Source organism: Nesoenas mayeri (genome assembly GCF_963082525.1).
Source record: "Nesoenas mayeri genome assembly, chromosome: 6".
Taxonomy (NCBI): Eukaryota; Metazoa; Chordata; class Aves; order Columbiformes; family Columbidae; genus Nesoenas; species Nesoenas mayeri.
In genome coordinates, this window is record NC_137545.1 from 7,745,773 (window position 1) to 7,853,479 (window position 107,707).

The 107,707-nt window shown below is 43.5% G+C and overlaps 1 protein-coding gene across 1 annotated transcript; it reads right to left on the minus strand.

Annotated features, from left to right (window-relative positions):
- Positions 1–12,002: 12,002 nt before the first annotated feature.
- On the minus strand, positions 12,003–80,881 carry PLEKHM3 (pleckstrin homology domain containing M3; the record flags this gene model as incomplete). The annotated part of the gene is made up of 7 exons (XM_080346488.1): positions 80,241–80,881; positions 69,785–70,720; positions 56,344–56,489; positions 51,245–51,438; positions 39,951–40,014; positions 23,683–23,840; positions 12,003–12,180 (listed from the first exon to the last, which is right to left on the minus strand). Exons 1-7 carry the CDS (start codon positions 80,842–80,844, stop codon positions 12,003–12,005), a joined length of 2,280 nt encoding a protein of 759 aa, XP_080202614.1. The 5' UTR covers positions 80,845–80,881.
- Positions 80,882–107,707: the final 26,826 nt, after the last annotated feature.

Consider the following 107,707-nt stretch of genomic DNA (forward strand, 5'->3'; position numbering starts at 1 on the left):
GCAGAGATTAAAGTTACTCAGCTGCACACTAATGCAGCCACCCAAGACAAGCCCAAGCTGTGCTGGGCCAAAATGTGCTTCAAGAAATTCTGTACGTACCAGTGAAGGCCTTGGCATGACTGAGAGCTGGCACAGGAACGAGAGGAAAGTGTGGATGCAGGTGCTTGTTTGCACTGTGCGGACTTCCATGGAGAAGGGAGGGCAAGGTTTGGTCTTCAGCCTGAGCAGATTCCCCACTGCTGACAGAGCTGCTATCAGGCCTTTCCCTAAATAAATCGTAAAAACCTGTACAGGTGATTATTTTATGAGCAAAGAGGGAAACAACGGAAGCAGAAGAGAACAACAGCAGTGACCTCCAAGGCTCTCTTGAAGGAAGAGGGACTGGCCACAGATACAGCCCAGCTACAAGGTATGTCGTGCCAGGCTGCAAAAAGGGATAAGGCTGCTTTAAAGGTCCTTGACACAGGCACAGGGCTGATCCCCAAAATATCCCCCTGTGCCTTCCTCTGGCTGCCAAGTACCTCCTGTAATTGGCTACAAGCTTTAGAGAATGAAATCCAATTTACCTGCCACAAAGAAGAGCTGGATGGGGCCTCCCCAGAGCGTGGTGGGTAAAGGAGGGCTGCCAATTCCCATCCCCGAGCTGCTCCCCTCCTGGCCGGATCCAGAGGGAAGGGGGAAGGGGCAGCGGTGGCAGTAAGCACAGGAACCATTCACTGGAGAGCCACGGCGCTCTTTGCAGTTTGCCCACTAATTACTATTAAGCCCTGGTTCCTTTTTGTGTTCCAAGGGGCGTCTTCAATGTGGCACTGCTTCTTGGGCCTTTCATGCGGCTGGGCTAAGCTCTGAATAGCAGACTTGTCCCCCCTCCCACTCTTGCTACCTCTCTCTCTCTCCCTTTTTCTTCCCCCCTTTTGCTTTTCTGATAGTATTTTCTGTCCATGTTGTGTAAGGCCCTAAATGAATCTTGACTGCCCCTACGGCCGACTGGAGACGCACAAAAGCAGCCCATTCCAGTGGCCACCGCGCCATTGTGTGCCCGAACAATGCACTAATTGGCGGTGACAATTGTGCGGCTGGGGAGGAAGAGGGGGCCATGGGGGGGACATGGGTCTTTTCCAATCAGTGAGGCTGGTCAACAAAAAGCAGAGGAGTGTGCGGAGCAAGAGACATGCTCTACTTAGCGTCTCCTGCGTGCACTTCCCAAGAAGTTTGCTGCAAGGTCCCTCCCAAATTCCTATGGAGAAGCATAAAGTGAATAATTTTAATGGGTGGCTATGCAGAGTAGATGTGCAAACTAAAAGGCTCATGTCAGTCTCCCAGGTTGTCTCACCATCCCAGAGGCTGAAGAGCTCACGTGATGAGGACACCACTGAGATATTCATGGGAAAAGATCACACACAAAGCCAAGGTGATGCTGGTGCTGCAGCACTCTGCTCTGGGTACACATGTGAGGACAGCGTACACCTCTGACCAAACTGAGCTTAAAATCCCCTTTTGCTTGCAGGAGGACAGTGGGACACAAGGACAAGGTGTCCTACAGTGCTCTGCTGGGCTAGGTGGTGGTCCTGTGGAGCAGGAGCCTGCGGTGCTGTTGGGAGTAGGGGAATGCACCTGGGTCACATCTTCAGGACCAGCTGAGCTGAGGACAAGGGAAATGCAAGGGACATCAGGTGCCACAGGACTGGGGCTGCTTATTGTACTGTGAGCCTACAGCAATAGGACAAGGGGGCATGGTCTTAAACTCTGCCAGGGGAAATTTAGACTGGATATTAGGAAGAAATTCTTTACAGAGAGAGTGGTCAGGCATTGGAATGGCTGCCCAGGGAGGTGGTGGACTCGTCGTCCCTGGAGGTTTTTAAAGTGAGGTTGGACATGGCACTTAGTGCCATGATCTAGTAAACAGACTAGAGTTGGACCAAGGGTTGGACTCGATGATCTCTGAGGTCTTTTCCAACCCAGTCGATTCTGTGATTCTGTGATTCTGAGCCTGCCCGGGACTCAGAGGAAGGGACCAACCCATTCTCAAACTAAGATGTGGCTGGAGCGAGCCTATGGACTCTGAGAGCTGCCCCGGTGTGAAGTCAGCCCTGCAGTCTGGAGGGTGATGTATCTGATGAATGAGGGACAGATCACATTAGCTTTTAAGATAAAATCTGGGACAGGAAATGTCATGGGCAATGCTTCTGAGAAAGAAGTATGGAAACCTCATCCAGTAGCCTAGGCCCAAAATTAATTCAGACAGTTGAGAGATGTTGGGTAAGATGCTTGAGCATCCAACAGCCCAGATCAGCTCCCCCAGAGAACAGTGAAGACCAGGAGCTTTGGAACACTCTGGTTCCTGACAGGGAAAGCAAGGCAAGCCAGGCTGGCAGCAACGCTCAGGTTTATGAAAAGCTCTGAAATATCCCTTCTCGACAGAGATGCTTCTCTTTTTTGATTTTTGAGAAGCAAGGTCAGGAAGCAGGTGACTCTCCCATCCCTCGCAGGACAGCTGTTAGACTGCTATGGTGGGGAACACTTGTGCTAAACACTATGATGGAAGAGAATTACCTCCTGCATCTGGAAAGAAGCAGGAAAATACCTTTCAATACAGTGGTCTCTAACCAGGGCACAACTACATAGGAAGCACATCTAGTGGAAGAGCAAGATAAGGTCCCGCGTATCGGCATGGCTTGGAGGAGAAATCTTGCCACAGCCTCATGAAGAGCAGAGAAAATGAGCAGGGAGGACAAACTGGAGCTGCAGACCCACGGACAGACAGGCACTGTGCCTGGATCTAAACTCCCTGGTGCTCTGACTGATCAGGACTGGCATTTCAGTTTGGTCCACTACATATAAACACTGAGCTCAGCTGCAAAGTCTGGTTCCGGAGCCAACACATGGAGGGCAAGCCTACCATGGATTACCACGGGTGTTGGAGGAGGGCCTTATAGAGTGAAACTTCTCTGCCTCCCCTTTGCCCTAAGTCCTTGCAGAAGTACTTTATTGTTTTATGACAGTGCAGTAACACTTGACATAAATCTCTAAGCACAGCTAACAATGTCAATACTGTGTAAATACTTACAGCAGAAACCTATATTTTATTATACTTTTGCCCCCTTTTACCTGTTAACACCCAGGGTTAACTCTGTGCTAGATGCACATGCCTTTTGCAAGGAATCTGCCAGTTTCATACACTGCTACAGCTCATGTCTGTAGCAAACTGCAAACTTTCAAACTGCAGCTTTCACTGGGGTCAGCAGAATTTGTATGTGCTTAAAGGATCGATCGTGCTGTCTGTTAAATCAGAAATGAGTACTCTCCAGAAGTGCAAAGTCCAAGCCAGAACAGGACATTACCTGATGCAGGACATATGCACACAACAAACAACGCCCACCAGTGTCACAAGCAATTGCGTGCCAATGTCTGATGACAGAATGGTTCAACATTCCCAGTTTTTCCAGCCTAACCTTGCTCCAGCAGGAGCCTGTACCCCCTGCTTTCAGAAATCAGTGGGATTACTTGCAGGGCAAGGCACAATCCAGTGGAGAGACACTCATCATGTTTCATAACTTAGTGGCTGCACTATAGGTACCTGCACTATAGGTACCTGCCTGCAGTGCCAGTCACAAGTGAGATTAATTTATAACCTTCAGTGCTATGAAAGTACTTTGGACTGAACTGCTCCGTGCACATCGATTACATCTGTTACTTCCTTACACAGATTCAGTAAGCTGCACTTTCTTATTTTTAAACAATACTTTAGTAATAATTCCTTCTTACCTGTAAATACATCATATTGTACCAACTTTTATAAAGACCTGGGAACTTTCAAGTCAATGAAAGTTCATCCCGTAACAAAAGCTCTTATCTGACTTCTAATTTTCCAGACGAGCCTCACAACTTCATTTTTAATACCCGAGGTTAATGCCTCAAACTCAGTTATAGAAAATCAAAAGTCACCTACTATAAACAGCAGATTGACTTTTTAGCATGTTTTACAGCCTCAATGCCACGTTTTATATTTGTCTATGCTTACAATGGTTGGAATTTATTCCTGCTTGCCTTGGATACTTTGTCTGGTTTTACTTGTGACACCTGATTATCTGAGATGCTTTTCACCACCTTCTCATAGCAGTAATACTCAGGCCTCTAGACGGGACCACTATTTTGGAGAGAATTTAGTTAAACCAGAGCTATTTTAAAAAGACTGTTCAGAGCTTTGTACTCACACCCACAGAATATTTTTGTTTGTCTTCAGCGTGCTTTTTCACTGAAAAGGTACGGTAAGCTTCAGAGCTGAAAGGTCCTCCTCCATCCCTAAGGAGAGGACTCCATTTGGGTTAACCTGTTACTGTACTGTAATCAGGATTGTATCACACATGTTATGGAAAAGGTGAAAGAAAAACTGTTTCCTTGAGCCTGGACTACAGTTCTGCACAAGGAGCTTGTACCATTTGATTTGTTTTAGACAGTGTCCTCAGGACTTCAGAAACTCGTGGAAACTGTCACTTATTCCCAGAAGAAGAGCTGCATTCCAGTTCTACCACCTTTTAGAAAACCAAAATCAAATACTGTTTATTTAGGTCTAAGAGCTAGAAGCGTATCTTTTAAAAAATGTCCTGACCCTTAAGAGCTGGAGCTTGGCGTGATATGAACTATAATACCACTCATGGGACTTGGCCACAGGGCATGATGAACTCTCCTGGCTCGAGCTATGGTAAAGCATTTAACATGCAACGAGAACATGAAAGAACAAAATCCAGCAGACCGGCTGTTGGATCTAAGGGGTTATGAGATTCGCCCATGATCTAATATTCCCAAACACGAGCTTATATGGTTATAAAACACTGACTTGTCCCACCAGCATGAAGAGCAGCAACCATGAAGAGAACTAGACAGCTAGATACGCTGTGAGTGCTGCTCTGTCCCTCTTGCTCAGCATCAGAGACAAATGCCATTTTGCTACTGGTTTCCAAGGGACCTGGAGGGCATGCTGCAGTTCACGGTCTGACTGGTATTTTCTGTGGCCTGCTGTGTTAAAGATGGGCGGATAAATGAACATAAATGGTCAACAGAACAACCCAAAAAGCATGGCTTTTGAGGGTGTGCACGCAGGAGTTCAGCACAGGGCAGCCAATGTAAGCTTTGATTGGCAAAGCTGGGCTTCGCTGCAGGGCACGGCTTTCACATAATGCCAGCGTACCACAGGCAGAAAATGCCACCACTTTAGCTCCTGACTGAAACCAAAAGAAACATTGCTTGAAACTCCAACCCCAAGTTGCCCATGACAGCTACTGGAGTATGTACTTTCGGCAGCTCATTTTAGTGATGGTTTATGCACTGTAACACAGCACAACAGGGAGGCTGGGAAGGGATAAGGAGGAGAGAAAAAGCGGTGTAAATACAGCCACAAGAGGACAGGAAAAAAAACCCAACAGAAGTGCTCCCCCCAGGGCTCTCTAGACCCCACAGTCTCTGTGTTGATGCTTTTTTCCACCATCTCTCATAGTGTGAAGTGAGGAGGGGAGGTGGCAGTGAAAGGGGAAGGAGACATCATAACGGAATTTGCTCACCTTGTAAAGTAAATAAGGAAGAAGAGAAGGTCTTGCACATGGTTTTCTCGCACAGCTTGTGTGGTCTCAGTCAAATATTAACTCGTTGCCTGTAGCTGATTTCATCACAGGGATGAAGTCCAAAGGTTCCTGCAGGAGAGAGGATTGACATTCCCAGTGGACTTCTGGTCCTTCTGAGGAGGGGCAGGAGGGAGGGGATACGTCCTTCTTAAAGGCCATGAGAGCACGGCGCTCGGTGTGGATTTCTGTGGGCACCCTCAGGCTGGATGTTTAGGCCCATGGGCTCCACCACAGCTCAGCTCTTCAGTCCTTACCGTCACCAAATCCACCGCTCCAGGGAGGTGCAGAAGCTCCTCATCTGGTGCACTGGAAGAAGCAGCCCAGAGAAGCAGGAATCACGTCTGCTCCTGCCTCCGTCCGGCGGAGAGCTCTTACAACACCGGCAAAAACCTGCCCCCCCAGCCCTTCGGTGGTCCCTCCTGTCCGGCTGGGAGATGCCTCCCTTGCTCAGGATTCAAGGCCCTGAGCCCGGTCCCTTCTGGCAGAGGCCAAGGTGACAGGCACGCCATGGGGAGCTGCCTCCTTGTGCCTCCAGCAGCTCAGGATCCAGAGGTGCCCAACAACAACAGCTCCCAATAACCTGCGCTGGGACCTGCTGGGGCTCAGCACCATTAAAAGTCCAGGCATTTGTGGCTTTCCAAAAACTTAAGACTTTTCAAAAAATGTAAAACTTTCAAAAAATTTAAGAGATTTAACTGGGAATCCAAACCCACAAAGCCTGATGCAGTCATTGACAGTATTTCCAGACACCTCCTGGCTCAGACCCAGTAACAGTATCATAATCTGCTTAGATTTGGAAGACTTTCACCAAGAGATTAGCATTTTTAAGTAAACCAGCACTCTTTCGAAACTTGTTCTACCCCCCAGAAGGCAAATTAAAAAGAACAAATAACATTTTTTTTTTAGTGTTTATTGAGAGTTGCCTTTATACAGGAGGGACTGGTGCTCTGATGCTGTCACAAGTGAACCCAAATAAACCCTGCTCAAGTGTCAACAAGCAATTCAACTCACCGAACTTAAATTATAACATCATTATACATCAATAATAAATTAAGACTGTTGCTTAGTAGTTGCAGATAATTTTAAAAAATCCTTGTCAAAAGTAAAAAAGTAACAACCAAGCAAACAAAAACCACAAGAACAATGAAACACACATAACGATGTTGCAAATAAGTTACCAGAGTAGCACACACATGAAAGGGTTTTCTAAAAACTCAGAGTGCACTGCCAGTGATGCTAAAATCCATTGCAATCCGTTTTGCTCGTGAATTCTTACTTTTGCTTAGCTCAAGTATAGAAGGGACTGGTATAAGCTAACCTGATATCACAGGTGTCAATGCCATTAAAAATCAGTCTGAAAACACACTGTAGTTTAAGCAAGATCGACTTTGTAGACAAGTGCATAAGCAAAACTGAAACAAATCCTTTTTCCACCAAAACAACACTGTGTATTCAAGATTTTATATTGGTTTAACGTGTGGATTAGACATGAATAAATAAACGAGCCACTGATGTTTGTGCACGTAGACAAGGCCTAATACACTTCGGTACTAGAGAGCTGATAGCTTCCCAGGCCTGGATTTCTCTGATGCTGCCCACAAGTGGCATCTCTGTCATCTGGATTAATGACCACGCTAAGGAATTCAGATGAAATTGGCATTTCAAGATACCACCCAAGCCAGTGTGTGCACATCAGGGTTTTCAAGTAAAGAAGGACTTTGAACATGATCATCTAAGCTGTTCCAGAAGGGGCCAAACTGCATGTGACCTGGTCCTGTATGATGCCCAGTGCTTGCCATGATTGTATGTGCGCAGCTCCTGAAGGTCTTGCATAAGCACAACCACATTTCTGGCTGAAGAGAAGCCCAGTTAGTCTCCAAAATACGGGTAACAAAAACCAATGCCATACCCATGCTATCCCTTCTCATATTTCTCTCTCAAAGCATAGATAATATTGAATTTTATGGTCATCACTCCTGGGAACTATCATGAGCAAGGGTTTCAAGCTCCAGTGCCAAACATGCTGCATCGTGGCAGAGCATTCCTGACAAAATTCTTCACTTTTGAAAATTTAAGGCACCAAATTGAGCAAAAGTGAGGGGTTTCCATGCAGCTTGGTGTCTTCAGAGCTGGTATATGCAGCCTGTAGAGCTCACTTCATACAGGCAGAACAAGCAAACTGATCTACTCAGCTGCCCCTGCAAAAGAGCGTGCGCAGCCACGGGAGCGTTTCAGTTTAAGCCTACAAGTTAATCGAACAGCAAATTCAATCAGGAAATCCAAAACAGGAAGAGAGATGCTAATACACAGTACTGTAAGGCACTCCTACTGGGAAGGGAAAATGGGAAGGCAAATTACAGGGAGAAAGAATCATCAGACTCAACTGGTTGAAAAGCAACACAATGAGCTATGAAGCTCAAAGTCCAGCTGTAGGCTCAGCATTGCGAGCAACGACAGGGACAGTGAGAGATGAGACTGGCTTGCAGCTGAGCAGCAGAAAACAAGAGAGATTATGATGATTATTCGATTACATTTCTTTTATACGGATCAACAATCAACCGCAATCCAGGCTGTGACCTTGGGAAGCCCAGGAGACTCAGTGGCTTCTATCGCTACAGGGGGAAAAAGCAAAATAAAACTGTGCAGCTTCCCCATTTCATTGTAAACAAACACCCTCTGCTCTTTTTTTTAAGTCTTTCAGGACGTTATCATCAAACCATTATAACATTCACAGTATCCTGATATTATAAAAAGCCTTGACAAGAGAGCTCTAGAGGAACCCTGACAATTCACTCCTAACAGGGCCACCAGAGCCTGTGGAGTATTGTGATAAACTTAAATTCCTCAACAAAAAGTACCTTCTCTCACTTAGGTAGGAAACCCTCACAAGTGCTAATTCCCATCATCCCAGCAATGAGCTCATATGGGTATGTGCCAGCCAGGACATTGTGTCACATCACAAAACCATAATTTTCCACCACCTAAGACAGTCAAAGAAAAGTAACAGAAAGATCCAAATTTCTCTTTCTATAGGTTAATAATATAAAAAAACAGCTGTGGTTTGCATCCCCTAGGTAGGTCCTTCTCCTCATTAAAGGAAAGTTAGAGGGTCAGGATAAATAGGAAAAAAGACTTGAATAAGGATCTCTACAGTGTCCTAGACTAAAATAATCTCAGACTAACTAAAGATGGGAAGTTTCTAAGTAGTTGCAGAGGGCCAGGCTATAGTCCATTGCAGTGAAGCACCCTATTTCTACACTGATTATAAGTTCTGTACAAGCAAAAGCAGTAACTGGATGTACAGATCAATTAATTCCTCTTCTGTCAGCTACAAAAGCACCTTCTCCGTGGAGACAAACAGTATGTTTTATTCTTGATTCACAAGGAAATGCTGTTGTTCAAATTTACTTCATGTGTGGGTAGGACAAGTAGTAAAAGTACCAATACGTACCAATACATAATTTCACCCATGTGTGTGTCGGGGGGTGAGTTGTGCAGTCTGGAAAGGCCCCAGTCCCTACTTCACCGGTACCTTCTGAGGGCAGGATCAAGCCTTTTGTCATGCTTACGAAGTGACAGAAGACTTTCTCTTACTGGTTCATATGGAGTAACTTTTTTGGATAGGAGCTAGGCATCCCTGAGAGGAAAGCATCTTCCACATTACAGTCTGCTCCTATAGCTACCGTGAGAAGATATATTACTTTTCCATTTTAGGAACTGGCTTGTTTACGACAACATCGGATTTTAAATAAATTAATCAGATCTATATTGTACAGTATCCTCACGTAAAGCTTTGGGTGCTACCAGCACGCTTTTGCTCTCTGCTGTTAGCAATGGCAGTAGTTCTGGACCCGTGACTAATTCCAGCAGTTTCACTGACATCATACTCTTTTTTTCTGTAAATCTCAGTTAGCAAAGAAACTGTCCTATAATATCCATACAAACCCAGAATAACTCCAATGCTGTCTATATTGTTATTCCAGAATTCAACAAGCATCCCTAGCCACCCAAACAACTGGTACTTGGGCAATCAGGACACCTGCCAAAGTAACTCATCATTTGCAATGTCTGAACCTTAATTCCTTGACTCCACGGGGTTTTTGACAGCACACACAAGCAGCTTTCTCTAAACTGAGCTGGACAGCAAACCAGTGCTGTAAGGTGTCTTAAATACTAGAGCATGATGATATGAAAGACACCATCTTTTTTCTTTAATGACGCACCATTATGTCTAGAGCGAATTCAAAATAGTATCTGCCAGATTCAGACAGTTTCAGAGCTACTGGCTTTGCCACAGGACTAGTTGTAGTGACACATGCTGCAAAATGTGGGAGCGTATTGTTTATTCAGCCAGTACCCGTTTGCATGACTAATTCCACAATCCTTCCCCAGTGTTTGCATTTGTGAACCTGCAGGGAATTCTTCACGTGGGAATGGACTTGTAAGGAACATTCCACCCTTAAGGATGATGGCCAAAAGCAGCTCCTTCCACATGAGGAACAGTGAGTGGAGGCAGAGACATCCCTGTGTGGGGGAAGTATTAATGTCACTGACAAAGGTACATGATTCACTAGGTTTATTAAATATGGGAATCCCTATGCTACTTTGCCAAGAACATGGAAAAACCCTCACTTCCTTCCAAAGAATCCCACTGCAAGAAGGACTTCTGGAAAAGAAAGGCACTGGTTGTCTAACGTACACAGATATAAACATGCGTCTATATACATAGTAGTTGCACTCAAATTTGAGAAAGCTCAGATTCGGCTACTTTCTTTGACTGGAGGCTGGAAAAGCTAACTACTTATGCTCCAGTACAAGGCAATTTGTTGCAGCATTCTACCTTTTAATGTAGGCATGACATACCCTGTTCGTTTATTCAAAATACTTCAGCAATTAGTGAGGTGCTTCAATGATCAAGACTGCTTTCTGCCTTGAATACAACAGCCTGCAGATTATATAAGGAAGCAAAGATCAGTATTCTGCATTTTCGCAAACCTATGTGAGAAGAGAGGAAACATACACATGCATGTGACTGGCTTTTTTCTCCTGAAACCATATTTGCTTTCTGTATATAGATGTGTATATATATGCAAATGTTTTCATATGTATGTCATACATTACTGCAGGGTCTGGAGAAAGAGTTAAGAATGTGGACTGGAGGGAGCAGGATCTCCAAGTGCTCACTGGAGGTGAAGCCACAATGAATCAAACATATGGCCAGTGACAACACACGGCTCTCCAGTTAAATCCATCACGTTGTCCCCTTTCACGAAATATGTAATTTACTGTGTTTAATACTTCCCTGTGTTCCAGGTGTGTGGAGCAGAACCATACCTTGAGGAACTTCACTCTCCACCATGGAAGTGACAACAGAAGTAAAAAAATCCCTTAGAGCTCGCAGAGAACGCAGGACACAAATTGCACATGAGCACAGCAAATTAGTGTTTCATAATACTGGAGGTATTTTCTAACTAATGTGGATAAGATGACTTCCCTGACTATCAGTCTAACAGGTTCAGGTTAGAGACACATTTAAAGTAAACTTCACAAAATAAAACCAAAACCAATGCGGACACTTAAAAATATTTTGAAACATTGAGGCCAGCAGGAGGTCAGAACCAAACTCATGTTACTGGAGATGAGGACGTGGCCTCACATACATCAAGAATAACCAGCATAAAACTCAATGGACTTCAGTGACCCAGCCTGAACAAAACCAGTAGCAAGTCCCCTGCTTATCTCTGTATGAAAGAGTTCGCTGAAGTGGTTATAAATATATAAACATCGCTGAAGGAATTATTCTGCATCTTATGTTTTAAGCACCCTGATTAAGGTTTGATGGGAGATGCTTTTCTTTCCTCAGAGAGTAGTGACATCTAAATGCACTAATCCTTTAAAAAAAGCTCTCTGGAAACATGAGGAAATGGAATGACGTGTCCACACCAGGAGCAGGTGGGTTTAAAACCATTCCTGCCCTATTGGGTTCTGTGAAACACCTCACCAGAAGCTCTGCCAAGGCTAGTAAGAAATAAATAATACACATAAATAAGTAGATGATTCATCAATTCTAAATGAACAACATAAAAAATAACATGGTAATGGAAGCAAATATTTTCTGCCTCGAGGAAAAGTCTTCTCCAGAGGTGGAAAAGTTGGGTGCTTAATTAGCGGACCTAAAGCATTTCAAGTAAACCACATATTGTATGAGAGCCAGCAGCTAGACTTCAATGCAAGATGCAGTTTAGCCATTGGTACTTCAAAGCCAACAAGGCTTTACGGCCACTTTGGCAGCTGCTATTCACAGACGAAGAAGGTCAGATATTATTTTGCAAAAAGATTTCTGCCTGGCTAAGCTGAGAAGTTGCTTGAGCTGGCAGCTGGAACTCAAGTGTTCTGATAAGACAGCTCAAACATGTTGCAAGACTCTTCAAAGTTTTCATCCATATTCAGTCGCCTCCAGAAGGATTTCTGCTTCTTCTGCAATTCTTTACGCACACACCTGGGGCATGGTACCGCCTTCACTTTGCACTCAGAGTGGAAGACAGCACCACAGCTTTCACACCTGCAAACACAAATCAGTGTCAAAACTGAATGATAAAATAGGACCAGAGCATGCAACGGACTTCACATGGATTGTGGGCAGCGGACATTCCTTCAAACAGTTCTGGTAGCTCAAGGAGCACTGTGTTTCAAAAGAGTGGAGCTGTAAAAGAAACCGGCTTGCCCACACCTCTGCTGGTGGGAAGCCACTCAAGACCACTAAAATAAGTTGACTTGCAGACATTTGCGGTTGCTGAGAAACTGTCCCAGCACTTCTGCTTCACAGACAGAATTTTTTAGAAGGATTAATACTTATAGACTCATAGACTCATAGAATCATTTCAGTTGGAAGAGACCCTCAGGATCATCAAGTCCAAGTTCTTATTGACTAGTATTCATGTCTATCACAGAATAGACATCAATTTCGTTTTATGAAAAACGGATTTGCTGCTTTGGTTTGTAAATGAAGAGCAGCAATATTCATTTTCATTGAGATATACTTCAGCATTTGCAACAGGCAAGATATGACATTTTCCTCCTTGAAGTTCCAGTGGTGAGCAGTTCTGGAAAGAGTAAAGTACAGTCCACTTCAACAGCAGTACAAGAAGTCATTCTACAAAAATGAAACAGAGGTAGGTAATAATTTCTGCTCTGTATTCTGTGGAAGATTAGACTAGATCAACACAATTACAGCTTCTGGCATTCAAAGCTGTGCTATTCTGTTCTCAAACGTGATATTATGACTTCAAACAAATCAACTGCTCAAGCAAGATGACTGGATTACTTTTGGGGCACTCTGAGACAATGGAGGTAATGTCACAGCAGATCAAGCCCCAGCTCCCGATGGCTGTGGAGCAATGGAACATCTGGTGATCATGGAGTGGGCTACAACTGAACAGCCGGACATTCACAGCCTTTCAATGCAAATAACTATCTGTAGTGATAAGTTCAGTCACTCCAGCTTTGTAACTAAATGAAAAAAATAAAAGGATGACAGTGGCAGAGGTACAAACTCTTAGATTCCAGCTGGATCATCAAATAATGAAAGCAACAAAACATGAAACTTCAGAGCAATTTTGAAACACAAATGAGGGGCACTGGTCACCCCGGTGATTCTGTGGGAAGTCTTGAAATGCCTCGCACTTTTTCTTTTTCACAGCTATGGTAGTCGAATGACTGTATAAGAATCCAAGTGTCCATTATTATCTCTTTAGTGGTTTTTCTTGTTTGCTTTGAGCTATTTTTTGTGCGTGTTTTGTTTTGTTTTGTTTTCCCCCTTAGAAATAAGGTTCTTGTCTTCAAGACTGTGAAGAAAAATTGAAAACATGAAGAAACAAACCACAAACACTGGGAAACCACAAGGCAAATTGCAGTATCTGGCATGCAGTCTGGCAATCCTGGGAGAAATCCATGAGCTGGTACAATCTATTAGCTACATTAACTGCATCTGCAACTCACCTGTCACTTTTAAAAAACTGCTCCTCATCTGGCTGTACTTTAAGTTTTGTGCATGAGTCCAAACATGGTCTACATTTTAGTAACTGCAAGGCTTTGAGAAGGCCATGCAGAGGTTCAGAGAGGCACATTTCTAGCTAGCATAAACTGATAAAACTCAAATAACAAGAAAGAAAAGGAAGGCTGAAGACACTAATGCCACGTATCTACTAACTACTATCCTCTCTTGCAGTAAAACTTGACTGTCACGTTTCTAAGTTCAGCTAGCGAGTCTAAATCTGGTTTTGAATCAAGAAACTGGCTCAGAGATATTTATCATTTCTGAGCTCAGAGTGTGTTATGGCCCTGATCCAGTGAAGAACATAAACACACGCTTAGGACTCATATCCCAGCGATTTCCTTGGGATTACTGACCTGCCTACAATTAGGGATGTGCTTATGTGCGTTGCTGGATTGAGATCTCTACGAACAGATACACTAATGGATGAGGGAGAGACAGAGACGACAGCAGCGTCTATAAAACTTGACATCATTCTGAACTGGCACTAATGGTGATTTTATCAAGCTAATTCTCCCTTGTTAGTCAGCAATTTACAGTGCCCTGGAAGTTGCTAGAGGGTAATGATTGATGAAGAGTGTAATTTTGTGCTCTCACATCGCCACTCCCTACGCTTGTTCAATATTTCTCCACCGTACGCATGGAGGTGACAAAACGTATCAGAAATTGCTGCTGAAATGGATGGAGCAGGATGAGAGAGGAGACAGCACACCTGCTCTTCCCAGTCAAAGGCCATCAGCAGAGAAAGCAAATTAATATGAACTCATGTTTCAGGAATAAGCTCAGTGGAAAAAAAACTAATAACCTTTTCTCACAAAGGGTAAGTTGCTCTGTTTAAAGTGATGGAGCTGTACCACCCCAAGCCGTCTACAGCTTTGCTTTTCATCCTGTCAAATACAGTCAGTCTTAACTGACTCTGGAAATGTCAACTGGTTGACCACCCAGTGGTACCAAAAACCCCACTAAAATTATATTCCTTTTTAGAATACTACAAATCAATTCCTTCTTATTTAATCCTGACATCTAATTTTATCTCCACATGTGAGTTTCACAGTTTGCTGTTGTTTACGAGCCTCAGTATTCTAAACCACTTTTATTTCTCTGGACAAAAACCCCACATTTTGTAGTCTCTAAAAGGCTTGCGTTATCATTTAGTTATCTTTCCCTTAATTCCCTTAATCCTTGTTGTTGCCACAGGTAAATCGCAGTTCAGGTACTATTTCAGAATCCTGACTTTGGATAGAGGCCAGAAAGTCCCTGGATCTTCTGTGAGACTTCTATAAAAAGCTAATGAGCCCGTAGCCATTCAGGTCTTTATTGTTTCCTTCTTTAATGAATGATACTGTGATACTGCACATTAACATCTTGCTATTTTTCAAACATTATTTGAAGAACTGGTGAACGTTGCGTGTTTTTTTGATACCAACTTCCAGCCTTCTAAGAAGGCATCTGGAATAGCTGTTTCTCTGGTTCGGTGTTTTCTCTCTTTTTTTCCTCTTTCCTGACCAACTCAGTTTCTGCTGAGACTATAGGGGGTGTTTTATGTTTTCAGGATGTTTTACTTGTTTGAACAGCAGAGTAACAGAAATGCAGAGAATTATTCAATCCTCTAAATAATTTCTACTGCATTGAAAAGTATAAGGGAAAAAGGGCAAAGCTCTCCACAGCCAGCCAGACATTATAATGCACTTATTATTATCATTACTAGTTACAAGGAAAAGCCTTTCTACACTAAAAGCACAAAATCATTCCTTGTATGCTGAAGAAATGCCAATGTTAGCTATCTCTCATTAAGTCTGGGCATTTGAAAAATATATATATATCTCAACATATCAATACATCTATATATACAAATATATCAGTCTGCCCAGGGAAATGGTTGAGTCACCATCCTTGGAGGTGTTTAAAACACTTGTAGATGAGGTTCTTAGGGACACGGTTTACAATAAAGCACAAAATCATTCCTCATATGCCGAGGAAATGCCAATGTTAGGTATCTCCATTAAGTCTGGCTATTTGACACATATATATCAATATCTATATCTATCTCTATCTCTATCTATATAGAGATATATATATATATAGATAGAGATAGAGATAGATATATCAGTCTGCCCAGGGAAATGGTTGAGTCACCATCCCTGGAGGACTCTACACTTGTAGATGAGGTTCTTATGGACATGGTTTAGTGCTAGATTTAGGTTATGGTTGGACTTGATGATCTTAAGGGTCTCTTCCAACCAGAACGATTCTATGATTCTATGAATATTTGACAAATTGTAAATTCTGGTAAATCCATTTCATGCTTCCCACATGTACTTCACAGGCTTATGGATCCATCAATTCTAGGTTCTGCACAACCAATTGATTATACTTGTATTTCCCCTCTGTACTACACCATGATTTAGGTGCCCATGGGTAAGATCAGGTGCTGAAAGAGGGGGATGCAACACAAAGAGGCTTCAAAGACCTTCCACCTCAAGCAGGCAAAATAAAACAGGGATGATCAAGTGATGTCATCTGACAGACAGCTGTGTTTGTTTCCTAGGAATGTCACAGGTTGTCAGGCTGACCAGCATCACTGTGATGTGGCGAAGCTGCCGGGACTAGCAAGGTTGCTAGGGCAGCGTCTGTCCCGCGCACACGGGCTGCACCTGTCTGGCTGCCACACACCAAGCAGGGAATCAAAGCAGCTCAGGGCTGTGCCGATCGTCCCCGAAAGGAACAAGCAGGGGATGACGGATATACTGTCTTACCCACTTCACCAACGGGAAATGAGAGGTGAACTGACTTGCTCAAGGGCAGCCAGGAGTTCTTAGAAGAGCTGTGAAGGTCAAAGAGCTCGCTGCAGCACCACATTCACCCGCCACCCTTTCTCTTGTAATTTTATAAATTAACTTTCATTTTGTCGTTTAAAAACCCACTTCCTCTGCACCAGACCTTGCGCACATTTGCTCAGGTAATCCCTTGAAAGGAACTTCAGTAAGGATTTTATTTAGGGCTGAACCCTTCACTGCCTAGAATTCTTCAGGTTATTTTTCTTTCTCCCTATGCAGAATAAACCCATGGAAAAATGGTGTTGTTGATTGTGTTTGCTTTAGATGACGCTACACGTTCACCAAGCATCGAAAATACTAAGCCCCCTGTAACTTGGCTATTAAAAACCCCCGAAGAGCAAACCAGAGTAGCTGAAGTAAGCCTGGCCTAGGATTCCAGCATGATCAGCATCCCCTGCTATGCACATGTGCCTGTCTGCAAGTATTTCTGAACTGCTCAGCTGTGAATATCACAGATGTGCCCTTCAAAACTCACCGAGACTTTAGCGAAACACAAAGAGAACGGGCTAGCCTGTGTTCACTTACAACAGAAAAAAAGCCCCAAAGGCAATCAATGCCTGACACACACGTGCAGCAATATTATTCCAGTTGCCTAGGAACCAATGCAAGGAGCCTGCCTAGGGAGGGACGCCCATGTAGTAAATGAATGGAAGAAAGTTGGCACTGACGCGACATTGATTTGTCCCTATAAGGAGCTTGTAAGGATAATGCCTTGTGTGACACACTTACTGTCTTTACTAGACACCGGGGGCTTTTCTAAACACCATACGGAAAAACTGTTAATCCTTCAGACTTGCTTTTGAAAAAATGTTGCCTCTGAGGAGGAAAAAAATCCAAATGAAAACAGAGCAGAGCCCATCCTACCCAGCCTCTCAAACTGTCACAATGTCTGAAATTCACTCTAAATGACTAATTCAGTGTTCAGGGAGCCAGCGGTGATTCAAAGCATAATCATAGTTTTCCTTTCCGTACACCTACTCATCAGATGGGGGTTACCCTTGATATGCCAGCAGAACTCGAAGACACTCCTCCTTCATAATGGCACGGCTGGGTCCTGGGCTTGCCCCAGAGGGTACAGAAACAGCCAAAATAACTGTAACTGCCAACCATCGGCCCAGCTTGTGTGCTGGGGGTGACTGAGGGTTGGACTGACGGGGAGGATGAATGGAAAAGCCCCTGCCCTGCCTCGGACACCCAGGGCTTGCCACTGGGTGCTTCCCTGTCTGTGCTGTCTCTTGCCCCTTGTCCTGTCATGCCAGCACCCACTGCCAAAGTCGACTGCATCCAACAGACGTGCAAAGTTGTCAGAGACACTAAAGCTGCACAAACAAGGGGAAAAGCAGGCAGTTCACTGGAGGGGACAGAAAACCACCAGTGCTCCACCAGCCTCCCCTCAGTGTCACCTCCTCTACAGCTAGACCCAGAGAAATCACAGAATGGGCCCTTGTTTTGGGTGCTACAGAACAATTTGTTACAGGCCATGGCTGAACAAGAAGAACAGCTTGATTTAACCACCTGTGACAGTTCCGTACACAGGCTGAGATACCGCACTGGTCAAGCAGGAGTAAAGGGACCCTGCAGCTCCCAGATCCTTCTTCACAGAGCCCTGTCGCTCCTGATTAAGGAGGGAAGTGTGTCCTCAGCTCCCCGCCCCCAGCTGTGACTGCAGGGGTTTATGCTACGCTTATCTACGTATACTCCCATACCTGCATCCAGCAGGAGAACTGAAGACTGACTGTCCAGCTTGGTACCACACTTTGCAAGTTGTCTAAGTTCAGAGATCCCAAGCCGAGGGATGTGGCCTGTACACAGCAGTTCAGAAGAAATCAGTAAAGGGACACTAAAATCAGTATTAAAATGTTTAATCCGAAACTGACCCAATTACACTTCAGTTAGCAGAGATCAGTCACTTTGGAAAAGGGAAAAACCCTACACATGGTAGATCCACTACCTGGAGACACTTGAGATGCTCCACATTCAGGTGTTTACATCTTCAGATATATATCCCTCTGCCAGCTGCCACACCAGGCACTGGGCTTTGTCCCCTCTATTACTAATGCCCTGTATTCACAAAGCAGTGGTTGAAGACCTAAAATCAAAGAGTCAGGCAATTCTTCAACACACTGCCCCTTGACTGTCATCATTTGACTGCATGACTCTATACTTTTGCATTTTACTGTAAATCTCAAGTCTTGGAAACCTGTGATTAAACCAGGATTGTTGCTTTTACTAAAAGACAAAGGCAAAGGGCACCTGGACTTCACAGCTCTGCCATAGTGCTGAAGACACACCTACGCGGACCCAAGGTGGAAAAAGGAACTTAACATTTAAAACAATAAAGTAAGTATACAACCAACAAGATTCTTAAGGTAATTTTGGAATTTCTGCCTTTACGCTGAATGTTCTACTTAACACCACTCTGTCACGAGGCAGGTAAAAGCAACCCTAAAGTTAATCAGCTCCAAAATCAATAGCTGATGAAAAAGCCAGTATGTTTTATCTCTTTCTTTTCATGCATTCTAGATAACATTACTGCATTACCCTGCACAGACAAAAATCAGAAGATTTGGGCCAGAAGATTTTGACCGGTTTTGACAGCTCCAGATGAAATTAAATTATCAAGAGAACTTAGCATCTACTTAGGTGCCTCAGTTTCTTTAAAGAAAGTGCAGAGCAGATCACTTCAGGGTGCTTTGAACCAACTATCAACATGTGATAAGCTAAGCTCTTTCAAAAATTAAGTACTAAACTAGTAGCACGGCTCAGGAGAACTGGGCTTGAGGAAAAGCTGACTAGCGTAAAACAAACTAATCAAAGCAAGAAGGAAAATGACGTACTTTGAGAGATGCTTTTGAGGCTTGCCAAGTTATTTTCTGGAAATGCTCTACACTGTGTGCGTCTCTACTGTTTTAGTCTCTCCACCTAATATCTATCTTTAACATTCTCCCAAATGCTCGAAGTTGGTTTTGTCCATAAGACAGTGAGCTGTAACCTTGGAAAGACTTTGGCATCACATGAAGCTAAGCACAGCCTCAGAGCCTTCAGTAAGACTTCTCGCTATGTGTAAAGTTAAATACATTCATGGCTCTTATCAGGATGGTGGCCAAAGATTATAGAGGCATCCAAGCTGGTTGATATAGTCAAGCCTGTTCTGTGGCATGTCTATTTTAAACTTGGGTCTTCTGGTTTGTATCTTAAAAGGTCTACATGTCTTAAGTGATCTGCAGAACAAATTAACTCCGCAAAGCGAAAGCAGTTCAGTCTTGATAAATGAATATGAACACAAAAGAGCGACCCTCCGTGGTTCACATACATCTATAGTCACCACAAAAAAGGCAAGGAACTGACTAAATAGTTCTTAACTGAGTAGCTTTACCAGCAAAACACAACAAATTGCCTGGGAAAGCAGGCACTAGGATGTCAACACACAGGCAAGACCAAAACTTCATTAACTGGCTAGCATATAATAATTTTAACCATAACTGTAATTACTTAATTATCTAATTGGATACAAAACCCTTTTTAATGAAAAATTCTATTCTTGTTCCAATAGTATTTTTCTCAGTATTCCTTAAGGTTTAAAACTTGTTAAAATTCTTCCAGGTTATAAAACAAATTTAGCCACATATTATAAAATAAACATGGCCACATATTATAGACAACAGTACCACTACACAGTCACTTTCTTTTCACTTCTTTTAAATTTCACAAGAAAGAAATGAAACCTTTCCACCACGTTAATGAAGAACAAGCAATATTAGAACAACTTGAGGGGCACTGCCTGGTTGCTAACAAATGGGCAAGGATAGCTCTAACAAGCCAATTTATAACCAGGGATAGTTAAATGTATTCCACAACGCTTGTAAAAATAAAATTAGTGATATAATAGGATACATTTATAGGTTTATTTGCTAAATTTAAGCCCAGGGCAAATTTAGTCCAAGAAATAAAACAGGAGGTAGATGCTCAGGTTGTTTAAGTTGCCAGAGCTCCAGCAAAAGCAGAGCTGTGCAAGTTTACATTAGCTGGCAATTTGTTCCATGAAGTGTGTAATTAACTCAGGAGCCTTTAAATACAGGTCTCATGATTTAAAGGCCTTCCAAAAGATGCCAAAATTGTGAAATTTACAAAGAACGCTGATAAATATGGGTAAGACAAAAAAGAGGAAAACGAGGGACAGAGGAATCAAAGTGACTGGAAGAGGCATCCAAAAGAACGGGACAATTTAAAAGGAATTGTTTCACTACTGAATCATGACTTTCTTTAAGCTCTGTGCAGAACAGCCACCTCCTAAGAAAAGCCACAGAGAGGAAATATCATTAGAAAGCTTATGACTTTGTGAGCCCACCCTTCCATTCAAGGCAGCAAACTGTTGCACTGTATTGTTGAGCAGGATGTAAAGCGCCTGCCAAGCACAGCCCACAGACCTGCTAATTAAGTGAACTGATTGTGTTTGTTTTGGAGCTGTTTGCCAACAAAGGAATGTGTCACACTGATTAGTGAGAGAGGGTATGTAATATATGTGTATTCAAAGCCTGAGAAGTGCATAACCCAGGTATTTGCTCTGTTTGCTCAAGGACTGACAAAAATGTCTCTCAAGCAAATAACCTGACCAAAGAGAAACTCCAGCCCTCCAGAGGGGCCCTCCTTTCCTCTCAGCTGTATCTATCTAAAGACGACTCATCCTTCATAAATTCCCTGTGAAGATTGCTTGAGAAGCTGCTGAGAATAATTTGGAGAAAAGCTACCTCTCCATCTAAAATCTGACCTAAGAGACCATGAAGATGGAGAGGTACCAGCCAGCTGAGAACCACCTTGGAATTGCAATGGCCTCTCTAACAGCTGTCACTCTCCGAAGAGCAAGAAAGGTCAGGGGGGTGGCCAGAAAAACAAAGGCCAGCTCAACACACACACCGCCCTCCCCCTCCCACCCCCAGCAGACTTCACTTTGCAAACATTCAACAGAGAAGTGAAGTTTGCAAAAGCTGTCATGCACACCCTTTCAAATATTTCTAACCTAACAGTTTGCTGGTAGAATTAGTAGCGTGCTCAAAAGTGAATGAGCAACATTCAAAAGCAAGAAGGAAAAATGTGGTCTTTAGTGTTCGGCTGCTCTTCCCTCCTTAACTCGGCAGTTACAGCCAGAGTACTTGGCCGTCTAGCATTGAGTACAAAACGTGAATACTATGCTGTAGACAGCAATTCCAGAAGACCAGGATGGAGAAGGGAAATCACAGTCAATTCTTACTGCAGACTGTGGACTTAGAACAGTACAACTAAATCACAAATCCTAGCTGTTTACTCAGAGCTCTGTATGACAACTAACAAGGAAAGCTGCACGTGTCATCAGAAATTTCAGATATAATTGCAAGTGTTCACACAAACCTTTTGTGACCTGCCACAGGTTACTATTTCTGGCCACCCTCCTCACCTTACGCCTGCCATCGCAGTGGTCAGCACACCTACCACACAAATCTCTCTCGTCTGCAAGAGATGGCAACAAACAGAAACCCCCTCTATCTCGTCTTTTTCCTCACTGCTTTGCAGCTGGTGGAGCTGCACAGCACAACACACAAGCTCCCCTGTTGTCATGACTTGTCTCCAGCCTGAAGGTGGAAAAGAGCAAAATATGGAGCTGAAATCACCTGGTTAGTTCCACAGAGGTGCATGTTGTACACAGGAGCAAGAACGGAATGAGAAAACTAAATAGAAAGGGAAAATGCTGGGGATAAAAGCAAGGTTTAGTGATAAGGAGTACAAAAGGAGTAAGCAGAATGACCTCTGACAAAATACGGAAGAGAAATATTGGAGAACCTTTCATGCTGACTGTGCTTTAATTAAAATCATTAGCGAAGACTGCTGTCTTTGGCATGACATCAACCATGACTTCACATTAGTGAAACGTGAACAAAGTCCTTCCTGGTTTCTAATTCACATAAAAACAGGAGCTAGAGCAGCGCAGCTTCTTTTGGCTTTCATTGAATTGCTGACAAATACTATGATTCCAGAAGGTTTTAAACTCTGTAATTGCAAGGTATGACTGATCTCAGCTGAACAATGTAAAGGCAACAACGTCTTTGTGACCAAAAATCCCCCAGACAAATCAAATGCACAGACACTTCACGTAAACTTGTCTTCCCAAATGCTCTTACACGTTCTCATCGATCTTTTGGGAAAATCTTCAATCGTCTTTTTATACAGTCTCAATGGACATCTTATGTTTTATGTCACCTTAGTCTCTCTCTTTTTAACTCAGCCTATTTCAGCATGCACCCTAGATACACTCGTTCTTGAAAACCATTCACAGAGCTCAGCTGCACACCTTGTTTAGCTTACGTCCACTGCTTTGTCAATGCATTTTTTAGAATGAGAGTCTGGAAGAAGAATGTGCAAACAGTCTTTCAAAGTCGGGTCAAGCTGAAAATCCCCAAAGAGTAGTCCGTGGTTACTTGTAATTTAACATCTTTGTGCATGCAGGGGAATCAGATTCTTAACGAAGCCCTTTTAACAGGCTGGTCCTGATTGTTTCCAAAGGTGACTCTTCATTTTTTTTCCCCTTCAATGGAACACTTTGGAGAACAAATTAAAATGACTGTATTTGAAACAGCCAGAAAAGTACTTATCTATGGAGGAATGCTGTGCTGTCAGATATACTGTCTTTCTGTTTTGTTGAAAACAAAAACAAACCCCACACCAACTCCTTTATTCAAAATCCAAAACATTTTTGAAAAAGAGCAGTAAACACTGCTGCGTTGCCACATCTGCTCTGGTTTCCTGCATTTTGCTTCTAGGTTTTCCATGGACAATGGACAATCATGGGCCCAGTGACATCAGATAGCAAGAAAGATGTCTGTGATCCCTGCAGAGCTTTTTTAGCTTTCCAGGACACTGCAAACTCAGAAGAGCTTTGGATAAATTACACTGTGTGCTGCTACTGGGAACTCTTCCCTTTTTGAACAGCTTTTCTGAGACTTACAGGGCGTTGGGAAGTAGCTCTTCCTTTCTATTTCCAGGTTTGCTGGTGGTGGCCTCCCTGGACCAGTAATCTAGTGTAGCTGCTCAGAAATGTGCATTAGTGAGATCCAGTCCCTAGTGATCTAAATAAGAGCTCGCGAGGCTGATAATCCACAAGGATATGACATGCGAGTCAAATGTGTGACTGACATTACAGTACCTGCTCGTAGAAATGTCCTCAAAGGGATAAAGGATTTCTCCATTGTTGCAGATCTCACAGATGAAACCCTTTTGACTACAAAGGCTGCAGCTGTACACATGAGAGGTGGCAAACTTGATCACCTTCCCCAAGAAAGGCGCCAGCTTTCCTTCAATAACCTGAAATAAGGAGAAGACAACACTGAATGAACCCCCTCAAAATGACTAGAACTCCCTGAAGAACAACATTTATTAATACAGAAATGCATCTACATGCTGGTGGTTAAAACAACAAGGAAGTTACTTCCCCTCAATGGCAGCTCCATGGAATCACAAGTGATAATAGCAGCCAATGAACTGGCAATGTTCCAAACACAAAATCAAGGTTATTATCTCTAAGTCTCTATACAGCAATACCATACAAGGTTACTAGTCATTTTAAGTACAACAATGCATTCATACAGTAAGGCACAAAAAAGTATATAAGAAAAGAGTTTAAGGCTTCTAGATTATAATCTAACTGAAAGTTAAGGATATTGCCTGACATTCATAATTTTCATTTCTTGTTACTCTTTTATGCACAAATAGCAGTTTTGTCTTTGTTCCTTTTCCTCCTAAGCACAAGATTTTTGCCTTGCTTTGGTGAGTGGAACCCTGGCTTTTCTCCTTTAATAAGGTTGTGTTTCCCACTGAAAACCATTAAAATACAATATTCCCCTCATTGCCAAAACGAATAAATCCTTGGATAAACTCTTGAACAGGAACTGTGTTTTTCTCCCTTCAGTGTCCAGCTCTCTCATCAAGAAGTCCCTCACCGCCAGACAATCTTGCCAGACCATTAGAAGTGATTAGCACTCCCTGTGCGGGTGTGAAAAAACAGCCTTGCAGTCTAGCTTAAGCTGCTAGCCACAACACTCATCTGAATTTGTGACTTGGTGACAATGCCTCAATAAGGGGTGCTATTCAGGCAAAATACTTTCCATTCAGATCAAACTTCCAGAGACTTTAAGGAATTCTGCTGGTGTAGGGAATAATGAAGATGGAATAAGGTGCTAAGTGTATATTCTTCTCTCCCGGGCTTCCTGTGGTCTGAATGGCACTCTGCCAGATTAGGGATAGAACCGTGTCACAGGATTTGATAGTGACCTCCTCTAAAAAACGAAAAAGAATGCAATAATTGCTGATTGAAAGCTCGCACAGGGGTGTGCCCTGAAACCAAGGGGCGAGGAGATTTACACTTAAATGTGTGCCACATTCAGCTAGGGCAGCCCTTCCCTCAATACAGTAACACACTGCTTGTGATTTGGGTTTAATGTAAATGAATCTAGAGAAGGCAAAGGTCAAAGCAGAGAACAACAGATATTTTGGAAGCACTCCTCCCCTATGTAAAGTAGAAAGGAAATACATTTGTGTTCCAGGGCAACTTCTTGCCCGCGAGCTGAGATGGCCCCTATTAAAGAGTGAAGGTGGAAAAGGAGGAGCGGAGGTAGCGCTGATGCTGACGGCATTGAACGGCACGGGCTGAAACGCGCCCCCTCTTTGCTTTCAGCTCCAGCCTGCTAACAACATCTGCAACAACAGGAAGAGGCAATGTTATTACCAGCACCGCAGATAGGACATCTGCTCATGTTAGAGGAAAAATGACATTCCTATTGCATCCTGGTATAGGAAGATCCCCTTCAACCCGAATATAAACACTCCAGAGAAGCTGCTGCATGCAACATGAAAATGAAGCCACAGTTCAAGGTAGTGATATTACTAACGTTCTAACAGATGTTAGCTTAGCTCCCCTAGGCTGGGGTTTGGTTTTTGTTTTAAAGGAAGAAATTCTTTGCTTGCAGACTCCAGAGTTACAGAACATCTGAACGCCAAACAAGTTGGGAATAGCGGAAAGACACGAAAGCTGATAGTATCCAATAAACAGAAGAAAAAAAAACAGTGAAGCCACTCAGGTAGTGACACAGCTACAATCACCATCCAGAAAGCCATTTAGCACTAATAGATTTAAATACGCATACAAAGATAGTAAACAAACCACAACACATACGTATTTTCCAAAGCGTTTTCATGTTACAGCAACCACCTCTGACAGGCCACAAGAGCTCAGCTTCAGATGCCAGGCTGAAAACAGAGCTGCAAACTCTTAAGTCTGTGCTAATGTCTCTATTAGCAAGGACTTAGAAGTTAAATCTCCGATTTAAAATCACATTTTATAGAATGTAAAAAACAAAACTAACATAATCTATTACCTTCCTAAGCACCAGGTGTGAATTTAAGTCTGTAGTAGGAACAAAAGGTTTCCTATGATGTAGTGCTCATGATCTAAGCAAGAGAGATTGAGTGGGCAGCTGTCCACGAGGAGCTGGTGTTATTTGTCCCTTTTTATTAATTTGGTCACATCAGTAGTGGGTTGCCTTGTTACTTCAGCCACTGCAGCCATACAATGAAGACGACATCTTCAAAGAGCCATGCATGCCAATTTTGCAATGTGAATTACAGGCCATTTTACCGTATTACAGGAGGAAGACAAAATGCAACATCAAATTGATGTTATCACTATTTTTAGCATCTGTAAATTTTGTTTCATTTTGCTTCATCAGAGACCTCAGGGCTGTGCACAGGATATGGCTTTTCCTTGCAGTCTCCTCTCGTTCATGTTTGTAGCTATTATAATAAGAATAAAATCCTCATCTCCATTTACCCTGGCAAGCAAAAAGGAAGATTTCTACTTGCTGTAGAGCTCAAGAGGCCGTCTTGGCAGAGCCAGCAACATCCATGTCATTCTTTACAGCTGTTGCTGTTACTAAAGCCTTTCAGTGACGGAGACTCGGCAGCCTGCACGCAGCCCAACGTCTGTTCTCGCTGTTGGGGTCACTCCTAAGCTTTGACCCGAACCTTTCCTAAGGTCAGTTCAGTTTACAAACTAAGTTTACAAAACAGGAAAACAGTGAAATCACACACTATGAGCTGCAGAACAGTCCAACACATTTCATAAGCAACGTGGAAATTCAGCATGAAACCGGCTACGTTAAGACTATGCCAAAGGAATGGAATGAAAATTTCACCACTGACTTATCCCTGTAACGTAATACAGTCTCAACATGTACCTGCAAAGGCTTAAAGATACACTCCTGCCTCTTAAAAAAAACACCCAAAAACCAAAAAAACAACAATGAAACAGAGCATCAGCTTCAAACAAAATTTTGCTGATTTCAGATTCTCTTCTTCCTACAGCACACATGAAGAGCAAGGTCTGTTTTCTAATCCAAATTCTTTGTAGTGCAAGCCATTGTTTCATTGTCCAAAATTGAGGGTGAAAGGTGATTGACAATGGCAACCTGGTGGATCAATTGATGGAGGGTGCAATGCAGCTTTCTCCTCCTAAACGGGTCAAGGAACCCATCCCAAAAGGATTCCAGATGTGGGGCTGTGCTCCTACAGTTATCTGCCCACTGCTGCACCTGCAAGATACTGGGTTACGCTGCTTGGTGACAACACCAGGAAAATACTTGTGTCCAGAGGTTCAAAGCAAGTTGTGTCTCTGAACAGCCCCAGCATCACTGTTCAGCCCTGTGGACTTGCAAAAACACTTCTCTAAGCTACCACAGGACAGAAAGCTGCGGCTTTGCATACTGCAGCTCCTAGCTGTGTGTCTCGCATGAGTATAAAAATGCATACCCACATGTACACATGTAAAAGACAGGCCCTACCCTCAAAGCACTTACGATTTAAACCAACAAAACAAACGCTGTTTTTCACACTAACAGCAGAGGAGCCCAGAGAGCAGCAGCCCCAGAAAGCTGGGGTGACACTGGCAAGCAAGAGAAGGCAGAGATTATCTGCAGCAGTGGAACTAAAGGGGTAGACGGTATCCGAACACATGCCAAAGGCGTGTTGGTACAATTACTTTAGGTGATTGCTAGAATGAAGGCTTTTCGTATAAATCGTCATGAATAAAGGTAATTAAAATGTTCTTTGTGCTACTGTTCGGCTGGGTAGCAATATAAATCCTAAGAAACCATTACACTCTGTATGAGTGAGGTGGGGGGCAAATTTGAGGGCTGCCGAACGGTCGCAGACAAGCTAATGTTGCAACGGCTGCAAGAGCCTTGGGCAGCGGGAAGACACAACACACGTGCACTGGGTTATGTTGTTCCTGATTCAGCAGGAAGACAGAGAAGATGAAAGGCAGCGGGAGCTACAATACAAGTTGAAATCCCTTTGGATACATCACATTAATATGATCATGAGGGCAATGTGTGATCAGTCAAAGTTTAACTGCTTGTCAGGAGGGCTGCTGGTCGGCAGGTTTCCTGATCCTTCTATCCAAAGACTGGAAGTTACTCACAGTTTTCCTGCTCTATCAAGGCAGTGTTTTCAGAAACAAGTGGTCAGCCAGCTGTCTCCAGAAAATAAGAACTGGAAAGGCCATAGACCCGGTAGAAGTTCACCTCCGAAGGGCTCTGCTACCCAGCCCTTGCTCCTAACCCTCCTCCTCCATGCAGCACAGTACAGGGGGTCCAAATCCCCAGCCATTACACACAGCAGAGAGAAGTCAAGTCACTTTGTCTTCCCTTTTCAGTCAACAAAGTCTCCCTGTATGAGAACACACTTACCAGCATGAAGGAGGGTTGCACAACTAGTCCCACGGGAGAGCAATGTAGTGAGCACAGTGTTGCAATGTATGTTTTCATATTAAAAGCCAAAGTAGAAAAGTGGCCAAGGTAACACCGGCAGAAATTCTCACCTCTGTTGAGAGTTCTAACTCAAAGACATGGTAACCTAAACTCACAGCTTGTCATAAAACTGTTTGCAAAACAGAACAAGTTAAAAAAAAGCATGAAAAATACGTAATACAAAATTCGAGTTTGTTCCAGTCCCTGAGTAGTTGTTCAAATTAGAAAAGACGTAATAAAAGCCTCTGACTGGGTGTCACTAAAAAACAATCAAATACTGATCAGACAATGTGAGTGTGGGAGTCCCCTCTGAACTCAGACTGTGTCATTCCCGAGGTAACGTAACAAGGGCTTTAGAGGGAACTAGAAGGGCGATGTGTGGAAACAAAAGTAAAAATGAGTCAGCCGTAATCCACTATTGCTTCAAGTAACATTTCCACAGCCTTCCGCCCACTTACCCGACCAGGTCCACAGAAATACCCAACCTGTGCATCGTGGCCACATAAATCAACACTGCAATCTATCAGATGTGATGAACTTTCTGGACAGGACAGAACAAACAGTACAGTTTCCAGACATTTCTTAGGGCAGTGAGTGTTTGTTTTGAGGGCAGGGCTCCTGTCAGCAATGCTAGCTCAGAAGTAAAAGGTAAGGAGTAAGACCTCCAGCCCTGCAGGAGTCTACGTCTGGGCACTTTTACACTCTTCTAGAAGTGCAGCAGGTGTTTGTACAGCATGGAAATCATAAATACCTTCGATCACCTACATGAGGACTGTCAAGACAGGTGGTAAAGGGGATATGGCTTGCTGAGCTTTCGGATACACTGTTCTGCTCAATGTGAGGAACTGCCAAGGTTAAGTTCAAATTCTGAAAAGTATCATGATATGTCAAACCACATCAAGGGTTTCTGGATTAAAATAATTGCTAGATTATATTTACTAGTCTGAGTAATTTCTAGCGTATGATAATGAAAGTAAAATCAAAAGCAGTTTAAAAAAAACCTCACATTCAATAGATGAAGGATATTTTAAACAGAAGCTATCCAGAATCTGAGAGAAGGGAGACAAATCCACCCACATCTATATTCTGCCAGCTCTGACACAATCAACAGCCAACAACCACAGGGATCATGTAACAGCACGTCTAGGAACACGGTGGCCTCACTGGGGCTAAGTCATCAGGGAATAAACACCGACAAGGGGGGGCAGATAAGTCCCCAACTCTCCTGAATTCTTAGACTTGGACCTGTAATCTCCTTGTATACCAGAAGCACGGGAGTAAGGTCTGGTTATTAACCTCATAGAGGAGTAGCTGTTGCTAATCCTTAAGAGCCTCGCCACCACGGTTTAATAAAGTGATTAAAATACTGTCCCTGTGAAACTCAGGTACTGTATGGCTGCTGTGGTGAGACAAGCTGAATTTGCCAAATGGCTTTGTGACCCCACCCTTGTATATCAGCTTGTTAATCATTATCGTCATAGAAGTGATAAAGGTGTTTTATAAGCCCACACTGAAGCAGTAACATTAACTACTTACGGAGGGGCTGGTGTATTTCTCTGCAGATAACATTTATTAGAAGGCACTCTCTTTAAAGACACAGGTTTGCCTCATAACCTTCTTTTGGAGCACCGAGCAATCTGTTCCACTTCTTCCTCCAGCCTGATTTACATGTCAGACACAAGTGATGCCTGGAGGGGATGGGTTAAGTCATATGAAATCCGTAAAACACCTTGAACTACAGGTTCAAATCTCAACTGGATTGTCCCAGCCTCTCCTCCTAACAGAACAAAATTTATGATTATTTCTCAAGGCCAGACACACACTTGGCTGTATCTGAGAGACAGACACAGACAGAATTTGCCAGGAGGCACTGACGCAACGCAGAAGAGACATGAAAAGGCCAAGAGGCACTGAGAAAATAGAAGGGGTAGTAGACATGAAGCTCATTCACCATCTCCAATTATATACATTGAAGGGATAGAAAGTCCTTTAATTATTGGGATTAGTGTCACAAGCACGCCTGGCAGATGGAAGCTATCTGAAAGAGCAGTCAACAATTGTGCACAGCTTTCCAGCATCCTCTAAAGACGAGGTTTCTGCCTCTTACTGGTTGTTTTCTTTCTGCCTCTCCAGAAGCTGCTAGTCAGAGTCAAGCCTTTTGCTAACAAGCTCAGAGGTAAGGAAGTCCCCAGCTTCACCCAGACTTCAGAGTATCACAGAGAATGTATGTTCTGGACTGAATGAAAGGGAAAATAAAATCTCCTGAACAGATCGGCTTCGATTCACCACTATGCCCAACACCCTCCAAATTCCATTGGTGGAAGCTTTGTGGTGGAAGACTAAACACTCAGTAATCATCCTTCGCCTCCAGGACAGATGAGAAATACGCTACTGAAAGAACTACCAATGATATAAGAAAATAGGGCTAGAAAAAACACCTCTAGAAACCTACAGTTTATTCCTCACCCTGCAGCACAACCAACTCACAGATGACTGTCTGATTTGTTTAAAAACTCACCACAGAGATCGCACAACTCTCCAGCACCCAAAACAGCTGGAAAGTTGTTCCTAATGCCTGCCCCAGACCTCTTTTGCTGCAGTTTCACCTGTGTTTCACACTCTACCTCCTATCCTTTCATTGCACAACCTCTTTCAGAAACAATTTTCTGATGCATTCTCTCATCTGTTGCAAGCGGGGAAGGGCAAAATCAGATTGGGGTGCACAAAGCTATTGATACAATGGTGGTCATCACCTGTTTGCTACCTGGAGAACAAGCACGTATTTTCCACATTCACGGAGTGTGGAGACTGGGCGTTAAAGCACAAATAGTAAATGAAATCTCCGCTCCATGAGAGATTTCAGCAGGGCCGGGATTTCTGTGATGAAAACGTGGACTTGGAGACAAGCGTGCTACAATATGCTTAGCTAAGGATAATGCAAGCTGCAGAGGAAAAAAAAAGGGAAAACATATACCCTGGTTGGGAAGTTCCCAGTCATTTATATCTAGGGAACACACAATGCTCACGGACCACTAATTTCCTCGAGGATTTTTTCCCTTCCGTTTGCCAGATCCTTAACGCTGCGAATTCTTGTTACGATTTCAATGAACAATTAATCTTTAGTTCAGAGGAAAGGGAAATGGAAGGAGGAAGGATGATCATGAAGTTAAAGCCCTGGGGAGGCAGATATCAGATCCCAGCTCTGCCGCATCTTTTGTGCAATACACTGGTCTGCTCAGCATTCCTTGCTCTATTTTGACTCCCAGTCACCTCTTTCAGATTGCCTACCTTGTTTGATAAATTGCAAGCGACTTAAGGGAAGAATGATTTCTTATTATTTGTGCGCACGCACACAGGAATCAGTAACTAGGCATTGCTGTAAAGCAAATTGGAAAGAACAGCGCAGTAACTTCAGGAGAGCCCCATCTTTTGTTGCTACAGCCATGCTATGGGCCACAACCCCAGCTCCCAACAGCACGGGTGATAACATGTCGTCAGGCAACATCCTGAAAGGAAACTTGGTGATAAACACTGTGAAGAACAACAACAAAAAAATAATCACACAACCAACCACCAAATAAATCAAACTAAAGCAGAAATGAGTGAGAATTTGGATAAAAAGAAATCACAAGCTCCCTTTGCCTTCTTTGCTGACGGCAGAGCCGTGTGCTGTTCATAGTCCTTCCAAACCAGACCACTCGACACGCCGCACTTTCATTTCGTATTAAAGGGATATTCCACAGATTAGCCACTAACTATAACAGGCACTGGGAAGAGGAGGAAAAACAAAACAAGGTCAAGAGCAAATGCTGCTGATCTATGACAAGCACATAGAGGCAAGGGGCAAGGTGAAGAAAGAGTTTTACATCAGTTAGGGGAGAAGAACAAAATAGTGACAGTCCAAGGGAATTTATGGCAGGAGGCGGCGAGCATGACAAGGTCCTTCCAAGCTCTTCCCCACTCCTCTCATGGAAAGGAAGAAAAGCCTGAAATTTCAGCAGGTCAAGCTGACGCAAGTGAGGAAGAGGTGGAATTGTCTCAGTATAAACAACACACCTGGAAATCACTTGTCTCCCTCCAGCCTGCCCTACAGCAGGACTCCAGTCTCTGCCTCCACACTCACTGTGTTTCTATCGCCTTCTCTCCTTTCTCCTTTTCCCAAGGTTTCTAGGCAGCTACATGTCAATTTTGTCACACCCCAAGTTCTCCTAATCTTGTTGCCGAGATGAATTATAGGTTGTTTGAAGAAAAAGCTATTCAAGCAAAGGTTAAAGGCTGTTTTAATCAAACAAGGTTGAAAGAGTACCAGGAATTTGGCTGGTAGAGAACAGAAAGCATTTGCCTTAGTTAAAAACATATGTGACTCTAAATACACACACAAGTAAATATGCATTCAGGCAGAGAGTAAGAGAGTATATATGTGGTTTGTTTTGTGTTTTTGTTTGTTTTTGTTTTGTTTTATTTTGTTCTGTATTTTTAAAGATTAAGCAGTCAATTGCATGCAGAGATGTTAACTGGATCTACATGCCCACTGAGTATGATGTTATTTCATGACTCTTATCACAAAATTAGACACTTTGCTGCCTTGCACAGGACTGGATCAGGGCATTTGAAGGAGGAGTCCTCTGAAGGATGTTAGTACAAAAAAGCAACGTACCAAGACAATGGCTGGACGTAGAGCCTAGTGTTTCACCCTGATCTCCTGTACTGGGCCTTTCATTCTGCACAGCAAAAAAAAGGAACAGAAGGAACCTGGCTAGCACAAAGCACTAGAAAAGGGGCAGCTTATATTGCTACTACCTCTTCTAGGGGCTGAAAAAATTAGAATATCCTGGGAGATCCCAGCTCAAAATCTGCAAGCCACTGGCACCACTGCTGGGTTGGTTTAGACAGAGTTTCATTCTAAAAAGCCACGCTTATCCCAAGTGGCCTAGAATACATATTTACGTGAAAAAGCACCACGCATATTTAATAAGCCCTGTTGAAAACTCTGGTTTCAAGCAGCGCAAAAAACCGGTTCTGCTGTTAAAAATATCTATTAACAATCTTGCTATATCTCCACACTTTGTCGTGCTCTCTGTCTGACCATGGGCCACTCCCAACGACAGCAACTCCCTTCCCCAGCAGAGCCGCCACACAAAGGCAACGCCCGCAAGTTCATCGCCATTACCACTAATTGTAAGCAGAGCTGTCAGCACTTCGGAGAATTATACACACACCTGGAATACTGGCTAACCTGAAGGTTCCTGTTCTGCTGAGAGGCAGCTCAGTGCTCGCAAACGCCAGGGAGTGAAATAAATGAGCGATAAAGGAGCCACAGCCACAGGAAAGTGTACAAGCCATTTAATTGCTGTTTTGCTAGCAGACCTTTTAATATTTATGGCAATGTATATGTGTGTTTTGCACATTCTAGGACTATTTTCATATTCTTCTGCTAATACAGGTACCACAGGCATACAGGCACAGGTTGTAAAGGCAAGACAGAAAGATGGCTTTTTGCATTATGTTGTTATGGTCCAAGTTGCACGTTTATATAGTTAAAATACAGAATTATCTTGCTGCCTCGAAATCTTAATGTATTTAAATGGCATAACATATTTAAAATGGGTCAGACAGATTACCCCTGCAAAGTGCTGCTTTCCTTCTTTTGAACTTCATTGTGCTTAGGAAGTCTAATTGAAACATACACACAGTGAAGTGGGACCCATTTTACCTTAATCCCATTAGAAATTAGTTGTCTGGTGTTTCAGAAGCCTGCAGCAGAGCTGGGAAAAATGGCCAAATCCCACCTGCCTCAGGATGAGAACTGGACCACTGTACAAATTAACAGTGTGTACGGCCCTTGCCTCCCACACGACCGTCTGTTTCAGTCTACCTACTACCAAATATTTAAGAGCAGGGGCTGTACCTGACACCTCAGTCAAAACCTACCACTGTTTCAAAACAGCTCTGCTCTAGGTGACATCTTCCAGCATGTGGTCAGCTGGATACTGGTAGAGATTTGAGAGAGCTGTCCTTTATGGGATGGTAGGATCCCCATCCTACAGGCCTTCAACTGGGAAATCAACAGCAAGCACATAACTTGCCCCTCTTCAAGTACAGGGATTGGAAGAGGCAGATCACCCAGAATGCTGATATTGTCTGCCAGGAAAGGAACCAGCACCTTCTTGACATTACAAGAAGTTCATTCAGTGTCAATAAACACCCTATCACCAGATGGGAACTTTATTTCAACAGCAATATAGGCAAGATAAAATTGGATTAAGCCAAAATGCAGAAGGGTCAACATTCCTCTGGGGAACAACTCTACCACCTATTTAGCTACACTGATAATTAATAGAACCAACACCATTTTGACTTGGTCTCAAATGTGAACAAAACCCTCAAAAGTTACTTGCGATTGTAAGTATTGCATCTTATCCTCAAGACATGGAGTGGTAGCTCCTCAGCCTCTGGTTTCCTCGAGCTCTTAAGAAAACACTGTTTTAACTGGGCATTCTGCAACACTATCAGCCACATCACCAGGTCGATTTAGAAGATGATTCTTACGTTTCCTTGGGAAGTTCAATGTTTCTATAAAACTCTGATTTAGTCATAAGATAATGTTCATCCAGTCACAATGTCAGAGCATTTAATAAACATTATAAATTCCATCCTATACGGAGAAAAATAGTAACATTATCAGAAGTTCTGATAGCATTAACAACATATTCTTGATATTCAAACACTAGCAGATGATTTAACATCATTAATTAGGGGCATTGCCAGGAAATGTCAATAACAACTCTTGAAACCAAACCTGTGTTTTTACAAAATAATGTTTTGTTAAATAGAATCATAGAATCATTTTGGTTGGAAGAGGCCCTCAAGATGAAGTTCAACCGCTAACCTAACACCGGCACTAAATCATGACCTTAAGAACCTCATCTATGCATTTCTCAGTAATTGTATGAGGACTGAGCGATCAGAAAATAAGTTTTACTTCTGAAAAAAACAGCAAGTGGAGAGCAAAAAGAAGTCCACATCTCCTTGCAGTTTTTGCTGTTGTTGGGACTCATTAAACAACTTGTCTAAATCTACCAGTTTTCCACATGTAAAAATGCTTGAAAGGGCATCTCTGATCTCCTCTGCCAACTCAACCTAAGAAAATACAGGGGGGACCCAAATTTGCCATTGGAAAAGGAGGTGTGATGGAAGTACAGCATGGATTAAAAGCCTGGAAAAGTGAACAAGACCTAACAATTTCTCTGTTCTTCTAAGGCTTCCTAATCCTGATCTAACAATATACTAGACTCAAATTAGGTGGAACTTCCATTTCATTGAGGCTGATGTTTATTCTTGTTAGGGAACCTTATGTGCACAAAAAACTGAACAGAAACATTAAGATTTTAGTTTTGGGAATGCTTCGGTTAGACCAGCTGTTCACTTAGTCCAAAACCCTATCAGACACTGTAATCAGTACTCTATACGTCAGAAAAAGATGAAATCACTGATTTGTCTGTCAACAGGAAAGACACTTTCCTAATCCCCTCAGTAAAAAACATGTATATTCTGAAACCTTATAATCTCTTTATCTTACGTAGTGTAACTGTGGACATTCTCATTATGGATACTTAATCCTCTCAAAGACGATAAACTTCTGGCCTCAGTAATATTACTGTGGCATTAAGTTCCTCATGCTCGCTGTGTGTTCTGCAAAGCAGCATTTCCATTAAGGACTTTTATGCATATTTCATATTCACTGCTTGACCTGTGCTATATAATTTTACTGTGAGAATAGGGCTCTCCTGTTCATCCTTTCTCTCCACTGTTCTTCACATTGTTTGTAGGTTCACCTACAGGTAGATAGTCAGGAAAGTTGATCTGAAGTAAATGGATGTTTTAATTAAATTTTAACGGATTAGTTTATCTACAATGTTAAAATGGATAAATTATACTACATTAAATCCCTGTATGGACATACACATTCAGAATGAAAATGGCCTTAATACAATTTAGCTCACTTTGCTTCCAAAGTAAATGGAGATAAACCAAATGAAAGCCACTTATATTTTGAATAACACTATTAACACAGTGATTCAATGTAATTCAACTCATCATTTTAAATTCCCATATTTTGCCACTTCAATTTTTTTTCCCTGAGTGTTCCTGTGTAAACAAGTCTTCAAATTATCCTCTTTTTAAATCTGCTGCCTCACAATTCCCATCCTTGACATCCAGCCATTTTTGCCATTATGTGGATCCTTCTTATTTCACCATATCTTTTAGGGGTAGTATAACCAGGATGAAGTAATTGCCATGATTATGAGAGCTTCTACAGTAAAGACCATCACTGCAATAATCTTTGTACACTTGTGTATCTTGCTATTGAACATAAAAATCAGGCAAGACATTAGTTAACACTGTGTGGATTAAGCACCTGAATTTTGAACTCGTTACAATAGCCACTTCAAGTCTTTCACTTTAAAAGCTCATGTTAATACGGAATCTAATGTAAGTAGCAAGAATTACTTTTCCTAAGAAACGCAAGAGTCTTGTCTGAGGCACCTTCTTTCCAAATCAACATTTAACACTGTAAAAACTCTTAGTGTCACCAAGAACAGCCCCACAGTCACACAAAATGAATGGATAGTTTTTAACTCCAGCATGCATGGATTGTGTCCGCATGTCCACAAAACCAGGGACATGTCCATTAGTAATGTCAGCGGAGAACAGAGTTCGCACCTCCAGTAGGTTTAGGGTAAAGCCAGCCTGGACTGTGGCTGCACTACCAGGGACTATACTGCACATAAATAAGAGTAATCCATCTTTGCAGTGTACTACGTCTGCTAAACCCAGCAATTTCAGGAGTGAATACTTGCTTCCTAACACAATGGGATTGGAACAGACCTGGACAAATGGGCTAACAGAGATGCAGTGGTGTTACCTGTGACTGGGCAGATGACGCTGGGAAGCATTGGAAAGAAAAGCAAGTGTAGCCAACAGGACAGAACAGACAACCTGTCACACTCGGTGTTTGTTAAATCTGAATGCACCTAATTAGTTACGTTGCCTGCTAACACTCCAACAGCAACAATGACGAGAGCATTTTGAGAACATGTATTTCATGGGAATACCGACAGACAGACCTGCTGTAAACTTGACTGTAGTCCCTGGGGCCCTGGTGCAGTGAGACCTTGCTGGGGTACATGTGTGCATTTGTGTTTATTTTCAATAAACACGCACATACAAATAAAGACCATCACTTGCTGCCTCTTTGGTTAAAGGTCAGGCCTAGCCACATCTGCACTATGAGCATTTGTTAATGAGTAAATTACTAGCAAACCCACTACCTCACCAGGATTTGGTGAACTTCCAAAATCAAGGACATTCTGTCTCTATTTTTTTCCCACTCTGCTTTTAACCTCACAGTTAAGGTCTTCCCCAGTAGAGCCCTGTCCAAACCATCCCCAGACCATGTATGTATTCTGTCACATTCATAAGGCATGGAGCTCTGTTAAGCCTGGAAAGAGATTTAAATTGCATCGAATTTTACAATAGTATTATATGCTGCTTCATCTACTGGCAAATGGGCATTTCAACTTTTTTTGCACCTAAGAACAGACCCTCATACCATATTTTTGAAACTCAGCTGCTTGGTAGGAAATGACCCATGTTTTCTAGGGTCTTTAAAGAGAACTTGGCTAGGAAACAAATCAGAATTGAGCTGGGACTAACCAGGGTAAAGGTTGCTTATATCTGCAGATTACCCCTCTCTGCTTTTCTAATTTACTCACCATGCCTTATCTTTCCATTAATCTTTAATAAACCTTTTAGTTAATTCCCAAACACATGCAATCTACATGACAGCAGGATACAGTGCAAAAGCAGCCCATGGATATGAGGAAATAGTCAGCAGAGGAATCAAAATGAGGAGAAACTTTTCGGATTAAAAACCGTCCAAACTGCAGGTCAGTATAAAATGATGAGCAATCAGGAGAAAGCAGTGGTAGGGAAGAAGGCAGGGGCTAGAAGGGTATTAGTGTTTCTTTGGCTGTTGGATTAATTTTCTCAATGGGGCCCTCCTCCCCTTTCCACTCAGGTTCCACTTTCACAAAAAAAGGCAATTCGATTTCAAATTCGGAGCTTCTGAAATGTGGAAAACCCTCTCCGGGCTGACAATCAGGATACAGCTAGATCAAAAGGTAAATCCAATTTAACCCACCCCAGCAGAAATGGTAATCAAATTATATTGCCTCTAAATATGATAAGTTTGAGGCTGAGGCCCTCGAGGGAAGAGAAGGTGTCTTGCAAACACAAATATACACAAAGAAACATGCTAAAGGAAACTGCTAAATCAGTGGATGAATTGTGACTTCTACCCTTCCTCCCTCCCACAGGGTGCTTGATAAGCTGCTGATTGCTTCTAAAACATCTACTACCAACGTTAGGAACTGATTAAGCAGCTTACAAAGCACTGGGGGCTAATAGACAGGCCCACCAGGGAGACTGCAGCTCTGGAGTTAAGTAGCTTGCTTTTTCATGGCTTGATTATTAAAGATGAGATAGCAGAACATGCTGAAAAGATGTGGAAACAATTTTACACCTCAGATGACTGGCCTTTTTATTTTATATATGGAATAATTTCTACTCTGTGACTTTACCAGCCTAAAAAAGCCACGTTTTCTGCAGTTCTGTGGTCTCCAGATCTGAGGGGCATCTGAACTACCTCAATGTGGCAACACCCAGAACTATGCTAACCATTATCCTGCAGAAATGACATCACTAGACAAAGGAAACATCAGTGGAAGAAGCTTAAAATAATGTGTTCTACATACCACTGGCAATGGCATTAGTGTGAACACGGATGTGCCCAGGCCAGCTAGTGCGTCTCACCTCATTGCTTCTTCCATTGTGCATCTTAGTGCTGCAACACATTCGCCTTAGATTCCCTATCCTCCCTTTTCAGCTTTTTGCCAATTTTTTCTTGTTTAATCTGGTAGGTAATAACATCCTGCTGTTCAGGTAGATGTGCTGCAAAGTGCTTGCTTAGTTCAGTCAATATCAATGCCAAGACATTTTGCTGGCACACTTACTCTCCTGTGGCCACATCTGTCACAGTAACTCCGCAGGGCTTAACTTTGTGGAGCAGCCTCGCTGAGGTTTTCGTGGGTTGGTTTGTTTGTTTTTAATGATTTTTTCCTCTCTTGTGGTAATGCCTAGCAGACTTTGTAAATAAGCATGTTACACTAGGGACTGTACAAACTCAAATTCCTGAATAGCTATTCTTTCAAGCAAATGAATAAATACTCCTTGTCACCTGTAGCCTGAGCCTTAGATGAGCCTTTATTGATCAGATGAAAAATTTCTCACAGCAAAGTTGTCTTCGCAGACTACAGTTTTCTTTTGCAGTCTCTTTCTAGCCCCATTTCAACACTGACACTTTAGGCTTTCTCTCTCTTATTGCTAACCAACACCCCTGTTAGCCCCATTTTATGTTAACTATAAACCACAGACATGGCTTGGAAATAAAGCTATTTATGCTATGATTAGCAAGAAGGGGGGATGTAGAATTAGCACTGAAGATAAGAACAGGCTTGATGTGGAACCAGAAGAATTAGTTGAAGAAACTTACCTGCTGAAGGTCTGCGAGAGAATAAAGATGGATTTGCTGGAGAAGATACTCTCTGGGAAAGATCCTGGAAAAGACAAGAATGGATGTGTGTCACGCCTTTTTGAGTGGGAAACTCCGAGATTCCCTCTCCCCACCAAAAGCCTGTAGAACAATGGATGCTACAGAGAATGCTTGTCAGAAACTGGAATTATGTCACCCTGTAAGCATCAACTAATTTTAAAGCATCCCTCATGTGCACAATTCCACAATAAGAACAAACGCTGTGCCAGTGTCAGTCTCTGATGGTCAGGTAAGCATGTACTGCAACTTTTACAGTCATTGAAAGCTCATCCTGAGCACAGGTGCTTCTTTAAACAATTAACCCAGTAATAAAACCAAATAACTCAAACTACACACTGAAAGTATTTCTTATGGTTTTTAGTACAAGATTCCTGGTGTGCTAGAAAGCTGTAACAGTTAATCTCAGATGTGATTTACAGCTTTGTAAGCGAAGTACCTATATTGGGAAAAATGTCATGCCAATACTGTTCTCCCAACAAAGCTGATTGATATCAATTCCCTTTTGCATACCAAAATATATGCATTGCTATATACTTTATAATGACTTATTTGAGAAAGGCCTATTTTCCTTACATAACTCAAAGCTTCAGGCAAAACCATTGATAATCCACTGACAGAGCTGTTCAGTAAAGCTAAATTACAGAAACCTGATTGGAGAAGTGATGTCCTAATTAGAGTGACTTACAGTAACATGAAAAACTGGGTTAAAGTAGCATCACAGAGAAAAACGGACCTTGTAAAGGTAAGTGTATCCTAGCAAGAAAGTTGATGAAAACCTATGTATCTGCCATAAAGATGTCAGGAAACAAAAAAGTGCATCTAAGTAAAATGTCTATCTTTGTGTGTACACACAACCAACCAGCTAACGAGCTTTATTTTCTACATAGAACAAATATACCACCGCACTAAGGTATGATGGGGAGTGGAGAATCACATCAGCCTTTCAAAAAAAGCAACTAAATATCTCAGGAGGTGCAAGTATTTTACACTACGTGTTGCTTAGAGAAGAAATTGTGGAGTCAGTTCCTACATAACAATCATGTGGTTTTAAGGCCATACAGAAACAACATTCTTGATATTATTAAATGCATGAACAAAGCCCTGGCAAAGATTGGTCTGCAATGGTAAAACTGAATGGCAGTGAACAGAAAGACCACTGGACATGTTCAAAAAAACAAAGATACTGAAAAGCCGATATGAACTTACATGATCATATGAGACTACAGAGAAAGTACAGGAACTCAAAGAGGAGATTTTAGAAGCTGTGACAACATAATTAGCAAAGACACAGATCAGCAGCGATAACAGTCCCAACTGCCATCTTTGACAGAACACTGAATCTAAGAAATAAGGGAAGCACCTCAGTTTATTCTATTCCATTAGTTGTCATAAACAACTATCTGAAAGTGATGCTTTCAAAGCCGTCTTGGAGGGACTAGGACTTTTCACTGCTGTTAAGGTGAGTGGTACAAAGCCAATCAGACAATATTTGACATTGAGATTCCTCATTTGCACATAGAAGATTGCTTGCTAAGGAGTCAACTCTGAAGAGCATTTTGAAGCCATTAGTGTTTTTCAGCTCTGACAGAATGTCTTTCACTAAAATTTTCCTATCGTTCTCACCTGATTACACAGGCAGGCACTAAACAGTGCAGTAGATTTGCCAGGAACTGTATTATTTGCTGATGCCCTTACAGCACTGCTAAAGAAAACAATTAGCTAATGAAAGATTTCCTTTTTCAGGAAATAGCCTGGATAGCCCATAAGGCAGAAACTGTCAACGACTAATTTTGATGACTAACATCACGTTCCCCTGCCTTCAAGTACCGTATTCTATTTCCCGCACGCTCTAACTCCTAATAAAAGTGTGCAGATGAAAAGCAAACTCATGATGGAGGGAGGTCCCTCTGTGAGGGGGTCTTGGCCAGCACAGGTGTTGGTGACCATTGTCCTCTCCTGTACCTGTCCCCCTCTCTGAGGGATGTCAGTTTGCAGCAGCAGCTCTGCAGAGCCAGCGTCCAACGCTCCTCCTCCTTCCAAACCTATTTCCAGGAAAAGAAGTAGGCCCTGCCCTCCCAGCTATGCAAGACACGTATCCACACGCACATACCTGGCACTCAAGTGAGAGGAGTGCTTATTGCCATTTCTATGGAAACTGAGGCATTAAACACTCTCAGTAAGTAAGGCTGGTCCAGCTTTGGATTTGCAGTTCTTCTGTTGACTCAAAAGAAATCACAATGTGGTTGCTGCGGATCACTGCTGAGCAACCAGAGCTTGTGAGTACAACAGCATTTGCAAAATTTCTTGTGAAGTAACATGCAGAGGTTCATAATGCTCCCTCAACACCGTCACACGTCACCAAAGGCGGAGAGCACACAGCTCCATCAGCGTGAAACCACTGAAATGGCCTAAAAGTGGGCAGCTCAGTCCCTGATCATTTAAAACATGAAAGATGTACCCTTACCACACCTGTGGTGAGCTGAGCGGTTGTTTCAAAACCACATCTTGCTGTGCTGCACATCTGCAACTAAGATCTCCTCCCGAAAACTTCTATTAGTCCCATTTGGAAAGAAAAGCCCAAACTAAACAGCTAGCTGAACATAACTTGTGAAGCCACCTGTTTATTGGCAGTTTTGTCAGCCTCTAGTGGGTGCAGAGTAAGAGGCAGCAGAATATCAAACTCAAAGACATTTTCAAAAAACCTCATCATAAAATGCAAGCAAATCAGTTGGGGCAGGAAATCCATGCAGACCAAGTAGTCCAGCAAGCAAGAAAATGAATGTCATCTGTTTTCCAACGGCTTGCTTGTCTGCGCAGGTTCTCTAATGAGATGATGCCTTATATAAAGCCATTTTTGGTAGGAGGCACACAGGAGTAATGCAGACCCACCTGCACCTCGACTCAGATGCTTCCTCTCATGATGTCTTTGCCATCTCCATCTCACTGTCAACTGCAACCGAAATTGGCCAAATGAAGCCCAGGTCAGTAGAGCACAGTAGGTGGATGGGGCTCACACAAACCCCACACCATTGCATTAGTGTCCAAAGTACAGCATGGCATCCAGATCAACCAAAAATCACAGAGCAGGCTAAGATAACTACACTTAGAGACATTCCACTAGAAATAACATATTTACTTTCTGCACAAGATGGAGCTTTGAGCGTGCTTGGGTTAATATAAGGCCTTGATCCAAAAAAGACCAAAACCTCATCTGGGTGTTCCTGCTCCAGCAGGGGGGTTGGACTGGATGATCTTTCGAGGTCCCTTCCAATCCCTGACATTCTGTGATTCTAAAAAAAAAGTGCTCGCATTTTATAATATTTTTCCTTGATATACAGGTCCTTTACAAAGACTGAGCGGGAAATCTCTTGGAAGTTATTTGTAGTAAAATAAAACATGTCAGTTTTGTAAATCTTTTGATCAATGTGCTGTAATGAACTGGATTTTTTTTTAAAAGCTGGTCAATTGAAAGCATTCAATAAACAGTGTCCTTTCAGTCAAATCTTAACACAGAAAAAAAGAAAAAACTGGAGTGAGCTAGACAGAGGTCAAAAGCATGTTAAGACTCATCACAATAAAAACTCAAACCTCTGCTGCTTCAGAATGTGACCCGTGACCCTTGAGAGGCAAACGGTATTGAGTGCACGTCCCACTAAAAGCACCTCCTAAGCTTTCACAGTTTGGAAACTCCCGGAGCAGTTTCACCATGGATGCAAAACAGAAGGGTTGTGAGTCACAGGGCTGCTGTGCCGGAAAGCCTGACTACCCGCCAGGGTTAAGCCTGCAATGAACAACCCAAGTTCAATGCTAACCAGCCCTCCAGCTTTGCCAGTTCCTGTGAACAATGAAATCCAACGTCCTACTGCTTAAAGGTCTCTAAATTGCTTTATTGTTATGTGCTAGAAATAAAAGCAATCAACACAAGGAGGAAAGAAACCCACCATCGGAGACTTTTGGTCCAACTAAGAGAGCAAAATTGAGCATTCTCAGTTTGTGATTATTTTTTTGCTTCATACTTTGTAATCTGAGGCACAACCTTCAGGCAAGATAGAACCAGAAATTTCATCCGTTCCCTTTCGGATGATCTTATCAGGTAAGTATTTGCACAAACAAAGGTTATCTTTCACTGTCCTCCTGCAAACAGAACCAGTGATAAGACTTTGCTTTTTGCATTTGGACAAAGTGTGTAGTCATGGTGCTTTGTTAGCACTAAGTAATTGCTCTGCATTTAAAGCTTGTTTATCATCAGCTCAGCTAATTTTTCTCCAATGGGTTAAATACCCTGACAGCTCTGCTAGAGCTACAACCAATTAATCTGCCCAAGCCTGACACTATAACCCGAGTAAAAACGTGATAAGCAGAGCGAACTCTTCTTTCTACAGCACAACCAAAAGAAATTATATCCGCTGGCAGGCGGGCACAACCACGGCTCTTTTGCATCACAAGCCCTCCTGAAACCCGGGGTGCGTGGCGGGGAGGTCGGGAAAGCTGGCACCGCAATTTAATGTGCCAGCCAGGAGCGCCTTGTTTGACCAGGCTGAGAAGCGTATGAGTGAGCTGTGACTCACAGGAGCTGCAGATGCCCCGGTCCAGCCCGCAGCCCCATTCACCGTGCTCTCCACCCTCTGCAGGAACCTGCTACACCCACCGCTGGCACAGCACCCTGACTACCACCTGCATTTCCTCATACTTACACCACCACCAATTGACTTTTAAGCTACTGCACCACGCTGCAAACTAAAGCAGCTGATGGGCAAGCACACGCCGATTACTGCTGCTCCCACTTTTGTTTTCGCCCCCTAAATGAGGGGCAAGGGATCCTGTGCAGTCCCTGCAGCTCCAGGGCTTGTGCAGAGGAACCACGTATGCTCCAATCTCAGCAGGAGCACAAATTTTTGAGGGTTACTATTCAAGAAGTACAAGGGGATATCAGTGAATTACCGGTTATCCCAAATACATGCGGCAGGGTAAATAACATCTCTTGCTAGGTTTTCTCTTGCAATTCATTTGACAGGGAATCTGTTAATTGAAGGTAGAGGACAGCATCAGAGGTGAGGGGAAAGGTAGGACTTTTTTCCAGTGTTGCTAATTCTCATAGTTTTATTCAGGCTTTTGATTCTGTGTTTCATTGGAAATCTCAGCTCCGGGAAGCTGGGAGAGGAGAACCCCAACTTTCCAGCCAAAAAAAGGCTACTCAGGAAAGTGGGGCCCTGGGAAACCTGGTGATTTGAAAGTCAAAAGGTAATAATGGATTTAAAAGATAAAAACCACTTATTTATTAGTTCTTGTGGTATTATACCAGATTAATGATTTTTTATAATTCTACAGGTTTGGCTAAAAAAGCATTTGTGAATCATTTCACATTCATGAGGTACAGACACTCCTCTGGCTCCATTCTGGGAGCAGCCTTTCCAAAATACCTTCAGCCCACACTAAGTGCTAGATTTATTAGCAAACATGTTCAGGTCAGGTATTGTTTCTTGTTGTTATGAAATTCCCCAGGAGCATCCCTGTGTTAAAACAGTTACTCTTATCATCCATCAGCAATCCTGAAGCAGTATATAAACTTTCAACTAAAATGCAGTACATTAACTCTCTCCTCTGTGGTTACTTCAGCAAGGGTATGGTAACATTGTGAAAGACAAGAATTACTACAGATCAAACTCAGGAATCAAGTACTACTGTTACTAAAAGCAGGATGTAGAGAATTAAAGGCACACAGCTTCATTTTTAAATCAAAATAGCTCAGATCCCCCAATTAACTTGAAATGAAGAATAAGAAAATGCTCTCTGTTTTTACCAGGCACTTGCTGTTTGCTGCTGGAAGTTCTGATATAAAAATGCAGAGATAAAAATGGCACAAGTCATATTTAACATGATAACACTTATAACAGGAACTTCGAAAAGTCATTTTTTTAAAGGGGTCTGATCTCAAAAGATTAATAGAAAGTACCATTTTGAAAAATGCCAAATACTACTGATGTATTTGACAAGGAGGTGCAGGTGAGCCCCTAGACCAGAAAACAAACTGAAAGCCCCACCTGTCATCTGGAAAACTTATCATATATACTCTGCCATGCCCCTCAGCTGGATGCTGACCATGGCAGAGCACCGGATTGTGCTTTTAACCTTCCCTTGGCTTGATCAGGCAGCAGTACAACCTCCACCCTGTCTGCTCCAGCACACATCTTGTTGCTCTCCGTATGTTACCCCTAGTTGAAATGAAAGCTCGAAGTCCACCACAAATCCATCCCCTACAGTTTGAGCCAAATGATTTTTTAAGATGATAACCTGAAAGGACGCTACATACACAGTCACTTCTTCAGACAGACACGAGCTGAAGCAAAGAGGTGGTCTGCTTGTAACAGCTCCATCAACGGGCATGTATTATTTCAGCTACTGCAATGACTACACACACACAAGACAACAGATGGCTCGTGCATACTTCTCTGCATTTGTCTTCTCACCTTTCCTTGCTTTGGGCTGTTGTTTGGTCTTAACACTGGATCCTCTCAGGATATCCAGATATCCTCTTTGAATGAGTTTATCTCTTGTTCTCCTTCCAATCACCCATGCAGCAAATTTTCTTCTTCTTTTGGTCTTGCCATTAACTCAGAGCCCTGAGTGCTATGAAACGACATCCTTTTGTTCCTTTCCTGCTCAAACGTTCATTTTGCAGTCTACTGCTTCCACAAGTTTTGTCTTTGTTTCCCTACTTTGGGATTTTCCACCCTCCAAATGGCCCTACCCATTGCAAAGAAAATGGAGAAAATAGTCTCCTTTGGCTGGACATGACTCAATGACCTTCTGTTGTCCTTGGTGTGAAAGACGACACAGCCCCAGCTTCACATAGGTGAGGTATTTGGTGGCACAGTGATTGCGTGAGATCAATCAGGATTCCTGTGATGTGTTTAGACAGGTTCCCCAATTGCCACACAAATATTTTGAAAGTAATCTACTCCTGTGTCAGAAGTGATATGTCTAAGGCTCACTGTAGGAAGTGACAGGAGTCTATTGTTCAACATAACCGAATTTGGGATTGTTTCATGTTGTGCTGACAGACAGGCAGGCTCAGCCAGGACCACAGGTCTGTGGCACTGGAGGTGTTACCTCCAACCCCCTGCTGTCACAGTAAGCTCTCACTTGGTCTTCCTATGAGACGCTACGTAACATATCCAGTGCTGGAGTTTTGCTCGAGTAAAACCGATGTATCGCTGTTCTGGAGCTGACGGACAAATGGTATCAGACAGAGAAGAGCAACAAGAGGGCAAGTTTTCCATAAAAAGGGCACTGCAACGAGCACTAATGTATAGAGTAATGTGCTGCAGAACATCTATCTTGTGTCCCTGCCTTATATGTAAAATATTTGGGCTAGAAACACCTGAACTGCAGGTTTAGGTGTATAGGTGAGAGAGCTCCAAGAGTCCAGAGAGAGCTCCAAGGTTGACCTGGGGTAGCCTGCCCTCCAGTAAACGTGGAGGTGCCTGAAGACTTCTCAAAAAATCACTGACAGTTCCTTGAGCTGAAAAGCCATTGACCATGACAAGAACAGAGGAAAAGAGGCTGTGGCATATGGACGCACTGTTAGTGTGTCTTATGTCTAGAGAGAAAAGGAAGAAAGCAAAACCACAACAAAACTTGCATCATTCAGCACAGCTTCACAGAATAACCTCATTATTTAACGGACTTGGAGATTCTCGCTCTTTCCTAACTATCAGTTTTATTGAGTCCATCTTGTTTGCCTGTGCCATTCGCACATCATTCATCATCTAACAATCTGCAGGTGGTGGTGGGATCTGTACAGCTCCACTTGCACTAATTCTCTGCTGGCACGAGGTTTCAGGCTTGTGCATTTCTGCCTGAGTGGCATCCACGCAAGCAAGGCAACCAAAACAAGCGAGAACTTGTTGAGTAAAGACATTTGAGGCAAATTATGTCTGTTGCAATACTGAGGTGACAGCCACAGCAAACTAGGCATAACAAGGTCCCTTGTAAAACAGGGAGCTCAGCAACAGGCTCACGGTCTCAGCTGGCTGGTCTCGGAGGAACGCTGCTGGTCGGCACCAGTGGAGGGCCTTATTTCTCCTCCCAGCCAAGTCTCATTTTCATTTTTTTCCCTTGTAAATATAAAAAGAGCTTAGAATCTAGTGGAGCAATAGGTGAAAACAAATCATTATAACTGATGAAGACCACTTTTACTGTGAGCCTTCTAGCTACTTTTAGGATTTCTTCCGCTTCTTTTCCTTTCTTCCTTCCTTTTTTTCCTATTTAGTCACTTGCTTCTTCAATGCCTACAATGTGGTTCAGCCCTCAGTTCTCTGCTAGATGCCAAGTTTCAAAGTTCCCAAAGTACCTATCTATGCACACCAAGCATTATAAATAACATTTCCACATTTAAGCCAACTAGATCCTGAGCTAACCTGGTTTACTGCCATCTGGAATTCTTCAGAAAAAGTGACTTGTAAGCACTGTAAACAGTTTTGTCTTCCCAGAGGACACCAAGAGTTTCCAGCTTCATTGCCATCTTCATTTTGCGATGTGGGTTCAAGAGCAAGGTATAGATTTAAAGAAGATGATAATGCAAATAGTATTAATAAAAGAAACCTCAGAGTGATCTGCTTTTCCCTAATAAGGCAGGCTCTATCAGTGTCCCAAAGGCAGTAAGGTGCCAATACAATTAATCAGTCTGTTTTTAGTTCTCCCTAGACAGCAATATTAACAGTTTGTTTCAGTCTGTTTATATGGGTCTGACAGGTCTTCAAGATGCTGCATTCACTTGCTTGTGATTAATAGTCATTCACATGCTAAGGTGAAGACCAAGCAGAAAGAGAATGTTTTTAGAGCAGGCCAGATAACTGGATTCTCTCCCCCAGCCTTTCATTTCTAACTAGGAAACAATACTAAATTTAGGAACACTGTCTTTCCATATTGTTTAAACTCCTTCTTTTCTTGCAACTTGCCTGTGTGGTGAGCCAAAAGGAAATTTAAATCACATATTTTCTTCGTTTACTTTTCAGCTGTGCTCTATAAAGCCATCACATTGATAGTGAATGTCTGCATACTGTGATACTACACGCAGAAAGCAAAGCCATTGAGACCAGTTCTGAGCAACTAATAACTCCTGGGAAAACAACCTTTCTTCCTTCCCATCTCTGCAAGCCTCTTAGAGGAGGATCTGAGGGACCAAACCCACCCCAACAGAGACTTCAGAGACCAAGCAGTAGCTGTACTCTGAGGTGTGTTCTGTACATTCCTCCAGTGGCTTTTACAGCACTTTTAACTGGAGATGCTGCCCTAGCACAAAGTTAAACCCTTCTTGGGCTGGGGTCCTGCTCTCCACCACAGAGAGTTTTAATTGAAGGAACCCTTAGATAAGAAAAAGGAGCACTTGGAGCATTTCTCAGTTTCGCCTTCTCCCATCTTGATACAGGGAGTTTTTTCTCTTTCCTCCTTACCTCAAGAAAAGACCATGGACACACTTCTGTGCTAATTTTTGTCCATTCCCTCTTCTCTCCATTTCCTTGGCACTTGACCATCTCTCCTTTTTGGAGGTAGGTTTTGGGGCTCCCTCTTTGTCCTGGTTTCTTCATTAACTCCTAATTTCCTGAGATCCCTTCCCTCTTTGAGTCTCCTTCTCCTGGTTTTCCCCCATCCCTTTGTCTCTAGTCCATTGATTTCTCTGCTCAGGACTCCTTTGATCTCTCTTCTTTCATTCTCTTACCATTCAGTCTCGTGCGTCCTCCTGTCTATTTTAATCAGGGCATTCTTTTCTTCAGCATTAATCAGAAAGCATAATTTCTTTTCTGCCACTTTTTATGAACAGCAGCCTTCACAAATCCTATTCTCCTTTCAGTTTTATTGCAGTTGAATACGAAGGCATAGGAAAGTTATTATATCTGAATAGCAAAACAGCTCTGCAAGATAAAACCATCCTCTAGAATAAAAGAAAAATCATCCTAATTTTTAAAATGCTGTGAGCTGCCCTACTGAATAATAGGAATTGAGCAGCAAGACACAAGCACATGTTAACACACAGTGGGTCTGACACAAGAACTTGGTAGTGCTCTCCAGAAATCTGTTGCTATGTCCTTCTCTTAGTTGCTCTAGGTAGTTCATCAAGCAGTGACATAGGTTATATACTGAATAGCAGACCGCCTCACTCCTTACCTGGGATGAAGACTCTGCAGCCTCCTCTCCCTCCCAGCAAATTCAGGTCCCTCATCTCTAAAGCACCATGCCCAAAACAGAGTCACTGATGTCCTCTGCTTTCCTGCCCTTTGGCAGCTCAGAATTTCAAAGTGGCAGCTTTCCTATTGGCAGTCTTGTCTTACAAGCTCAGGGTATCAAAATGTTTACAGATGCATTAACCATCAGGTCAGCTGCATGTGCTTGGAGCCACTCACCTCACAGTGTGGCATGGGCAGCGACATCGCCTCATCTCTTTTGGAGATCCATGACAAAAGTAACTTGGCTTTTTTAAGGTCACAACTGTGGCTTGATGGTTTTAAGATAGTTCAATTTTAGCTCAGAAAAACGCAGCAGCAGCTGAAAGGACTAAGATATCTCATTGAAGTTCACTTTCTATAAAGTTTCCACCACAGAAAACTCAATGTGAAACACCTTCTGCTGTGCTGTGGCCATGTGTTTTCCAATAAACAAGCCACTCAGCACAGCCATGTCATTGATGGAAAAGATACTGACTGAGCAAGAATACAACTGCTCTGGTGTCACGTAACTCATACGCTGGGTGACGTGCCAGGGGACCACAGCTGGCCTCTGCCCTCAGTCAGATCACATCACAGAAGAGGGCAGAAGCACAGGGCAGGTGAGTGACTCTGGCCTCTCTCATGTTTTGCTGTACTGAGAGGTGGCAAAGGTCCCAACAGTGGCTGCCACACTGCAAGGCCACGGCAGGTAGATGAGTTACCACACCTGACTGAAAACACTCACGCACAGCCAGGAAGCCTGAGGAGGAGTAAAAGATGCTCAGCACAATGTGTGACCCCTAGGCTAACAGCTGTCAAGAACAACTGCAGATGTTCAGATCCTATAAGACCATTTTCTTTGGCAGTAGATAACCCAGCTTCTCAGGGAAGTCAGATACAAGCACAGCATTTTTCTATGCAGGTAACATTTTCAGACTAGATTATGAAACAAAACAAAACAAAACAATAAAGGAGAAAAGCAACATGACAACGAAACTACATCCTTGTGCTGTTGTCTGTGTTTCTTACCTTCTACGCAGATCTTCAGCCACTGCTGCTCTGCAGCTGAACAAATAGGCTCGGAGAGATTTTAGCTGCTGTCTCAGGCGGACAACAGTTGCCAGAGGTTCCACATGGTTGTACAACATGGGATTTTCCTGCTGGATATCAATCAATGGCTCCTCATAAACATATTCCAGGAATTCTTTGGCTTGCTTTGACACCTGAAAAATACAGCGATCAGTTTAGCTAGGCTTTCCTCCCAACTTCTTTTAAACTTCTTTCCCTCCGTGATCTGTCAGCTATTCGCTGCATCTGAAATCTTACTCTGTTACCAATTACAGATGAAGACAGAGCTGAGAGAAATCCAACTGCTTCTGCTCATAGCCAAGCCAAACTTCATCAAGCTCATCAAATCAACTGTATGAGATAATTCCTCACCTACCCAAAGGACAGCGATATTTGCAGCCACACGTGTTTTCACTGTAGGGTAACATAGGTTACTAGATACTTTTCAAGTCTAAAAACTGATTACCATGTTTCTTCTCTGTTAATATTTTGCTGTTTGTTCACTATTAGCCCTTTGGCAAGAACTGATCAGGTTAGTGCCAAAGCACAATGTAAGAAAAGGTAACATACACACTACAAATCTAATCGCACTGTACTATCCCAGCATATAGAACTCAAGTGTAAAATCCTACTTCTGTTTGTGACGTGCTCAGCCAGTATGGTTAAAATCATGTAAAAATAAAATAATCAGAAGCACATCTATCAGGTCGTTGTGTATTTTTTAAAGTATAGATAAACAACACTGACTTTTACTGGTATTATTTACTCTCGATGTTTTATCTGCAAGAAATTTTTCTTATGTCTTTTTCATGATAGTGCTCTGTTCTATCTCTACCTGCAAAGAGCTACTGTAATCTTGATAAATTAATGGGACTTTTGTTCCCACTAGAAAAAATAATCCTGTTTCTGAGGTGAGAAGGCCAAATTCCCTCTCATTCCTTATTTCTGCATTTTATCACAGCTGGAAAAGAGACGAAGGGATTATCTGAAATGAGCTGCAAATCACTTGAAACTATGCTATAGAAATACTATTTCTTCCACAATTCAATTAGTCCTCCTGGTCCTTTACATCAGTGTTTACACTGAGCTGAGGCAGGGATGAGCTAGGCTGACAAAAGGAGAAAGGGCACACCATAGCCTCTGGAGATTTAGGATCTTATTTCTCTTCTGATGCTGTAAGGTAGGAAGTCAGTAAAAGCAATAAACATCCTCATAAACAGCACCACTTCCAAAACCAGCACAAGTTACTAGCGACAGGAGTCACTAGCTACTTACAGGGACAGCTAACCCCAAATGTAACCTTTTTGCAATGCATAATAAAAACTATAAGAAATAATGCCAAGCCAGCCTTCCCACTTATAACTACACAGATAATACAATGTGCAATTTTAAATACAGCAGTCTATAACTCCATAGGTTTCCCAGGCCCCGAAGCTGTATTAAATATCTCACCTATTGGTATCAAACATCCTACTCATTTATTTTTCTTTTTTTCCCTTTGTTTTTTATATAATAATGCATTTACAAGGAATTGTGCCAGCTGAATGGAAGCACAGGTAACATGCTATGTAAGAGGCAGCACAGGCAACTTGGATTTTGTAGCACAAAACTCTACAAACCCCAAATATGCCAAATTTTCTAACAGCAGCAATGTTGATGTTTTATTAGATATGCCAACTGCAGCGCACAAAAGAGACTGCAGTTCAGCAACTCACTTTTCCCCTCATTAAACTATTTGGCTGTAATAGCTCAGCAATCCCCTTAAAACTGCTGTTTCTATAGTAAATATTATTCCTCTTTCACTGATGGGCAAACTAAGCCACATATGCAGCGATTCCCTCAGAGGCACATGAATGCCTGGTACAGAGATGAGCACCTCTGGTGCCCAGTGTTCTTTGTAGTCTTATTTTCTTGCTTTAACCCCCTGTGGAAGTGACAGGCTCCTCATCCAGCTGCCCTGCTGTCTTGATTTACTGCCCAAGCCATACAGCCCTGCTCGTGCACACTTGTGCCCTGTGTGGGGCCACGCTCCTGAGGCTCCAATGCTAACAGTACAGAAACAAAAAAAATACCAGAATTGAGGTCACCTGAGTGACTCTGCAATACATGTGCCCTATGATGACTAAGTATTATTGTGTAGCTCCAGCACTGCAAGGTCTGAGTGCAGCCTCTGAGGAGAGAGGAGCAAAGCAAAATCTTGCTCGCTACTTGCCAATACAACGTACCTGCAGAGTGTTGGCTGCAGGAACAGCAGCTTTGCCCAGCGGGCAGATGTTGGTTCACTCTGCATGCCTGACACAGTCACACAGGTCATATAAAACATTAACTCACGTTGACAACCATAGCAAAGTTACAAGAAGCTGAAATGCTGTCTTATAATGGCAAGGGTTGGGCAGTCATAATAGTTCAGGTTACTAGCAGCCAATATTCCAGTATGTGTACTAGCATACTCACAGTTCCCTAGTTTTACTGGGCAGATTAAAAAAGCCAGAAAGAGAGAGAAGATGCAAAGTGCAACAGGGTTTTTGCTTTAAATGTCATACAAAGACAGATACTAACATTTCCAGACCCTTCTTTTCTAGAGGCTGCAAACTTACAGTTCAGGATTCAGTGTACCAGAAGTCAGCCTCCCTTGATGCCTTCTGGCGCAGGGAGTTCATTTCTCACTGTGTTTGTCTGGAAGCCACCTGAACCAAACTGCAATACTTACCGGGTTTTGCATACAAACACGGAAAAAAGTTGATCTAAGTAAAAGGAAGAAAGAATATTCACAAGACTACCTCCTTTCCCTTCACACAAACACATAAAACCCACAAATGTGAAAACAGTAGGGAGGCAGGGAAAAAAAGCGAACCTGGGGACTGAACTGCTCCTTTGGTTATGACAGAAGCAACATGCCTGACCGCCAAGTCCTTTCAAAGAGCTTTTATTGCAGTCAAGGGAATTTTTCTTTTCCTACCCCTGTGCTTTCAGGTGTTAAGTGCGTCACTGTTTTTCAAGATCCTGGGTATGGAAAGACACAACGATACAGATTTCTACCACTGCTGTTTTTTCACGACCCATCTTGCCAAAAGCAGACAAGAACCTTTCCATTTGCAAAACTTCATTAATGCAATGGTTTGCTTTACAGCTGGTGCTCAGATGTCCAAAGAAAATTACTACTCCCAAGATCACCACAAGGAAGTGGGACAAGATACCTGCCTTTGCCAAATCAGCACATTTAATCAATACACCACTAAAGAATCATACAGTTCCATTATCACTATTAAGCGTAGCAGCCAGCACTAAGTTGCCTTTCAGACCATACAGAAGAAATAGACATCAGACCTTATCTCTGAATGGAGAAAGGAGTGAGGATGTAAAAGTGCAGGCAGTAAGTGCTTTAACTCAGAAAAGCACTGCTCAGTTCCCATGGAAGTATAGCAGGGACAGAAATAAACGCATGTGCATGTAGAATTGAGCAGAAAGGGGGAAACTCCAAAGATTTCACAAAAGTAACAAGAACTACTTGTTATCTTAATTCTGCATGAGCTGAGAAGATAGTTGGGGATGCTGTAGTGTTTTCCCACCTAAGAGATGATGTTCCTTTCTTAAATCCACCTCTCCGAGCACTTTGGCACAGAGACTGGTGAAGTATCTGCACAGAATTTGCTTGTGCTCCCAAGCCACCTCACAGCTGTTCTGACTGTCTACAAAAAAGTGCAAATTGATAATTTCTCAGTATTAGAGTGAGATTACAGTAGATAAAGTTTTCAATGAATGCTTAAGCTTAAAAGTCCCATTTCCTTTTGGGCCACAGCTGCCCACACCAAGACCACAGGAAACAGAGCACAGAGCATAGTTTTCACTCTGCAGGTTTAGAAAACCGTTTATTTTCTTGGCAGTATTACTGACAGCTTAGTATGAGGTCTTTGACTTTCCATCCACTTGCCCAATACCAGTGCTACCTATACTACCACGAGCTAGCAAGTTTAGTCCTTAGCAAAAGCATCCAAAGAAAGATCCCTTAAATATTTATTCCTACCTTCTAGGAAAGGGAGGGGGTTTTATCTCCACACATAGGAGCTTTGTAACTCTGAAGAATCTTGCATTTCATGGTGCAAGACTATCATTTTCCTGATGGCAGGCTCCAGCTACCTTTTAATAATCTCCCTGGCTGACAAATTTTCTTCTTCAAGAGAGCTGCTTTTCCTGTAATAGGGCATTTACTGGTTATTTTTTTCCTTTTCAAATAACCCATAATAATAATATTTGCAGACACAAAACATCAAACAGCCTCTCCTAACAGTGGTTGCTAGGTCTAAAGCTCTAGCATGGTCTGGATCCCTTATGAGTTTGTTATTGTTTCAGCATATGCTCCTCGAGATGGCAAAATAACACCGCTACGTGTTTGCTGGCATAATGTTTTGAGGCATGTAATCAGTTGCCCCTCTCTAGCAAACAGCAGCAAATAGCAGACTCCTGAAGTTTTAGAAAAGCTGCTTGTGTGGCAAGTGAAGCGCTGTGGAATTTTCTTTTTGTGTTACTTTTGGCTGTCTGGTCCAAACAAATGCTGTGGCAATGTCCTTGTAGTGTCCTCAAAGTGTTTGTGCCAAAGGACGGGACATACTGGGCCTTGCAACCACCACATCTGGGTATGCCAGTTTCCCAGTGGGCATTTCCACCATTTAGCCTCTATCACCAAGCAGTGCCAACCCACAGTCTCATGAGTCTCACAGGCTCACGAAGCAGGTACTCCTCAGGGGCCCAATAACTGCAAATATTAGGACTAAATGAGAGGTTTCTCTGTCCCTCCATGTCTTTTGAACAACCACATATGCAACAACGGAAAAGATGCCACCAAGAAAGAGACACATGGCTAGAACGCCTTAGGTCTGGCTAAGGAAATCATGATGAAAACATCTGTCTTGTTGACAAAGCGTGGCTCGTTTTTGCGAGAGGGACAAAGACAACAGTATTAGCCGTCAATATCTTTAACCTTCAACTGCTGCAATGTCTGTGTTTCCATCTGAAGAGCAATCCCGTTTACTTGCTAGCAAGCCAACCTGCAGGGAGATTACCTTGTATTTGGAAGTGTCCCAGTTGTGAACCAGCCGCGCAGGGATGAGGAAGCTGTCATCCACGTGGCAGGTGCTGCAGTAATACCACCCGCTGTAGCTGCACACCTTGGCTTTCCCGTTGGACAAGCCTATGGAGCGCTGACAGCCTGGAGAAGAAAGAGGGGAAAAAGTCTGGGTTTGTACGCCATGCCAGAGGTACACACTCAGGAGGCAGTAAGAAAAGTAATTATTCCCCACATCTGAAATAGTTTTTAAATTTTATTTGTTTATTTCTCATAACCTAAAACCAGAGGAATAAATATCTGTATTCCTGGACTAGCGCTGAATAAGCATACACTAACTTGGGAACCTCTGACAAAGAGTTCAGAGAGCAATCAAAGGATACCAAGCACTTCTCAAGAAACAAAGGCAGAAGACCAGCTTTGAGACACTGGGCATCTAAAAGCCACAGTCACCTGAAAACCATGACTTGAAGTTTAGACAGAAAATACCAGACCACAGAAGCACTGTGCGCTCGCTCCGGGCAGCCGGGAGGGATGCTGGCTTGGCAGCCAGGATTCAGCCACAGAATTAGCACAGCCCACTCATATTGAGAACCAGTGGTCTTGACTAGCAGTGGTGGCACAGCTCAATTTCCTGCAGCTTGTTTTGTTTTCTCTCCTCCTGCCTGGCTTACCCTGTGTCTTACGAGGCCTGAGGTCTGTCTGCTACTCTTTTCACAGCTGGATCGCTTGCCTCTTCCTGCGCCCTCCTGTGTGGAGTCCCTGGGATAAGACTATATATTCAAAAGCTGCTGCTTTACTTGGAAAGAACTAACACAAAACTCCTTCACCTGACCACCTGTTCTCACAAAACACATAGAAACTCAATGTATTTGACACCTCTGTCTTTCTCTCAGCTGTGGCTTAAATAAGCCAACAGGTTCAATTAATACTAGAGTGGAGGGTTGAAGACGGACAGCACAGTCACATTAAACAACCTGCTCAGGAAGCAAGGCTAAAAATGTTTGGATAAGATATAATGAGACGTCTGTGGTTGTTACTAACACCTCTTTGACACAGCACACATGACGGTATATCTTCATTTCCTTCAAATGTTAGTGTCCCCATCTGACATTTACAGCTACAGACACAAATAGCACCAGAGCCCCACTCCAGCATGTGCTGGATGCTCAGACAGTCTCTGCTGGAGCTGGTTAGTAATGCGGATTAGCAGAATCCTTGTACATCACTTTTACAGCAAAAGTATTGCTTAAACAGGCAGAAGTCAACTGACTGACTGCTTTTGTCAGTATAACTGATTTTGTTCAGTGTAATTATGTCATTCCCACTGAAAGCACCTTTTTCCCTGATTTGAGGAGAGATTGCATCTCAACTGCTCTAGGCACAAATTAAACTCTTCCTTCTCCTCCCCCCGCCCTCCATTAGCTGATGCTACCCTCTCCCCTCTGCTCTAATCGAAATAATTGTAATAACCTGACCAATATAATTGGTTCACTTCTTCCTCTTCCACCCTCCTGAGCCACCTGGACAGTGGTTCTCTGCAATACACACTGTCAAATTAATCAGTGTGCGACACATCCCATTCCCATCTCACTCTCCCCTTCCCTCTTTTTTGAAGTGAGGATATGCAGTTTCTTGAAAAAGGCAAATATATAAACAGGTCATATAATTAAAGAGACACTTATGTTAATGTCTCCTGCTTTACCATTCATAAGATTAGAGCGTAAGTATAAACATATATCTCAAGTGATACAACTCAACATGTGTAATGCAAAAATGTGATCTCAGCTAATAACCAAACAGAAAACCCAAACATTATGGCTGTAAACTATTATCATTGTAGAAATAACTGTTGTGTGGTTAATATTAACAGAACTTTTTGCAAAGCAGTATTTTTAGGGCAGAAGGAATGTATGTATGCCTTTTGTAAGGGTAAAGTCAATTCAACTCCCTGCCTCTCCACAGGCTGCTGGTTTCTCTTAGTGCCCCAACTCCTCTCCGTTAGACTGAAGCCAAGAATAAGCTAAACTCCACTTCGAATTGCCACCATCCTCAACTAAAACGTTTGCAGTTGAGAAGTCATCATCTTAAGGTATAATTTCTTGCAGCCTCCTAGAGCCAGAAACTCATTTTGGTTCACATGGAGAGTTTCCCCAGGAGAGGAATGACAGAGCACACAAGTCGGAAGAACTGAAGGTCTACAGGGTGAGGAGGGTCTCAGCAAGCAATCCTGGATGCCCTTCCCTTCAGGAAGGGTGGTTTTATACGAAGGAAAAAGTGGAAGAAGTTTCTACCCAAGCAGCATGCATTGCTTCCTCCCTTATTTCAGCCCTTCTCTGAGCCCATGTTTGTTTTCTCGCTCCTCAGAAACACATTTTTACACAGAGTATTTCTCATTCCTCTTCATATTCTTATGAAAATCATAATCTGCAAGTTTTAAGATTGGAGTATTTCAGATGAGAATGTGGCACTGGCACCTACCTTGCATTTTCCCTTACCTTACAAGCTTTGCTGTTTGAAAATCACCATCCTTTCCATTCCTATCTGTTGTGATTCATAATGACGGCTATTTCTACAATCCTTTCAAATCAAGTTATCAAAGCACTGATTTTCTTTGATGTTATGCAGTTCAAAGTGATGTAGTGTGACAAACATATTTCTGTGGCATAGACCACTTATGCTACTTTGTTTTTGTAAGATGGAGAAAAAAAAAGAGCAAGAGTGAGAGAGAAGAGGAGGAAGGAATATCTCTTGTGGCCTAATGCCCTTGGAAATCCTGCACCTGCATATTCAGGTACATAAACTTGCCATCATGTTTACTAGAAGCAAAGGCAGTACTGATTCCTGGCTTTAAATTCTTGAGCATCCCTCCCAGCACAACAGTCAGATGCAGCTGGACCACCTCGGAAATCAGTAACATAACTCACCAAATAGTTGGGATGGAGGACAGGACCATTGCAAGTTTTCAGAGAAAACATTTACTTGGCTATAGCTACAGAAAGCACCTTACACGGGATGGGGGGGGAAAAGCAGAACAGCTTCCACCAAGCATCTCTCGCCTGTTCCTAATGCTCACACAGAATATTATCCGTGTAACATCTGTACAAAGGTCTAGCAAACCCTGAACCTAGAGCAAGGAGAATACTGGATATTTACTGTTACCCAAATTCATCCCTACCTAAAGGATGTTATAGAGCAAGCTGCAGAGGGAAAAGTGTAGCTGTAGGTTTAGTGTTAGCAAAGTGAGGGAAGAAATAATCCCAAACCTTTCATCACAGAAAATATAACAAAACAGCAAAGAAACAAGCAAAGAAAAAGGGTTAGAAAAAATAACAGCAAGAAAGTGCTGCTGGGCACAGATGAACCTCTCTCAGCAACATGTTTGTGAGCAGAGCAGGAACGTCAACATCAAGAAGTTCATCTCCAAGTGCTAAGGCTTTGGGAGGAAAGGAAGAAATGAAGATGAGGTTAAAAAGCTGTAACAAGTCTTTCTCCTTGACTTAAGGTGGTGGTGATGACAGTATGGAGGAAGAATCCAAGACACTGCAATATAATTCCTCTTCTGCAAAGTATGGAAAACACCACCTTTGCCACTTTAGGGGGTTGCATACTCTTATGGTCAAGGAAGACACACAACTGTTCTTTCTATCCAGATACCTTTTTCTTTAACCTTTTAGCAAGAGAAGATTAGAGTAGCTCCACACTGAAACAGAGACAGCGGAAGACCAAACCAGAATTAAGTACATAACTGTTTTTTCTTATTCAATCAAGTTCCTTGTCCAGTATCAGGAAAAAGCAACTGCCTCGTGATTGTGACCATAATTAAATCTGTGACAGATTAGCTTAGGAGTTAATCCATTTAGAAACAACATACAATATGAAAAAAAGAAAATGACCCACAGACTTCAAAAGGCTTTCAGCTTGATAAAGCCATAAACAGACTAGGAAGGAGCACAGCAACAAATTTTCAGTGTGTTAGATCAGACATATAATGTTGCTCTAACTGCTCCACACAACCAGAGAGAGATGGTGAGAATTTCCTGCAGCCTTGTGTTTCTGTACATCCATTCCAATTCACTCCACCATGGGAAAACTCAAACTCAGGAGAAAGACACACTAAACTTAAACTCAGGAGAACAACACACTAACAATCCACCTCAGTTCTCCCTCCTGCCCACCCAGTTGCAATATACATTACACTTTGTGCTTTTCCCAGTATTACCTTCCTGCCAAAGCAATTATCTTTCTAAAGAAATCGTCGAAACTCATAAACCTCCAAGCAAAGTCTGACTCTTTACTCACCTTGCCTTCTTTTTTGTGAGGTTCTTATGGGCTTTAAAAAATAACTACCACAAAACCTTCACAAATTAAGGGCAGAAAATTTTCCCTGTTGGAGCCATGTGGATTTGACCCTATTCAGTTAAAATTATCTAACCAACATATAAATCCCGCATTATTTATGTCAGCAATGTACAAATCCCACTTTAATTATAATTAGATCAGCTCTTCCAGAAATAAGGATGGGTTCACTAGTCCCCAACTCCCACTCAATTTTTTTTAACCAGACTCCAAGGGATGGATCAACCATTCTGAGTCAATGGAAAGCTCAACTATTAGCTGGTACTCAGGACTAAGCCCTAAATTAAGAGCATTCCCACCTTCATTAGTGCAATATGAAGATATAGTGCATGACCTTGTCTCTCCTGTCTTGCAGAATCCAGCTCAACTAACTTAGCCCACCCACTCTAGGCTGTAGTCTGGTGTGGGGACACAGGCCACTCCAGAGAGTGATTTGTCCCATGCTCCTAGTGACGTCTCACACGCACAGGGCTGCAGAGAATCTCTCCGAGGGAGATAAGATGAATCATCCTTTAGACATCAAGGTTTTCTTCCAATCAGTGAAGACTGGATGAGCATAGACATGCAATATTTACACTGCTAGGGGGAGCTGAATTAAGCAACTGGCTTTACCTCATTGAGGTGGAACACACAGAGCTGTGACCCTCTCCAAGACGACCAACAATGAAGAAAAAGAAAAATTACTGGTGGAAGCAAGCCATCTGATAGCACTTATACGTGCATAGACAACATTGTGCATGCTTGTATTATCCTTTATAGGAGATGCCATACAAGCATGCTGCAGGTTACATAGCTAAATTCTGCCTTCCCAATAAAACTTGCAAAACTCTGCAAATGTAACACTGAAAAAAACATATATATCAAAGTGCAAGCTAACACCCTGCATACAGAAGAACAAAATTCCATCAATAAATCAGGACTGAAAAATAATAGCTGAGTGTCAAATGGTTGCAATAAAACTACAGTTTTGGAAATCAGCTTTTTATTTGCTTGGATTTCCACACTTGAATTTCACCAGAATGTAGGTTCTTTTACCTCTAGTGTCAAATGCTCAGAAGGGCCAAGATGTCATTCTTTCCAGAGAACTTGCTCCAAGGGAACTATAAACAGCCATAAAGCCACATTTCACACACAGTTATAGTTGTGAATCCTTTAACACATGGCCAGTTTGCATTCTCCCAGTGCATCCTTTCAACTCCTTCTCCCCATACCCAAACCAACAGTGCTAAGGAAGAATACCACACACCTCAAGCTCATTCACTGTTCTTTCCCCCATGCCCTTACACAATTATTCTCTGCAATATCTGGTGCTTTGCTGAGACTCTGAAACGCAGCCCGACAGAAGGGAATGGGAGCTCCCATGGAATGACTTATTAGCAGGATTCAGTAATTCACCAGCTCTTTAGCCAGGGATGGGAACTGAACACACTCTCTGGGCCAGCCCTTGAAGTCTGCCAGCTAGGACTAAGTACATAATTTGAGCATAATTAATAATGGTATTCCCATTCTTACAGTTGATTGCACTCAGTTTTATATCCTGAGAAGGCAGACAAGAGCAGAGCAAAGAGCAGGCCAGCCATTTGTGTGATCAGGATAAACCCGGTGCCAGCATCCTCAGCTGGGACCAGGTCATTTAGAAAAAGGAGCCTCTATATAACTCAGTTTTCATTTCTGCTCTGCAGTTCGTCTGAATTCATCTTACCCCTGCACTGTTCATTCATTTACTTACACTGAGGTTTGCTGAGTTTCACTTATTTGATACAGCAGCTATTAACATACCTAGAAATAATCCGCTCTGTTTCTGCTTGAATATACAGCCAGTTTTGTACCTTCTTTTAACATGAGATCAACTGTGCAGTAAGTGTGGATATATGTATTTTTGCCAGTGCTATTTGGCTGAATTTCTTCTTGCTCACACATCACTACCACAGCACTACCTTGGGCACGCACAGTATTTGGATTTACACAGCACAGGTATTTATCAGCCAACTGACACAGCAGGTCAGTCTCGGAACCTGAAACCTTCCCATCAGTTGGCCTGCAGCTTGTTCTGTAACTTCTTTTACATTCACCCTGATCTGATCCACAGTTCTGCCGATACTACACTGCTTTGGCACGTGACAGAAGAGAGGGAAGCCCTGCCAACGCATGCACAAATGCCCTAGTTTCATGGTAGTGGACCTAAAGCAGCTGTATTTTTGTTCTGTACTTGCCTCTCGATGCTGCACGCCCACGTGGATGCTCCGACGCCAAGCAAACACACCAAGAAGCATTAGGAAGGGCTCCCTGTGATGCCAGCTTCTGTGAAACCTCTGAGATTCCCACACCTTTGCTACCTCCTCTCTGTTAAATTTTATTAAAACCATCAGGTGGATTCAAATCCTGTGGGGGAGGGATAAAACTGCATTATAATGTAAGATTTGTTTTCTTAGGAAAACAAATGAATAGTCATGTCTCAAACCAGTTCAGGGGCCTGGTATAAACTGCAACTGCAGAAAAAGAGTGATGCAGATATAACCTGTCTGCGCCTTCCTGTGAAGGCAAGGCCTTTATTAGCAAACCTGGCTTGACTGATGCAAAAGATGCTAGCCCAACAAATAAAGCTGTCCCTTGTAATGCAATTCATGGGGAACTTCTGGGTTTTCCAGAAAACTGGGGAGGTGAGGGGTGAGGGCATTGATAGAGTTTTTGGTTCTGAAAACGCTTCCTTTTGCCCAGACATAGCTATTTCCATCCCAACAAAGGTGAGAGTTAGACACTTAGACTCCCTGGTTTTGGCATTCTCTACTTTGAACTTCTTGCCAAAAGATTCATCAAGACTAGCTTCACTCAATAAATGGACCAAAAAAACCCAACCCCAAGTAACCAAGCGTTCTTTGGGGCAGTGAAACTAATACCCAGCACCCACAAGCCAGGAAGAAACATGGCATAGCAAAGGACAAACATAGAGCCTGCGCTGAGAGTAGAGACATGCTCACACACAGCACAACTGAGCTCATAACAGCAAAAGAAATAAGCACAAATATTTTATTCTTAATGGAAAAAAACCAAAACAAAACCAGACAAAAATGTTGAAACCCGTAGAGATGCTCAGAAAGCCAGATTAGAGCAATGGGGTCACCGATCCCCATACAGGCAGGACAGGTGTCCATTAAACCTGCCGGGAGGAATGTGTAAATTTATCAGCCAAGGCATTTTCATCAGCTGTTCTGCCCGCAGGGCCGAGGCAAAGCTATGAGGAAAACACCAGCTGAGGACTGCACAGTGCACACGGGGTGCAGGACACGCACTGAACTGGCCAAGTACTCGGCTAAACCGCCTTTTTCAGCAGGCCAAGTCCAAACCAAATCCTACCAAAGGGAAAATCCCACTCTGCGAAGGTGCCGGCCAGATCCCAAGAAGGTGAAGGACCCAACTTCTACCAGCTTGGACAAACCTAATAGTTTTAGCTGCCATTTTCCCTAGTCAAGCCATCTTAAACTTGTGCTGCAGAGCTCACCTTACCTCTGGAGATTAAATAGCTTCTGTGATCATAACTGATCACTGGTAACAGCTTTAATTAACTCAAGCAAGTAAGAGAGATACCATGCGGTATTTTCTGATCTTTCCCCAAACAAGAGCTGTCACAGGGCGAAGCACTGTGGACCAGCAACCCTGTGTTTTGAAACACGTAGGTCCACTGTAAATTAAGTGCTTCTTGCTACAAAAATTCAAGTCACCCTTCTCTGAAAACTTTCCCCCACTCCTCCCAACAAGTCAGCGGCTTTGTTTAGACCTGGTGTATTTTCCAAATACTAATTTAGCTGTGGACAATGGTTTTTTGCTCGTCTGCCTTTGGCTAACAGACAGTTTAGAAATATCACTGTTAGCAGTGGAAGTTTTACTTTTGAATCAATAGAAAGAAGGCCTGAAAGTCACATACAAAACTGTAAGAGTACAGTCTAAGGCGAATATACTTACACAATAAAACCTTTACAGGGCAAAACACATTCTCAGGGGATTTTAGAGAGTCACAAATACAGGGAAGGCAAAAAGCTGCTGAAGTCTTGGAATGAAGACATCAACTTAAATGAAACCAAGCACAAAATATATACAGCACTTACAAAGCACAATCCTAAAAGCCCTGAACAGGTGAGAACAATTGTTATTTGGGACTAAAAATGTGACAAGAGTGCTGACAACTTTCCAGAGGACCTTCTGGTATTCTGTTATTGTGCTATGTTTGCTAAGAATTGTCCCCTAGTATTTTTCGCTCAGTGCCAAGTTACAAATAGGTGCTGGGTGTGATGACAGTTCACAAAGTATTTGTTGAATTCAGAGAAGGAGCACATATGCTTTTCAGCTATCAGTATTTGAGTAGTTTCAACTATACGGCTTTTTGAGAAGTGAACAGAGTCAACATAGCACCTGGGTAATTTTTATTTTTTTTTAATCGCACTTGTTGGCTTGCAGGCTATTAGGAAAATCCTTCCTTTTCGCTGAGGAGAAAAAAAGAGAGAGGAACGTAACTTTGAGCACAGTAGGGGCTGGTTTCAGAGCACTGGGGTGAGCCAGAGCAGAGGCTGCATGACCGGGCATGTTGCACTGGACTGTCCCCCGACACACACACGATCGCAGCAATAGAGGCACAAGGACTCTTGAAAGCCAACAGCTTTCCACCCGCTGCTCAATCTGACGGGGCTGCAAGCTCAGGAAATAGCCCATTTACTAACCTTGGCTACTCTGCACCTCCTGTTCAGCTCAGCCAGCCAAACCAGTGGAGCCCTAATAGCAGTATTTATCCTTTTGGCAAGTGAGGAGACATGGAGAAAGCAGGGAGGAGAAGACAGAAGACAGCCCAGAAGAGGAGCAAGAAAAGCCACACAGACAAACCAAAGGGTGTAGAGCACATTTTGCAGAAGGCGGAAACTCCAACATCCATTAGGACTTGCTGTCTAAGCAATAAGGGTTCCTGGCAGACACAATTGTCTTCACTGGAAAAAATGTTTGTTTTAATAAAGGACAGGGAGGAGGAAAAAAAATGGTGAAAAGGAAGAGAGACATCAAAAGACTAGGAGCCATGCAAAAACAGGAGGCAAGGGCAGAGGCTGTTTGTCTTCCCCATCTATGGAAACACAAAGGCACATGCCAGGGAAATAGCAATAGTGAAGGGCAGCTCGGGACATTTGCCCTTATAGAGCTCAAGAAGAAACTCCTGCCTTTCCCCAGGAGCACACAGACAGACCAACAGGGAGTCAGGACATCCACGGGAGTACTTACAATTGGCTACCGCTGTCTACAAGATGCTGCACTTGCCAAACACACGTTTTGATGGAAGTCACCTCACCCCAAATTTGTAACATGAACAATTTGGGGATTTCTCTTGAATCCAGGTGAAATAAATACACAAAAAATAATAACACTCCCTGCAACCGTTCATTCTAACATGATGCGCGTGTCTTATTCCCTACATATTAAAGAACAAATCATAAAACCTGATTATTACCAGCTTGGCCTTGCAACCAACTTTCACTTCATAGCCATTTGAAGACAAGGGGTAGGTCCCTCCGAACTCTCACCTGAGCAGATCGACACTCGCCACTCTTGCTCTGAGCCCCAAACACTCCCCACAGGAACATCACTGTACCCCAGCAACAGGGCAAGACCAAGCCTGCAGTTATATGAACATGCAAAGGACACAGGAGGCTGCCATGCCAGCAGTTTCTGGTTAACCACACATTCCAAAATGTATTGCTGTTCCAAGACAAAAATACAAATAATGGCAGCAAAGGTAAAAAGGTTTATAAAAATATGGCTTTCCACCGTTAATCAGTGGCCTATTAGCTTATTTTTGGAAATGATAACAAATAAAGTCCTGCCCTCTGTAGTAAGACAAGCAGTTAGAAATGTGGGGGAAAGCTTTTGTATCTGCTGATCAAGCAAAAGAAAACTTTTTTTCAGTCTGCCCTTCTGACTCCCATTGTATCAAGGGTTTGTCCTCCCTGCCCCATGACTGCAGCTGACACCAGGCCCTGGCTTCTATCATGAGTTGAAAAGTCCTACTCAGACTCTAAGATAAACTTGTCAATAGTAAGGCACAGACATTCACATTCTTTCCCTACCTGCTTGTGAGCCTCAGCTGTTTGTCTGGGAGCAGCCCCCTGAAAAGCTTTTACTGAGGGAGAAAAGGAAAGGGGGATGTAGAGGGCATTGCAAATAAAAAAAAAAGTTGGGGAGGGGAACCCTACAAAGCCTGCAAAGAGAAAAAAAAGTAAAACAGCCTGTCTCCATCAGGTCTTCCCAACAACCTTCTTTATCAGAGGTTCATTGTCAATCAATTAGCCAAGGCAGCAGGGGTCTGGAGGGAGGGGGGTAGCTCAAGAGACAATGGTCTGCCCTGTTGTATTACTATTTAATCACTTTTCCTAAATAAATAAAGCAGCCCTGAGGTGCTGTCATGTCAAGGGAATTTATAACAAAAAAACCCTTCATTTTTCATTGGTCATTACTTTTCCTTCCCTCCCACCCCTGCAGGACTAGAGAGGGTTATTACTGTAGCCTTAAGTTCCATCTTTGTGTTGCTTGCCTTTGATTCCCACTCGGACCTTGCCACTTTCTGGCACTAATTTGTTAGGCCGAACAAAGGAGGGATTTGTACCTCCTGTAAGGTCTCAATTAGGAAAGGCTTCTGCTGTATTATGTGCCATTGGGACAGGACACAAAGACGGTAATTACAGGAATTTGCACTAAATGGCTGAAGAATTCACAGCAAAACTTTTCTTCCTCCCCCCTCCTCATCCTTTTCCAAGCTTACCCCTCCCAGCAGCCCTGGGGAAAACTGCTCTCAATGCCTGCAAGCTGTAATTATCAACAGCAGTCCCCTCAGGTTAAACAGCAGCCCAGGCTGAGCAGCAGCACCAAGTGCCTGCAGGGAGTGAAGAACCAGGAGAGAATCCCAGCTCGCTGGTGCATCTCCGAGGTCTCCTCAGCACAAACTCTTCTGAGCCAGACAAGCTTCCCCAGTTTCTCCCAGTTATAATTACAATTATTCATTTCTTTGTGTTGTGGTAACAGCTACAGGTTCCAGCCGACTCTCAAAGAGCAACTCTAAGGGTCTCAGATGGCGAAGGGTCCGCTCCTACATCCATTCCCGTCCTCAGGTACAGGGAAATCCACTGGCCGGCTTCTCAGAGACTCTCCGCAACTCACACTTCTTAGAATAAGAGCGTTTGTTCAGTTTTGCAGATCAAAAGGAGGCCACATGAGCGCTGGGAATGCCTCATGTGTATCAGAAAAAGACTCCGTGCAACTCTGACAAGGTCAGAGCACCTTATTTCTGCGAGGAATACATACATGAGTGAGTGCAGATGAATCGGCCCATGTTTGGGAGAGGAAATCCCCCCCTTTCCCACAGAAAACACTGCTCCTTTACTATATAATGCAAGACTAAACATATTTCATATTGGAGACATGCATTTTGTTGCCATCCCAGGGACTCATATTGTTGAGGAGGTCACTGGGGATGCACACTCAAAACTCTCCTGGACCTCAGTCAGAGGATAAAGTAAAACTACAATATTTTCCTTTACTGAGCTGTGAATTAAAATAAATCAGGAGAAAGACAAAGTTTTAATGTCATCTCAGACACTAGATTAAAATGAGGCTGTCAATTCTGCTGTGTTCTGGAGTTTCACAGGGCTGTCAGCTGGGTAATACACTGGGCTGGATCCATATCGGGGATACTTATCTGACCCACTCCCAGAGTCTCCCTGCAGCTTTCACTCTCACAACTACCGTGAAAGGTAAGACATGACCATTGTCCAGCAGTGTTCAGATAATCAGAGTTTCAGCAGTAGTTTGCCACATAATTGCTGCCATGAAGTCACATAAACAGTTTGCAGCCAAGGACAGAACTGAATTCAGCTAGAAGCCCCAATATCGTGACCAAACCATTAACTGCGGCGAGGCCAATCTCCACCATGCTCCAGCTACCAGGCGAGTGCCACGCACTGCGGAGAAGGGAGCAGGAACAGCACCTGTGGGTGACTGTCAGAGAGGGGTGAACCCACCCACACCCACGGCCAGTTCTGAGGGCACCCCAGTACTTCTGGGGCTCAGGTGCCCCTGGGAGGGGTTCAGGCCAGCCAGCAGGTTCTGGGCCCACACAGACCCCTCTCAGAGCCATATGTGGTTCGAGATCAACAGGAGACCCCCACATCAGACAGCCACCCACCCCAGAGCAAAGCGGGGAGGCAGGACCCTCACAGCTCATAACAGAGGAAAACTCTCCAGAAAAGATGTTTCTGATACAGCTGACAATTTCTAAGTGAACACAACTAAAGCCAGCCACACAGTATAATTTAGGCACAAAGTTCCCAAATTTGCTCCACAAAAGTGCCCTTTCTGAAGTAAAAGGACAAAGAACTGCATTCACGTGGGTCCTGGCTGTTTCTACTTTATTCCCAAACTGGACAAAATCATGCTTTTGCCTCACACTAGAGTCAGCAGTCTAATTGAGATTTACAACTAGATACAGAGGCTTAAGGTCATATTTTCACCCCTGCCTCAAGGGAAGAGCTGAGCAGATAAGCTCATGCCTGAACCTCAGTAGTAGAACATGTTGCCAAATGATGGTGTTTCAGGGAAGCATATATGCTTTGAGGAGTCTCCCCAGAACACCAAGTGCTCAGCCCCTAAAACAGCCTGAAGGAGATGCAGTAATAAAAGGAAACAAAAGCGCTAGAAGTTGGAAGGTTGCATTGTATCCAGAATACAAACCTCTTTGCTTACGGACCACCTTTCCAGTGTCCTGAAGCAAGAAAACCAAGCAACCTGTAAGGCAGCCCTGGCCTGTGTAGTGCTGTATGCTGCATGTGCAGGATCCAATGTTTCAGCACTGTTCTTGAAATGCAGGTGAATCCCTAAACATCACATAGGTTCTTCACATTTTACAGAGGAAGGCTAACACAGCAAAGTGTCTACACTGATAGTGAGAGGCAGGGAGTAGCTGTGTGCTGCTAAAACACATGCCTGCTCTTTCAAGTGATTTTATTTTCCTGCAGAAGAGCAGCGGGTGCAAATGCTGCAGCCTGGTTTCTTACCTGCACACCTGAAGCTCTGAACAGTAAGCCCTCTCTCTAGGGACAGCGTGGTGAGGATGCTCAGGAAGCTGGTGGTCACAGATTGGCGCTTGCTCTTTCTCAGATCGTTTCCAAAGGGCCGATCTCCGGGTTTGTTCCTAAGCGTGACCTGTGGGTTCTGAGTTAAACTTCTAGTAGCATTGGCTGCTGTTCTCAGTGCCTCCATCCACTCCTGGGCCCTCTGACGAGTCTCTGCACGCAGGCGGAGGACATCTTGAGGAAAAATGACCTGAAAGCAAGAGTCACAGCCATCCTGAGTATCTGTCTGGACTGACAGGCACACATCAACATTGTAGCTCAGCAGAGGATCTTCATCAAGCCTACCAGGTTGGAATGCCATGAGATAAGACCTGTTCAAGACAAAAGTAAATGCCTTCCAGTTATTCTGAACAGTTAATCTGTAAAGAGTCCCTGATTTGAGAATATTTTGGTACTCTTTAGTGTTTTCAGTCAAATTCATGGATAAGAAGAGCTCCACAGGCTTCTCTAACAATCCATTGGTTTGGGAAAGGTCACTGTTATTTTCAGGCTTTGGCACATTCTCCAGTTTCTCCTGCTGCCTCGTGAAAGCAGGCACAGAAGTACGCACCGCCTCCCAGAGCTTCTGTCCCCAGTCCAAAGCCTCCCACGAGGACTCCGCTTTCAGCTGTAGCTGCGAGTTGTCTGACAGGATGGCGTCCACCACCTTGGTTTCAATGCAACCGGTCACAGTGACCCTTTGAAAACGCAAGAGTGGATACACGGTGGGAAGAGTCTGGTTGCCACTGCTGTCCAAGCAATATAAGTACAGTTTGTATGGGGAGAGCTCAGCGTAACAGGTTTGCCAGTAGCTGTCATTGTCTCTTCTAACTTCTAAGTATCCCTTCTTCAGAATGTTTGGGAACATTGGCTTGTGTTCTGGAAGAAATAAAATGAGAATTGTTGCTATCAATTCTTTTAAAATCATAGTTTCAAATTGCTACACCATTCTGGTTTATACATCTCTCCTAGCTGTACATGGTCTATCTGGAGGACAGGAAATAGCCTTTACCCAACAGGTTATAATTATCAAACACAAGCACTGACTCAACCTTTGAGCCAACAAGAACACAGCACTTTTTTACCCAGAGGTACCAAAACACTTCACAAAAAAGGGGCAGGGAAACAGCGGGACAGAGAAAGAGAGCGATTTTCCTGAGATTATCCAGGAGAATCATGACAGAGCAACAAAACACCACAAGTCTCCCAGAACCTAGTCCAGAAGAGTATGATATTATCAAGTAATCTCTTGTGAATTAAAATAGATTTTGACAATGAGAAACAAACACAAATTAAAACAACACCTTGCAGGGAAACACCTCTTCTGCCATGGCGTCCCCAAGGACTAAAGGGGAAGCACCTTCTCTTCCTCTGACCCCAGCTACTTCTCACACTGTTCCTCAGATGGTGGGGCAGTGCTCTCCCCACATTCTGACCACATTTCAGCACAAGCCAGGACCAGAACATGTTGCACGGTTCCATTTACTAGAGAGGAGCTTTGCTGATTTATGAGGATCTGGCTCAGGACTGGCAGACATGACCAAAAACGAAAAGGATGGGGCTGCCTGGGCTCAAATATCTCAGTGCCCCAGTGCTTCAGATGCTTTGGAGCAGACGCGTCCACAAAGCCCGGCCCAAAGCGAAGTTGAGGGGAATTTTAAAACCAGCCCATATACAAGTAATTCCAGGCACCAATATGATATTAATTTAAATGGAGTTATCTAAAGCACTTTGGAGTTTTAAAAAATGCTTCTATGCAAAATTCGTTTCAGTCCGATTTGCACCGCTTCAGCCACCAATACTAAATGCAAACGTCTTATTTTCATCTTGGCCTGGACATGTAGCTCTGCAATTTTTGCTGGTCCCTGTATAAATTCAGTGGCATTTGCTGATACGCTCCAACACCAACTTCAACACTTTGCAGCCCAAAACAGTGCAGCCTGAAGAGCAAGTTCTTGCTGCCATTTGATTTCTATTTTGCCTTTCCTGTGAGGGTACCTCTGACGGGTCTTGACTTACAAACAGTGGCAGAGTTAACAGACACAAGTGAAGAGGTTTCTGCCTCTGGTTGTCTATCTCCCTTGGATACTGCTATTCCCAACCCCAGGAGCAAGGCAGCTACCTGGGAACAGCTCCTCAACCACTGCCCGGCTCAACTGGTCAAAACAAACCCAGCATCAACTGACCTTAACATGCAGTTACAAACCACGCAGTGCAGATGTTTCACTGGTGGGTTCTGCCCTCAAGCTGACAACCTTTGAAAGAGGGATTCGGCTGACAGCTGGAGGCACAAAATATTGTCAGCACCTCAGCTTAACCAGTTACTACTCACATTAACAGGCCACGCTCTACCCAGTTTTAGACATGACCGCCTCCAAGTATACCTAAGATGTCTTCAATGCAGAGCTAAGAGAACAGAAGCATCTGAGCTTGGCGAAGCTTGGAAACAAAGAGCCAAAGATGAGCCTGTATAGAAGTTACTGCATCCCCACATGCATTGGGCTTCCCAGCTAACACAGCCAGGATTGATGGCCACGCTGCTCTCACCACCATCAGCTAATGGACAAGTCTATCCATCCTCTCAGGGGCACAAGGAGAGTCATTGACCAGAAGTATTTGAGGGACTTAGTTACTATCCAAAGGGCTTCTGATTCCAACTGATGAGAAAGCAGAACTTGGGCTGTAACCTACTGTCCAAGGAGATGCTCCTGTCCTTGGCTGAAAGTGTTGCTGTAGTTGGTTGTAAGAGTTTCATGTATGGGCAGGAGGAAGATTAGGCCAGCAACAGTGTAAAAGCTTTGGCTACCTCTTCAGTGATGACTCACTTTAAGGATTTATAATGATTAAGTAGACAAGTTTCAGTTAAACTTAATGAACATGCATGAGAATTCATTGTTTTATATACTTAATAGAGCATGCAGACCTCATGGGGGTTAAAAAATGGGGGAAGGATGCTACCTCCCATCCATGTTAACAAAAAGGATGCGCTTTGGTTTAACTTTTCCAGTTCAGCATCAGCTTCCCCATGTTGCACCCTTGCTCAGAATGAAGCCTGCATTTAACACCATGTTCAAAGTGCTCTACACGTCACCTACAAAGATTTCCTGTATATACGACTAAAATCAAAACAATTAAAAAATTGCTACTTTGGCAGTAGGTATGAGAAGGTGGAAAAGAAATCAATATGACTATACCTTGCCAACAAATAAGCTACTCGAGAGTATTTCAGCTAAATATGAAAACTGAAAGCCTAATCTAAAACTCAGAATGGTAGAGAAAAAGCACATTTTCTTATCCCAAATGGACAGATACACTCACGCGCACACACACGCTAAAAGAACTAATTTTGTTCACGGCACATTTCTGGCCCTGACATTCATTAGTATTTCTGTGCTAACTCAAAAGCCATTAATTTCTCTGAAACCCACACTAATCCCTTTGTAGTGCAGATAATGGGCAGCCATTCTAGAGTCATCTTCCCTTTCTATTAATCCAATCAGGGAGGCAGCGCTTCTGCAGTTCCAACTGCAATCTCTCTCGCTTCCATCAAGTACAGATGACAGTTCAAGCTTCCCCATAATAAGACAACTCGTAACCTTCCCCCAGCCACCCCTCCTTCATCCCCACGCAGGTTTGCTTGTCTTTTGTTGAGTTAGAGAAAGGCTGTCTCTCCCTGGCTTTCACAGAGCCGCCCCCCTCCTTCCCTTCAAGCTCCTGCGAATCGGCTCCACCGGCTTTCCTAACCAGGACAGAACCAGCAGCCAACTTGATTAAAATTAAAATGCCTCATATTGTTTAGGTCAGGGCAATAGGTGTTGGCAGAGGCAAGTTGAATCCATATGCTACACACACACAACCCTTACAGCCCTCTGCTCCTTTATCTCCTCGACATGCAGCGTGCCAGATAATACCTTTTCACTCAGAGAGCAAATGCTACCATCTCTCCATCCACCTTCCACACAGAAACTGCATTTCTTTTCCTCCCTACAGGGAGAGTAAATTGAGGAAGAGTGAAAAAATGGAAATAATCACAGTAAATGGCCCACATCTGAGCCATTTGGAGTTATAATTTCAAGGGAAGAAGGGGAAGGAGGCAGAGGGAAACAAAGGGAGGCTCAGCAGCTAGGGACAGGGCAGCATCTTCCCCAGCACATGCCTGCCCCTGTCCACACTTGTAACAGGTGGTACAACCAGCATCCCAGGAGAGGGAGCCCAAATCTTGTTTGAGCGTGTCCAGAAGATACATACTCCTGAACAACTGACTGTACTTGCATCCTTGTTGGTACGGCAGAAAAACTTGCCCTGCTTTCCACCACTGAAGCATTTCTGATAGAGTAATACCATGTAACTTGGGAAAGAGCAAAAGCGGAGATGCCCAGATTCTGAGGGGTTTGTCTCTTGAGGTGCACTCTTCTCTGGGTTCTCTAATGCTTAGTAAGAGAGCACAGGTTAGAGTTTTTGTCAACAGTCCTCTTCTCCAGTTTACATAAATCTTAGCAGACACCTTTGAAATCTGAAATGCTCTCAGGTTGCATTGGGCTGGTCACCTGCTTGGTGGGGTTTGCTGGATCACAAACTGTGCCTCAGACGGTGCTACACAGATCTACAGGGTCCACTTTCCTCCTCTTTAAAAAACACCATATTTTCTTCCCACCTATTTTCCCACCAGGCTGTGCACATGTATCTCTTTCAGGCAAGTATATCTGATTCTACTTGGTCCTGAAATAATGGCATCGATACTCGGGCACAAATTCCAAGCAGATGGCTGTCCTGGAGCCAGATATGGCTTCTTCTCCAAATTCCATCTCTTTTCAATGGACCACTACAGCAATGGGACTTGTAACTAGGTAGCGGTTCATGTTATTTTATATAAAGAAGCCATCAGAACGGCATTCACTCCTTTTCATCTTCCTTAGGCTTAGGGAAAGCAAAACCTGCTTTGAAAATGTTGAACTTGCAAACCCTTCATTTTAGATGTATGCATTGCTAGTGAGGCTGGCTTAGCTGTTGACCAAAAATAAGCTACTCACTGAATGAACTGCCTACACAGATCAGTAAAGAACCTAAACAAATTATTCTTTATGTCTCCCTTTCAAGCTTGGCATTCTATGAGAAACTCTGCTGAAGTCTACAGGATGCCAGCTGCCCAGCCACTCCATCCAACCTCCTTGCTCCTCTGCAGCAAGTGGAACACTTGTACCACCGGTGTTTGCTGAGCAGACCAGCACCCTGTGCCAAGGAGGCAGTGAAGGAGGTTGGATTCAGTCAAGACCAACCCAGAACAGGACTCAACTGTGAAGAGACAGAAGTATAATGAGATGGTTACATACCACCAGCTAGGAGATGCATAAAACAGGAGCATTTGCAAAAGAATTGAGAATGTCAAACAAAGATGGATTTGCTGATTTTTTTATAAATTCACTCAATTCAGCTTTAAAAAGAAGGAAGAAAGGGTATAAAGGGACTATCAAAGCTACAAAAACAGGGTCAATTCACATTAGGAGAGTTAGCTGACACCACTAAGGGAATAATGGCAACTAACCTGAAAATTAAGTTATGAAAGTCATCACAATATTAGTGGAAGCAATTGGCACTGCTCCAGGAGATGAAAACTCTGTTTGTTTGCTTATGGAGCATTGTAATTCCAGAGCAAAAATCTCCATAAAAAATAATCCTACCAACCAGAACAGCTCCACAACCAAACTCATCAGCGCTGTTTACTGTAATCCAAACACCTCACCTTTCATTGTCCCTACTCACCCTCCCTATCCGTACGGTGTGGAGTATTTAATCTGCAGTCTCCTGGGAGAAAGGGTTGTCTCTTGCCAGATGCTCAGACAGTCCCTGGCACTTATGGACCCCCCCAGTGGAGGGCACCCAGCTCACACTGGATTTTAACATTTTTGCCTCCTTGAATCATGAAAGGCCCCAAATCTCTCCAGTACAGCTTTTTATTCACTACATTTTAATGCTGAAAATAAACTGGCCACAGCGGGGGCATTGGTTCTCCAACTGGCTCCAATTGGCTCTGGGATTATTTCCAAGTGGTTTGAGGCTTCCTGCTCTCCAGAGAGGAAGGTGTAGAAGTGTTGCTTCTGCACATCTGCCTCTTAGATGATGGCACCATTACCTTCTGCACAGCACCACTGATTTAGAATGTTCTGCCATCCCAATGGCAATTAACAGCCTATTGCCCTATCCTGGCTGTGTAGCTTCTCCATACTACAGACAAAAGACAGTGTTACATGGACATTTTTGCCAAAGCACAAACTGCGATCAGGCTTCAGAAACCTCTCTGGGAGATGGGTCAGGGGTTCAGCTTTACCTGGCCATCACTGGACGGGAAGCTTGAAGGCTGCATGTCACACCTCCGCTGTTTCACAGCTCTCAGGATCTCTGGCCACCTCCACCTCTGCAGCTCCCTGACGTGCTACACCCCCTTACAGCCAGTTGTCTTTGCAGCTTCTCCCTGAGCAGGACAACGGCAGCAGCAACCGATGGCACCGCGATCTGCTGCTCTATGACCCACCACCACAAACATCCTCATGACTACTAAAGATAACTGCTCACACACTGTGTCCCAATGATCTACGCAAGCTTTCACTGGATGCTACAGAAGCAGCATTCTCCCTTTGTTTGCCAGGCCACATGCTCAGAAATACAAAAGCCTGCCTTGAATTTGCTTACGACTTCCATCTTTGCTAGCTCCTCTTACTGCCTGACACTGTTCCACAGCACGAACCGTTCATGTCCAGCACACTCGCTGTTTTGCCAGCAGGCCTAAGGAGATATTGCCACAAAAGGCACAGCTTCTTTTCAGATCCTTTTCTTTCACAGTACATGGAAAGGATCCAGTTTCATTTTATTTGTATTATAAAAACCCAAGCAGTAGGGACAGATAAGCTCATAGTACTAAATATACTATGAAGATAAGGAAAAAAAAATTGTGAAGAGTTAATGTATGCAGCAACTTGGCCAGGTTCAGAGGACTGGGAGACCTCTGCAGGCTCCAGAAGGAAGTCCTCTACTGCAACAGGACTGACAGGAGTGCCTCAAGTTGCTCTCGGTATCCCACGTGCATTTGCTTAATCTGTATTAAAGCCCTGGAATGGGATGCCTCCAGACATTACAACTCCTTCAACCACTGCAGCAGCTTTTGCCAGCCTTAAAATACATCTTTCGGTCTCTCATGGAGAATAACTACCAGCCCCAGATACACACACCTGCAATACCTACTTGTTTGCTTTTGCTTTTCTCTTTTCAGCTCAGCTCACAGTAGCAGCAAACTCTGTGGCAGGCTGTCATGTAAACACAGTGGGAAGAAATACCATGGCTACCTTCTAAAACCTGCACAGCCCCTGGACAGAACACGTTAAGGAAACAGGTTAAGAGAGCACATTTTCAGAGAACACAAGTTCTCCTTCCTTAAACAAGGTACCACTGCCTCCAAGCCTCCAAACGTCCCATGCAGCAAGGCTTGCGGAGAGCACACAGCAAACACTGACAAATTTCTCACACCTTTGCAAAATGCAACAGAAAAAGTGTGCACTGAGCACCTCAGAGGTACCCAACTGCTGCTGGGCTACAGGTGAGTGCTGGGAGAAGTTCTGGAGCCACTCTTACTAATCCACTTCCTTCCCTTGCTTGGTCCACCTCTGAGATCTCAGAACTTGACCGCACCGAGTCTTTTCTGTAAAAAGCCATTTTGAAGTGACCTACACCTCTGGCAGCACCGAGCACAGTGATGGGGTTTGTTCCTGGCACCACAGAGAAACTGAGGAATGGATGGGCCTGTGCAGACAGTATAAAACAGGAGTTTGCTTCATGGAAATTTGTCAATTGCCTTTTTTCTTAAGAGTGCTAATATTGCTGTACATCACACAACTGCTTTATAGATGCAAGGTCTTCACAGTTACAACTTGTAACTACAAACTGTTTAACATGAAATCATAATAAAGAGTATATATCACACTCCAACACAGTTTGTTTACTTTTTCTGTATGGAGAAAAACTTAATTTGGTTAACTGCATTGAAACAGCGTCAGTGCCTGCTGAGCGGCTGGGCAGAGCACAACTGAACTACATTCTGCACCCAAAGCCGCATGCCTTGGGTACACACCACAATGGGGTGACTGAGGCCTGGACAAAAAAAGCTTAAGGAATCCCATGGTTATATCCACCTGTACACAGAGCGCATTTCTTGTCTCTTCCTCTTATGGTTGCACCATGAGAGGTTTTCTATCAGGCTGTTCTACACAGCAGTTTGAAGTCCAGCTATAGACTTGACTCTGGATACAGCAAGGCCCTTTTAAGGCTTCTAGAGGGTTGATGCGTCTCCCTGGGGTCTCTTGTCTCTAAGCAAAGTGCACTGGACAGCTTAGGTGGGAGCCAGGGTGAAAGGAGGACAACACTGCACACAGCCCAGCTTCCCAAAGGGAGGAGACTCGCCCAGGAGAGGGGACAGACTGCAGTACGCAGTCCCTGACTTTGGAAGCAATGCTGACCCAGCACTGCAGTTCCTAACATCATTTCTTTGTTTGCCAGAAGGGGACGAAAATTATACATCATTTCCATTTTTCATTTTGCTTCCTTTTATGAACAATTGCATCACAGTGTCTTGCATCTGTGTGTAAGGGAGAGGGGAATGTCATTTGCTTCAGCCCAGAGAGAGGTTCAGTGCACTAAGGTGCACCCCAACGTATTCTTGCAGTTGCCTGAGCCCTGGACAGACAGAAGGGAGGCCAGTTTGGCCTGGGACTCTGCTGCTGAGCACTAGCTGGATTGGTGACTTGCTTCTTGCAGGCTGGGGATACAGTGGCAGTTTGAAATTACTCTGAGTAAGTACATGAACAAGCCATTAAACAGAGAATGGCTTAGGTATTTCTTATTCTAAGCAATGTATGTAACAAACTCCCTTATTTTTCTGAGGGCTGCATGGGGAAACTGGGCCATAAAGACTAAGCTTAAAATAGTATCAGAATCATCAACTGAACTTTAAAGGCTAGATTTAATCATGCTTCTGTGGGCATGTAAAGGTGTTACATGTAAAGTTCAACCCATGAGATGCCCAGGATACAGCTGAGGAAAATCGAGAGCTCCAGGCTTCTGAGTGCATTCATGTTCATCATCGCTTTCATGGCAAGGATGCAGAACAGAGATCCCACTCTGCAGGAAGCAATATATCTCCCTAAACAAAACCAAGAGCAGATATACTTGCCTTTGTAAGCCATGAGCACCCCTTCTTTGGGATACAGCAACTATGTCACAATATAACACAGGAACATACAGGTTTGTGCGTGTATACATACACATATATAGATATGCTTATGTATTATATATATTTATATTTATATATGCACACATCTACAAACAGAAACATTTGAGCATCTGCTTTCCCTTCTCCAAAATAGCTGACTTATCTGGAAGACCTAACCAAAAAGGTTTGTTTTAACCCTAAACCAGCTACCTATTCATAACTGGCATCATTCCACCATACACACACACACTTTCACACACTTTGATTTTTAAATTCCTTTGTTAAGTCCCGCCTTTATTTAGACTACAAAAACTTCGTGGCACTAGCTGCTCTTCTCTTCTGTAAGTGCCCAGTTCCCTTCTGCCATCTCTAAAACAAATCACGGAGATGCAGACACTGGTTCAGTGTTTCCAAAGCCCTGGGCACAACCTCTTCCAGTGCGGCGCTTGAGAAAGGAAAAGGAAAAAGTATCAGTTGCTGAAAGGCCGCTTGGTCCGGCTGCTGGAGGCGCCTGCCTCAATCTGATAACAAGACTTCCTGCACCCCACACAAAGCTGGCAGATGCCTTAATGTTGACAAGCACAAATAGCCAGCTTGAGTTTTTGTTAATTGTTTATGGACTGAATAGCCAGAATTTCTTAAAGAAACAGCACATAGATCTCAGGCCTCACAGTAAAGCTTTGTTTGCCCTCTTTTTAATGGCCCCTCTTCTTTATTTTTTTTTACAAAACCTGCATTTGTTTGGATTTGCCATTCTCCCAATAGCATTAGCATTCAAAGTTTGCTGTTTGTTTGTTTGTTTGTTTGTTTAATTTGGGAAAATCAGATAAGGAAATGATCAGAAATACAAAACAAATAAATTCTTTTTTCCTGAGTCAAATGAGCCAAAAGTAAAACAGCAAAAAGTAAAACAGGCTTAGTTTTTCAAAACGTGGAAATAACAGAAGCTGAGATTGGTTTAAGAACTGATCCTTAGCAAGGCAAACAGACAAGAGCTATATCAAAGACAACAGCAAGATGCTGATTTCTATCAGCTTAAGAGGTGCTTGTTTTTTGAAACACGCATCTCCCCTTTCAAGATAAATATTAAAAACAAATAGGGAAGTCCTCTTATCAACAGAGGCAATAAAGCACCACACAAACCTGTGTTTCCTTGGATGTCCTCTCCATTGGTTAACATAAGGTAGGAGAGCAGGGCGCAGTTATTGTCCCGGCCAGGCACGGGGGGCTGCTGCAGGGAGGTGCCTGTGAAGACCATTCCCCAGTTCACATGGCTGATATCGGAGCGTGACCTGTTGTGTCCTGGCTTGAACGTGGAGGCATCCTCATTCTGCACCAGGATGTCGTTCACCGAGCGAGGCCTGTCTCTCCTCCGCTGGCAGATATTAAAGATGTTAAAAGCCGCAGTCTCCCGTTCCCCAGCCCAGGCAAGGTTGTCAGCAGCTGCTCCCCTCCGCACCACGTGCTGGTCTCTGCCAGGGAACGCCGTCTGAGCTTTGGTTTCCAAGAGGCCATTTTTGCAGTGATCCCAGATGAGGCTACTTTTGGCTAAGGAGGCAACGTTCCTCAGATTTGTGCTCTCTGTTATCTGATCAAATACCTCCTGCCCGACCAGTTCGGGGACGTTCTGTACACCGTACACCTCTGAGGGCTGCACGATCTTTTCAAGCTTAGTTTCAAAACTATTGAAAAAGTCTTCAGTCACTTCCAAGGCTGGGCTAATGTCATCAACTTCAAGAGCCTCCATCACCTGTGCTGGCAGCGGGCCTGAGGCGGCGTGATGCGTTAAGAAGACGTCACATCAACGCCCAGAGAAAGAGCTGCTTCACATCTGTCCTTGGCACACCATTAACTTAGTGATGGTGGGGCAAATAAATTCAACAACCACAAGCCTTAGTGGCAGAAAGGAACCAAACCAGCCTGTCTGCAGATGGGAGACTTAACATCCGCTGATCAAGTGAGCTGCAGTCCCTCTTTGAAATAAGCTCATAGTGGTGGAGAGTACCTGTAAAGCAAAGCAAAACAGCATGTCAGTTAGAGCCTTTTTCCAGATAAATATGTTTGATCACATCACTTCTTTCACAGTCACAGTCCCCTTGATTTTACTTTCTCCTTCATTTGGCATCAACATTATCGCACATGAAGAACCCCTTTGGGGTTTCTGTTATTCACTCTGTGTATTATCACTTCTTGAACTGGAACCTGCAGAGAGTGGGATGGGGCACCAGATAAAGCGAACCAAAGTGATGCCATTTATTAACCAAGCTTTAGAAAGCTGTGCTGTGAGGCAATACTGACGAACATCACAAATACAGCCACCTAGGGCATGCTTAGTGCAGGTTCCCATGGGGCTGCAAGAAAAACTTGAGAAATGCAAGGTTAGTAAAACAGGCCAATCAGCCTCAAATAATTTGCCTTTTTCTCCCAGACTGCTTGCAGTCCCAGTTTTAGGAGATCGTCATGAGTTTTACAGCAGCTACTTTGCCTACTTGTCTGCATAAACAGAACTGTGATACTTGCCTAAAAAATCGACGCTAAGAGGCTGGTGCAGAGCACTACATACAGAGCTCCTCTCTATTAATAGAATATCACTGGGAACCTCAGTGAAACCATGTGGCAACCTAAGCCTCAGAAAGACAACACATCCTATCAACAAAACAAAATATACCATGTTCTCTACTGCCACAAATCTGCAGATCTTTATTTTAAGCCTATATAAATGTAACTACTCCTACAGGAGTCCTAAAATTACATTTGTCCCTTTGAAGGCAACCATGAGGCTGATGTGGCCTCTGGTGACAATGAGTTTGATACCCCTGACCTAGAGCCTACAGGTGCAGAACAGCCGCAAGTCAAAGAGATCTACAGCCCAGTTTGGACCACATCAGCTCAAATTCTAGAAGCAGCAAAACTGCATGAGCTCAGAGCTCTGCCTAGATTAATACACTCTTAACAGAGCTAATTAGCCTGGGCAGGGCTGATAATTAGTAGTTCATTAGCTTGTGAATACTGCTGAAGTGCTAGCAGGACCCATGAAGATATAAACTTGAGGAAAAACATCTATGAAACACCACCCAACACAGTTCACACTTCTATTTAAGGTTCTTTTTAACACAGAACAGTCTATTTGCCTTACTCTAACTTACATTCGCAACATCATTTAACCAAGCACTCTTTCCTACGGCAACCCAGAGGGAGGAAGGAGGCCAGCAGCCCCCCAAGAAGGGGGCACAGAATCCTGTGCCACAAACTGATCCCCTCCACAATCACCTGTGGTCAGATATGACACAGGTGTGTGTGAAACAGCAGCTGATCCTCCCTCCTAACAGATCAGCAGCTCAAACCATCATTGCTGCAAATGCACTCCAAGCAAACTATTCTAAAAAGCAATAATCATGTATATAACTCTGGAAACTTGAAGCCTTTACACTGGGTTCTTTTTTGCGTTATGTCTTGGCAAGGGTTCACTTCAGTAGTCTCACAGTGAACCTGGACTAGAATCAGCTTCAATAAGTGACTGTAGAGTAAGACACTGAAGGTAGAGCCAGAACTGCAACCAGTGGGGTGAACAAAACAGATCTGGAGTGGTTTGAAATCGGAACAGTATGGGCACAGACTCCTTGCAAAGCTGTGCAACTGTGCCAGTTGATGGCAGTGGGAACTAAAGCCATCCCGGGCACAACTGCATTGTCAGCTTAACGCAGCACACAGTTCTCTCTTGAAGCTTATTCCTGCCAGGAGCCCCAGAATTTTTTGCTCCCTGGTGCCTCAGAGCCTGGGAGCTCCAGGCACAGGCTAAGGGACATGACCTGGTGCAACCTGCCCGCTTACTCCACATCCTCCTACAGCATGTCTTTAAAGCAAGAATGATATTTTGAAGTTGCAAAACCGCAACAGGCTTTCCTTGAACAACACCAGCACTACCATAATCATACACCAGCAGTGAAAGATACAGGCTGGCCCATTCAAAGATGCTCCTTCACAGGGGCTGGCAGAGAATACAGCCTTGTGCCCTAGACACTGGAGCAGCAATCACTCCAGAAGGACTTGTCACACGCCACTGAAGCATTTCAGAGGTAACAGACGCAGTGTTGCTCTGTTCTTCATTTGAAATCATTAGGAAAGGTGGAAAGCAAGAGGAGAAAATTGAGACTTACATTAAACAGGTTCCATTTTAAACGCTGGAGGCTTCATGTGGCTGCATGTTTCCCTGGATGCTGTGAGGCTGGAATTACCCAGCACCATGCAGACAAGTGTGGTGGTGCTGAACTACAAACTGACCTCACAGCCAGTAAGATGCTGAATCACAAGGTCATACAAAGATGACAGGCCTCTGCATCACACAGTTCACAAACTGCAGCACTTGTAGCTTCCAAACTAGTCTGTTTGCCATGCTCAATAACGATGTGAAAGGTGACCTCAGTGGTGGGCTCATGCATTCTTGTACCACCAAGAACCTCCTCAGATCAAAGAAAGAGCTGTGCCAGTAATTCTCACTTGGGCTGGGATTCTGCAATCACACATCCTCCATAAACACAATGTGGCATTTTCTGTCAGAGGCAGACAACAAAAATTTATTTCAGGCTTCTGCACGGATTTGGTGCCAAACAAAAGCAACCTTTGATATGGCAGTGAACAGCTCCATCAGGATCAACTCCAGAAGGGAAAGCAGTGGAAATCACTTCCTTCACATGAAGGTGAAAAAATGGCAAATAGGATAGGATTAATTCCTTTTAAATTACTGTAAAATATATTGCCTTACATACTGCTTCTTGGAAACACCTGAAATTTTCCAAGACATTCAGCCTAATGCAGTGAATAGGAGAGGAAGGGAGAAGCATCAGCCCAAACTATTAAATACTGCCAAAGCTAAAGGTAACTGTAAGCAGTGGTTTGTTATGGGAAACAGAAACCTAACAGCTCATCTGGGCCCCTGGGAACTAGTCTTACTGAAAAAAGGAGAAGGAACATGGTGCACTGTACTTAGCAAAAACTGCAGGTGGTCACAAACATGCTTTTCTGTATGTCTGTCTAGTGTAGATACAGCTTTCATCCATGGACATGCAGCAGTCAGATAATTAATGTGCACTTACAACATGAGTAAAGCCTTTACTATTACAAGTTTATAGTGGCCACATCACTCGTATGGCTGAGATAAACAACAACGAGCGCTGGTCATGCCATGTGAGACCGGAGTTCAGTGTAGTCAAGATTACTTCCCTTAGACAAGTCACAACGGCTTAATCTAGGTGACAGCACAGTCTGACAGCAGGGAAAAATCATAGATGACAAATTACAAGGAACGTGCACTGGAAGAGATCATTTAACTTCCTGATCTGCTTTTCTGGATCCCCATGTGCCAGGGAAAATCAAAAACCATAGAAGAGGCAAGGGCAGAAAGCAATCTTGCGGGTGATACACACCACCACAACAGGGACTTGCTGCGTACCCCCAGCCTGCACATTATGCTCAGGACTGCTCAGTCTAGCCTTGGCAGGAGAGAAAATTAAAGCCAGCATGTGTTTAGGAACCAGTGACTGAAGAGATCCATTTAGCTCACCAATCCATACAGAGAGTATATATAAAAGAAGCACCTTTCGGTTTCATTTCATAAGGAAACAGGGATTGTGCCACCATCCTACCTATCTGCCGGTTATTCTCCTTCTCTCTCTTTCAAACAGCATAGGTAACTCCGGCTCGGTGTGACAGAGCAGCAGTGTCCTTAAAGATGCAGTTCTTGCACTGTTGTTCAACACTGGACAGGAAACAGGCCCAAACTCACACTCCTAAGGGAGAAGCAGGCAAAACTTGGTCCTTTAACCTTTCTAGAAGGCTAGTGCCACCACACGGCTCCAAATTAGCACAAGTGGTTAGTGTGAGATGGATCTGAAAACTCCGTGAAGCAGAGGGGGAAAGCAGGAGGGAGGAACAGGAGGCAACAAACAACTTGATAAGCAGACTTGTTGGTTTTGGTGCTAACAGGACCTCCTCTTTGGTGAACAGGTAATAGACACGTATAAAACAAGGAGCAATACAAAAGAAAAGGGAAGTTCCTATTTATCTGTTCTGTATTTGGCGAGAGAATTGGAAAGGAACAATCAATGATGTTCATAAGCAATGTGTCCAGGAGGAAATGCATAAATGAGAGGAGCTCTCAGACAGCAAAAGATGGGTAATGTTGTCAAAAGTCCCTTGAGTCTATTGATTCCTAATGACTCTGAGGCTCCAAATCCTGGCAAATAGTTAGGTGTTTCTGAGAATTTTATCTCAAGAGCCCAAGAGGAGTTTTACAAGTTACCTGCATACAAGTAGAGAGCAAGGGTGCCCCAGCCACTGGAGATCTTGCCCCATCCCCTTCTCAGCACCCTGGAACCTGCTGTGGGAACCAGCTCTGCTTATCTCATGCTGTGAGCTGAAACACCTATGCCAACAAGGAAAAGAGACATTCTTTCAGTTGGGTAGCAATTTGGTAGCAGAGGAAATTCAAGCAGCCTCAGGGACCTTTATTTCTGGTATGTTGCAGGCTGGTACCACTACAGTCCAGCTTACGGGTTGTGAAAAGCCTGGTCTGAAAAACAGGTCATTTGAAGAAAAGATGGATGTACAGTCGCCTGGAATACAATCCACTGGGGCTGGAGGAGCTCGTACCTAAAGAGCTTCTCTGCTTGTCTGTCTGAGCAACCTCAGCCTGTGACCTGAATGTCTTCTAGTGGCACCTTGAGCAATCACAGCCTAAGGGGTTTACTGGTACAAGGATTTCTGACTGGCTCTGCGGGTCACATCAGCAAAGTCTTGCCCAGAATCTAAATGGGATGCACTTAGGTCAATGCCAGTCCCTGAAAACGAGACTGCTGTGCAGGATCCCTGAAAAAAAGCTACAAAGCTGAAGACTTAGGTGCTACCTCTTAGTGAAGAAGTTGAGCTGTATTTGTCAGGTGGGCACACCTGAATGGGCAGAAGAGAAGATGAGGATGCCCAGATGGCTGACTGTTGCACAGAGTCTTTACCACTGCTTATGCACTTCCATACGTTGCACAGAATGCTTGCAGAAAAGTTGTAGAACTGACAGTGGTAGTGCAATACAAGGTGTCGTGCTCTCTTTCCAGCATCCCCCTGTTGTAACTAGATGGCAGATGATGCTTTATTTATTTACAGAATAGTAAGGCCTACTCAGCAAACATTCTCGATCCTGTTGTGGCCAGCAGCTCTTTCAAAGCATGACAGCACCCAGGTCTGTTTGGACTAGATGATCTTTTGAGGTCCCTTCCAATCCCTAACATTCTGTGATTCTCTCCCAACCAGAAGCCCTCCTGCCCTTAGCTGTGCAGGAAGCACTGTATTATAGCTGCTGTGCTCGAAGCTTCCACATAAAACATCCCCAGTCAGATCCACTGCACTATGTGCCATCCACATGTAACCAATGAGCAGTCCTGGTTCAGAACACTCATACTCACAGCACTTGCGAACCCCATGAGTAGTGCAGCCAGTTCTCTGAGCAGCAATTAAAAGCTGCGCCACTGCCTGCCTCTCATACTCAATTTACAGAGGCAGCTGATAACCAGGAATTTCCTAAGGGACAACTGCAGGGAGTGAGCTGCAGCTGGGACATCATCCCTGTGCAAACCATCACGTGTTCCTATGTCCTGGCTGCATTTGTTTCCCTCGGTACAAAGCGACTTTCTCCCCAGGTGATTCCAAAACCCCAGGTTACCTACTGCTCTGTACACTGAGTGAGCAACACAGCACAGAAACTCTTACGATTCATCATTTAAATGTCTGGATGAAATTTACAGTGCCTCACAAAGAGGGTAAAACTACAAGTAACTTTTTACACGGAACAAGGGATCACAGTTTCAAAGAGGGTGCCATATGACAGCCAATGGTTGGTTCAATGAGGCCTAGATAATTGTCTTTAGATCACATTTTAAAAGCCCATCTTCAAAAACCTCTTTCTCCAACACACAACTGAGAAATTAATTGCTTAAATTTTTCAGACAATACCAATTTTAAAGTGTCTCACATAAATACCTTCTGACTGATATTCCTGCACAAAACCACTGACAATATTCAGGGAAAGCAAGAAGAAAGACTTTCTGGTCAGAAGTGTTTGGCTATAGGGCCAGGCACTAGAGAGGATAACTGTGAATGTAAGTATAACCATCTCCATGTTGCAAACCCACCTGTTTCCTATAGTCTCATTGCCCTTAAGGATGAAATCAGCTGCCAACATCAGTGAAGAGCTCCCACACCTGTGTGCCAGACCCAGGGAGAGGCAAAGAGCAGGCACAGCTGCAATTAACTTGGTGCCTAATCTCAGTTAACCTAAAAGACAGCAGTGATCTCTTCCAGCCTACAGAAAATAAAAGAGGGGAAAAAAATAAAAGAAACACACAGAGAAAAGATGAAATTAAGAAAGAGGTGAAACGAGGGAAGAAGCAGAATGCCATATTCTGGGAGTGGAAGCAGTCCCTTAGCGAGGTAACATGAGTCGCCCTCAGTCAAAGCACAGATTTTCCCCAGCTGCTGCTCTGACCCAGTGCCTTCAACAACAAAACTCCCCAAGCATCCTCCCTGCGTGGGGAACAAACATATCACAGCTACAGAACAGCTCATCCAGTGATGAGCTCACAGTAATTAATAATAAACAGTGCTTATAGCACACATTATATTTAATTTCAACTGCACTTCGGAAACAGTAATTAAACCACAAAAAAATCTAAGCTGAAAAGCACACAACAGCCTGCTGCACCAGAACAAAGGGGGTCCAGAAGGTGAGGAGGACCCAGCAGTGGAAGAAGATGGACCACAGAAAGCTTTTCTTTTCCAGAGCCTTGCTGCTGTACAGCTCTCCCGCAATCTCTATCACTGACTCCTTTGCCTCACAGCCATCTGACGTGCATCCCTCTCAGCTGGGGAACAGCACCCAGTAATGAGGGGCTGTATCACTTCCCGTGGATGAGCAACCACTTGAAATCTCAGTAGCTGGACTGGGACTCTGGGAAGGATGAAGGACCCAGACAAGGACAGGAGCAGAAAGCAAAGCAGAACAACTGGAGGGCAGTTAGGTGATGGTGACACACAGCCCAGGCTGCTGGCCAGCCAAACCCATCGGCGCGTGGGCACCTTCACAGGTTACATCAGACTAAAATCCAGACTTACCCCCTTGCATGTGATGCGGGTGGTTGAGCTGGCAGGGAAGGATGTCACGTGTTGGGGAACAGAGGCTCCCCTGTGTCCTAGCACTGCCCCTGAGATCAGCTGGATGCAAACACCTCAAACCCACACATCAGGCACAAAAATCCATGGGGACAAACGGAATTAAGCAGTGCAGTGACTTGGCCTATGGACATGGACGTGTTGTCTTAAACATAGCTGTAGTCCCCAATAACCCAAGGGAGGGTGAATGATTTCTATGCATGGGTTCATTTGCTTTCTGTGTACAGGTTTGTCTTAAAGTTGTATAGCTGCCCTTCACTACCAGAACTTCTGCCTGTTCCGCCAGGCAGACAGACACCAAAAAAACTGCCTGCAAGCCCCTGAGTTCAGCATAGAGGTAGTCAGGGAACGGGGTATCTGAGAGGGGTGATACAAACCTCCTCCAGTACATGAGGAAACATGATTGAACTGGACAGTCAGGAAACAACAAACAACATGACTCATCCTAATATTTCTAATTATACATGCCACAATGCACCAGCCTGTCCCCGGCTAGGATGTGGGTGAACTTTGTATATGCCAGGTGTGATAAAACTTTTTTTTTCAATAAACATTTCTGGTCCATACAAACTGAATTTTCACAGGTATATTCCTACTCTACACTTTCTAGAACTACGCTGAATGGAAAAGACAGCCAGGCCTTAAAAACTAGACTTTTTTTCTTTTTTCTTTCTTTTTTTTTTTTTTTAAGAGATCAGTTTTTAAGACATTTTCAGTTTGTCCCTGTGAGTTCTGAACAGAAATAAAAGGCACATTTTGTTCTTGGGGTTGTTGCTCCTCCAGGACTCATTTGCAGAGACTGCTGGAAACCAGGCTGCTGAGCTCCCAGCTGTTGTGTGCAGCAATGTCCTGCTGCACCCTGAGGTGGCTGCATTTCGGCAAGGAAGGACATACTGAAGGGGGGCTGCCAGATGAAGACATTTATCTCCTTATAACTAGGACTCGGGGACAGAAGATACTTTGGGACCTCCCTGGACGAAGCACTAGCTGGTATAAATAGCAATATAATAACTGAATCCTTTACCATCTAAGCCAGACTACACAATTAATTTTCAGTTAGCTCTGCAGGGTAGTTCTCTGAGGCAGATTCCAGCACAGCCCAGTATAACTCCACAGCTGGGAACAACAGCTGCCATTGCCCCAGGAGGCCAGAAGGAGGGTAAGAAACACAGCATTTCCCACAAGAACATGGGAGACATTTCTTCCCAGGATCATGGCACAGCCATAAGAAAATATACTTGACTTTCAAATCTGTGCAGCACACAGCTTTGATCTGCAATTACAGCCAACTTTTCTCTCTAACTGTGGTGCGCCGGGAGCTCGGCTGGGACAGCACAATCCTTTCTACAGGGAGACCTGGATTTCCCGTAACTATTAGTGGTTGAACGCTGACACTGATGGAAACACAGTGTTTAATAACAAACTCATTTCAAACCTCAAACTAAACTCTACTCTTGCCTTTCAAACAGCCAGGACCACAGTGGTTTGGCACATTTGTTATCAAGGGAAGAGGGGCAGGGGGAGGAAAGGAAGTAAAGATCCAAATAACGCTGAATTTCAGCAAACTCTCACAGCAACCCAGACCTGCAGGCCCTGGCAGCATCGACACAACAGCCGAACCCACAGGGTGGTTGTAGCCACATGTACCGCTCCAGCATCGTGTATCGACTCAGCACAAACGCTTGCTGTTTTCTAAACTGAACTACACCTTTATTGCGGAACATCTTAGCAAAAGCCCAGTAGAGACCCCAGAACAACTGATGAAATCAAAATGTTAACACCTAACGTGACTTCAGACTGATAAGGTTCTGCAGTAATGCTGTATCTAGCTACTGTAGGACGATGAGATCCTTCATTCCACTACGTACTGCCCTGTTTTGCACTTTAGATTTCTGATTTTTTAAAATCCCAAATTTAATTCAGTAATTTTGAATAAACGAGCCTTGAAAGTGACAAGATAAAAGCTACTGTTGCTTTAAGTGTATGAGCATTGGTCCTACCAAGATTCTGATGCTTTGTTATCCTCAGATACTGCAACTTTTTGTAGTCAGTTAGTGGATTACGCAGTACCTAAAATTAGATTTGCCTGTACATCTTTGCAGGATCAGGGCCATAAGTACATATTTGCAAAACAGGAAACAGATCAGGAGCAAGTAACGATTCCTTAAACAAACTCAAATCTCGACTTTCTTCCCTTATCTCACCTTGCAGTGCCAGTGATGCTCCAGCCAGCACAAACTCCCACATAACTGATACTCTCCTGTCGCACATACTTGATTCCAGAAGCTATAATTCCACTAGCTGTGTTTGGGTGAAGCGATTTTACTGCAACGTAAGAAGACCACAGCATTATGTCATACCCAGGGCTACTAAAACAGTGATGCCTGCATACTGTGCCTGCACATGCCAGAATTTGATTCTACCGATGGGGAGCAGCCCCAATTCCTGCTGAGGTTGTGAGCGGCTCTGGGTGGGGAAACCTCAAGCATAGGCCCTTCCCATGCACACGGGAACGTGTCTTTCCAGACGGGCACTTGACTACAGGGATGTTTGTGCCACAAACACAAACAGCGGCCGCGCCCGGCTCCTCGCACCCGCCCGCACCCGCAGGCAGCAGCACGGCGATGGCTGCCCCGCAGGGCCCGGCGAGCCTCGCTGACCGTCCGAGCCCCGCACCCACCGCAGCCCGAGGGGAGTATTTACCTGCCGCCCCGCCGCCCCGCCTGCGGCTCCCGGCGCGGAGCGCAGGCCCGGCCCGGCCCGGCCCCTCCTGCTGCCGGGCGGCGGGGCCGCGTCCGCCGCAAAGCCGGCCCGGCCGCCGCGGGAAACGGCTCCGCGGCAACAAGGTTCCTGCTGCCGGGAGCCCCGGCGCTCGGGAAGTCCCGGGAGGAGGTGGCGGGCGGCTCGGGGCCCCTCCGGCCGGGAGACTGCGCTGGGGGCGGCGGGGAGCGGCTCGGCGGGCTGCGCCGCCAACGTGCCTCCTATGTCCCCTGAAAAAATGACAGAAAAACCTTCAGGCTTTTCACTCCTACAAGGGGTAAAATTGCACCTCTCCATGCTGAGATTCTCAGGGAGCTACCTGACTTCAGGAGAATGCAAAATACTGAACGGGTTTTTAAAAATCCCAGGCGCAAGTACACTTACCAAGGGGTGAGGGCTGCAGGGAGCAGCACAGAGTATTAATTCAGATCACAGAATCACAGAATGTCGGGGACTGGAAGGGACCTCAACAGCTCATCCAGTGCAATCCCCCCATGGAGCAGGAACACCCAGATGAGGTTACACAGGAAGGTGTCCAGGCGGGTTGGAATGTCTGCAGAGAAGGAGACTCCACAACCTCCCTGGGCAGCCTGGGCCAGGCTCTGCCACCCTCACTGAGAAGAAGTTTCTTCTCATCTTTAAGTGAAATCTCTTGTCAAAGTGATACCCAGCAGAACCTGTTACCCAAAGAAAACAAAAAGTTACAAGACCATTATGAATCGCCTGTTTCATTGGTATGTAGCATGGCATCCCATCTGAAAATACATGTCCTGTAAAAATAACCTTACGGTGAGGGAAATCCATGTATGGGTTAGGGATGTACCTGAATTTTGATGGCCAGTGTATGCAGATCAATTCTGAGCAGTGCTGCATGCGCATTTAAAATCACGGTCGCTGTGCTGTTTCTCTGACTGCATCTCAGGAGAGCCAGCAGGAACAAGGGCAGTGCTGAAATGCAACTGCACAAAAATGTGGTGCTGAGCTGAGTCCGTAACGAAGATTCAAAATCCACAACAAAAGGCAGGTGTTAGGTTAGCTTCCATCAGAAGTTTTTCTTCTCTTCCTCACTCTATAGCCACAAATGCGACTGGCACAATTAGCAAAGTTGTGTTCATATGGGTTATCTCATTTTGGTGACAGCAAGGATGAATGAGAGCCTTTGGCATAAAAAAAAAACCAAACAAACCAGTTTTTCTGACTGAAAATTCATTAGTCTTGGCCTTTACAAATAATATATTAACTAGAGCATCATACATTTCAAGTCTTGCTCCTAAAGATGAACAGCTTCTTCACCGGCTAACAGTCAAAGATTGATATTTTTATTCTAATTCAATTGTATGCACTGCAGTCCCTCAAAGGACAAGGCAGCATAAACACTTGCCACGTTATTTATCACCATCCACCCTTTTCTCAAATGGTACCGAGACATTTATCTCTTGGGCTCCTCAGAAGGAAAGAGGCTCTCTAGGACTCCAGGGTCTGCTGGTGCTTCAGAACTTCACCTCTGCTGACTGTGAACCGTGAGGTCCCATCCAGGCACCACAGACTCACCCGGGAGGCACAGGGCACATGGGTCTGTCACCTGTGGGGACACGAATGTCAGGGGACGAGATCAGGTAGGCAGTTCAAAGAGAGGTGTAAAAAAACATCCTTCCCCTGGTTCTGATTTCACTGCTGAAGATAAATTGCTTGTGTTTAACATTACACTCACAGTTTGCTGGGAAGTGGCCCATGTATCATTTTCCACCTGTAGTGGAATACTGATTTCAGGCTGCAGAAGGGCATAGATGCCATTTCTCCTTAGGGGAGGACAGCAGAGACCTTGTTCAAGAACAACCACCCTTCTGCTCAGAAACAGACTCCGAGAGACACTTGGCAGTCATAAATCTGCATGGACAGTAACCACAGTAACCCAAATTTTCCATTCTGCCTGAGAATAACTTTATAAACCATAGTCACCATTTTATGGACAGGAGGAGATTCCACCCCCTTTCTAAATTATGTTTTTATATCTGTGATCCATCACATATCCATCCTACCACAGCTTAAAACAAATGAATCTGAGAACAGGGCACTCTACATTTTGTTCCTCTAGTCTTGTACAGATTTCTCGTCCTGCAGTCAGTGTGTCAGTGGAAAAGAATAAGGGATCCACCTTATCCCTCAAATGTGCAGGATAACACACTCTAATTCTAAATAAATATGAACCTTGAAAAATATGTCATTGCAAGTTCTAGATTTTGCAGTTTTCATTGTTTAAGCATATCACCATCCTCAAACATGAAATCACAAGCAGTTTCAGACACGATGCACTGGTTAAAGATGTGGTGGTGGCTTTCCAACAGAATTTTCCACACAGTTTGTCTTCCAGCTTTGTCCTCCTTGCTCAACAACCATCAACATATGGCCCAAAACTGATCAGAGTGCATAGACCCATCTGGTGATTAACCATGCCCTATACGTCCACACAATGAAGACATAAAGGAAGTAATCTTCCTTCTTGGAATGTTTCAACTATAAGCTTTTTCTCAGCTTTTAGAGTATGGTTCTGGAAGTCTATAGAGTTAACATCAAAAGAGGGAGAAACTGGCTCTGTCTGTATCATGGTTTGACCCCAGGCAGCATCCAAGGACCAGACAGCCACTCGCTCACCACACACACTCCACCCCCCACAGTGGGATGGGGAGAGAATGGAAAAAAACCTTATGGGTTGACATAAAGACAGTTTAATAGGATAGCAAAGGAAGAGATAATAAGAATAATATTAATAATACATAAATAATACACAAAACAAGTGATGCATAATGCAATTGCTTATCACCCTCTGACCAATGTGCAGCCCACCCCTGAGCAGTGATCGCCACCCCCCAGCCAACTCCACACGTTTATATACTGAGCAGGACACCATATGGTACGGAACATCCCTGTGGCCAGTCTGGGTCAGCTCTCCCGGCTCTGCCCCCTCCCAGCTTCTTGTGCACCTGCAGACTTCTGGCTGAAAAGACTTTGGCTTGGTATAAACATTGTTTAGCAACAACCAAAACAACAATGTATCATCAATATCCTTCTCATACTAAATCCAAACCACTGCACTGTACCAGCTACTAGGAAGAAAATTAAGTCTCTCCCAGGTGAAACCAAGACAATCTGCTTGCCCTGGGGGAGAGTTTGAAGAACTGAGTGCTCTTATTTAGGTCTAAATGTTTCTGAGTACTGCAGAATCACCTTCCACAGACCAGATCACTGCAGCATGTATTCCTCAGTTTGGCTCCTGTTGATAAGAATCCAAACATCTTTCTCAAAACGGAATACTCTCCAGAACCCTTTGGGCAAATCCTTCACTGGCGTAACATAGAAGAAGCAGTGCCCATTTACTGTGGCCATTGACAGGCTCGACAGTTCACACCAGCTGAGCGTTAGACCCACTGTCTTTCCCTGCAGCCTCTGAAGAAGGGCCCTTTTTTCACACATTTTAATTACTGACTCCCTACATAGAAGCTATTACCTCACAGAAAGGCCTTTAACTGGCACATTCAGCACAAGATGAAACCTTTCTGATAATTGTTCCTTGAGTTCATGTTTGTGAAAATAAATATCATCAGATGATTAAATTAAACACTGCAGCCAGCCCGGCTATACGCTATTTTCACTTATCATGGAGAAGGGGAGATCAAAGAGAAAGGCTCAGGTAGAGTTATTCCAACTCCTCCAAGTTTGGTCAACAGCTACCGATTGAACGCACTAATTAGCTTCCTGCTTGAGGTGTGCAGTACAAAATAAACCATCCTGAAATTGGGTGGTATAGCCATTTTCAGGCTCTGTAGTCAACTGGATGCAGAGGGATGACTGTCACCTCATTTCATCCGTACAGCAAAGAAGCAGCACAGCCTGATTCTGATTTCAGAGACTTCTAGGCCTCTGTCACCTTTGGTGTCTTGCGTGGTTGCGAGAGGAGAGCATGTGCTACTGCAGCGAGGAGCAACACAGCTCTCCCAAGCTCCCTGGCTCAGCTGCTGCTTAAATAGGAAGATTGTTTCCCAACTGGAGTGGAGTTTCTGCCCAGCGCTTCCCCACTTTGCTTTCACGGGCCGTGGAGGGCAAGCGAGGGGAGCGAAACAGCGGGCAGCACAGCCCCGCTCCCAGTGGGAGCCGCTGTCCTCCCGGGGAGCACACACACCCGCACAGCCAGAAAGCTCTGCTATTCTTCTGCTAATGGGATTGGCACCGCTTAAAGCAGTCTGCGAGGGTATTGTCTGCAACCACAGCAAGAGAAACATTATTCAAAGGCCATTCAAGCCCCAAAAGAAGCGGCAGAGCAGAGTAATTATCGGAGACTCTCCATTAACGAGGGCATCTTTGCTCTTTGTCTGTGTTGGTTTAATAAGGGCCGCTAATGGGGCCGGGGGAGGGGCACGCTAATGCTTCTAAACAAACCTCCTTCCCTTCCCCACCGCCGCAGTGTGAGGAGAGCTGCCTTTATGGGCGCTGACAGCCGAGCTGGGAGTTACCATATTGCAGAGTGACCTCCGGGAAAACTTGGTGTGAACCTAGCCGCTTTCAGCCCCATCCCCACCGAGCCGCTGGGAGCATCGTTTGGGTAGCTGTTCTCTTTTTAGCCTTTCCATATTTCCCGGTACTTCCCAGGCCCTTTTATACACCCCCCTCCCGACCTCTCTCATGTCATCTTGTGACCCTTCGTGGCTGGACACGACGGCACTGAGTGGCAGTAATGAGGAACGACAGTGCAGATTAAGTTCACGCAGTAAAACCTGGGGCTGCTGTCCATTATCCAGCAGCTGGGACAGGGAGATGCTGCTGGGAAGGCAGGACTGGAGCCACCTTCACACACTGCTGGAGAAGGCAGGCTGGGATCCTGCATGGGCCAACATCTCCTACCTTCTGGCTGTGGGCACTTTTCTGGCGATGGAGAGATGGATTGAGGCAAAAACCAGCATTAAACTCCACCCCAAGGTCCTTCAGAGCTGCCCTCAGCAGCATGCAGCTAAAATTCTTTGAGGGCTCCCAGACTGTCCTCGTCTTCAAACTCCAGTTGTAAGGGGCCAACTTCTGAGGCAGTTTGCAATACTACATGGCCAGATGCATGCTGGTCACTTAAATGGTGAAATGTGGACAAGAGGTGTCAGGAGATCTCTGCATTCAAACAGTGAACTGTAATGATACATACACATAAGAATAATGAACGATATAGCCTTTTTCAACTACAATGTGCAAAGTGGTGTGGATACAAGGTTGATAAATGCTAGACTCATTTTTAGCCAAGGAGGAAACTAAAAAACAATACAAGGAAATGATCCCCCCGAGTTTGTGCAGGTCTTTTACTGGACATTGACCTATTCCACCTCACCTTCAAATGATGCACCCTTAAAGTACAGTTGTACCACACAACTAGCCCATGGACCGCAGACATAGCAGTGCCAGTGTACCTGTGTGTGCGCATGCCAGCATGCTCAGGAACTTCACTTGAGAGCCATCCAATGTCCGTGCTGCCTTTTTGTTATGAGGAATGGTTTTATTCAGCTGAGGTATGGAATGACAAACTTCTTTGTACAGGCACCTACCCAGCCCTTTCCACTTCAGCAAATATCCTGGTGTAAAGGTTTATCACAAGCAGAGGAAGAAAGTTATGTGGAAACCCCTCGCTGCTTAAACTACAAGACTAGAGTTTGAAGAAGTGGACTCCACACAGGATTTCACCCTTGTTTCCCGAGGGCTCGGTAGTTTTGAAATTTTGGTGATTTTGGCCTTTTCCTTTTAATAGTTCACCAGTAAACGCATGTCTTGTAACAAAAGAAACCTTTCCTAGATACTTCCCTGACTCATCTCTATAGAATCAAGACACCTAAAGATAACCTTGCAAGTCAAAGAGAGAGCAATCAGCCTTTACACACAGAGAGCTAAGTCACAGGGAAATTAAATATCAAAACCTGAGGTCATTCTTGCCATGGTAGAGCTGGGAAGTGGATACAGTTCTTTCTCCAGAGTCTTACTGCAGTGTTCCAAGATCAGTGGTATTCCTTCTCCCTCTCTTGCAATGCCTGGAGGATCACACTCCTGAAACAAAATGACAGTCCTATTTTCAGCATTTCATTCTTCATGTTAGTCACAGTTTCTGTTCATATTATCTTCTTCTTTTTAAAAGAATAATCATTAAACGTATACAGAGGAACTGCCATTTCCTATGGATTTTGCAATCTAAATGAGCAAGTTAATATACTGATACATAAAGCAATGTGTTACTAGGAGCACGTAACCTGGCCTTTGATTGGTGTGGGCTTTACTTTATAGGTAACTTTAAATGTCATCCTTCTTTGCCAGTAGCAGCTAACACAGTCACCTTTGTTGCAAATGAAGATACTTGAACAAAAACAAAATAGCAACTCAGAAGGGAAAACTGAGATCTCATTGATATCCAAAGCAAGGGAAAATGAATGGAGAGGTGCAAAAAAACCCCAAACAGTTGGTTTAGGAAAATGAGGGATGGCCAAGGCAGACAAAGAGATTTGTCATGAGAAAGGGGAGTTCTGAGACCCCACATGAGTGAAAGCTCAGTGAGCAGCTTGTGCATGGCAGGCTGAGAGGAGATGGTCCCGTGGTAGAAAGGAGGAGAACTAGCGGCACTGACAGAGATAGGATGGGCGATGAGAGGCTGGTGGGTCTGTTTCTTGGAACTTCAGCCAAAACAGTACAGTTGAAGGTGAGTCATTTGGTATTACAGCAAGTAAAGTCTTGGAACAGAAGTTTCAGTCAGAGAGGCATCACCTCGACAGCAAATCTTTGTCCAATTAATTCTCCTTCAGGTATAGTTCCCGCACGGAGCGGGGAATTACTACACTGGACATTTTCAAGCCAGTTCTGCTTAGATTTGCTCTTTGACACCTATAGTTTATTATAGGGATATTTTCTCCCCAGTTTTTGCTTCATTTTTTGTACTACTTCTGCTAGCATTTGAGGCTAACAGACAATGAGTGTAAATGGATTCCTTCCAAGTTGCTCTACTTCACCCTACTGCTGTTATCCTGTCCACTTTATTAAACTATCTAACAGAGATCTGATCTGAATCCCCCTAAAACAATGAACAGGTCTGCATTGGCTGTGCTGTTTTGGATTGTGCTCTGAATTATCTTTGAGCTCATTAATGTAGATTTGAGCCATTTTTTTCAATTGCATGTATGCCTTGAAATCCAGGGGAAAATGAAGAGGAGTAAGGAAGAATAAAAGATGCCTTTCCAGAAAATCAGTTGTGTATGTTTGCAAACTATTGTGCGCAGAAGATATACTGAAATATGAGGCAGGAAGCAATTATTAATCACTGCAGTCACATCCCGGTTTAGCTCAATGTAACTTCCCTGCTTTGTCTTCGCATCCTTTCAGCTCTTCTTTCTCTACAAAACAGGTCTCACTTTGCCAGCTTAGCAAAAACCTTTCCCGTGAATGCCCTCAACTGGCACTTGTTGCACCTCCCCTCTGCTTTTCATTCCTGCTGGCCGTTCTCCTGGCCAACAACAGTGGTACAAGGGAGAAATAACCACTTAACAGCCAGAGAGACCAAAGCCCCAGGAAAACAAGGGAACAGCATTAGTTGTGTGACATTTTTTGCCTGTCCATGTGGCCCTGTTTGGAAAGGTTTAAAGGCAGGAAAGCCAGATTAGTGTGGTGACTTTCTGCCTTCATTCCTCAGGCGCGCTGTGGGCTGTCTGTGTGAATTTAGGCAAGCTGCTTCTGTCTCCACATCTCCAACTCCCTGTTCAGGAGTTCTGCTGCGAGGACACATTTGAGAACACAAGCTCTGAGGAATTAGGTAGTGTGTGAACTCATCTCCTGACCAGTTTGATGTGGCTTCTGTACCCAAACAATCCAAGGACTGAGATCAGCAAGGCACTGTGTTCAGCCTCCCTGTGTCATAGGCAGCCTTAGCAGATGCAGCTGAATGTTCAGTACTGTCATTTCCTGACACGTCTTTGCTCTTTTCTCCCCGCTTTTGCTCCAGCACCATCTTTCTCCATGCCCTGGTCCCACCCTGGTTTCTTAGCTTGTTTTGATGCAGTCCATGGTTTCTCCAGCTTCCCAGTCACAGGCACTGACCTGATCCTGGTCTCAGGACACTGCTCACTCTCCCTGTGAAGCCTTTAATACAGCAGTTGAGGACTATCTGTACTGAAGGAAGACAACACAGAAGCTGGAGCAAGATGGGTGAACAGATGTTATACAGCAATGGCTTCCAGCCCCAACTCCCCTGAAGAGGTCTGGATTGAGAGACCTGAAACTGATCCCATCTAGAAGAAGTCTGAGATGCCAGAGCTTTCACACACGTAATCTGCTGACTCTACTTTAAAAAATGTCTCTAACGGCTATTGCTGCTAGTTGTTGCTGCTACGAACTTGCTCATTTTCTCCTCGGAACATAAGTTACAGCCAGATCTTGAGTGTCTGCATTCCTCTTCAGTACAGTGACTGTTCAGCTTAATGCCAATTTAATTAGCAAGCAGTATACCGGGAAAAGAAGCAAGATTTCCTTGCTGCTGCATTCCTGAGATCTCTAGTTGATGTTGTAGCTGTTCAAATGCAACTGCAGTTAGATACAATTCAGAGCAGCCTCAAGGGCCTCTTTCTCTACAGTACGAGCATTAACATGACCCACAGGTATACCTTTCCCAGAGCTTGAAATACTATACTGAGAGCTAAATACTCTCCTGAGAGCTAAAATCGTCCTTACTCCATGTATCCATCATTGTACTCATCTTCAGAGTACATCCGAGAACATGATCAACCATTTTGTAAATCCTGAATAGTGTATGGTATAACAGTCTCAGCTTTTTTAGTTTCAACTTCTATTGTTAGGGTACAAATAAAAAGAAAGGAAAAAAAAAAAAAGGCCGACAGAATTGACAGGGAACCCAGCTAAAGAAAAATGATGCTATTGATGTTCATGGAGATGAACTGTTTGGGTAATAAAGGAACATGACTACCTTGTCCAGAAGATTCTCTATGGTGTTGTCCACAAGAGAGCAAGTAACAGCATCTTTTGGTACTTACTGTATCCTCTAAGAGTAAAGCCCAAGCAATCTAGCTTTATGTGACTGTGTTACAAGATATTGAGGAGGAAAACTTCAGCCTTCTGCACACAGGTATGTCCTAGTATGTTCTGTTCCACAATCTAGACTGAGCTATTACTCATAGTAATCAACAGCACTTAAGGTTGGGAAACCTGTAGTACTTCATCCCAGGAATCTATGAAGTCACTGCCTTCCCATCTTCAGCACTTTACAAGGACCCCCTTGTACAGCTTGGCTTCCTGAACAGCATCTATTCCAGCAGGAGAGCTTGTTTCTGGCTGGAATATTCCACTGAAATTCCTACTGTGACATGCATTTGAGTGATTATTCTGTCTCATATTTAATATCCACCTGTCTGTATGATCCTTCCTATCTGACTTATTGGTTATTACGGTGAAGAGTGGGCTAAAGGCTCCGTTACATTGAGGCTGGCGTGACAGTGCCCAAAAGCCCCTCAGAAGGACACAGTTCCCTCCTTGCTGACGTGGAAGAGACATCACGACACTGAACACTTCTCACCTTTGAACTGGAAAGGGTCAAAGAAGCCTGACACTTCCATCCAGTGGTACTGCACTTGTCTGCCTCACATTAAACACTTCACACTTAGAATAAACTAAGTTAGAAGAAGAACAGTTCAGCTGCATGTGCAGAAGCTGCTATTAGACGTGTGTTTATGGAAGCCACCGGCAGCCCTTGCCAGAATGTGCATCTGTGCATCACTGCCCTCTCCTGAGCAGACCTGCCCCTGCACAAACACGGAGCCTCGGCTGCCAAAACTCAGCAGAGCGGTTTATTTTGCTTTGCCTCAGGCACTGAAGGAACATGATCGTCCACTTAATGTTGCCCCGACACTCTCGGTAACCTCACTGAGCATCATAGTGACAGCTGAGCTACTTCTAAAGGAATAAGGATCCGTTGGAGTATAATTACACAGAATACAGGCAGTGCTCACAAGGATTAGAAGTCCACATGTCAACACCTCCAAATGATTAAATGGCTGTCATGTAAATTAAATCTGCTCTGATTATGCAAAGTTATTGTAACCTGGGCATTTAAGCTAGCCTATTTCAAGTATGGCTGCTTTTCAGCCTCCAAAGACCCCAGTTTCTGGTGGCTAATCTACTCTCAGCTGCCTCATTACAGTGACAAATCCCTAATGCAAAAAAACAGGGAGGTGGGAAAAGAGTCAGCCAATGTGCTTCAGGACGTTACCTTGTACTTTCAAGTCTCCTCATGGGTACTTTGGAAAATTCCCCTTAGAATACTTCTTTGTGCACATATATATATATGGCACTTCTCAAGAATGCTTACGTGGTGCTTTCCTGCCTGTGTACAAGACTGATGCCCAATTGAAGTCGCTATGGCAGGTACAGTCTGAAAGCTGCACTACAGAGAATGCTCCCTGTGTTCCAGTCCCCCATATAATAACAGGGATATGAGAGGGCTTATTTCCTCAGAGCAAGCTATGAAGATAAATCCAGTCAAGACAGAGAGGTGCTCAGATATATAAAGAAGAAATTGCAGCTACAGCATTTCATTATCTGAGTGTCTCTGAAAGCCATGTGTAATTTCCTAAGCAGATAAATTCAGCCCTTCTAGTTTTGCCAGTGATGGAAAAAGGTGCATTATAGTCATCAATGCCACTTTACTTCCCATCTGTGTATCCTCAAGAATTGTCCAAGATATCATGTTTCACTCTGACTGCTCAAGCCATGAGCTCCCTCTAGTATCAAAAAGGATTAATGCAGCCAGTGTCTGACATCCTAAAGGAATAGAGAGAAAATGTAAAGAAATAATAGTAAGATGAGGGAACTCTGCCCCTTTCCTTCATTTTTGAGAGTTATTTGTGTGCACAAAGCTAAGCGCTGGGACCTTGAGAATTATGATGCAAACATGCCCGCAAGGCAGGATCTTATTTTACATCCTTACATAGGTACAAATTACAGAAGTCCACCCTGGTCATCGGCTTTCATAGGAGAACAGTGTAAGCTGGCAAGATGATGATTCTGGCCTTAAAGATTTCTATGAAGGGGGACCACTGTGCTCATGGCAAAAAGAAGCATTGTCACCAGGAGATAAAAAGAGAACAGAAAAGAATGAGCTCAGATAATAGGGAGGTGAAATAATCTGTTTGCAGAACAAGCAATGCCCAGATACCAGCTGAAAACATTTTTTTTCTGTTGGCTGGAGAAAGCAGCAGGGTCACTAATATTTCACAAACCATTCAGACCCTTTACCAGAGTCTGACTTCACATCCACTGAAGTAAGACTCTAATTGACCACAACTGGTAGTGACTTTATTAATATTTCTTAAATTTAAATATTAGAAGAAAACCTCAAATTCTACCATAATGCATGTCAGATTGAAACCAGCTTGGATTGTATATTCTCTACTCAAAGGTTAAAAAACCCAGTCAAATTGCTGAGTATGTGACTAATTTACAATGTATATTTCAAAGGCTGTTCAAGCAGCAATACAAAGTAACAGCCACGCTAAACATTGCAAGTTCTTTCAACAGGCAAGTTAGGTAACACTTCAGGAAATGTATTTTTAAACAGCTGTCTTTGTAAAACAGCTGTACATACTATGAACAGTTTCTAAGGTCTTGTCTCATTGAGCTGCCACATGAACACAAGCTATTTGCTTTTTATGTGATGACTGAAATATGCTTCATGCCAACAGTTGTTTATAGCAAGTTATTATCAGCAAATGACTGAGTCTGATAAAATAATTACGTGTATGTGTTGTGTGCATTGTGCGAGGCTATCCATATGCACACAATTTTTGGGGGTTTTGCAGCCTCTGAAGTATAACTGCTTCCTAAATTTGCTCTCTCTCCAATGCATACAGAGCAGCCAGCTACACCAAAAGCTGGCAACGTGTAGAAGAACTGCTACGGATGTTGTCTGGGCAGAAGAGTACTTGTCCAGCACCCACCTCCTTTCATAACCTGTTGGTCTAAGTGGCCATCGCTCCACCCCCAGAAGCCAAGAACAAGAGAACCGACAGTCTGAGATAGAACATATTCCTTCCTAACAGCCTGAGGGAGGACAGGAAAGCGCCTTCTCACTCCTAATGCTACAGAAACACCTGGATGACTTAGAGGAATTCAACCCACTGCCATCAACGAGCTCCTACCTCTGCTTTCTCTTGCAGCACTGCTCATTAATTTTCCTAGCAGTCTTTTCATCTAAGACAGGGACAACCAGAAGAAAAACAGGGCTAACGTCCATCTTCTATTTCCTTCCTTGTTCTCTCATCTGCTGGATATAGGGATGATGGTTGTGTCCCCTGCCAACATTCAGCTCTGTAGCTGTTGTTTCATAAACAGCAACACCTTCAGCCTGCCTCTTTTACTTGACCCTGTAGATGACAGAAAATTTTCAACATGTATAGACCTTCTAAGGAAAGAGTGGGGTCTTAAAGACCACACTTAATTATTATTAAGTCAGTTACCTACTGCCACTCAAAACAAACAAAAGTCTAATAAAAGCCAAGATAAATGGTTTTGGATGCCTCTCTTGTGCTAATTCCCTAATCCTGACACTGCTCATCCCTGTATAAGTAATAACATCATAAATGCAGATTAGAACTTCAAGATGTGAATTAGAAATGAGAACCCATCATCCAAAAATAATAAAATTGTCTGCTTTCCTCATACAATATATTAAGACACTAAGTAAATTAAATATAGATAAAAATAGAGAATTAAAAATACTTATGCACTGAAAACCAAAAAGAACGGTACTTTTAGTCCTGGTAGTTTAAGTCAATGTTAACACTCCTTTCTGGCATAAATGAATTGGACCACAGGCCCATCTAGTCAAATAAACGGTCACTGAAAGTTGCTAGTATTGGATTATTTTAGGATGAAGTGCAAGGGATGTTACCCTCCCCAGATCCCCCAGGAACAGTCTGTTATTCCTTATCCCCATCAGTTCATGACTGGAGAGAGCTTGGACTCTCTTTATCTTCAACATAAAACCAGTAACAGAACTACGGGTATCCTCAATTATAATTCTAAATAATGTTTGACCCTCCATACTACTTTGTGGACACGTCCTTTGCAAATTAAGTCATTTTTTCCAAATATGTTGTTATCTTTTCACCACTTGAAATAATAGTTTTATTTTTTTATTGGAAGTCCCTTTTAAAAAGGAGCAGCAGAACTGTGAATTTATTTTCTTTGCAGTATACACATTGTTGTGTGTACCCTTCATCATCTTGAGAACGAATGCAACAAGAAAAACATGCTCACATTTCCTATTAGCATGCTTTAAAGCAATTCGGGATGTTGTCTTTAGAAGTGATCCTTTCCAGAAGGATGTAGCAGCTAATGCTAGTTTTTGTTCTCAGGCTTTATTACTTCTGGGTACCAACCTAAAACTACCAGATTCTGTCATCACAGGGGTAAACAAAACACTAGAACTAGATTTGAGGCAATAACCCTGCCCAGATCTAGACATGCTAAGCAGCTATTGAGAACTTAATAAACAAAATTCTTTTTTCTGTTAAATAACAAGTATTGTAGAATGAAAATGATTAAATTTACCTGTCACAGCAGAAGCTAAATTCACAACAGATGAAAACAGATCAGTTCCGTGCTTTTGCTGCTTTAAGCACCTACATTACAAATGCCCACCATTTGTGAATAATTAGGTCTCCAGTTTCTTGCAGAATCTCATGTCAATTTATACATTATTCCAGACATTTACAGTTCATCACCTCATTTTTCTTTCAAGGTAAGAGACTTTGGCATCTCTCTGGGTACATTTCAACAGACCTCTCTCGGGATAAGCTTTTTCTCCTCTGACAGCAGAATGTCAGAAGTGTGTTAATTGCTCAGGCACAAAACTGGATCAAATAAAATGGAAAACCCTAAAGCCTACATCAAGATATCTTGCACCATACAGCACACTCCCTTCAATTTATACTCTGTAATAAATGAGTTTTGCATTAATGGGACGATAAAGATGTGGAATAATCAGAAGCTACAGTTGCTCTGCCCATCTTGCTAGTGCACTGTATACACATTATTTTCTATAATGAACAACACAGATTGACTGAACAGTCATTTATACTGAAGGGGCCTCCATAGGTCAAGTGGCCCAGTCTCAGCTCAGGTCACTCGTACATCAGATGTCTCCACAAGTAGCTCACACATACACATAGTCCAGGAAAATCTCTACTGATAAACTCTTTGGAGCTTGCTTCCTTTTCACAGGATCACTGCTACAGGATCCTTACGCTTCTAGAACGTCACTAAGGTACCAGACAGACATTCCTCTGGCATAAATCTGTTGCAAGTAGGTCTCAAAATTTCTCAAGAGATCTAACACAATGGAAGATCATGTCTTTATGGTTTGATTACTTGAGTTCAATGCTACAAAAATAACACTTGAGACTAATCAAGACCTTGTCAGAAACTTCTAGTCCCTATTTCATGTTTCACCAAAACCTCTAATCAGCTTAATGTGGCAATGTTCAGAACACAGCGCTATGGTTCTGATTAACATGTTTCAATAGTATCAACCTCCCAAATACTCAGAAGCATAAGTTTTACATAGATTACAGTATTTATTGTAACTGTAATCACTCAACATGCTTTAAATATCATAGCAATTATATCACACAACTTCTCACCTGAACCAAGAGGGATAAGAGTTTTATTCAGTTTTACTCCTAGTTGTATTTAATGGACATACAAACATGAAAGCATCTTGGAATCTTACAAAGGCTCTTGATTTTTCATCTGAAAGGTGTATTCCACAGAAGAAAACACAGATGAAAGTGTTTGAGGACATACATAAACACATTTCCTTCTCATAATGAAAAGTAAATTACCACTGGAAAAACCAGCACATGTGCCCAAGTTCATAGTAGCAGTCCTGGAGGGATGACAGGCATAAGAAAGTAGCAATAGTCAAGCAACTCTGCCTCCCTTCTAATGCAAAAAAGGGCTAATTACAAATTTGAACACAGATTCATTTTTCCAACTTCTGCTTTTAAAAATGGAGTTTCAATTTTTGGCTGCATCAGTGCTTTTAAACTGCTTTCTCAAGCAGCCCATTTAAACCGGGCTGTGGTAATATGACACTATAAATTAACTTTAACTCAGTACGTGGCTCAACCAGAGACTCCTCTCCTTGCTTGAGGTGAACCAGGACAAAGTTGTGTGGGTGCGCCTGAGAGGGTTTTGGAGGTTTGTGATCTAGTATGCTCAAGTCTGAAATGCCAGCTTGGTTCACACTCCAGCATTTAAGGAAATGTTCTATAGGTTTTTTAAAAGGAGTTACCTTCAGTGCACATTTTCTTCATGATATAGAATTTGTTAGGTCTTACTTCAATATTTTCCACTGCTTCTCTTCTAGAAATATCCAATACAGCTCGTTATGATTGAGAAGACAGCTAAAATATCTGGCTGGGAATTTCACTTCTCACGTAGCCAAAGGTTAACCATTCATTCTAAAACTGTAAGAAGGAATCGGAGAAAGTGGCGAAGTAGCCAATAACACTAGTTCACTTCTTACTCTGTGGGCAAAGACAATAAACACTTCCTGATCTGTGCAAAAGAAGTTCTGCTTCAGGTGCCAGCCCTTGGTGAATGGCACCATTCAACAACGACAACACCAAAAATCTGCTCCCCTCCAATGCCTCAAAATGTCAATCCTCACTCACCATCTTAAGCCAGTGTTGCCTTCTCAGCAGCCTCAAATAATTCCATCTCTGGGAAACTAGTTTTATCTAAACAGACAACTGTATTAACCTTTCTGTAAGTCACCTAAGTAATGGCAAACAAATCTTTGCTGACTAAATTAGTAAACAAGGCTACAATATTCACATCACACAGGGAGCCATGATCACTGGAATGTATGGACAAGAAAAAAACCCCACAAGCCAGTTATTTACTCTTCAAATATATTGAGATAGTTACCATGGAAAAAATTAAAATATGCCAGCTGTTGCCTCTGGTTTTGAGTTTAAACAAAACATTTATTGTGGACTCTCTTCTTCGTATCACCCCACTGGTATGTCAGCAGCAAGATACTAAATAACAAAGTATTTTAGGCATCTCATAACAAAACAGGGAGCATCACTGCCTCACAGCACACTATATTTGCATATAATGCCAGTAAATCCTCTCTGAAAAACTTGATCTTTAGAACATTATGCCTAAAAGGTAATGGTTTTGTGAGTGTAGGAGAGGTGGCTTCAGTGCCTCTTCAGAAATTCTGACCACTCAAAATTAAATAAGGTTCTGTTTTCCCAATGTGAAGCCAATTCTGCAGCATTCAGGAACCTATAGCTCATTTCAAAATAGTCACTTCATTGCAGTAATTGCTCTCAAAGAAATGGGAATTCATCAGTTCCAAAAGCAAAACATAGGTAAAATAGTGAATATAGAACATGCAAAGTTTCTCTCAAATATCTTCTGATAATTACCAATAATATTCAAATACTTTAACTATTTGTTAGAAAATATATGAAATCTCATACATCTTGTAATGAAGAACTTGTGTTTTATGCTCTTTGTGTTAACTACTAACTTATTTTAATTTA